This window comes from Cryptotermes secundus, unplaced genomic scaffold (genome assembly GCF_002891405.2).
Source record: "Cryptotermes secundus unplaced genomic scaffold, Csec_1.0 scaffold599, whole genome shotgun sequence".
NCBI classification, from domain to species: Eukaryota; Metazoa; Arthropoda; class Insecta; order Blattodea; family Kalotermitidae; genus Cryptotermes; species Cryptotermes secundus.
This window is the reverse complement of record NW_019730109.1, coordinates 1,630,076-1,769,973: the sequence shown is the minus strand read 5'-3', so window position 1 is coordinate 1,769,973 and position 139,898 is coordinate 1,630,076. Positions and strand designations below refer to the sequence as shown.

General features: G+C 38.4%; 3 protein-coding genes across 8 annotated transcripts in view; 1 reads left to right on the top strand and 2 right to left on the bottom strand.

Moving 5' to 3' along the window:
- Positions 1-11,350, bottom strand: part of LOC111866165 (KICSTOR complex protein SZT2) — a gene marked incomplete at its 3' end in the record, with an annotated part of 183,834 nt that extends 172,484 nt beyond the window's left edge. Inside the window, 4 exon segments of the mRNA XM_033752148.1 lie at positions 880-957; positions 4,719-4,940; positions 5,317-5,451; positions 11,027-11,350. Of these exon segments, the coding sequence (XP_033608039.1) occupies positions 880-957; positions 4,719-4,940; positions 5,317-5,451; positions 11,027-11,059 (468 nt within the window).
- Positions 11,351-23,607: 12,257 nt separating this feature from the next.
- LOC111866177 (histone-arginine methyltransferase CARMER) lies at positions 23,608-125,875 on the bottom strand. Of its 6 annotated transcripts, none has more exons than XM_023854864.2 (12): positions 125,743-125,875; positions 113,916-114,044; positions 112,464-112,567; positions 110,740-110,955; positions 108,600-108,777; positions 107,504-107,594; positions 105,612-105,784; positions 98,933-99,155; positions 95,510-95,697; positions 38,184-38,303; positions 29,870-30,063; positions 23,608-25,399 (listed from the first exon to the last, which is right to left on the bottom strand). In XM_023854864.2, exons 1-12 carry the CDS (start codon positions 125,873-125,875, stop codon positions 25,280-25,282), a joined length of 1,869 nt encoding a protein of 622 aa, XP_023710632.1. In that variant the 3' UTR covers positions 23,608-25,279. The 6 variants fall into 6 exon arrangements, with proteins under 6 accessions (XP_023710632.1, XP_023710633.1, XP_033608036.1 ...); XM_023854865.2 differs by having other exon boundaries at positions 29,870-30,003; XM_033752145.1 differs by having other exon boundaries at positions 38,214-38,303.
- Positions 125,876-132,255: 6,380 nt separating this feature from the next.
- LOC111866195 (MAM and LDL-receptor class A domain-containing protein 1) overlaps positions 132,256-139,898 on the top strand; it is a 39,865-nt gene continuing 32,222 nt past the window's right edge. The window contains exon 1 of the mRNA XM_023854923.2: positions 132,256-132,327. The gene's annotated coding sequence lies outside the window, so the exon portion shown is untranslated. The remainder of the gene's footprint in view (positions 132,328-139,898) is intronic.

The following is a 139,898-nucleotide window of genomic DNA, read 5'->3' as shown; positions in this document are numbered from 1 at the left end:
TTACAGAATCCACATATTCCTGCCAGTTTTAATATCTATTTTGTAATCAACAAGTGTGTAACCCCGGTCAAAGTTTGACACTTCTCTGGCCATTATCTCCGTAACCGTTCAACTTTGGACATAGGTGTTTTGGGTTATATCGGCATACTTTAACATAAGGAACACCCTCCCGAAGTTTGGCACATTCCTCCTGGGACACCCTGTATGGCACACCTGAGGAAATAGTTTACTGTTTATTAATATTTACTAATACTACTGCTGCTTCTTTTTCTTCTGGCTCAGCGCACTCTTTCTCTCCACATACAGTATACACACTGACTGGTGAAGAGCTACTACTTAAACCAGAGGTGCAATTTGTGCGTCAATTAGTAGTCTCAATACCATATCATTTAATGATGGTCATTTTTCATACCAATTTCAATATGGTGGCAGTTGTGGGTACATCACATGCATTGCCTATTATACAGGAAAATACATATGACCCTATACTCTTTGAAGAATATACTAAATTGGTACTAAAGATAATATTATTTGTAATCATTACAATAAAGTAACAATCTTACTTTAAAAATTAACAATTTCATTCCTTTCTTAATCCATATTTACACAACCTTCTTTGCAAAACTCTATGTCTTTATCAGCATTCTTGTGCCAGGCTTCTGTTTATGAAAGACCTGCTGTTGCAAAAAGAATTCCTGTAGTTAGAGTTAAGACATGCAATATGCTGAAAAACAACAACTGTGAATGCAGGTGGGACTGATTTAAAACTGATTAGAATTTAATGACATAAAAATTATATAATCCTGAATCTCTGCAGTTAACCTACATAGCAGATAAACTGCCCTCAGATACTCAAGAATCTACTGTGTACAAGCTTACTGGTTTTGTTAATCCATCAAGACTCCTTTTTAAAGATGCAAATATGCCATCAATCATTACTTGCCCATGCTGTATATCCTGTAACAGAGAAAATGAAAATGAAAATAAAACCATCCATATGATGACTTTAAAAAAATTATTTCCTACGCAGAACATAAAACATATGTATACGAAGGGGGACCCAAAAATAACCGGAACCGACTTGTTGCACGCGCATGCTTTGTAGTTACGAGTTGTGCTGCTAGGTGGTGTTAGCTGGGGGTCTCCCACGACTGTTAGTGAGCTGGCGTCAGTCTGAGTTAAGTGGTTTGTCTGTGGTGCTCTGTTGTGTGCGTTCCTGTTTCAACCCTTTGGCGATTAGTGAGATGGCCGTCTTCGGTCATGGTGAAGTTGGAGTTTTCCACTGGCTTGATGATTGCTGGATTGCTGGATGAATTCTGGATCGTTCTGCACTTCTCTCTTCAAGTCGCGGCAAACATTCACGCGGTTTTCTCTTTGGTCATCTCTGAGCAAGCAAGTAACAAATTTTGCAGACACCCGTCTCATGTGCAAACCTTCGGTTAAAATTCGCTGGACCGAGCATCCCAACAGTCTCGGCTGCAGTTTTCCCTAACAGAAAGCAAAATTTCACGCACACTCTTTGTTCCTTCTGGTCGGCCATCTCACTAATCGCCAAAGGGTTGAAACAGGAACGCACACAACAGAGCACCACACACAAACCACTTAACTCAGACTGACGCCAGCTCACTAACAGTTGCGGGAGACCCCCAGCTAACACCACCTAGCAGCATAACTCGTCACTACAAAGCATGCACGTGCAATAGGTCGGTTCCGGTTATTTTTGGGTCCCCCCTCGTATGTACAAAACATTACAAAATACATTTTATAAAATTCACCTGTATAACGTAGTTTGTCCTTTTCTTATAGACTCTTTTGTTCCATTATATGTTTTAACCCCATGAAGTCATCATCATGTGCTTGCAATACTAAACATTAGGGTGTATAACTAACTTACACACATCAATTGCTTACAGGACACCAAAATTTTTTTTCCAACATAAGTCACTAGGAACAATTTTCATAATGTAACTCAAAAATAAAACTTTCCACCTCATGCCTGCATCAAGACAATCATTCAACGACTTTAACAAAAGAAGTCCTTCTAAAGGGGCACATGGTAGGGTAATTGGTTGAGGCACTCTGCTGCAAGCTGGAAGATCATGGGTTTGATTCCCGATGAGGTCACTGGATTTTTCAATTGACCTAATCCTTCCAGCAATGCTACGACCCTGGGGTCGACTTAACCTCTAAGAGGAATGACTACCAGGAATCTTCCTGGGGGCAAAGGGCAGCTTCACCATCATGTGTGAGCAGACTGTCTAGAAAATGTGGGAGCCTCAATGTCTCACAATCAGCCTCCATGGCCTGTTACAGGGACAGATCTTTTTTTTAGTTCTCGCAAATAATACATTGTGCGTTCAAGTTCTAAGGTCTCTGATTTTTTTTCTCACTCAATAATCATACAAAAAATTTGAAACTTCTGTCACTTTTCAACGTAATCTCCCTGCAGCTGTACACATTTTTCACAACGTCGATGCCATGATTCCATGGCCACTGCGAACGCTTCTGTAGGAGTCTGTTTTGACCACTGGAAAATTGCTGATGCAATAGCAGATTGAAAAATGGCATCCATGTCTCATCCATTGTCACAGTTGATGAAAAGAAAGTCCCATTCATGCCTTCATCACGTGTCAACATCGCCTGGCAAATTTCCATGCATGCAGCCTTGCGGTCATCCGCCAGAATTCGTGGCACCCACCTGGAGGCCACTTTCCGCATTCGCAGGTCTTCATGCAGGATTCTGTGCACAGATCCCACGGAAATGCCAACTTTGGAGGCGATGTTTTCCATGCTCAATCGGCGATCCTCCAAAACAACTTTCTCAACTCACTCAACCATGTTGTCAGACAGGCTGGTGCGAGGCCAAGATTGATTTGGTTCGTCGTCACACGACATTCGGCCGTCTTTGAACTGTCGCGCCCACGAACACACATTTTTCACATTCATGACAACATCACCACACATCTCACTCAACTGGTGATGAATTTCAATGGGTGTTGCACCACGCAAGTGGAGAAAACGAATGATTACTCGCTGTTCTTGTAACGAAAACGTCGCCATTTTAAGTATCAAAAACACTCCTCACTCTTGCCGCTACCACTAGAGTTCTGTGTGCTGTACAGTGCTGCGATCTCTGTCACACATTCACAAAGAGTGCACACATATTTTAAACTAAACCGAATGTGTCTATCTGCTTCCAGTCCTGAGAAAAAAATCGGAGAACTTAGAACTTGAACGCCCCTCGTAGTTTCCAAAATCTGAGGAAACTGACTTATCTGTTGAAGTTCTGAATCTGCTGTGAAACCCACCACTGCCTACATATTACCTCCTATGAAGAAATATCTTGCAGAAGTAACACAGATTATGAAGCAGACTGGTTTCAATAGATATTCAACAAATGTCACTTGTAGTCTAGATTCAGCCCTAAAAACACATGAGCACATAAATGGGACTATACATTGAACATCAGAATCACAAAACAGAAACACAGCAGTTTCCACCAACAGTTTTTAAACACCTAATGATGATCAATGTCGAAGAAAGCAGTCTTCTGGGATTTTGCACCGTGTATATGTGGTGTTAACCGACGTTTCGGAGGAACGTATCGCCTCCATCTTCAGGGTACACTTATGTAAATAATTTTTCACTATGACTCCATACTGTCTGAAATGTCTCGATCCCTTATGCAACTATTTTGGCATACAGTTGATGTTCATATATGGCTAAAATGATTTCAGTTTTGGTCTTACAGCCTTCAAAAAGTGACTATGATGCAGTTAGCATCACATCTTTTACAATTTTCCAATCTTCAATGGTTTTTTCTTTTTGCTAAGAAATGTGTAATTTTGGAGTATGCAATCATTACATTTTTGTATGATAACTGCTGTTCCCAGTTAGCATCAAAATAACTTCTTTGACTCTTATTAACTGAGCATGAAACACAGAAAAAATCCTAAAACATGAACAAAGGTAAGGTCACTGCAATACTGAGTATAAGTATGTCAAGCTACATGTGCCTAATTAAAATGGGCTCATTTGTTTACAGTGGAGAGGATTTGGGTGAGTAGGGGAAGCATTCAATCCCTTCCATAGTCAAGGAGTGTGGTGGGTGGAGAAAGCAATTGTTTCTTGGAAGACACTGTAGGCTATGGTCAGGTTTGCACACAACAGGTTTTCTTCCACATCTAAAACAGTATAAAAGAGTGTCACAATTAACATTAGTTCGTTTACTTGTAACTTGTAACATATTCTTAAAATTAACACTTCAAAAAGCCTGAAAATAAGAGTTCTAAAACTCCTGACGTGTTTTGCATACCTCATGTGGGTGCCATCGAGCCTATGGGTGGTATGTTGACAAACTCTGAAATATGTGATCAAATGTATTTCAGCACTTTAGCTTAATGGCACTAGTGTTACTTCCACCCACGAAGGTCACATAAATTCATACTTGTGATTGTAGGAAATAAAGAGTATGATAGTGAGGTGGCCCTAAATGTCATAACGTTCATACCAAGTTTTGTAAAAATCAGTCAACTGATAAAAAAATGGAAGTGGACAAGCACACATGAGTGTGCATGCACATGTACACATGCACACTCAGCATGATGATCTCATAAGCTTACCCTTTTTCATTTGCATGTAAAAAGAAGGCTAAACTAAAGCATTATGAACAATGACTTATATCCATAAGCTTATATTATAAAATGAGCAGCACTTACAACAGCTGACAAGGAAGGGCTCATGTCCAAGCAATAGACAATGCCATAATTGTGTGTCAGAAAGATTATCGTTGAATGAGCAGTGACCAGATATTTGTACATGTGACTAGATTCAGGTTTCCATTCAGGTGGCTGTTCATGAGGAATCACCGAAAGCACCGTCAGCTCAGGCTCAGATAATGATTGAGTCTCCGGCTCAGCTTCTGTTTTGCTTGCTCCATTCTGTTGAGAGTAAAGTTACATGCAACATTAATAGCACGGAAAAGGATGAATTATTCCAGATACTAAGAAAATTCTGTTCTCTAATACAAGGAACGTTTAGAAAAGATCAAAACTTCTACAGCAGTGTTACTGCCACATGCTTCTGCTAGCTCAGTTGAAATGCTTTGAGTGAATTCAGCACATGTCACAATAAAATGTGTGGTCAATGTTGAAAATTAATTACTGTACTATGCACAATAACAGCAATCTGAGCACACTACCTTCCATTCTCTTAACCAGAAGAGATAACATGAAATCAAGCACAGGTTCAAACCATTCTGCAACAGCTGCAATATGACACTTTTCTGGTCCCTATGCTAATTATTAAAAATCTTACCAAGTCCCTTGAGCATGGAACAGTAATTGTTTTGTTCAGCTGTTCAAGGAACCACTGCATACGAATGCTCCGGGATATACGGTACTCCTTCTTCATAAGTAAGTATATAAATTTTGCCTCTAGAATCTCCATGTTCTATAACAATAAAAAGTAAATATTACAACATTATTTAAAAAAGGGAATACAGAACAGAGCTGGCAAATATGAATCCCATCCTAATATGCGCCCTCTCATAACTATCTTGAATTTTGCTGAAATCTGGTCTGAGCTAAAAGAACCACTGCAGAAAAGAGTTCCCACTTGCCCTACTTCCCCTCAAAATTCTGATCTCAGCATCCACCTCTCAGATTGGATATCATCTGAAAGGATGACAAATAAGGTTCTGACTCACCAAAGCCATGGGGTGAGGCATCATGCTCAGAGATGTCTGGCAATGGTGTGGAGATGACAGCATCATGAAAGGCAGAACTCACTGTATTTGCCTTCAACCCATATGGGGTTCTACACGTAGTGGCATTTATTTCCCCACCATACACGGGACCAAAGTATACAGCAATGGTAACAAAAAAGTTCCAAAAAAAAACTTGTAAGGAATCTCCAGTATGGAGATACCTGCAAGCAAAGATAGAAAGTACTCTTCAACATGAAGCTGGCAGATCTACTGTACCACTACAGGATGTTGGCAACACCAGCAAACCTGTGCATAACACTGAGGCAACGTGGAGTAGGGATTCAGAAATTGTCAAAAATCTTTCAATAAATTTACTCATATTAGTTAACCCTGCAAACAGGTAGCCATGGCAATTCTATGCCTGAAACTTGTTATAGATGTGGTGGATAGCACATATACTCAGACACCTAACACCTGGATTCACGGGGGCTAAACAGGAGGACTAACTAGTTCTGAGGGAACAATATTTTCTGTTGTATCTAATGGGAATTCACAATCCTCCGTTTACGTTATGAGTCACTCCTTTGTTGAGTCTCTTAAGATAACATATATGAGTGGAGGGGGCAAGAGAAACTTATTATTACCTCAGCATATCTTCTGTATGATCTGGATGAACCACCACCAACCAAGGAGATGATGGATGTCACTAACTACTGCAGCAGCAGGAGAAAGTAACTAATTATTGGATTAAGGAAAGGATTTTTTCCGAAAAAGCTGCAAACAATAATGCAGTTGAGAGCACTAATCATTCTGGCCTGCCACGATATGATTGAGGATACATGCCATCGAGGAATCAACATCACAGTTCGTGTTGAAGAAGCTGCCAGATGTTATGGTGGTCATACTGAACACTAGATTCACAGATGAAAAATCTTCATGCAACGGTATTTCTTTCTTTATGTTAGTTTCTAGTATTGTAATTGAAATAAAGTTTGTATTAATAGATAAACATTGGATCATTTCATATGCCACCCTTTAGAATGCCTTTTTCTTTCTTTAGTACATGAGCTTTATTTCCCATAACTTGAAATTCATCTGCTGTCCTCTGAAATGTCCAGGTATTTGGCACTAGTGTCAACAATTTTAGACCCACCCATTTAGAAGATGCTGCACATTTCTGTTATACTTCATCCATTAAAGAAGAATGATGGTCACATTCTTCACAAGTTTGTTCACTCTAATATTCGACTTGAAATAATGGGGTACTGGTAAAATCGAGTACCTTGGAAACTTTTGAAGGGTTACCTTGATTTGCTTGTGAAACGTTTCTTTTCCTGTAATCCATTAATTTATTTTTTAAACACCATGTTCTTTCAGCAGACAGCACCCGAATATAGTGTTGGGGCAATTTAAATCTCCAATTTGCATTTCCTGAAATCTGGATCTGTAGCATGTGACAGGATTCATCTTCAAGATACTTTCCTCAAATAATTTTTTCACTTTAATACTGTCCATAACCTTACTTCAACATGATATGCATAATTTCTGACCTGATTTAATAACATTAGAGTCCATGTTTACACAGTTTCTAAACAGTTTTGCAGTGGCAACATTGTGTTATTCCTTCGTTACCAGATTCTGAATGGATTATATTATTTTGGGAGTATATGGTATTTTCACAGCAATAACTTTCCAAGGTGAAAGCAGATAGTCACATTTTCCTCTACTTTTGATTCTGGTCCACACATTGTCAACAATAATTTCCTGTTTCCATTTTTATAAATCAGCACAACTTCGCGCATATGTATGTAAATGATGCTCTGCGTTTAGTATTGTGACATGTAGAGCCACTGCCATGTAACAGTTCTGTAAACAGGTGACAGTACAACAGCCATTGCTAGGGGACATCTCTGTGAACATGTTGTTTCCCCAGGAATGAAAAAACACGCAGCAATGGAAGGGATGTTTTCTGTGGGGACCATGCAGAGGCTACAGAATGAGGACTAGTAGTTTGGTCGAGTCAGTTGAAAGTTGCAGTTGTGAGAAAAAGCTGGTAGCTGACGCTGAGGACAGTTTAGGAACCCACAGGATGGGGAAAATCCGCAGTTGAAAGCCACTATCAAGCAACGGCTAGTGAAAACTGAAAATACTTTATGTATGCTGTAGTTACAGAGATCTTTGTTATGTGTAACTCAGCGAGATTGTCATAGTTACTTGTAATTATGAGTTTAAGGGTCCAACAAATCCAGATGCCACTCCAACCCCCCTTCCCTCCCCTCTAGTCACACTTAATATGTGACAGAATTATTCCTACAGTAAACGTCTCATTAAGGCACAATAGATCACTGTGGTCACGGTGCAAGGGCCAAAAAGGCCTACACCTTATACATTCATTCAAAAGTCTCATTAGGAATAGTCCTACAAACTTCTTCCACTTTCCAAAAGGAAACTTTAAGCTCAATATCAATAGTTCTTGGAGGACCCAAAACAGTAGAGTTACTTTTTATGTTATTATTCAGATTTTCAATGGCATTTCCCACAGTTGAGGTTATTGCGCCTTCTGTTTATTTCAATCTTCTGAAAAGAGACTGTGAATTGCCAAGAATATTACACAGGCTTCATAGAAAGATTCTAATCAATTGAGTAATTCTATTACTTTTAACAAAACATATTTTAAATGCTAGTGTTTTAACCCTTAAATACCCTTCTGGTTATGGCCATTATTGGCTGAAACTTGCAAAGGTTCTAATTTATTATTAAAAAACATTATTGCACTTGATGGAATTCAATCCTAATTTTACCTAAATGTTATAGGGCGCAATGATTGATGGCAATGCTTATCATAAAAATATTGTTTATTAAGAAAAATTACCAACTGGTTTCAGACAATCTTTTTGATTATCTTAGGCTGGGCAGAAACTAACATAACTGGACAGCAGTTACTTATGTCAACTGCTAGCCCCTTCTGGAGAACTGGTATCACAATGAACTTTTCTCGAGAGAATAGAAAAGGTACAATTTATAACTGATGCTCTTCTTTACATAGGGGTTCAGACATAATCACTTGTTTTCAACAGAAAAGAGATGAAGCCATCCAATCCTGTTAACTTTTCATTCATACTATGAACTCTTTTTATCACATCCGCTTCTGGTAACTTTGGAAGATATACCAAGTCTTTTGTATTACATTTTGAACATGTAGTTTGTGCAAGCATTATCAGTGATAAGTCTGCCAATATTGCATTGTGATAACAAAGGCAGAATTCAAAATATGGCATATTTTTGGGAAACATGGCCACTATATTAAGGTTCTGTAACAAAACATTTTCTTCCATTTTTCTCCTTTTTTCCTTTCTGCATTAATTCTATGTTTGATAATTATGTAGCAATGATATATGAACTAGATATAATGTTACATATGAAGTTGCTTTTGTTATTTTAATTGTGTAACTGCATTTTTTTAAACAAGTTGTGAAGCTGTTCATAGGTTTGACTTCTTAGTTTCTTTTTATTGGAAAATTTTAGTTGACACCTAGCTCTGATTTATCCACTGTGTTTAGCGGTACAAGTGACTTCCTCTTTTCAAACCAGACATGAATAATATCTGAATAATGGTTTAAGACGATATAGTAACTTTCCCATTTTTATCTACATAAGTTTCACTGAATTTCTCTGTCACATTTCCTTTCTGTAAGAATCACAGATCCACTTTATCACTTTCCCAAAGATTCCTATATTCATTGTTATATTTGTTTTGTGGGGTGCATTCCTATTATTATTATTATTATTATTAATTTTATTTCCATGGATCCTCACACAGCTGGAACACCAGAGGATACAGAAATAAGTCAATGAAAACAAGACAAATCACATCGATTACACAAATACAATATATTACATAATTATAATACTTAATCCATCACAATTAGAATTGTGTCACTTAAAAAATGTATTACTGTCAGGACAGGTGGATGAAAGTTAACACCAACATAATTTGACGAATTTTAATAAAGGTCGGAGTTTAAAAACTTGTCGACCGAGTAAAAGGTATTTGAGATCAACAATGATTTTACCTCCTTTTTAAAGCTTCTGAAATTTTCTAAACTTTTTATTCTTTCTAGCAATTTATTATATAATCTACCTGCCTTGTTTATTCTGAAAAAGGGCTGTCCTACATGTTCAGATATATAATTTATTTTTGCCTCTAGTATTGTACTCATACTTCTGGAAATTACATTCCAAATTACCTCTCAATGGTTTGATAAAACATAATATGGTCAAGATATAGACAGAGGGCATGGTCAGAATTTTGAATTGGAAAAATACTCTTCTACAGGACGTTCTTCTATTCACATCCGCTATTAGTCGCATCACCTTTTTTGTATCCGAAAGACCATTATACTACCTTTCGCTGGTCCCCAGAAAATTATTCCATATTTCAATCTTGACTGAAAATAAGAATAATAGATAGATCTAACCATTTTATAGCTCATGGCTTCCTTTAAGGTTCTGATAATAAAGTAAGCCTTATTTTAAATTGTACATACAGATTTAATATGGATATTCCATCTCAAATTTTCAGCAATTTTTATTCCTAAGAATTTACATCCAATTTATAAGGGAGTTCTACAGCATTATAAACAATACAAGGTTTATAAACTCTTTTCTTTCGTCTTGGGTGGAATGATAGGGCACACATTTTTATTAAGCCAACTTTCTAAGCGGTTCATTAGGAGAGTTGTTTTTTAAGCTTATCTTCTTCTTTATCTACAATCAAGATATTTATACCATCGGCATAAAGCACCATTTGAACATCTGGTATATAATTTTGTAAGTCATTTATATATAGGAGAAATAATAGGGGTCCCAATATAGGGCCCTGTGGGACACCAGAGTAATGTGTACAAACTGAATATAGTGTGATCTGACAGCAGGCTATATGTAATATCTGTTTAGTATTACTAAGCTCTTCCACATCTCGCTTAAAATAATCTATGCAATGCATCTGTATCCATCTATGTGGAGATGCACCACAAAACTGTGGGTTGTCACTCTTCTGTTCATCTGTTTCAGACACACTGGCATAACCACAGTCGCGTGGACTTTAAACCTATTAATTTGGAAAACATCGCAAGGTTCATATAATGACGTTATTTCTCTAAGGAACGTGACTGCATTACCAAATATGGTGTTTATAATTTAAATTTTCAAATAGCAAGTAAATGGAACAGAAAACTTAAACATGGCATTCAATTTAAACCTTAAACGTAAACACGCCTTCACGTGACACTAGTAAACATGCCGTAGTTAAAAACATACCTTCTCAGCCGATCCTGTTTCGCTTCCCGCCATTACTTTTCAATGCCTGACACTTTATAATTAATTATTTAAAAATATGTACATATTTCTGCGCTGACTCCCGCCCATCACAGTAACTGATAACACCTTGATAACTGCATATCTTGCTGTATTTATCAGGCTGCATAAATATGTACTACCATATTGAAAATATCATACCACAGATAATTTTGCAACTAATCGATTGAAAAATATCGAATTAAATTAGAGAGGCCTATGGAATAATTCCAATATTAAATAACTTGAGTGAATTTCTTCGCGTTGCACTTTACACAAGGAAGGTGACAATAGTTCGCCTTTATTCTTTCAGAAGATGGTATAATCCTTCCACTAGTTTTCCTCACTGACGAAACTTCACTCCACCGAACAGCTACACCTCGAATCCGTGGTTTGGTCAGAATTAGCTACTTACACGTGGTTGCAGACGTTACATACACCACAAATTAATGTTAATAGTTATGTATGAAAAGAACACAGCGCAGCGTTGTGCTTACTGTCCCTGGTTTTCTGACCGTTCATTTGTAGACATATGAGCGAAGATGATAGTTGAAAGTAAACCTAATCAATAAGAACATGATAGAACAAAATATGAAGAGTAATGCCTTGTGGCACGTGACACCGTATAGTCTGGAGGATGATTACTGACATTTACAATGAGCGTATTACCTCCACCTTCAGGGTCGAAGATGGAAGCTGTACGTTCACCCGAAACGCCGGTAAACTTGCCAGACTCTGTCACTTTACCCCAGTACCCATTGGAAAGGAGGCTTGGTGGGCCCCAGAGCTGGTCTGGATGTCATGGAGAAGAGAAAATTCTTGACCCTACTGGGACTCAATTCCGACCCCTCGTTCATCCAGCCCATAGCCAATCATTATACGAACTATCCAGACTCCCACTATAATCTTTTACACAGGAAAATAATTATATCTAGAAAATAGTCCATTAATATCTACTGTATAACACTTATGAATTCTCAGCTGACAAATTTTACAGCGTAAAGATTGGAATTTGTCTTTGTATTCATTTACATCCGTGGATCCTTTATGGGGTCAGACATATGAGTTTAGGGCATGTCATACACTTAATATAAACATAAATCTATATGGTTGTTCAGTTCTGTAAAACCATTTAAATTTAAAATGATATTATATTACACAGAGCAAAGTAATTATCAGACAGAATGCTTATAAAAACCTAAAATAATTATGAATTTTCATTTCCTCCCGCCCTCTAAAGATTCCCATCATTTTTAATGCGTCTCTCCCAGCAATATATTGTACTGGTACCTTTCTTAAAAAAATAAAATTAGTTATTATTAAAAATAAATTAACATGTCCTTAAGTACAATATATCTTCATATTGCTATTGCAAGGGGAAGGAGTGTTACTAAAAAGGTATTATTAAAAATAAATTAATGTATCATTAAGTATGATGTATTTTTTATATTGCTATTAGAATAGATGAAGTATTACTTGGTCAATGGAACAGTAATATACTTGCACCACATCTTGAAATGAAAAAAGTAATTCTCAGCAAAATCTACCAATACAACATATTTAGGTTCATTTACACATACTTTCTTTGCACCAGGTTAGAATTTGAACCTGGCGTCAATGAAGACAAAAGGTGATCCGAATTTCATCATTAAAATCGTCAATAACTTCTTTACATGGGCAATAAGTCATTAATGCTGACCGGTCTGTCATCACTGTAACCAATCATTACCTCCCCACACCATTCATAAATATTACCAGTAAGTATGTAATCTTAACTATATTGAAACTCTAATGCTTAATATAATTTTTATATTAAGAAAGACATATTCTCAGTTCTTGCTACAACTGTCCTGAAATCTTTGGCAGGGAATGTTTAGATTAGACCAATAAGACCAATAAAACTCATGTAACCCAAGACAATCCCACAATAACTGGCGTATGTGTGGCAGTTACCCCGGCTAAGCTTAAAGAAGCTTTTGGAATCTGTTAGAAGGAAACAAGTAAAAAAAGTAAAGGTATCCCTGTACCAGGCCATGAAGGCCCATAGGGTTGTGAGACATTGAGGGTCCCATATTATCTAGACAGTCAGCTCAAAGATGGCAGTAAGGTTGTCAGCCTTACACGCTTTACTCCCCAGGAAAATTATTTAATTAATTCCTGGTACTCATTTCTGTCAACCCCAGGGTCATAGTCTGGATGGAAGTTTTAGGTCAATTGAAAAAATCCAATGACCTCATCGGGACTTGAATCCGTGACCTTCCAGCTTGTAATGCAAACTCTATTGGCTGTGCAAATTAGCTTGTCTATCCCATGGTTGGCAAGCCAATCAAAGTTGAATTACAAGGGGGTTTACATCATCATCATTACATATATTACCTTTACCATCTTTGTATATATACGAAATTTTAATATACATAAAATCCAATTTAAATGATTTCGCAACCAACTCAGGATTACACTCATACAATACAAGGAAAAAAGATGACTTACACATCGTCCCATGTAATACAAGTCTATACAAGAACAACTTTAACAACGTAGGAATTCGACTGCTAAATCATTTACCACTACATATTAAAGAGATACCAGTACTATTCAAGTTCAGAAGTGCTTTGAAAACTTACCTACTTAATCATTGCTTCTACAAAGTGGATGAGTTTCTCTTGTGTGGGGCAAGCACTAGCTCTAATCAATTATAAGCACATAAGTAATGAAGTAAGTAATGAATAATTGGTTTGGGAGAATAATTGGTTTTGGAATCGCTACTGCGCAGTTTTCTTTTCCCTTTTCCAGCAACCAAGCTAACACAGTGGAGATTTACCGGAACAGGCTACTCTGGAGATATGCAGACTTCAAGAAGCTTCACCAGCACTACAGAGACCAGGACCATAAACTACAGTGAAGCAACATACCAGACAATATTATCTCTAAGGCCGTGCCACAGCTTAAGCGGTTAGTCGCTGGCTNTTATTATTACTTATTGTATTGTAAAGTATTGACTTGTCCTATATCATGTACAATGATCCATGGATATGATATGAAATAAATAAATAAATTTGAAGCATTTTAAGTAAGTGCTAGTTAACTTCAAATGATGCTCTGTAACATTCATCCACCAAACTTTGTGTAAGCTAGACAACAAAACCTATAAGTCTGTGTTATTGCAGGATAGTGATACAGGTGGAAACTGATATCAACCTTATGGGACTGATTATGTTTCCTAGTAGTGATGAAGTGTGAGTAAGTGTGGTCCAGTGACTTCTCGATGAAAAGTGTCTTGTCAAAGCAAGATCCATTAACCCCTGAAAATTTTTTTTTTTTGCTCACAAAATTAATTTAATTCCTGTGACAATTCCTACATCTCCAACACCATTTGCTTATGATTCCTCAAACCAATAGCATCCAAAAAGGAGAGAGACGATGACAATAAACAGGCGGATGATGCGTGATGACCTTGATGGCCCATAAAGAAAGTGTTGTTATAAATACTCGTAGGCTCTAAGAACTGTGAGACAGTTATATCACACACTGTTTGTTCAAGATTTCATCTCCGAATTAAAGATTGTTCACTGCAGATTGTAAGTTGCATAAGACTTGGGGCATCTTGCACAGTGTTAAGTTTAAATTTCTGTTAGGCATATCAATTTTATAAGGATTTTGCATCAAAATCAGCTTTAAGATGTGCTTTATTTATTTTAAGTATTAAGATCATTTACAGGCACATACTCTGTGGGTCTGCCTTACATCTGCAAAGATTCAGTGTTCTAAAGGCAAATCTGAAAAATCTAACTGAAGTAGGTGCATGTTTCTCAAGAAATTTCACATGTTCACAGTATATTGTTCCTTCAAGTTTCCGTTTCACAGACATGAAATCCTTGCTAGGACACAAATCACTGTACTCATTGTTCTCACAAAAATGTATGGCCATATATCAGCATCAGGCAAAAGCCAACCTCTCTTCTTCAAGCTCCAGGACAAATGCCATAGGTTTTCTATGAAGCTCTTTTTTTTTTCTCACAATGTTCTGAGACACACCAAACTCAGCAGTGACCTCTTTATTGTCCAAATATGGGTTCTGAATAAGATGAACAGGTGAAATGAGAATGAAGAATTGATGGGCTTTTTTAATTCTAGAGTATCTTCGTTGTGAACATAGGATCATTCTTAGGATCACCTGATCTTTCACTGTTTGTTTAATTCTTAAGTTACAGTCTGAACACGGTGAGTGCTGTTGTATTACTGAAGAATGATGTACTCGGTATGCAAATTGTAATGATACAGTGTACAAACTATTTGATACAAACGATCATATTTTCTTCCAAACAAATGAATATGTGTAGAATATCTTTGCTACTTGCTTCATGCTGGTTTCTTCTGTGGCTTACCTTCCAGCCTGAAGGATGGTTATACATTCCTCAGAAACACCAGCTTTTGACAGATTATATGTCATTATATTCCAGAAGACAGAATTCTTCAAATGAGATTAAGTACTGCTAACACATTTCCTGGTGATGCAAACATTGTTTTCAAATGATCTGTTTTCCCTAATCTCAGCCCAGGCAATTTATTCTCTTTATCTGATAAGTTCTGAACATCGAAATAACCAGTATAATTACAAACTTTAATTGATGCTGGTGAGAAGGTTGGTCTAGAAGTAAACATAGAGAAAACTAAGTATATGTCACTGTCTTGTCACCAGAATGCAGGGCAAAATCATAACATACAGATAGCTAAGTTCTGAAAATGTATCACAGTTAAGATATTTTGGAACAACTATAACAAATCAAAACCTGATTCAGGAGGAAACTAAGAGGAGACTGAATTCAGGTAATACTTGCTACCATTCAGTCCAGAACCTTTTTTCTTCTCATCTGCTGTCTAAAAACATAAAAAATTAGAATATACAAAACTGTAATTTTCCCTGCTGTTCTGTATGGGTGTGAAACTTTGTCTCTGACATTAAGGGAGGAATACAGACTGAGGGTGTTTTGAGAACAGGGTGTTGAGGAAAATATTTGGATTGAATAGAGATGAAGTGATGGGAGGTTGGAGAAAACTGCACAATGAAGAGATGCATAACATGTACTCTTCTCCAAATACAAATAAAACGATCAATTCAAGGAGGATGAGATGGGCAGGACACGTAGCATGAATGGGGGAGAAGAGGAATACATATAGGATATTGGACAATATTAAAACGGATCTTACAGAGATAGGATGGTATAGTGTGGATTGGATTGATCTGTCTCATGATAGGGGCCAGTTGAGGGCTCTTGTGAACATGGTAATGAACCTTTTGGAGAGGCAAGATGACATTATGGGCCATGTCATCACAGGTGATGAAACATGTGTCTATCCACATGACCCTGAAACGAAGTGGCAAAGTGCATAACGGAAGACTGCCAATTCTCCATGAATGAAAAGTTCCGTCAGCCCAAATCAAGAGTGAAAACAATGTTGCTAACTCTTTTTTGACATTAAAGGGATTGTTCATTATGAGTTTGTACCAACTTGATAAACAGTCAACCAAGTTTACTATTTGGAAGTACTGAAAAGGCTGCATGAAAAAATTTATGACAGAAACAATCCAAACTTTTTGCCAACAACTCATAGGTCTTGCATCACGACAATGCACCTGCTCACATGGCACTGTCTGTGAGGGAGTTTTTAGCTAGTAAACAAATAACTGTGCTGGAACACCCTCCCTATTCACTGGGATCTAGCCCCCAATGACATTTTCTGTTCCTGAAAATAAAGGAAATATTGAAAGGAAGGCATTTTGATGACACTGATGACATTAGGAGTAATATGCTGGAAGCTCTGAAGGCCATTCCACAAAATCAGTTCCAAAATTGTTTTGAAGAGTGGACTAAGCGTTGGCATCGGTGCATAGCTTCCCAATGGGACTACTCTGAAGGCAACCACAGTGATATTAACGAAGGAAGTATGTAGCAGTTCTACTGCGATGATATCGCGAACTTTATTGTCACACCACGTATATATATATATATATATATACATTCTATGTAAACAATAAGGTGTGGCATAAATAACCACTGTACTCCTGTTTAATGAGAAATAAAACTTTTTTCAAGGAAAAATAAGTGAATAGCTTAGTCTTATTCAAGAGTTATTTTCTAAACCCAAAGTGTTGTACAAACCATGTAATGACTTCCTTAAAGGTTAAATCAAAGAAGAAGAGATGGGTGAGTAACACTGATGGAAGAAATGAGAAATATATATATAAAGTTTTAGTTAAACAATCTGAATGGAAAGATAATTTGGAACACTCAGGTTTAGTTTGGAAAATATTGTTACAATGGATATTGTATTACCTAATAAATAGACTCTACACATACCCAATAACAGAAAAAGGAAAACAAATAGAGAAGAACACTATTAACAACATACTACATAACAGGATATGACAGAAACATAATCAAAAGACCAAATCAGACAAAACGAAAACAAAAATCAAACACACATGACGACGAACAACAACAAAAAACAAAGTGGGCTATATTTACATATAGTACAAAAGAAGTAAGAAAAATTACAAAACTTTTCAAAGACACACAGATAAAAGTAGCATTCTGCACACGAAACACAATAGAAAAATACTCAAACAAAAACCACAATTAGATAAATACAATAAAAGTGGCATATACCAAATGAAATGTGTAGATTGCCCATTGAAATACAGTGGGCAAACGGGCCGAACATTTAACACCAGATACAAAGAACACATACATGATATTAGAAATAATAATAGCAATTCCGGGTATTCAAATCACATACTAAATGCGGGACATGCATACGGAACAATAACAGATGTAATGGAAATTGTAACAACGGGAAAGAAGGATAGACATTTGAATACATTAGAAAAATACCATATATATAAAATAAGTAAGAAGGGGCTACACATGAATGACACACACATAGAAACACACAAGCCCATATTCAAAACGATACACAAAACCTATACAAACTAATGGTACCTCCCTCTCCCCACTACCCATCCCCCCCTACACTCACCAACATAACACACAGCACACAATACACGCAGTAAAGATAAGCAGCGGCCACACACAGGGAGCCTACACAGAGTAAGTACAAATAACAATATAAACACATAAGAAAACATAACATACGTAAGATAGTAATACAAATATTTGTATATTACAGATAACAGTGCTGAAAACAAGAAGTAGCCGCTGCAGCACTACAGACATAGGGCGAGAAACCCTGAGAATTTTAATTTTTAAAAGAATTTTAAATTAGAACTGAAGATTTTAAAAGTCCCGGTTCATAATATCAAAATTGATGAGTGTAGGCAACAAAGATAATGCATAAAGCAGACAGATATCAGCGAAGTAGATTCTGATAAATCGAAACCTGTTGGTAATGATGAAAAGAACAATTGTGAAGACTTATGGTTTTAAATTTTAAACTAGATGCGGTGTAACAGCTACGTAAGTGCATACATTGGCCGTTTGCGGCCGAAACATGTAGTGTAGAAGAGGGCAAGACAAAGAACTACAACAAATTGTTGCGCTTGGGACGGTGTTTATGTCATATATCAGATATTAAAGAAATCAGATATGAAGGTGTGGACTGGAATCATCAGGTTCAGGCCTGGAACTAGTGGTGGACTCTTGTGAACACAGTAATGAACCATCAGATTGTATATAAAAGGTAAATTTCTTGACTAACCAAATGACTATAGCTTTCTCAGGAAAGATCTCCACAGGGTTGATAGCCACATGTTTTTTGGGGAATAAATGAAATTTACTTTCTTTCACCATCATGATATCTAACACCTTCCACATTTTACTTGTCTTTCACATCTTAAATATTATACTGTCATTGAAAATCAAATTCAAATATAAATGCAGGAGCCCTAACGTAGTTATAAACTCATATGTTCAGGCGTAATTTCAGTACGTAATATTAAACTGTTATATAGAACAAATGAAAAAGAAATGTTGAATTTTAGAAGTTTTCTGTATTCAAAGCATCAAGGAGAAAGAGAATCCAATAGCACACAATGAGGACTTGGTTCTCAAAGTTTTGTAATGAAGACAAATTTAAATGTGTCTTGCCTCTTGCAGGTCTATGCTCATTGAAATGGTAATTCAGTTCCTGCCACGCTCAATCTATTGCTTTTTGAGTCACACACACTTACCAGCCCCCAAATTCTGGCTTTCAACTTTTCCAGACTGGTCATATCTTTTAAACCTGTGTAGTTTTTCACATAATCTGAAAAGTAAAAATCCATTGGGGTTAGATTTCATGTTCTTGCTTCAGTGACTATGACGAGCATGTTCTTCTGGTGGTAATGTCACATAGTTTGGTAGAATTCCAGTTATATTTCAGAGGAAGATACTGTCTTCACTTTCAGGGATGAGGAATAAGCCAAGCAAGAAACCAGCAAGCCTACTTCTATGTACCATTACAACTCTGTAAACCATACTTTTCAGTGGGATTAGATTGGGAGAGTGAAGTGGCCAAGAAATCAGTCCTAGTCTCCAAATCCATCTATCTGTTCAACCTTTCATGAATAATGCAACCTAAATGTGGGGGTTCACCACCTAACTGTTGGAAAATGTGGTCAAGATCTTTGATTTGAGGCATAACATAGCTCCCTAGTATATCAAAGATTCCATTATTTGTTATGGTTAGTATTACTGGTCCATCATCTAGTATTCTAAAAACTAGAAAACAACGTTTTGGAAACTGGATCTGTTTCCATCCTCAGGTGAGGGGAAAATTCTGAGTGTTATATACCATTGTCAGAACCCTTCAGAATCTAATTATTATGGTTAGTTCTTTGAAAAGTGAAAGACTAGGTACTAAACCTTCAGCACAAAAACTGTGGGTTTCTTCTGCATTGGCATTTCTATGGAATTCACTGTACTTGGCACTCATACCTGATATGTAGATAATGGGAAGTGAACTTCATCAAGAACCTGCAAGAGAAAAGAAGCATTGTTCCTGTTTCTTAGTTGTTAACATATCATAAAGCTTGCTGCTACAGATATTCTACATGTTAAAACCTCTTCCAATCCTAACCATACATTCTATGTTGTATGGAATGCATAGGATGCTAGGATGTCTAGGATGCCAAGATATTTATTGGGCAGTGAGTTTGGAAGGTGTTTAATATCACACCATCTTCATGACTTCAAGGCATATTTTACACAGGCAAGAACAGTCACTTCAAAGCAACAAAGCACTTTTGTTCATGTGCTCCATTTCATACACCAACTTGTATACCTACAAAAATGCATGTATGAATAGAATACATGCCCACATAATTTCTCTAAGGATCTATACAATACTCATAGCAACACAGTCCAGAAACATTCCACAAGAATATCATATACCACCACCCACTTGGGGTTACAGATAATAGTGATCGCACTGATGAATAATTTATGTCAATTAGCCCCATATGTTAAGGCATATTCAAAGATTTCACTGAAGGTTGTTGTCAAAAATGTAGGGTGTAAAAGGAAATGTACCAGACATATACAGAATTTGTTTTCCTTCAACAGTCACACTGACTTACAAAACAAGACAATGATAAATGTAGGCTCTGTGAAGCAGCACCAGCAAGAAAGAAACTATGTCTCAGTAAGAGAGCTGTAGTACTTTGAAGCATCCAATGAATCAAACAACCTCACAGAGAGCACTTGAAGTACACAGAAATGTCAATCTTATTGTCTATCCATCTCACAAAACTGCATCATAATGTGTATCAAAAATGTTTTCCATTTCAAGATAAAAAAGCTTGGCACAGCTTCTCACATATATAACTAAAACCATTGCGAAGTTCCTGCTTCATGTTCAGAATTCAGAACCACTGTAATGGAGCAACGAGGGTGTTGATGTTATAAAAATAAATTCCTTATACAGAACGAGGACAGCCAGTGGTGTGCACAGTATGAAGCAGCATACATTAACATACATATACACCATACCACTTCATAATCAACACACAGATCATGGTTTTCATGGAAAAACTCATCTATTCAATAAAATTCATTGTAGAAAATTATATCAATTTTGTGACCCTAATATTAAGCCCAAAAGAAAGATATCTCAATTAAAAGTAAAAATAAAACCAAATTATAATAAACATGGCTAAAAAAAACAGAATGAGAAAGCTACAGTAAGTTAAACTAAAATGCGGTGACACATGAAAATCATCGAAACATGTAACTTTCTAGTTACATTTTTCTTTAACTGAGGTATTTTATAACCTGCCTGCACCAAAATATTACCACTTGCCTGTTCCAAAATAATTTAACATTGAATATACTACACCACACAGAATATCATAGCACACTTAGTCAGCTATCAGTTATCTCTTCCCAAATGTGTGATCTATCTTGACTGCCACCAAATCTTCACATCATACTGAGTCAAATTATTTCATACTTCTGCCTCCAAACACAGAAATAGCCAGTTCTCTATCTTGCAGAATATGATATTTTTAACCCCTTTTGGTCCATTTAACATCAGATGCCTACTTGGGGCTCTGAACAAGAATATGAACAGCTCCCATCATCTCTTGAATACATAGTGATACTAACTCCAAATCCTACCACTCTACCATCAATTATGTCATTACAGGCCACTAAAAATTTGAAAACATTATACTGCCTGAATGCACAACAGGGCCAATGGAGGGAAAGTAACAGTAGTGGGCCCAGTATGCCTGTCAATTGGAAAGGGTTCAAATATTGGTGCCATATATTTTTACACATACAACTGCAACAGGAGTGTCCCATGGGTGGAAGAATGTTTGAAAACAAGTGAAGAAAGAAATGTCTTTTTAGAACAGTAATCTCATGCTCTTATATTAAGTATTTCAGTATAAACTAAGTGGGAGAGATAAGCAACATGGCTTATAATATCACATACAGCTAAAGGACTGAAACTTGGATAAACCCTACAACTTTTAAACCATCCATGATGAAACAAAAGCTCCTGCATAACATTATTTATTTCCATGAAGTACTGGAAGTGTTCTCCCAGTTACTCTCTTATACTCTAGGAAAACTGCCTCAACAAGTGCTTTCCTGCTGTAAAAATAAAAAAAGCAATAATGCATACTGGACTAAGCTGAATAAATTCCTGACTGAATTAAAACTAGATTGGAAAGGGTGTGCTCCATAATGTAGTATAAAAATTACCAGCAGCATTCTTTGATGTTTAAGCTTATTTAAAAATGGGAACAGTGAAATGAAATATAACAGTGATAGACTCCCATACTAAATTCAGACAAAATCTGTGGAAGGGTTTACAGGATACGTGGAAAATTCCACCCAGTACCTTATGAAAACTAAATTTTATTATGAATCAATAAGACTGTAAACTGTAACTGCCTGGCAACTTTTGGTGGAGGTCTTCCATATTGTATTTCAATAAAATCTGTGAAACAGTTCGTGTCATACATGAAGAAGAAGTCCTTATGCAAACTACGCTTCATTACTGATCAATTTAACTATAAACTGGAATTATCACACAACTTTTTCTAAAGTCACCTGTACTTAATTTAAATAAACCCTGCTTAAGAGTGTCTGTGATATGTAGAAAAAGTCTGTTTATGACCTTATTCAAATCAGATTTTGTTATGGATCAGTACGGCTGAAAACAGATTTGCCCAACAACTTTTAGTGAAAGTCTCCCATCTGTACAATGGTCTATACCAGAGGTTCCCAAACTTTTTGGTATGATGCCCCCTCTCCCAGTTTCTTTTATTGAAATAAATGTGATACTCTGCACTCAAATTTATACTTTTCCTTATGATCAACTAATTCATAATTAGTACCATACCAAAAAGGTAAAGTTTTCCTTGTGCTTAACTAATTAAGCACTATGCCATGAAGGTATATGGGGGAGTGGATGTACAGATCTTCGTTTTCTTGACATCGCACTAGCTGGAGGTGAGTGGTCAGCTTCATGACTCTGCTGCTTTAGCCCTGGGGAAAATGTCCTGGCACCCATTGGATAGGAGGTCGGGTGGACCCCAGAGCCAGTCTGAATCACACAGAGAAGAGAAAATTCTTGACCCTACAGGGACTCAGACTGAGACCCCTCAGTCATCCAGCCCATAGCTAGTTGCTATACCGACTATTCTGTGCCAGCTCCTGTACCATAATACCAAACTCTTAGTAAAAAAAAACTTGGAATTTTTAAAATTAAAATGCAGCATGGTGCTCTTTATTTGGAGATGAAAAATGATGACAAATGTTGAAACCTTATTGCTCTAACATCGTCTACATCTTGATTAAGAGTTCTGAAGGGGCCAGGATAGTGTAGTTGGTATAGTGACTGGCTATGGACTGGACGACTGAGGGATTGGAGTTCAAGTCCCAGTAGGATCAAGGATTTTCTCTTCATCCTGTCACCCAGAGCAGCCCTGGGGTTCACCCAACCTCCTATACAATGGGTACCAGGGGATCTTTCCCTGGGGGTAAAGAGACCAGGCATGAAGCTGATCACTCACCTCCAGCTAGTGCCATGGTGAAGAAAATGTGGATCTATATATCTACTCCCCCATGGTGTAATGCTTAATTAGTTAAGCACAGGGATAACTGTACCTTCAAGAATTCTGACAGGTGCCTAAGGAAAAGACGATTAAAGGCAACCAAAATCAAGCATTTCAGCTGAATATGACATTCAAAATAATTTTTTCTCACAGTCTCACACTCCCCTCTGCAGCTTGGGAACCTCTGGTCTATGCACTGCTACTAGGACACACACAAACAAACATGACCTCCACATAAGGCATCTTTTTCTACTTTGTAAAGAATGACTAATAAGCACAGATTGTCCTGAAATTGTAAACCTACATTTCTAGTGCATATGACAGATCAAACATAGGTACCAGTTCTATTATATGCCATTTGCAATGTACTGAAACCTTTTCAGTGTCCACATAATATGTCACCACATGCAAGTATTGCAAAATCTGACTGCCAAATCTATGCCTCGTTGGAAATTAATTTCAACTTTCATATATACAAAATAAATGAGTAAGACGCTCAGTCGTATACTTTACATTGCATCATGACATTACAACAGTATTGAAATCACTGTGTTCAATAATCTTGGTAAGTTAAAATGGTACAGTACATCCAATATTATCATTTGCTTACATGAATATGATAAAAGAACATGAAAAGAAAAAAACAAACAATAATTTAACCTATTTTCAAATCAGAAAAGATAGCAAAAACAATAACAGATTTAAAAGAAGCATGTACAGTTTTTTCCAGTAAAAAAGATTTGAAATAGACTTAATATTTCATCCAGTACATTAGTTATAATCATATGAACTGAGATATAACCATATATAATTCCAATTACCTGTGATTCTTGGAAAGAACTTCTTCTTGACAAAAATGGAGAGACAACATACTCATTCCAAGACTCTGAATCTTTCTTGTATCTGCTTACCATAACAAAAAAGCAAAGACAGTAGAACCCTCATTAATATTCCTTGAATTAAGGGTTTCTCTCATCTAAAGTTAAATTTCAACAATCTGTGTCCATTTAAGTTTTTCTCAGTTTGGTGTTCAAATCTTCTGCTCCCAAAATAAAACCCTAAATGGGGGTTTCACTGTACTGAATGCAATTAAGATGTGGTACCAACTAACACATTCCTGAAGGCAGCCCAGGCAAGGAAACTACACCTATTCTTGTCAAATACAGAGTAAAATATAAAGATACACACGACCCATAACACAATAAATAAGTCAATTTTTATATCTTAGGAAACTGTCATTATTTTAAAACAAAACATGGAATGCAAAGCATCAAAATGGGAAATATGGGGATAAGGTGGGATGGACTGTTTGGAGAGGGATGAGGTAAACAATTGGAGGGACAGTATGACCATGTTGGCACTTGGTAATCGCTTAACCACACAAATCTTGAGTTCTATTTGTTTTCCTATCCATGACCTGTACATAGATGTCATTCATGCATACATGGCATACACACAGACTCACTCATGCACCTGAATATGAACCAGAAAGAATACAAACTAGTTAACTACTCAGTCTTATTATATCAATACGGCCGTTAAGCCTAGTTCAACTTGGATGATCTAGTAAGTTAACGATGTGGTTTATTAATGGAGTGAATGAAGAAAGCCGATGTCACTGATTCCATGCGCTTTGTCCAACATCCAAACACAATTCACTGTCGGTAGGTCTGTGCACCTAGCATAGCACTGCTTGGCGTCACATAATCCCCAATCATCAAGCTGTTATTCACTGGGTAATGGGAAGTGTTCCCCAAAACAAGCTGATGGGTTTGCTGAAAAAATAACAATAGTGAAGGATGATGCTGGAGAAGTGAAATTGGATGCATTTTGAAGTATATTACAAATGCAATAAATAGTAGTTATGAGTTAATTATTGTTAATAAATATTTTTTCATTAACCTTCTCATTTTAAATACTTATTTGGAGGCACTGGATTTCAGAATGCGTGAAAATATGTTGATGCTGTGGTCTGAACTTACAGAAGGATAATGACAATGTAGGCTCATAAGAGTTCAATAACAGTTATTTTCTGAAATAACATGTAATTATATACTTATATAAACTGTATATGTCTAACAACTGCTGCTAATATAGTTCATTTATGAAGTGATTTCATTACCATTCAAAATTACAAATGCATCCAAAAAATAACTACAGAACAATATGTACTTTATACTGAAGTGGCTAAGTTATCCCTAACACACAATAATAGTACGTTAACTCTTTTCCTTTGGTATTCATGGCAGGTGTTTAATGTATACTTTGGGCCTTCAGGAATGTGTATTGTCATCTGTTGATGGTTTTTGATTTGAGAAAATATTTCAGCTGCCACTTTCAGAGTTAACTCTTACTGCCCCTACTGGCTAAATTGCTACGTCGGTTTGAAGGCTCGGCCAGTAGTGCAGTCCTCTGTCATCATCCACTGCTTTTGTTGATATTCCAGGCTGTTCGTTGGCGATATGCAAATGGCTCTTTTTCTCAGGGTTGTTAACAGATGATTGGGTGGTGCGGTCTTGGTGTGGAGTTTTCAAATGGGCAGGTTCAGTGAGCAAGGTTGCGCACTATCTCAGAACGAAGCACTATAACTGTAGCGGAGTTTCTGAAGCCAATGTATCATATCTCTTTTACAGACACTTTACTTAACTCTTACCCATATCCCCCTTCACAATCACATATAACACAGGTACAAATAAACGTGCTAAAACAATTGGAAGTACTGATCTTGTCCTTTCATGCCATGGCTGTCGAATCTAACTTCACCCTGTAAAAACTACAGTTCAATTGTCCCTGTACTGGAACCAACTTTCACTTGCCCCAAAGGGGTTCATATCTTTCCCCTGAAGACAGCTACATCTGAATCTACTGTTCTGTTTTTTGGGCTTGGCACAGAGGTCAGATTCCATCGACCAGGTAACTGTTGTTGTATAGTTGCTTATTTTGTGGTCACTGCTTAGCAATGGGTCTACATGCCACAATATTTACATATGTAACCCAAATTTAATCTGCTCTTATTTTCTTCATAATCCTATTTTGATTTTAGGTCTTCCATGTGGTCTCTTTGCTTCAGAAGTTCATACAAAAAATCCTGAACTGAATGGTAGCAAGCATTCCCAAAATTTAATCATCATCATCTACAAAGATTAGGTCTTCGGGCCCACTCCAGTGCCAGGGTTAGTTGAAATGATCCCTCTCTCTTCTTCCTTTTGGGTAGTAGTCAAACAGCTTTCAAGGAATTTGGTCAGTTGGCATTCTTAAATAGTTTTATTGATATTCATTTGTTCATTCATGTAGATTGAATATACTGTCACGTGATTTCAGTGACTACAGACAGTGGTTGGACTGGTAATCGGATTTACTGAACTCTTACAACTCGTAACTACAAGTGAGGATTATGCTCACATCATTCTACAAACTTCACAGATCACTAGGTCTTCTCAGTCTGTTACAGTTTTCACTAGTCATGGCTTCGTAGTTGCTTCCAACAGTGGCCATTATCCTCCCTCTGGATTCCCGAACTGCCCTCTGGCCTCAGCTATCAGCTTCTCACAGCAATAGCTCACAACACCTGAACGCCAGTGGTTATCTAACTAAGTCATTAACTGGCTGACTTATAACATCTCGGCAAGGACCACACAGAAAACATCATTCCTACGTTGTTATTACTAGCATCCAATAGAGCTTCTGTTTGTTTATGGTATTATGTTTTCATCCAATAAATCATCATCAGTACAAGCCAGAAGTTAAATGTCCCACTCAGCTTCAATCCCTCCTACATTTCTTAGCCTCCCTGATGGTGTATTTTAAAGGAAATTTGAAAAAAGTATCTTCTTATTCAGAACATTCTGAATAGGAAATGTAAAGTTGTCCCTAAGCTTAATTAAGAACTATGCCATGAAGACATATGGGGGAGAGGAACCATAGCTCCACCATTCTTGACCTCGGTGCTAGATGGAAGAGTGGTCAGCTTCACACTCCTGCTGCTTTATCCCCAGGGAAAGACCCCTTGGTATCAATTGGATAGGAGGTTGAGTGGGCCCCAGAGTCTGGACACTGTGGAGAAGATAAAAATCTTGCGCTGCCGGGAATCGAACTGGGGCCATCCACATCAAAGCACGTTGCTATACCGACTGACCTGGCCCAACTACCTGAATAGGAGATGTGGCAGACATATTTTTATCCCTACAGCTTTTAATATGGGCTTCATTTACATATTTTAATAGGCTTAACCAGTTTCATAAATACACCACAATCAATCAGAATACTGTGCAACGCTTTTCTCCCATCTGAAACACGCTTCTTTTAAATCAATAAATAGGTGATCTACTGCTCCATTACTTCTCCAGTACTTAAAAATGCAGAACACAGTCTTCAAACTCAGCTTCAAGCAACTGATAAATACAGTTGGCTTTTTTGTTTCATGCTGTTGGCTAACAGCTTTCATGACAGATGCCACATTTATTACAGAAAAATAAATTGCCTTCCAGAGAGAGAAAATGGTTAAGAGCATTTACACCACTGTGGAAAAACGATATATTAGTAATATTTACAAATTAAATCTCTGCACACATAACAGAACCTATTTGGATGGTTGACACAATTAAGCAGCATTCCAGCATGAAACAGTATGCATAAAATCATACAAAACGATTGAACATTTACAAGTCACTAGCAATTATGAAAACCATGAATATAATACATGGGATTCAGTGAGCAAATCTAAATGACTGACAAATGACAAGTAAGTTGTATGAAGAAACCTAGCAAGTATGTACATGTCCTAAACATGGTAAGGAAAGCAGAGGCATGCTGAACCTTAAATAAGCAGAAGAGCAGTGAGCAGCAGACTCCCTTCCCCTCCCCATTATAATCTAAATCCTACATAGTTTAATTTGTGTCATTCAAAAACTGTGGGTGACTGCAAAATTCTGTTTTCAGGTTTGTAATCAGTGTAACAAAATACATATGGGTCACTCAAAAATCATCTGTGTGACAAAAACTAAGGTGGGCAGTTTTACAGCTGCTGTTGTCATAAAGAATATAAAGTACCCATAAATGCCCTTCTAAAAAAATAAACTAATGGTCATAGTGTATTTTAGAGCACAGTCTTGGCACTAATCTGGAGAAAACAGAACCTCAAATTAACCTATTATCAATCATGATTTGAAATGTAGAAAAGTTATGAAGCTGAGCTATAAATGCCACATATAATATTTGACGATACCTATTAAAACAAAGTAAATTTTGTGACGTACTGATTTAACATAGAGTGCAGCTGCCATTATAACAGAGATAATGACAAAACTTTATTCTGTGTAATTTAAAGTCATGCCCAAATGAAATATGTAAACGAATAAAAATTTCAATAACTCATTGCTGTTGCTTAATAAATAAAATGGATTTCTCTCAATAGAAGTGAAATCAAGCTATAAATACAATACAAAATGTGCTGATTTTAATCATAACAGAGTAATTTAAAGCAGCTGACACTTCTAACACCACAGCCCATCATGCATTTCTATTTCAGTTCAGCTGAATTCACTCTGTACTTATCCATCAAGTTTCTTTCTCGTGACTTCATGATAAAGTTTCTGTATAATACCTTATTTCTCTACTACACATATTCAGCTCATGATTATCTCTCTAATTATTAAGTTTAAAAGTTTGAAATATATGGTTCTTGGAACTATTTTAGGTCCAACACAAAAATAAAATTCAATGTAGGACTGTCATTCTGTGAAAGTTAACTCACAGCACCTGAAAAAACTGCTTTCACATTTAAAACCCATACTCTGTATACAGAGTACAAAATGTTCTACCCAAATCCATCCAATGTGATAAAATCCACATATATTTACACTCCATTCTTACCAGCTACCATGTTTATAACAGTCAGTCCATCCAGCCAGCCAGCCAGCCACCCACCCATCCATCTAAGGGCTGCAGAGCCCTTTGTTGGACCTTGACTGCTTTTTCTGTTTTTTTTATCTTTTTACACAGTTGGTATAACTATTTGGACAGGGAATCAGCCCATTGCAAGGCTTCTACCTGCACAAAGGACAGCACAAACACAGAATAAATGCACACAAACATCCATGCCTCAAGTAGGAATCGAACCCACCATCCCAGTGTTTGAGCAGGCGGAGTTCACACCTTAGACTGCACAGCTACTGTGATTGGGAACTATTTATTCACCTTTGTCCAAGTTTAAGTTTGCAAAAAAAGTTACTTATGTGCACACTTACAGGTGAAGTAAAGAGTGTTGGTGAGATTCCCCCTCCTATCAACTGCGCTGCCTGCGTTGAAGTTGCTGTACCAGGACCCACTCTCTGCCGCCCTGTGCTCGTGATGGAGCCAGGGTGTATGTTAGGCTGATTTCCTGTATCATCATGATAACAAGCTTCGGGTGATCCACCACCAAACCCTTCCAAAAACCATGCTGTCACCATGCACAAAAAGCAATCAATTATACAGTCTGCAAGTGTGTCATCCAGAAACCAAAACAACACACTTTTCTTTCACGTACTGATTTGAAGGTTCCAAAACTGCACGCTTGAAAATGCTAATTTAATGGAATACATTTCAAATCCACTGTTAATAGATTCTTTATAGCTTGTGCTGACAACATGATTTATAATTATTTATGTACAACGAAATGTAAAACAAACAGTCTACTGAGCACCGATTCCAGTGCGTAACTGAAGAGAAACAAACACAAAATTCAGAAAACTTCACTACACTCTCACTTTGTTTCACATTTAAATGTCTCAATCTGTCAATATGAAAAGATTCACCATTCATTATTATCACATGTTAACAACTGAAATTGAATACATGATCTTATATAAAATGAATGTGAATTTAGATAATACATTGGAGAGTCAGGAAAGTGTGTCTTAAGAATTCTGTACTTGTTTCTGTGTTCAAAAATTGTGGTCAGAGCTAATAAATTATTATTAAAAACATGTTTGGCACATATTACATTTCCATTCTGAATATACCACTGATCCCAAGTCCATGAGGTATTATCTACATGTAAAAATTATGCACAAATGTGTGAAGTATGACAATTTTAGATTAAAATAACTTTAATTTATCTGTGAATATATATTCAAAGAACTTCTTTTCAAAAATTATGTTACAATGTTATCTAGCTAGAACTAATGTCATGAATGGGTCAATATAATCCCGGAGATTTGGCGCAAATGTGTTGCATGCAAGTCCCACCCTAAGTGATGACAACTCACATGCTTGTCACTGCAGTCTCAATGGTTTGTGTGTACCTGAACAGGCTGACATTGTCATTTAAGTTTCCTCTCACTAGACTGGCATTCAAATTGAAGTTTACATTATTTGTTCATGTTCTTAGTTAGTTAGTTATTTAGAGAGGGTGAGTTTCCCCATGCACTGTGACCAGTTTTTTTATCTATTGTGCTTCCCTCTATGATATTCTACCAGTCTCTATACCCTACCGATAAATGGTGCGTACCATCAGTCCCACCGAGCAAGCGAGTTCGGCCACTTGCTTAGCGGTATCTATAATGCTTCCCCTATCTATCAGAGGCCTTAGAGACTATTGTTGGGCGGGAAACGTCCTGGAATTTGGTTCAGTGATCCCCTTTTGGGATATGAGGTTCTTTTACGTGCCGTAAAGTTATGACATGGGACACACAGCTTAAAGTCCCTCCCGGAGGACTTGTTCCCTGAATTTTTCCGCCCTTAAAAATTCGACGACCTCCGCCGGGTATTTGAACCCGCATACCACGAGTTATGAGGTGGGAATGTTACCTATAGACTACGGAGGCCGCTGTTCATGTTCTTAGTTTTTATCCTAATGCTTTTCTAAATCTACAAACCACGGGGATAAAACTGATGATTACTGTAATTCAGTTCAGGGTTCTTCAAGACTAGAACTACTGTAATGTGCTACAGTAACAACATACAAGGAAAATGCAATTTCAAGTCTGTCAGAAATAACATTTAGCAATGCTGACAATGACTTCACCAATTCCAGCAAAAGTGAAAGCAAAAGTCTACCTTAAATCATGTTTTGTCAGATGAATCACCAACTATGAAAAACACTGATTCTACTGGTACACCTGGGCTGGAATTTTTGGTGGTATAGACTCTATAATCTTCGACAATGACAACTTCTATGAATTGATGGTAAGGGACATATGATTATTCTGTAGTTCTGTCTGGAGCACAAGAGCAATCAATAATCAGCGACTGGAAATATATTACCATAACAGAAATTAAAGTATTTTTGGATCTTCAATTTCACATGGATACAATCAAAACTCCTGATTTCCAGGATTGGAAAACTGATGTGTTGTTCAAAATGGAATGTTTTCTTTGCATGTAAATGTGAATCATTTTCTTTTCATTCTTCAATGCCTCCTTTCCGTAACAATTCCAAAACCCGAAGAATTAATTCGTGATCACTGATCAGTGAAGAAAATGCCTCTATTAGAGCTGTTCCACAGTCTCCATGACAGCAATACCCTAGGAAGTAAACTTCACTGGATAGATAGACTGGTTTACAAACAGTGTATCAAAGGTAAGGTATAAAGGTATAAAGTTGCACATGCTGAGAGAACACAATGGTATGATACTGCGACATGACCCAATGGTTTAACAAGAGATGTCATCTTTGCTAGGCAATGGCACAGCAAATACACTATTATGTCAATGAACAAGAGAGAGGTTGCTAGGCAATGAATAAACACACAACAGAAGAAATGTTAGGGAGGGTGCTTTTTGTGAGATCCATGTCAAAGCTAAAACAAGCATGAACCAGACAAAAAAAAAAATGACAAAATCTTCCCTGCATGCATGCAGGCAGGCTCACATACCTCCACTGTAGTCCTGAGAGTCATAGGAGGTGACAGAAAGGGAACCCAGTGCCTGGGGGTATAACTGGTCCACCTTGTTCCTGGAAGATATAAATCTGGGAATCTGGGCCTCCAGGTTGGGGGAGTCTTCAATCTAAGAGAGTAAAGTATGGTTATGATTCACACAGGACTTGAACCTGTGTACGACGGCCCTGGTGGGGGCCACAGCAGTTGTAAACAACAGACCCATCCCCTCATCAGAGAGGGCAACCCATATCAACAAACCCACAACTGTCTGACAGTAATAAAAATCTAGTCTTGGGTCCCAGATGAGGCCTTGACACCAAGACAGACTGGCCGACTGACCGTCAGTTATAATATAATTTTGAATTTTGACTTTGACAAAGACTCACTCCTCCACTGTCAAAATGGAGGCCTCGTTTCAAAACACATACATGTCTAGGAGTGAATAAAAATCTTGGTCATAGATCTCAAGGAGATTGAACAGCAATATGACTAACCAACTGATCAAGCCAGTTAGTTCAGAGTCAAGAGTTTGGACAATGAGTTAGTTGTCAGACAGTCGTCATCAAGTAAGGACATGAACATGGAATCAGACAAGTATCTATTGTTGGGATCCATTAACAGGCATTGACCACTGAAGACATAGCAAAGTGAGAAGACATAGTGTGTGTTGTAGTAAGAAGTACAGTGCATGAATTAGTACGAGTGTTATAATTACATATAGCTATGATTTATAAGTTTTCAATAAATCCAATTGTCAATCCAATCCCTGTGTCTAGTCATTAACATGTGACAATACTATACTATATCTTGGTCTAGTCTGCCTCAACTGTTCAATCTACATGGTAATGGACATGCCACAAAAGTAGTAATGAAGTTTATGGATGAAAGCTAAACACTGGGCACTCACTCTATGATCTGGCATTACAATTGCTGCATGCTAATACATACAGCACTGGAATATCACACGTTGATTGTAAAGTAACTCCACACAAGCAGCTATGTCAAAAATGTGAAGTGGAGAGTGGAGGAACAAAAGAGGCAGAACTTGAAGATAGTGTGACATGTATGCCGAAAGCCTGAATGGTTTTACCAGGAGAGACATCCACTGTTAGCCAATGGCTCTGTAAACCTATTTCCATGGCAACCGAGTCACGTGACCACCACAACAAATATGAACGCAACAAGAGAGGAACTGTTGGAATCAGTGTTCTCTGTTGGGCCTGTGCAGAGGCTATACAAGAAGAGCCAACTGGGGCTTCAAGTTAGTTCTGAGTCAGAAGGCATGTTAGCCTGTGACAGTGAGCTGCAGTAAGGAGTCAGTGATCAGGAGTTCGGGCCATAAGGAGCTATGATGCAGTCAGTAGCTGGCATGATTGTGAACAAGGAAGCTGAAGAAGCTACAGTGTTTGAAGCCATCACGAAATAATTACTGGTGTAGATGCAGGAGATGTAGAAGACTCAGTGTGTGCCATATTGAATTGTAAAGTGTGTAAATTAGTGATAATGCTGTCAGTTTTTTTGTAGTTACGAGATTTAAGTGTCCATTATATCCAACTGCCAATCAAAAATCCCATCTCTAGTCACTCAATATGTCACAGTATTATGGTTCAGGCAACTAACAAAAGACCAAACAGTGACAAAGTCAAAAGGAATAAAACAAACACATGTCAGATGTTGAGCAGCAAGACTGAATGCTTCATCATTATCCTTGTGAGAGAAAAACAAGTTGGTGCTACAAGAAAATATGAATAAATGCATTTCAATGAGGATGCTAAATACATAGAACTTTCACCACAGATACCCAGGGGAAAAACAGTCAATGTAAAATTCTGACTTTCTGTTGTGGGAACATCCTACATACTAACACGCGGTTTCGCCGGTCTAACAGACAGCACTCACTCCTAGTCAATATCACATTGCCGCACACTGCTACCAACGTGCATATTTATACAGCACTCGCTGTCCAGCCCACCTTTATATTATAGCATGCACTAGCCAATCAGCACTCATAATCGCAACTGCAAGTTTAAGCTCCGCCCAGCAAGCATGGTATAAAAGGTGGAGCCCAAAGCTCGCAATCATCAGTGATCACATTCGGTCATCAGAGTCATCAGCTGTTCACTGCACCAAAGACAGCTGCCGCAACTCTCCTGCAACCGAGCTCTGCTACCAGGCAGCTAACGTAGTTGCCGCAACACTCCAGCAACCTCACTCTGCGACCAGGCAGCTAATGTAGTTGTCGCAACTCTTCAGCAACCATGCCGTAGGCAGCTTTTCCTACAGGCGCACACAGCACCACATTACCAGCCGGACAAACCAGCTGAATGGCCATAAAGACTTGGTCTACTACAAAGGGGAAAATTCTACCAGCGCACTCACGGTGGAACAAACTGCTCTTTTCAGGGCCAGCCAACTTTTGACATTCCACATAGCTTCCCAGCTGTTCTGTACATTCAATTTATACAGTTTAATATATACAGTTGTTACAGATTTAAGTGGTTGTCTTTTAGAACATTGACAATCCCACACTGTTATTTGGTACCCATTTTCTCACACACTACTCCAACAACAAATCCAGGTCACCAAAGACAATAAATTACCTACCAACACACTTCAAAACAAAACTAAAATTAAAAAGAAAATGAAACTGTCAAACCATGCTTTAAAATTCGTAAAGAAAACATTACATTCTATCTATTACTATCCCCAGAGCCCTGGAAATCACAAACTTTGTTTGAAACCAGGCTTAGGAGTTTCACTATTGAAAATGAATATTCTTCACTGTGCCTAAATTTTGCACTGGAAATCTGAGCATAATGTTTATTCTAACACAAGACATAATGGAAAAATAAAATCTAACTTCAACAATGAGCAAGGACTTTCTTTAAGAAGAAAGTCGTCTTCTGGGTTTAGGCGCCGTGTATTCTTCGTTTTGGCCGACGTTTCGGAGGAACGTATCGCCTCCATCTTCAGAGCAGTTGAATGGCTTGGAATGCAGCTACTGCTCTCTGCATTCCAAGCCATTCAACTGCTCTGAAGATGGAGGCAATACGTTCCTCCGAAACGTCGGCCAAAACGAAGAATACACGGCGCCTAAACCCAGAAGACGACTTTCTTCATAGTCATTGCTGTGAAAACCTCAAAACTTACAAGACTTTCTTTAAGCTTACAATATGTATGTCAAGAATGAAAACTAATTCTGTGTTTTTATGCAATAAATAGATATTCTAATCTGTTTTACACTGTGACTAAATTCTGCAGTGACAATTTGAAGGTAATCTTATTTTCTGATGCAAGATAATGCAAACAAATGCACCTTCAACAATAAAGGAGACTTACAAAACCATAATCTCTTTCAAACAAATGAGGTAAGCAAACAGCAATAAGTCAGAATAGATGAAGTACTTGCTCAAAAGTGTCACGTAGCCCAAACATTCCAAATAGGCATGACTGCTTTTCATTACAGCAGAATAATGAATCTTAAGTTTTGTTCCACAGATTTAATTTTTATTTCTAGTTCAAAAGCAAACTTACATTCCACTAAAAAGGACAAAAGCTTTTTGCTGGGATGTAATCATCTAACAACTTTAAGTACATTGTTAGGAACTCAAAATTCATGTAATTATATCCCACATAAGCATATTATTTGCTGATACTTTCCATTTGCTTGACTACAATTAGTTTCACTCAGATGTGAATCAGAAAGAAGGCTGTGCTTAATATTTATGACTAATAATCAAGAGCACACTACAGAAGACCATATAATTCAGTACTATTCTTTGCAACACCTTTTGAGAGTATCTCATACCTTCAACAAGCAACTTTATGGAAGTTAACATGATCTTAGAACTGGTGATTTTGGTTCCCATTGTATATTTGAAACAGAATTTAGTAACTTTCTAATGATGTATGTCAATATCTGATAATGATATATCCTCAAAGATGCTCTAGACACACTATTATTTCAGCAATCTCATACCCTGCGAGAATCTTTACATAGAGGCCCAGAGTAGGAATTTCTTCAGACCCTCCTTGCCTGAAGATGGAAATCAGATCCATTTCAAGAATACTGTCGTTTTATACAAGGTATAACAAAGGATGACGGCATACAAAGTTCAAATAAACAGACGCAAACAATACAGGAATGCTAACCACTAAACTGTGATATTTGGTGATTTATTTTCGCAGAGTTCTCCAAATTTGTTAAAATCTGTTTAGTCACGTTGACTGATTCTTGGTTTAGTTAATCTTCCACTTGCATTGGTTAGATAACATCAAATGATAAGATGGTTATGAAAAACAAACTGGAAAGTTGTGCAAGTAAATGTTTGTTTCTATTCTTGAGGTACTGAGAAAGAGCATGAAACAGCTATCAGGATGGTCAGCTTCCAGGCCAAGAATTGAACTTTTGTGCTCCAGCATGCACTCAGACAGCCTTACAGACTTGCTGAAGATAACTCATGCTCTGCATTCTGTAGCTGATAGTCATATATGAACACCCCTCCTCTAATTCTTGACACAAGATAGTACTCATGATAAACTACCAAAATATAAAGAGGGGAGCATATCTATTTGCCATCACCACTTCTCTTTTTCTTAACAAAATGTTTGCATAAATGGGGAGGGTGCAGCGAAGTTTGCAGGAAGACCTTGCAGAATCTATCACAATATTTACTTTCAGTTTGCTTGGTGGTAACTCATAAAACACTGATGACTGTGATGACAGTTCTCAAAATAACTGGAACATTAATCTTAACATATAAAGTTAGCTCATATGTGTACTTGGTGCCCTGAGATTGCTCATAAGAACACCTTTACTGAATAAATGTGATGCAGGTAAAAACTTGCAAAAATAACAGGTTAATGTGGACCAAAAAACATTATTCAGAATTACTAGATACAGAAAAAGATTGCAGGAGAAGACGTGGAAAACATGGAAGCTCAAAAATTATGGAGGAACAAAGGAAGGAAGATAAAAATGAAAGAGGGAGGTGGTGCTCTTCCAGCGTTACACTATTTAATTTCTGAAAAATGTTGACATTAACTTTTATCATATGACACTTAAATCTTACATATAGGACACACTGTCACACATGGAAGTTGAAAATAATTGTAAATAGTTCTACAACAGTATGAATATGAAGCTGCATGCCCTCTAGAACAAGGCTAATCAATAATCCACACGTTGCAAGATCAACTACTCCTAAACTTCACGAATGCTTTTAACTGTTCTAATAATGACTAGTAGTATTATTCATGCAAGATGTTTCTGATTGGTAATTACCAAAAGAACATATAATTACAGTAATGTATATCTAAACTGCAATGTGTTTTGGACTTTTTCCATTGTCTGGAATTTTAGGTAATAGAGATGGAAAAAGTCCAAAACCCTAGCAATTCTGTCATTCACCGTCGTCAGAACCATTTACAATCTACTTGCAATGTGTCTGTTATGCACATTTACCAATGCAACAGAACATATAAAAGAGAAGATTATAACGATAAATTGTATCTTTTTTTTTTTTTTTTAAGAAATAACTGTATATACATTAAAGGCCTGGGCAATGCCCATCCAGTCCTATGTAGCAGTCTTACAAACATCTTATTCTATCACAGCAGTCACCCCACAATTTGTATCATCTTGAAAAGTTTACTGCTGCCATCTCTGTACAAAATATGGAAAGTGGTGCATCCCTACCTAGAATGAGATCATGGCTGAGTTGCTTACCCAGTCCGATGAGATTTGAAGCAGTCTGTGAAGCATCCATAGCCACTTCTCCTAGGCCATTGACAGATATTCCATTTACCATGTTGACGGCTGCAACAACAAAGTACCATATTCTGTAAGATAACAGCTGGACTACTGCCTAAATTCTCATTTTCCTACAAACTGAGCCGTTCTCTTACACACATGCACAAAGAAAAATTATGCTAAAGTAAAAATTCAAATTATTCAATTTTAAGTCTATTTAGTCAAAAAATATGCATAGTGTATGCTTATATGCATCAACACAGCCTTTCTACATGTAACTAGAGGGGACAATTTTAAAAATGTAGGTAAACACCACCATGGGTTAGTGACTAGACATTATTATTATTATTATTATTATTATTATTATTATTATTATTATTATTATTTATTTCATCCACATAGCTGAAGAGAATTACAATTGGACATGTCAAACATCAACATCACATCAAAAATAACATAAGTAAAAAAAAAAATAACATAACATTCACACAGTGATTCATGAGTACAATACAGCAATACATTTTTAACTTAATTTAAGAATAACAAATACTCCAAAAAAAGACATAAGAATAAATAGTTTAAACGTTTGGATTTCTAATTAGATTTATTGTAACCACAGGTAAATTATAACAGTTTCACAGATTTCCTCACTCTACAAATCACTACATCAAACATTAAAGATGCTATGTCTTCACATGGCGTTGCTGGGTAACAGCTCCCAACAATGGGTATTCCTCTACATCTGTGCTCACGTCACTGCTGACTGGCAACTGTCTCATCAGTAGGGCACTGCTGCTGGCCTTCACCAGCAGTCATTCGTGGCTTCAGTCTCCTTGGAGTCCATGACAATGATTCTTATTCTTATGTATGTTTTGAAATGGGGTCTCCTCTTCGACGAAGGAGTGCTCGGTCTTCTTGTATTGGCGCTATACTCGTATTACACCACAGTTTCAGCAAAAGTACGAGGCTCGTCCTCAAAGTAAGTTTCCCTGGGGCCGTTTACAGAAACAAAACAAAATTTCATGGAAATATTTATTGCAACAGATACAGCAAGTGTTCAGCTATTTTTCAACATAATCGCCACTGGAATTGAGACATTTGTCATACCATGGGACCAACTTTTGAATAGCTGTGTCGTAGAAGTCTGCTGCCTGGGATTGGAACCACTGTGTGACAACCATCTCTGCCTCTCTGTCATTCTCAAAAAGCTGACACTCACCGGATAGGAATTTCTTGAGGTGTAGGAAAAGATCGAAATCACCGGGAGCGAGGTCTGGGCTGTAGGGTTGAAGATTAAACATCTCCCAGCTGAACTCCTGCAGGAGACTTGCTGTCCGTCGAGCCATGTGCGGCCTAGTGTTATCGTGCAGGAAGACAATACCGGCACTAAGCATCCCGCGCCGCTTGTTCTGAATGGCCCGTCACAATTTCTGCAGAGTTTTACAGCATTCACCATCTCACCTCTGGTCAGGAAGTCAACGTGGAGAATGCCCCGTCTGTCTCAGAATACCCTGCACATCACGTTCCATGCTGACGTCTGCTTGAATTTCGTCTTACAGGGAGATCCACTGTGACACCAATGCATTGACTGCTGCTTGGTTTCTGGGGTAATGTGTGCAATCCACGTTTCATCACCTGTGATGATCCGGTCCAGAAAGTAGTCGCCGTCATCATGGTACCGCTGCAGAAATGTCAATGCTGACTCCATGCGCTTTGTTTTGTGTTCTGGTGTCAGCTGCTTCGGCACCCACCTGGCGCACAGTTTCCTGTACAACAGGTGCTCTGTGACAATTTCGTGCAACAAAGAGCAGGAAATCTGCTGGACATGACTGCTGAGTTCCGTAATTGTGACGCGACGATTCTCCATAATGTGTTCCCGCACAAGTTCCACCAGGTCGTCGGTAATGATGGATGGCCACCCACTGCGCTTCTCATCATGCACACTTTGTCGACCTGCTGAAAATTGTCTGCACCATCTGCTTGCTCATGATGTTAGGCCCATAGACCCGGCACAGCTGACGATGAATTTCGATCGGCGCTATGCTCTGTGCATTCAAAAACTTTATCACTGACCACACTTCACAATTGGCGGGAGCTGGAATAAGAGCCTCCATCTTCAACAGCTGCAATGATGCTACTGTGGGAACGCGGGAAATTCCGTTAGTGCATGTGCCATGCTACGTCATTGCTCTATCATGTACGCGCAGTCACTTCATGCAATATAAGGTTTGCTAGCTGTGGGACAAGTGGGAAACTTACTTTGTGGACGTGCTACGTATAACCATGTTGTCACGGCATCAAAATCACTATGGACTCTGTGCAACCTCTGGAACTGCACTATACTGAGTAACAATCATACAAGGTACAGAGGTTTCCTGTCAATGCAAGCTTATGCAACAGGATATATCTTAATTCATGTACCTACTCTAAAACTGCACTGGTCTGGCCTGATTATACAATTTTGGCACTAACCACATAGAAAACACTGCATCACAGTCATTTGCCTGTTTGCTGGCTGTTGCTAGTCACCCCCACTATTCTGGCTTTCAGCCATTCTGTCAGAATACAATAAACTTATAAGGCATGTTACCATACCAGCGTGTGATTCCTGATCCTATTCATGTTACAAATGTTGGGCAATGATACTAAAAAGTTTAAATCAGAGTTAAAGAATTATCTACATGCTCATTCCTTCTACTCTTTACATGAATACTTCAATGTAAATAGAGAATGATGTAAAATTAAGTTATATTAATTTTTAAGCTAAAATTGCCTGTACTTATGTATGTAACTTTTTGACTTGTTCTGTATCCAAAGGTACTAACCTGCTTAGGATTTATAGAATGTAAATAAATTCAATTCAATTCAATAACACAAAACAATGACAGAACTGTCTAGCTACAACTTCTTTACCTGAATTAAAAACAATCATGTTCTATAAATAAAGAGCAGTCACTGAGACTTCAAGAAACTTTGTTCTGTACTGGAAGAACAAGACATACAACAAACAATAGGCCTTCTTAGGATTCCAAAATAGCAACAAACAATAAAAGACCTGCAAGAGCAAAAATAAATGTCACATAAAACAAAATATTAATATGTTTAGCACAGAGGGATGGGCATGGTATCATTACGTTACAAAATGACATCTCAGATTTTAAAAACAGTACTGTCTTTTAAGAGGATAACCATGAGCAGTATATTAACAGAAATATTTACATCTACTGACATAAGCATAAGGCACCTGTAAAGCTGGGGCGTCCTTTATGTATAATTTACTGTTGTAAATGTAATAAAATTCAAGTATAAATTTTAACAAATCACAGAAAATTTTGATTTAAATGGGAAATAAATATATACACACACACACACATAATCTAACACTGTCTAAGAACCAAGTTCTTGAAGAGGCTGGAAAGAAATTATCTCACAAAAGATGAATTTAAAAAGCACAGGCAACTTGCATGTAAAATTCCAGAAATTTGTGAGACAGCTCTCTTATGGACATCATGCATACTACATACTCAAATAAGTCTACGCATCTTGTGGGGTATCTGTTACATTGAATGAATCTTGTAGAATCAGTGTGAACATGCTCACTCCACTTCTGGAATCCAACATTGTCAACCAAAGTTCCATCATTTGACTTTGTGGTCAGAGGGGGCATAGCACTGCAAGTTTCACAGAAGAATACCAACATAATACAAAGAAAAATGTATTATGTACAGGTGCAAAAGGAAGGTGTTCCAATTGGTGCAAAGGTTCAAAAGTAGCAGAACAAGCAGTGCCAACAAAGATCACTTGGGCCATCCAACCACTTCACAAATGGAACCATTGAAAAAGCTAATCCTCTCATTTAACAGAACACACAAACTACTGTCACTTATATAGGTGAGACAATGGACATCAGATGTGGATTTCTTATTTCTTCATCCATCACAACCTTCCGTATCACAAAATTTGTACAAGGTGAGTACCAAAGCAGTTCAAAGATGAGCTAAACTGGGCATGCATAGAAATGTGCATTCAACTTTTGCTAATATTATGAAGGAGAGATATTTCTGTAGTGAGTATCATGGGCAATGAAACATTGGTGTACCATTATGAACTGCTCGGAAATTTTAAAGAACAGAGTGGAAATACACATCATCGCTCAGGATCAAGAAACTTAAAAGCGTGCCTTCTGGAGCAGAGATATATTCATAGTTCTGGGGCATTCCTTGAGCATTATCAGTACTGTATCAAAGCATGGTATTGTGATAAGCTTGAAGAGGACTTTTAAACCACTGTTCACAATGAACACAGCTGAATGCTGTCAAAAGTTGTTTTGCATAATGATAATGCTTGACCTCATATGGCAGCAGCAACTGCCATGATGATTCACAAACTGAAATTTGAGCTTCACCCAGCACATGGTCTACATCTTCCCTCATCTGATTACTATATTTTCAGACCACTCAAAGACGCATTATGTGGACATTGATTTGCAAGCAATTAAGAAGTTAAGGTAGCAATGCATATGTGATACTGCACGGAACTGAAGCTGTTCTATGAAGCAAGCTCATGGACCAGAGAAGCAATGTGAAAACCTAGGAGATTACAGCACAACATGAAGGTATAACTGTGGTTGTTTATCTTTCTTATAATAAATAAACTGGCCTTAGTACTCGTAATTCACCTTATAAAGCAACTTCTTTTAAAAATTCAACACTAAGGAAAACATTTTTGGTTTATTTTAGCTGATGATAAAAGTACTGATATAAAGAAATGAATATGTATTTCATAAATTCTCTACAAAACACATAAAAAATTTATTAGATTTCAATGCAAAGGTAAGGAGAAAATGCATTATAAAATATAACATCAAGAAAATCAGTTTATGTAAAATTAGTAATGATAAGAGGGTTAAAGAGCCATAAACTTTGCAATATAAAAAAATCAAATTGCCAAGGAAACAACATCCCCCATCACATTTACAAATACACTTGGACTTTTCCTCAAGACAAACTGATCACAACCTGATAGACAATGACATTCGAGTAGAGTTTTTTATGGCTTCCTCAGCTTCCATGTTCATGTCCTTTCTGGCTCATGACTGTCCCAAAATTTGCTCCCAGGCTTGCCACCATCTCATACCAACCTCCTACTCTTCTCACTGCTGTCCCAAGTCTCTCCCATAATTGCAGCTGCACCGTGTTATATAGTTTCAGAATGGACCATTGAGAAAATAACGCTTCCAATAGTTCTTCTATTGTTTCATGCGTCTTTTGCAGCCATTGCTTACAGAGCCATTACCTAGCAACAGCCGCTGTTTACAGGGCCATTACCTAGCAACAGCACTTGTACAGCTGCTCATTTCACCATCAATGCCTAGTAACGGGTCTACATGCCACAATATTTTCAAATAGGCCAAAGAACTGCTCTCAGCTATCAAATGTATGTGGATTAAATGATGTTAGGCAGGCAGAAATACATACAGCAAATCTATTGCTTTAGATGCTGAGGCTGCTATTAAAACTTGACATATTACAAATTGCCAGGTACTGGTCAAATGCAAGAAGAACTGATCCAAACAGAAGCTGAAACATTACATTCTGAGATCCAATAGTTTATTAATTCTATTTGGTAGAAGAAAGAATTATCACACAGCAATGAAAGTAATCTATTATTGTACCTATTCATAAAAATGGCAACAGAACTCACAGCAGTAGTTACTGAGGAATATAAATTTCACACAAAATGCTAATCTATTTCATTGCTTGCCTTTATAAAATTATTTAAAAAGTGCATATTTGTCAACTATAATAAATTTACACACACTAAAACTTGTTAAGATTATTCATCTTATGTGTCATAATTAAAACTTGTGTGTGGTTCTTCCACTATGGGGGTCGTTTTTCTTATATTCTGTGTAAACCGTGTCTTGTGATGTGTGTTCCCTTCTTAGCTGCGAGACAAATTGACAAACTGTATTGACAAATACGCACTTTTTAAATACTTTTTAAATAATTTTATAAAGGCAAGCAATGAAATAGATTAGCGTAATTAGGGCACCTAATGATGGCACTATGTTGCCGAAACATGTCGTGAAGTAACAGGTGAAATTGAGTGCACTACAAGACGGCAACTGTATACATATCATGGATGAAAATCAGTGCAACAGGATGCTAAAACACAACATCATACAAAACATTATCCAGCACTCCCATGTTCAGATCTAAGCATGAGAATGCATGTCAAAATACTAATGTAAGAGAGGTAATACTACTTTTATATGTGACAAAGTAAAAATCAAAATTTCATTCAGAGATAAATTAGGAGCAGAATAAATGCAGGTAATGCTCGCTATCACTATGTTCAAAATAATTTACGTTTCTGTCTGCTACCTAAAAATGTAGAGATCACAACTTACATAGCCAAGGCTTTTACAGCTCAAACACATACCCGCAAACTTGTCAAGTCACACATCTGCAAGTGTGTATGTTTTAGTTTTGAAGGTAAAACCAAGCATGAAAGTACAGACAAACNGGGGGGGGGGGGAACCCACACACCATACAAAACTATAATTACATCTGTTGTTTCGCATGGACGTGAAACTTGGTATCTCACATTAAGGAAAATGGCATATGTAAAGAGTGTTTGAGAACAAAGTGCTGAGAAAAATATCTGGATCTGAAAGGCAGGAAGTAATAGGAGGCTGGAGGAAATGATGTAGCAAGGAGCTATATAATTTGCACCCTTCATGAATTATGATGCTGAATAAATCATGGAGGATGAGATGGGATGGGGGACATGCAGCACACGATAGATAAGGTACATATATAAGATCTGAAACCAGAAATCTGATTGGAAGAGACCTACTTGGAGCACAGACATTTGAAGATAAATATTAAAATGCATTTTAAAAAAAGGGAAGGGTGCAATAATGCATACTGGACTAATTTGGTTTGTGGACCATGGCAGGCTCCTGTAAACATGGTAAAGAACACTCAGGTTCAAAAGAAAGTGGGGAATTTCTTTATTAGCCAAGTGACTCTTAGATCCTCAGAGGCCCTGGTCCATGAAGTTAGTATATTTAAATGTGCTGCTGCCAAACAACAGCAGAACTTTTATTTTGTGTTCTAGAAGTAACAAAGTCACAAGTGTTACATTCTGCAATTTAAATTCCTCCATGTATATTGTAACGTGTTTCGTTACTGAAGACGCCGTTCAGATTGTTAACTGGTTTATTCAACAACCTACAAGTAACGGCTACAATGAATTATCATACAGTTGCGGGGTTTCACACTTTATAACCCTAATCACAATAATCTGTTTACACTGTTGCGGGTTTCACGATTTATAACCCTATTCGCAAATCAGTTCACTCTGTCTTCAGTAGTGTACACGTTTACACAGTACGGGAGCTAGACAAGTCTCTCTGTCTCACACACTCCCAATTACACAGTTACACACACATCCGGTTCTTCTTTCTGCGACAGCTGCTATATTCCAACTCTACTTGCAGGCTGCTGCCTTGGGAACTGTTGATCATACACTCACTGACAACAACTGAACTCGGCGATGGCCACATTACAACTCTCCTCGCAGGCAGCGCAGCTCTCTTATATAGTGGCTGTGTGTGCCTGTTACGTAGCAACGCTGTTACCTCACGCTGTGTTACGTCACCACGCGTTGCGCGTTACGTTACCGTATGGAGGGGGGAGAGGGGAGCGCTGACTCATCCGCCACGTCACTGTGGCCTGAGCTGCCACGTTGCTGCTGGGTAGGGAGCGGTTCTCCATTGCGCAACATGTCACACTATAATTCAGCTCAGAATAAATTAAGATATGTAAAAAAAGTGAATGTGAATAATGACAACTGCTTATTACATAACAATAAAAAATTATTTCTGATAAGCCATACATTGCAGGATAATTCTGTATCCAAGAATACTTTTATTACAGAAATTTGTGTTAAGAAGTAATTTTTACAGTCTTTATACAGTAACATGCCACTGTAACAAATTCAGGTACATATCAAAATAAACTTTATTACAATGAAAGTTTGCAAAAGGATGTACAAACACTTTTACAGCACATTTTCATGTATAACTGTTATATTTCAATGAAAGTAATACTCTCGCTTTCACCCAGCTATCTCTCTCTATCACAGCTTTCATGTAATGCAGTGCAAAACTTTATTCTCAGTAAATTCCTCTACACAATGGTCCATGCCACTTAACACAGACTCTTAGTGCCCAGACATTATGAATTTAAATACCAAATAAACCAATTAAAACTGAGGAAATTTCAAATAAATCTGTGCCTATGTAATGATCTATTTTAATTCAAATTTTCATTTCTTGGCTTATTCTCTATACTTCGTGACCACAAGGTAACAGCTACATCAATTTACAATTTCAGGTTACACAGAACATTACTCCCACTGAAGCTTTCATTATTCCTTGTATTTTATTTTATTTTCATCCATTTTGCTACATAGTAACACTTGGACAAGTCATTCAGCAATACAAGTTAACAAAACAAATCTACAAAGTTACAAGCATACTAACAAGATTTGTTACAATCATAAGCAATATATAAATACTCGTACAACATTTAAAAAAATACACAAACCACTACATACAGCTCATGAATGGCTATGACATCCAAACATAAGTACTTGAACCATCCACTTTTTTATTAAAACTAACAAATTCATTTATCGTATAAAAAGGATTTTAAGTTTTTTTAAAAGCTGAAAAAACCCGAGTTTTTTATTTTGTTTGGTGCCTTACTACACAATTCTATCCCCATATTTACCACACATAATGTAGTTCTGCAGAATTGAACATAAAAATCCTTGTTTATTCTTGTATCATAACTATGAATATTATATTTTGGATCAAATATGCTTTGTGCTTTTTTATGTAACATAACACCTCTAAGATATACAAAGAAGTGACCGTGAGGATGCCATAATTTTTAAAAATTTGCCTGCATAACTCTTGTTTACCAAGTCCAATAATTATTCGAAGCACCTTCTTCTGCATTTTAAATACCTTTATACTATCACCATCATCCCCCCAAAATATTATTCCATATCTCAATAATGATTGAAACTTTCCAAAATAAATGGTTCATAACATATTTGGACTCAAAACTCCTCTTAGTGATTTAATTATATAGGATGTTTTACTAAGTTTTGAACATAAAGACTGGATGTGGGCATTCCATTTACGGTTTTCTATAATATCTATACCTAAAAATTTCAGTTCTGATGAGTAAGCAATTTCCAAGTTATTATAGAGTATCTGCTGTCTAACTACAAACCTACTTTTACTAAGATGGAATGACATAGCAACTGTTTATTTTAATATTTATTAAAAGGTTATTTACCTGAAACCATGTTTCAAGCTGTTTCATGATCTTATTTATTTTCTGTTGAGCTACTTCTTTAGCTTTATTAATAACAAGTACATTAATATCATCTGCAAACAATACAATTTCCACACCTTGTACATTTAGTGGGAGATCATACATATATATACAGAAGAAACAGAAGTGGTCCCAGAATTGACCCCTGTGGTACCCCATGTATTGTTTCTGTCAAGGGTGATATATACGAGGGTTGGAACTTTAATAGTGGCATTCGAAGTTTTACTGTCCTTCAGTGTAGTCACCAGCACTGCGTACAACCCGTTGCCAGCGATGTGGAAGTCATAGGACACCTTTAGCAGCGCCTGTTGTGTTGATAGTTTGAATGGAGTGGTCTACTGCCTGAAGAATCTCTAGAACAGTTCTGAACCGAATGCCATGAAGTGGTTCATTCATCTTAGGAATCAAGTCGAAGTCACAAGGGCTTAAGTCCGGGAAGTACGGTGGATGGTACAGCACTTCCCAGTCCCATCAACTGAATAAATCAGCCACAGCTTGCGCTGCATGCGGACAAGCACTGTACTGCAAAATGACGGGTGGGTTCTGCAAAAAGAGTCACCAATTCTTTCTCAAAACTGGACACAGGTTGTGTTCCAAAAATGAACAGTAATACTGCACACTGATGGTCTGCTGTTGGGGAACGGTATGTGTTAGGATAACACCATCACAGTCGTACACGAGAATCACCATGACTTTCACATTGCTGGGGTTCTGATGAACTTTTGATTTTCGTGGTGACCTGTAATGATGCCATTCGTTCGATTGGTGTTTCATGTGTGGCTCATATGATTTGGCCCATGTATCATCCAGCATAGTGATACAGCGGAAGAAAGCTTCTCCTTCGCGCTCATAGTGCTCCAAGTGGTTACAAGCAGCATCATATCGTAGCCATTTCTGCATTTCCGTCAAATCATGTGGAACCCATCGTCATGCAGTTTTTCTCATGCCCAGGCATTCCTTCAGAATGTGACACTAGAATGACCTGGCCAACGCACGTCTGCCACATTCTGGCATCCCTCATTGAAGGCTTTTAGCCACCTTGCCACTGTTCTGTAAGGCAATGCAGATTCCCCACAAGCCTCTTGAAGACCTTGATGATACTGTTGTGCTGTATGGCCTCTGGCACATTCAGTCTTTATCCACCTCTGTTGTTCCTGTTTCAGAAACATCATGACAACACTACATTAGACTGCCAGCTAACACGAGGCTCTGTTCTTCTCGTCACTGCACATGTGCGTGATGTGGGAAGGGAGAGTCCATTTGATCTGAGGTAAGGTAGGTATGTAAGTAACATGTGGTATAAGCGACATTATTTGGTTCTGTTGCAGGGCATCTCTACAGCAGTGTTGCCACTATTAAAGTTCCAACCCTTGTATGTATTTTGGATGATATTTTTATTCAGGTGATTTATTACAACATATTGTACTTGGTGAGATATGATTTAAACCCTAAATTAGTAACCCCTCGGATCCTATAGTAATTTAATTTATCTAGTAATATACTGTGGTCTATCACATCATATGCCTTTGTCAAACAAAAAAATATTCCTATAACATGTAACCATCTATCCATTGCCTCCTGCATACTCTCAATGAAGGTCTGGGAAGCTATTTCTGTCGATTTGTTTTTCCTAAATCCATTTTGCACTTCTGTTAATATGGTATATTTTGTTACAAAGGATATCAACCTATTATACACCAATTTTTCTAGTATTTTGGAGAAAACCGACAAAACTGATATTGACCTGTAATTACAAACTTCCTGTCTTTCCCTTTTTTTGTACAGCGGTCTTACTTTAGCTATTTTTATCTTATCCAGAAAGACCCCTGATTTTAAAGAGGCATTGAAAATATGCGTAATGTGAACATCTCTTGGCTAAATATTCTGGAATTTCATCAGAGCATGCAGATGGTTTACCTCTTAGACATTTTATTACCTCAAACTCCAATTGTTTACACAAGCTACTACCATACAACTGCCATCAAACTATTTCTTTTCACAGTCAATTTGGACTTTCTTTGCCTTAATACTACTACATTAAATGATTTTGGTAAGCACAACTGTTTGCTTCCTCATATTGTACGATTCATGTGGGGTCACATTCCTTGACAAATAGATTACATTAAAGCAGATTTACAATCATCCACTTAAACTACATATTATGAACTATATCTTCTGCATATCTCTATCATAGTTGTAACTAAATAATACACTACAAGTTGGATCAAGCAGTAACACATCTGATTTGTACTGAGATGTCTGGTCTGTATCTCAGACATATCCCAAATTCTTCATGGCTTTCTTCAGTTCCTCCAAGGCAAATGACAGGATATAAATCTAACCACTTTCTTTCTCATCCCTTAATTCATCATTACAACCATACAGTTATTTGACACTATACAGCCCAAGTTAATGGCAGCATTGTTACATAAACTAAGCTTTAAATGGTCAGCACAAGGACCAGAATTATACTGAACATTTATTGTTAAGTATAGAAATTGTATTTAATGGAATATGATCACTTTTCATAAATAAAGGCTTCTTTGAGAATTTGTGATGTAAAGGGAAACTTCTCCAAGAAAACCACTGACAGTTATGTTTGTAAGTGGTCTTTTATATGGGTGGTCACTGACACAGGGCTGGATGGGTGAGAATTTGGGTAGTATAGTACAATAAACACCATGCATATGGATTATGTAACAACTGTATTGCACACATCATCCTTAATATTACTTTACATGAATAGCATATGTGATAGGTAACTTCACTCAAGTGTTCATAATTAATGAAAACAAACAAAAACACGCACAAATGTACTACATACATTACACTACTGGTCTGTTGCCTTTAAAAAAAACAAACTCCGTGATTTTAATCTGCAAGCTAACTATACTGACCGAGCGACCACCGCTTGTTGGAGAAGTTAGTGCCAACTTTTGCAGATAGAGGGTGTCGTGTTGTCAGCACAACGAATCCCCATGGCCATTAATTTCGGTTTTCTAGACCGGAGCTGCTATTTCCTTGAAATAACTCCTCAATTATCATCACGAGACTGAGTGGACCCTGTTCCAGACCCACTACTTCTCAGAAAAAAATCTGGTAGCTCCGGGAATCGAACCTGGACCTCTGCATCTGTAGCCAGGAACGCTGACCACTAAACCACAACGACAGCCCAATGAACCTAATGTAATTTGGGTTACAGTTTAAATTTTTTTTTACAAATGTGTTCTCAACTTTATCCAGGAACCTGTTACACAAAGGTACTAAATAATTAACAAATAGACTGAGGTCTTCATGTTATCTAGTGTGCCTTTTAAAAGCAGGTATGTTCTGTTAATACTATTCTCATTTGCTCATGCTCTTATCAGCTCCCAGTGGCATTTGAATGAGTCAGAAGAATGAGTTAAATAATTAAATGTTTTGTTATGTGTTTGTAGTTGGTAAGGGGAGTGGAGATCACTGCAAGAAGCTTTGAACACACCAACCAGCTAGCACTCCTACACTACCGCAAAACTGACAGACAGAAATGTTTTCTTGCATGTTTATTATCATTATTATTATTGATTCTAACTGCAAATGAGTTTTAACCCGGTGGCAGTGGTCTACAACAAGACACAACATACAAATAGCTATACATTTGACAGATTTGGAAGTGTTGGGCTGTGGATCACCACTGAACTGCCTATTCCTGTTAGGGACACTGAATAGCTTTCACAATCACTAGGGTTTTTGACTATGTCCATCGTCTGGTAGTCTAAACTCTAGAGAACATGACATTTTAGAAAATGGATCTGTTTCTGTCCTCAGGTGAGGGGGGGAGACATCTACTTTGTTGGGTCCCTTAGAAAGAGCTAACCTCAATCACAGATCCAGTATTCAAAACATTGTGTTCTCCAGTATTTAGAATACCAGACAATGGACAAAGTCCAAAACCCAGAAATCTGAGTATTATACACCAACATTAATGCCATATTTTCTAAGTCACTTTCTGGGTATAATGTGAAATTAATTAAAAAATTACACTGAGTACTTAGTAAACTGTAACAATTTTTTCAAGGATATTGGCTGACTTCTTTTTTAAAAAAAGGAGTGTTAACACATATTTTGGGGAACAGAAGGATACACTTGCAGTCAACACAAAAACCAGTTGGCAGGCCACATGAGGTCTACATGTTTGATAGTCTTGATTTGTACTATGAAGTGAAAAGAGTAAACTGCGAAATCAGAGTTTCATCACAACATATGAAGAAAAACATTTTCAGAAATGTTGGTATAGCAGTATACAATTTGGCAATATGTTGACTCTGAAATACTCATTACTAGTGTTTCAGCAGTTTTTGCAATGTCATATTTATTCAATACAAATATCATTATCAGTTAACCCCCCCCCCCNCCCCCCCAATTCATATCTGGCCACCAGGCCTGGCACTTAAAGTTCTCAGTCCGGTATGATAATAGTTAATAGCTGGATTCACCCCCATTGTACTCTCACTAGGACAGTGTTTCTCAACAGTTTTGGCCCTGGCAGCAGTTATACTGGGCCCTCTTCTTATAGAAAAAAGAATTTATACCAGGCCACGGTCTGACAAAGGTTGAGAACCACTGCACGAGAGTACATATAATATGGGTATTCACTTCCTGCATAATCACACCATACAACTCCTATTTCATGATAAATGTTAGGAGACAGCTTCATACTGTACTCAGTGTTGTATGATGTAGAGAGAGAAATCTGTGACAAAGGACTCATTGTCAGCAACATCTTCTCCTGACCCTTCCTATGCAGCACCAATGACCTATAATACTTCAGACAGAAAATAATTCTTTGCTGCTGCATCCTGCAGTGTTTCACAAGCATAAGATTCTGTGCTACTGCATCCTTTAATGGTACTCCAGGAAGAGAGTTCAGTGCTATTATATTCTGCAATGCTTCAGGCAATGAAGAGTTCTGTGTTATTCATCCCACAGTGTTTCACCAGCATTAGAGTTTTGTACTGCTATATCTTGTAATGCTTCATGAGGATGACAGTTCTGTGTTATTGTATCCTGTTGTGCTTCATGAGAATGAGAGTTCTGTGCTATTGCATCCTGTAATGCTTCATGAGTATGAGAGTTCTGTGCTACTGTATCCTGTAATGCTTCATGAGGATGACAGTTCTGTGTTATTGTATCCTGTTGTGCTTCATGAGAATGAGAGTTCTGTGCTATTGCATCCTATAATGCTTCATGAGAATGACAGTTCTGTTATTGTATCCTGTAATGCTTCATGAGAATGAGAGTTCTGTGTTATTGTATCCTGTAATGCTTCATGAGGATGGCAGTTCTGTGTTACTGTATCCTGTAATGCTTCATGAGAATGAATGCTCTGTGTTATTGTATCCTGTTATGATTCACGGGGATGACAGTTCTGTTATTGTATCCTGTAATGCTTCACGAGAATGAGAGCTCTGTGCTACTGTATCCTGTTATGCTTCATGAGAATGATAGTTCTGTGCTACTGTATCTTTTAATGCTTCGTGAGCATTAGACTGCTGTGCTATAATGCTTTTCCTGCTGGGATTGCAACCACATCTTCGAGCTGGTCAGAAGCTTCATCTATGGTAGAGGGTAAGGACTGCATCCTGATTGTAACCCAGGAGTCAAGTACTAAGGTTCTCTACAAACCCTCCCTCTGTCTGCCTTTCTTCTCCCTGTGCAACTTCCTGCATCTGCGGTTATACATCCAGCCTGCAACAGCAGATTAAGATATACTTAATTATGGTAGCAAGATGATATTACAATTGAGACAGAAATGTCTGTAAGCAATGTTCAAATTATCACCAAATAACCATGGCATTATCAACAATTTCATACGTTTTCATACTGTTGCACCTGTTTAGTTCAAGCGCATTGTGAAACATGATCATGCTGGCTATGACACCAATAGTCTTAGGCCATCTGGACACAGGGCATGGATATCTCTAATTTGGAATTCTGCCATGGATAAGCCCCATATAAAAAAACAGAAAGTGATTCCAAGGATAAAGTGAACTTGTAAAATGTTGCTCAGGCAGCTGTTGCACCACAATATGTAAAACATCATGGTATAGCAGCTTCAATAAACATAAGAGATTCAGTCAGTTAATCAAGAGAGTCCATGCTGTTATGGAAACTAAAGGTTCATCACCAAAGTTGACGTGAACCTTATCATAAGGCCGCGTCATAGCTCAAGTGGTTAGTCGCTGGCTTCCCACCAAGACAGCCTGGGTTCGATCCCAGGTCTGGTCAAGTGGGATTTGTGGTGGACAGTGTGGTGCTGGGGCAGGTTTTCTCTGAGTACTTCAGTTTCCCCTTCCAATCTTCATTCCACCAATTGCTCCACAGTCACCCTCACCTATCATCTGGGGTTGGTACAACAGGCCAGAAATGGCCACAGTACAAGGGACTTAGTCCCACCCCACTTGCAATAAAAAATCTTTTCTTCAGCCATTTCAAATCTTCACAACCTACTTCTTTAAGATTTATCCTAATAATAACCTCCTATTAATACCTATGTTTCCCAAGTGGTCTATATCAAAGGTCTTCCAACATAAATTTTCTGTATAGTTCTTGCTTCTCTATATACATGCTACATGTCCTATCCATCTCATCCTTTTTGATTTGATCACCTTAATACAATTATGTGAAAAGTACAAATTGTAAAGATCCTTATGAAAATTCCTTCTCTCCATATTTTGTTCATAATTTGAGAACTCCTTACAATGTGATTTACAACATGGATAACTGGATATCACATATGGTGACTCTTGAATTCTTTACATAAGCATACTCACACCCCTACAGATACAGTTTTCCAGTCAAAAAGAGACAAAATCATGTTGGGTTTGAGTGGCAGAATTCCAACAATTTGATTACTCTAAAATGATTTGAAAAATAAAATGTTCAGAATGTGATTTCCTACAGAGTGACATGTTAGACGAAGCCATCTACCTTCACTGGGCTTACTGTGAACTCTATACTACTTACTTATACCATTATTCTACTCAGCTTTAAAAATAACAGGACTAATATTTAATTTTAAAGTAAATGGTAATGGCAGAGTTGCCTTGTGATGAAGCACCAAGCCAAGGAGGCATATAAGGAGAGTCAGCATAATACCACAGACCCCAGCCTCAGCAGCATCATGCTCTGTTCACTTTTCTCCAGAGGAAAGAGCTTCTGGTACCCATGTGATAGGAGTTTGACCAGCATGCTGTGGTAAAAGAGAACAATCCTGCTGGGCATCAAATACTACCCTTCCAGCCTGCAGCCAGTCACTGACTCACTGAGCATTCAAATTTTCAAACTAACTGATGGCAGAAAGGGATATATTTTTAACACATTCAGTACCTTTAATATGTGAGGAGTTAAAATCATGCATATCACTCACACCATGCAGACATGCAACACTTAAAGAACAAAGAGACTGTAACTTGCACAATTCAACAGCATGTATGTTGGGGCAATAAGTGAATTTTACTGTTACCAAGGTCTGCATACAAAGACCAAGTGCAAAATTCTCATCATGAAGCAAACATTCAACAAAATCAATATAATTAGAATAAAAGTCATCACCTCTACTGAATTAGAACGTATTTCATACCCTTTTCTTGCTATCCTAGATGTCAGCTCCAAACTTTTGTCCTGCATTAAATCCACAACCTAACACTAGAAAATGCCTGAGAAAATTAAAGAATGAAATATTAAGAATACAGGACTTGTAAAACCATCACTCATAGCAACTGTATGAAAATACTTTTTGAAATAAGCAATTATCACTACGTCAATTTCATTTCAAGTGACAGAACATAAAGCAATACATCTGTGCAAATATGATCACAACAGATGCCTTGGAAGAGTCATTAAATAGCACATAAAAGTTGCCAGATATTTTGTTCCCCACAGCAAATAAGGACCCACTCCACAACACAAAATAGTATAGATAACTAACCTGAGGTTACCATAATACTTCTTATAATAATATTCGCTCTAATCGGAATAAAAAATTGTTATAAAAGTGGAATTATCATCATACTAATTAATATTTTGACAGACTACTTAAATATAGTCCATGCATGGGAACAGCTCGATAAACAAGAAAGCCATCATCAGGCAACAGCTCGTGAACACGTCAGTGACAATGAAGGATCTATTGGAAACAGTGCTTTGTATGCAGTCTGACCGAAGGCTATACAGAAAGGATGAGCAAGGCAACTTTGTTAGTTGCTGGCCACCAGGAGTTGCAAGACAATCACTGGCTGGTAAGGATACAAAGTTAAGTAATCTTCATTGCTGAAAGCCATTACCAAGCAGTGACTAGTGCAGACAGAAAAGTTTATATGTGCTGCAGTACAGTGATTTGTAGAGTGCGCAGATTTGTGAAACTTATATAATTACCTGTAGTTACGAGTTAGAAGTGCTCAATACATTCAACTATCAATCCAAACTCTATGCCTAGTCACTAAATGTCAACTGGTGTCAGAAGTGGGATTAATTGGATTGGACTGAAGACTACACTGCAAAGTTATATCGCCATACTACTAGAATGGAACAAATGATGGTATGAAGGCCATGATGAAGGCCTGCCTAGATGAGATGGTGGCATATCCAGAAAGGATGGAGGCCAATCAAGGAAAGATGGAAGCCATTCAAGAAAAGATAGAACCTGTAGAAGCCATGCACATGTTTACCGGCCTGTAGGGCTGGGCTTCCAGTGCTCTACATGGAGACCATAAACAAGCAACAAATGAAGAGATACAGAATTACTGGGGTTTTGGACTTTTTCCATCGTCTGAAATTCTAGGTAGTAGAGGACACTCTAGGTAATAGAGAAATGTTGTGTCCCCTATTACCCAGAGTGCCCTCTACTACCTAGAATTCTGGACAATGGAAAAAGTCCAAAACCCCAGTAATTGTGTGTGTCATCCACCACTGTCAGAACCTTTTAGAATCTATATGAAGAGATTATTGGAGCACTTGGGAGCCATTTGGGGACCAGCATTTTCCCACAGCCACCGAACAGTTGACGCACTGTGCCCTTGCTGTACTAAATGAGGGCCATGTTCATAAGATCAGGCAGGTATTCCATCAGACTCAGGATAACAAATCACAGGGCACTGTGGAAGAGCTGGCCCTTTCCCAAACAAAGAGACTACTGACAGCTTAGGGCTGGCAATGTAGGAGCACCGGCCACTTTCAGGTAGTTCTGTCTCCATAAACTGGAAGAAATGGCAATACACCTATGGGTCGCTCCAGATGAGGCCTTAAGGAGGAAGCAATTTGACTAAACAACTTACACATTGTCTGTTGTGTGGGAATAGCTTGATAAACAAGTGAGCCATCACCAAGCAAAGACTCGCTAACATCAGCGACAGTGAAGGAACTATTATAAACGGTGTTTTCTATATGGACCAACCCAAGGCTATATATCAAGGGTTGGCAATTTACTTATCATCTGAAATTTCTGAATTCCATATAAATTCAGGAGATTTGGGACTTAGATTAAAATACTAAGCAGGAGGGTCGCTGCTTGTTCATTCACTGCTTTGTAAGGTTCTGCATGCCACTGTTTGCCTGATCATGTTCAGGGCATGTCCATACTTGCTAAATTTTATCATACAACTTACAAACTTTGTAAGTTACTCATTTGTTTTGGTTCATCCTGGTCCATTACACTAGCATTATTATAAAGGTGAATTAACACCGTCCAGCGTGACTGATAAAACGTTTTTTTAATCTTTTATCCTTGACATATTTTGGTCTTATAGAACATCTTCAGAAGGATATCAATACAATTAGAAACCACTATAACAACACAGTGTGCCCCGAACAACAACAGGATGACATAAAAGAATCGTATTCTCCGAACAACGGAACCACAAGCTGGTAGACCCTCAACTTCCTTCACAGAGGGGAAATAAAAAGGACACGAACCAATTTGGTTAAAAAATTTAACAAAACCTTTTTAAACATACTAATTGTAATTTATAAATATTTTAACATATTAGTACACACTGCTGTAGTTATTAAAATATTAGATTTTGTATTCATTGTATTATGATAACACTGTATGTATACACAAGGTTTGGATAAAAAGTAGTGGCAACACTGCTGTAACATGAAAAGATGTGCATCAGGTGGCACTAGCGCCATCTGTAGCTGATAGCAGAAGTTCAGTTGAAGTAGTGCAGTGAGTGGCTCTGGTTGTGTTTCATTAAGTTGCATCATCTTGAAGTGCAGGAGCCCAGTTCAAGCACCCTAACAACATGTTTATGAAACAAGAACAATGCTCCTGGATAAAAATTGAAGTTGCACGAGGTTGTAGTGCATAAGACTGTTATCAGGGACTGCGAGAAGCATGTGGTGATGTTGCTTTGCCATATCACACAGTGGCACAATGGGTGAAATTATTCCATGAAGGGAGGGATGCCATTCAGGACAGCCGTCGTTCAGGATGACCCCATGTTGATAATCACACAATTCAACTTCTTGCTTCTTTGCTGGATGTCGATCATCGATGGGCTGCGTGGGAGTTACCTGCTGAGGTAGGTGTATGTCACAAAACTGCTCCACATTCTGCATGATATTCTTGGATACCGCAAAATTGCAGTGCATTGGGTACCCTATACAATGTCCGAGGTGTAACAATGGCAACGTTATGCAATTGCACAGGACTTGTTGGACTGGTACCAGAGGGAAGATAACGAAGGATCGTGACTCTGGACGAAACTTGGGCTCTCTCATATGAACCACACTTGAAGCGACATTCGAATGAATGGAAGCATCCTGGCTCTCCTTGTCCAAAGAAAGTGTGCCCTACACAGAGTAATGTGAAGGCGATGTTCATTGTGGCATATGACACTGATGGAGTGATACTGCACCACACTGTACCTCAATGACACACAGTAAACGTTGCTTACTACTGCAATTTCCTGCGTAATCATCTTCGTCCAGCACTCGGGAGAAAGCAACGACACTTGTTGGCAACGAACCCCATCATCCTTCATGACAATGCAAGGGCTCATACTGCTGACACTGTCAAGGATATCCTTCGCCGCTAGTGATGGGATATACTGCAACATCCATCATACCTACCCGATATGAGTCCGTGTGCTTATGATCTCTTTGCCAAAATGAAAGACCCACTGTGAGGGACACGATACAACACAAGAGAGGAGATTATTCGTGCTGTAGGGCGGTCACTGCTGGACATCAACAGAACTGGACGCACTGATGGTGTACGATGCCTTCCACATATTTGGTAGAAGGTGGTACACATGGGGGCCGATTATACTGAAAAAATGTAAGTGTGTTTACCTCAGGTAATAAAGTAATTTCATAGCTATAGAGGTGTTGCCACTACTTTTTATCCAACCTTGTATGTATTAATATTCACAAAACATGCTGTAATAGTGGTTTCTAATCATACTGATATCCCTCTGAAGATGGTCTATAAGACCGAAACATGTCAAAGATAAAAGATTAAAAAGAAAAAAACATTTTATGCCACACTGGATGGTGTTAATTAACCTTTATAATAATTACTCATTTGTTTTTGCTCAGTGAATTCCAAACACTTTATTTATGGTTTTCTAAACTGTCAGTAACTTGCAATGTTCCACCTTCTGTGTAAGTGCACAGCGTTTCATGTTAGAATGCTGCATACCTGTGTCACATATTCTGTTATATGTGAAGAGATTTCTGAAATTCAAAGATGAAATTTCATCTCTCTCATCAAAAAAAAAGTAAGAGAATTATAGTTTGATTTATACTGCGGCATGTAGACTCATTGCTGGGCAAAGACCGTGAGATAAGCAAAAATACAACAGCGATTACTGAGTAACGGCTTCACAAACAAGCATATTTGCATGGCAGCAATTGGAAACAGCAACAGAGGAACAGTGTTTTCTATGCGGTTCATGCCAAGATGTTATAAGCAGGACAGCTGGAACAATGAGTTTGCTATGTGACAGTCACCAGCTGGTAAGAACATAAACATGGAAGCAGAAGACATTGCAGGGATCCACCACCAGTCAACGACTGGTGAAGACACGGCAGACTGAGAAGACTAAGTATGTGCTATGGTGAACTTTAGTGTGTGTGAATTAGTGATAGCACTATAGTCAATTGTAGTTACATTCTGTAAGTGTTCAATAAATTCAATTACCAATCCAAACCCCACCTATGGTCACTATAAAATCATAATAGTACAGTAGAGTACCAGGAAAGAGGTGGGTACCTCACAAAGTCTGAGTTATGTTTTTAAGCCTCCTTACAGCCTGGGTAAATTACTCTCATCAGATGATGCTTGTTGTTTCTATTATTTGGGGATGGGGGCTATTTAATGGAATATTTCTGCCTAACAAATATATCTGGCATTAGTGCAAAATTTAAACACACAATATGATATCCAAATTTACCATCAAGCATGTCTTACACAACTGACATTTGCTAGTACCAGGGTGTCAGGAATGTGGAGTGTAGACGATTAAAATAAAAGTGGTGTATGATGTAATGATCAGTTAAACATGATTTACTGGTAGAAAATCAGTATGATGCTGATCTGCTGTTTGAACAACCTACTTCACTGACACAGCCTCATTTTGTACCTCATACAAACTTGAGCAATTTTGTCAATTTCTTAATAAATCTCAACTTTTGCTCTCCAGATTGAAAGACTGAAATCTTATAGAAAAGGCATTAGATATCTTTGTTCCAAAAAAAGTTAAAAGCCTTTTACCATTTTTTTTTCAGGAAGGCAATTCAGAGTACTGTAGTAAATGTGGCCTCTTCCATGGAAAATCTTGGCCAACAACATGAACCAAATGAATGACACTAATTATCAAGTCGTTGTGAATTTGAGAGCTGTGTTACTTTATAAGTGAAATAAATACCCTTAGCTAAAATGGCAAAAGTCATTTATGTTAAGGAATGATACATCAATATTCACCTTGTATTGAATATCTGATATGATATGCATTCTTGGGAACCTCCTGGGGATTTGAAAGTGATCCCACTTATCCTTAATTTTACATCTGGGCAACATGATAATCTGTTGTTCCCTCTGCGAACTGGACCGCCAAACATAGTAAAAGACATTACTCAAAGAAACAATGGCAAAAACATGGACAAGAAATAAATAAGATATTTGACAGGCACTGACTACTTGAAAATACTATATCACCAGTCAACATATGATTAATCCACAAAAAGTTTTCTTGCTGCCACTACATATTGAACCTGGTTTAATGAAAAATGCTTTAAGGACTGTGGATCAAAATGAATGTGGGTTGATTGGTTGGCTCACTTTTCAACCTGAAGATGTTAGCCACACTTTCCTCCGAAATGTTGGCAGACTTCAAACGAACTACATGGTATCAGAGCCCAGAAGATATAACTCTTCAATATATCTGACAGCTATAAGACAGTCATATGGAGTGTCATCGTACAGACCATTCCTTAATTGACAAAGACTCAAATTGTATTTTTCCTCTTTCTTTTAAAGTACTGAAACTTGCATTTATATATTGCCTACTGCTTCACAGACATGTGCATATAGTGGACATTTATACTTATAAATTACAAGTTATGTACATTCTAAACTACAGTTTCAATTGAAGAAAGTTGTCTTCTGGGTTTAGGCACCGTGTATTCTTCGTTTTGGCTGACGTTCCGGAGGAACGTAGCGCCTCCATCTTCAGAGCAGTTGAATAGCTGCAGAGAGCAGTAGCTGCTACCACAGCTACTGCTCTCTGCAGCTATTCAACTGCTCTGAAGATGGAGGCGCTACGTTCCTCCGAAACGTCGGCCAAAACGAAGAATACACGGTGCCTAAACCCAGAAGACAACTTTCTTCATTGTCATCGCCGTGAAACCCTCAAAACTTACATACAGTTTCAATTCTTTTTCAATTTTGTGAATCAACCCATCTCTGAATTTCTGAACACTGATTTTAAGCACTGGATTTCCCTTCTGATTGCAGTGATAAATGAAGTATAAAAATGACATGTAACATTATGTCAAACGCCAAATACTTTAATATGGTCTTGAATTAAATCCTTCTGAATCTGTATGTACAAGCTAACAAGGATGTCCTTAGATTAGAATTTATGTTGATGAGAACCCCCAAATTATTAAAGTTTACAAAAACAACATAAACAGAAAAAAGCGAATGTTAAAATAACAAACACTACAAATAGTGACATAGGCATATTGCCTACATCAATAAAAATACTGGCAATCATTAGTGAAATTAAATCCATAAACAAAATATGAATCCAAAAACAGTAATGTATATACATGTTACTTCATGCAGATCTCTTAAACTTCAGGTAAATTTTAGAACCATGGGATTGAAAGAGCTTCATAATTTAACAGATATGACAGCTGTTGCTTACTATTATATCTGTGGAAGTTCTGACAATCTAAATAATAAATAAATATTCAGAGTATATAAAACACAGAAATGTTTTTTGGGATGTTCATAAGCATGGAAAATTGTTCAAACCAACTTCTGTATTTATGCAAACATAATCTTCATTAACCTTGGTCTACAGAAGGCCTAAAGCAAGATCACTGATCCCCTATAAAGTATTCTTACCACCACGTTAAAGGCATGCTTCCCATATTACACAGGGTGCCATGATTCTTAGTAAAGCAGATTAAGATATGCCTACACAATCTTGCAGAACAGAGAAGAAAATCTGAAGATTGCTACTGTAGAAGAAGCAAAACAGAAGTCTTTCAATTTCTCTTTTCTACAATAAACTGGGTTAAATAGAACAATCAAGCAATTTCTACGGACCACTGCCCCTCTCTTTCGTTACTAGGCTTCAGTACATGATATTAATTATGAATGAAAGTAATACAAAGACAATGGATATAAAAAACTTCAATATCAATAATACTCAAAAATGTAAACATAGGAAACAAACATATCATGATAATGAGATGAAAAAAAAAAGGTAACAGGCCTTGAAGGCTCATAGGGTTGTGAGACATCGAGGCTCCCACATCTTCTAGACAATCAGCTTACAGATGGCAGTAAGGTTGTCAGCATTACATGCTGGCCATCCTCTATGCCCCAGAAGATTCCTGGAACTAATTTCTGTTAGAGGCTGAGTTGACCCTAGGGTCACAGGGCAAGTGAAAGGATTAAATAAACTGAAAAAATCCAATGACATCACCGGGAACAGAACCCGCGACCATCCTGCTTGTAGCACAGTGCCTCAACTAACTATGCTATCGCAAGCCCCAAAAATGAGATGGTGGGATTCATAAACATATAAATTTTAACTTTATCTCAAAATTTAGGAGAAAAGAAAAATGGGCAATTTAGACTAAAATAAAAATTCCCATATGAAACCAAGAATAATAGGTCCAATAAAAGTGAATGTTTTCTAATCGCATAAAAAGAGGCGAAGTTACGGTGTAGGGAGTTGATGTATAGATCCACATATTCTTGACTTCACCAGTAATTAGAGGTGAGTGTTCAGCTTCACACCTGGGGAAAGAGCCCCTGGTACACACTGGATAAGAGGCTGGGTGAGCCCCAGAACCAGTCTGGGTGACGTGGAGAGGAGAAATATCTTATCTCTACCAGGACTCGAACTCTGGCCCCTTGGCTGTCTTACCTCTAGCAGGATTCCAACTCTGACCCCTTGTTTGTTCACCTCATAGCCAGTACCTATAATGACAATGCTATCCCAACTACTTTCTTTATACATCTGTTTTAAAAATTAAATATTTACTTGCTTTCAAGCAGCATAAATCCATAACAAAATTATGAAGCTCATGATCTTTCAATAAATTGCTGGGGAGGTGGATTATAATGCTGCTTTTTAAGAGCATGTAAGTAAAACATTAATTTAAAAATAAGGATGCTTTGCATTAAACAGTGCACTGGACTCCCACACACAACCAAAAAAAATATAAATGTTAAAGTCAGGCATAAAACTGAATAAAAGAATACCATACTCCTTCAAAGAGATTAATGCAGGAATATGTCAACTTCCACCAACAATATGGCCTCTTGAATGTATAATTATCTAGTAACCAAATTTTGAGAAAGAAGAGTACTGAACAACAGATGCAACAGATGAATAGATGCAACTCACCCTCCTATGATACTAAAACTGAACTTCCAGATATATAAATACAACACACACTGATTAACCAAATCAACAACAGTCTATGAACAATAAATGCAATTACCTTGCCACACTAATCAAGTGCCCATCCAGCGATGTGATCAGCCAACCAATCAAAAGTTCATAATTCCTCTTCTGCCACTTGCTCATTAACATATGATGCTCAAACAAATTCAAGCTTCCCACAAATGTTGTTAGTGTATGCACAATCAAACTTCTTTACTTGTTAGAATGTCGAGATACTTGTGTGTACGTGAATATATGTGCGCATGGATGCGCATTAATTTCTACTTCTGTATCTCTTAAAAGTCTTTGTGACATTTCATAAAAAATTATTTTATGTTGAGGAATTGTTAGCCCTAACATTTTATAGAACCTGAAGGGATATGGTAATGAACCTTCAGGTTCCATAAAATGTTGGAAAATTCTTGAGTAGATGCGCAACTGGTAGCTCCTCAAGAAGCACTCCGTATCCATGGAGCTAGTATCTTAAAAGCCTGCCTTACCACAAACAACACTTCATAATATCCTATAACTCAATATGAAGATAAGGCATTAAAGTTTATGAAAGGATTGAGATCATGTAACTGCAAGTAGCCACATTAACTGAATGAAATTAAACTGTGCCCTAACCAAGTCCATCTCTTAATAATTATACACCTGCAAGTAATCTAACAAAAAACATATCTAAAGTTAAATTATGCACAAATATTATGTTTCTGGACATTATCCATCATCCTGTCTTTATCTAAAAACACCGTCTTCTTTAGGCCTACCATCAAATTCACGATGGATGTTGAAGCAATAATACCCTTCAATTCCTGGATGTTTTGGTTATGAAGTGGGGTCCAAAACTGACCATGAAAGTGTACTGGAAGCCTACTCATACTTGTCCTTATCTGCACTTCAAGTCCAACCACCCACATCATGTAGGAAGGGGAGTCATTCATAGTTTGGTCAACTGGGTGAAGGTCATATGTCAAAATCAGAACGCTTTCAACAACAAAATTAAAAACATAAGACATGATCTGAGGCTCAATGAATATCCAAAAGAATTCATTGACTCTGTAATAAAGTCATTGACAAGAAGCTGTCCTTCTTCAGACAATATATACCAGGGCACTGTCATTATCCCATAAATTAAGGGTGCTTCCAAGAAATTCAGATGTATCAGGAACTGTTTCAATCTCAGAAGCATTTAAGACTAAACATACACTGTGTGGGACACTGACAAAAACTAGACTGGTTAGAGACGCCCAGCAGATGAAGCAGTCTGTGTACAGCAACCCATGTGATTGTGGCAGATGTTACATCAGCGAAACAAGCAGACCTTTAGTAGTATGCATTATGGAGCACAAATAGAAGACAGGATTTGCTTGAAAAATCAAAATTAGCCAAACATGGATATGAAGAAGGTCACAAAATATGTTGGAATAAAGTGAAGGTCTTGCAGTTGAACCAAATACCACATACAGGAAATACAAGGAATCCACCCGCATGTCTCTGATAGATCATCTGACCAGTCAACCCAGTTTGAACATCTCTACCATCTGGACCCGTTATCACAGCAGTAGTCGAAAACTACAACTCTGTCAAGTGTAGATTGAGTGGGAAAATTTGTTTTTCTTGTGTTGGTACCATATTAAGTATTTCTTCTCACCAGTGATGATTTCTGTCATGATACTTCTCTGGTGCAAGGCCTCATACATGTAGAGTTTTTAATAATTTAATGTTTTCTTAGCTCTCGCAGATGTTTGTGCTGTGCTTGGCTTGTATACCTCATCTTTGTGCTGGTACAGATGTCCAGAGACAGGGACTGGCTCTAGCAATTGGGACCAACTGAGTAAGTTTTACCTGAAGATAGAGACACAATCCAGTCTCTGAAATGTTGTTTTGAAAAATAAACAGGACAGTGTTTTAGATGATGAGAGGATGATGGATAACATACAGAAACATAATATTTGTACTAATGTACCATCATCACAAACTTTTAGAAATGCTAAATGTTTGCTGTATTACAAAAGTAGCTGTTCACGTTATGACAACCACGTATTTCAAATTGAAGAGGATGGATATAACGAAAAAACTTAAGATAAAAGACAGCACCACGTACTTTCTTTCTGTAAATGCATGCGCACTGATGAACTTGTTACGTGTGCCTTTCACTTTTTGCTGTCTAGCAACTATTATTCAGATACCAAACAGTTTTGATTTGTCATTAAACTGACTGCATAGCTCATCTGACATTTCTGTCAGCCAGTAAAAGTATTAAATTTACACCTACATGAAATCACTTTATTCTCAGGGATTCTTATTTCAATGTGACTGTAAATGCCAAAATAATTCTTACAAAATACACATGTAATAAGTAATGTATTTCTATTGAACAACAAATCAAACCAACCAAATGTTCATGAGATTATGAGTTACAGTTCAATTCTAAGCCCACAGAGAGACCATCACACTATCCCTCAGAACATCCATGAAAATGCTGTAATAGTATTATATAATATGACAATCACTTCCACATTCTTCACAAATCATTCATAAACATCCTCCCATTCAATGATGTAGCTGATAAAGTGAAATAACATGAATCATCAAATGGTGCATGATGGTGTGATACTGTTATGCTTTGGAAATACAAGTGATGACATAAATTGTGCAACATTGGACAAAATGTCAGGTTGGTTCACTTTGGTTATGTCATGGTACTGTGTTGAATGCAAAGGAAGTTATGCATGGTTAGAGATAATGGACTGGAAAGGGAGTGGTCAGAGTCTATTTCAAAGTACTGTTGTACACATATGTGTGTACTTCCATCTTATATGCAACTTATGCTCTGGTCGCTCTTCTTCCTCAATGCATGTTGTGGCCATGTACAGCCAATCATCAGGTATTGCCTGTCTTGCTAAAATTGTTGCACTGAGTGTCAAAATTATGTATTGCATGTGAATGCAATATTTCCTAATTAAAGTAAATTGACCTTAATTAAAATTAATTAACATCTTAATGTTTTTCATTGTGGTCATCATCCATTTATTTAAAAGATATTTGCTGGAGTGTTTATTATTCTGAATTTATTCATGCAGCATTCACCTTTGCGGTATGGGTACTACCTCTAACATGTAAATAATGTGTTGCTGTATAATTTTATTGTTAGATTTATAAGTATTGATAGCTGTTTATAGTTGTACTTATCCATGTTATATGTGCAGTTGATACGGATTTTGCTGTAGTGTTATCATCAGTTTTGTCACATTTAAATTATCACATTTACAGTATCAGTAAAGATAAGCTATATATGACTGACACACACATTTACACATGTAAACCCCATATTTGAGATGTTATACGAGCTTTACACCAGACACCAGTACACACACCCCAGTCATGCTACGAAAGCAGGATTAGTCACACTGAATGGTCAAAATATCTACATAGATGGTAAGTCATAATGTTTTAATTATCACCATGAGAAAATCATAATTCCAAAATATCTTTCTATATAGGAGATAGCCCATTTCCTGAGCTTGCCAAACAGTCAAATTTTCCTGCGCCAAGTTGACAGAGGGAGCCAACAGAAGGGGCTGAAGCAAAATGGTGATGTCAGTTGAGAAAGTGGAGACTCACACTGTAATACGGTTCCTGCATTTGCAAGGAGAGTCTACCAGGGAGATCCACGACCAGATGACCGCTGTGTATCAGGAAGGTGTACCATCTTATGACACAGAGGTCAGGTGGAAGAGGCGTTTTCATTGTGGACAGACAAACCTCGAAGTTGAACTCAAAGTGGAAGAAAAATCTCTCACTGGGGAACCGGGAATTATGACACTGGTGGAAGCTTTGATCCTATCCAATAGGCACATAACCATCGAAGCTATTGTTCATGAGGTCCACATTAGCCATGGGTTGGTTTTCATCATCATCCATGATTAGTTACACATGACAAAGGTCGCTGCATGTTGGGTGCCACAATTGTTGACACCAGTTCAAAATCAGCAATGGATGGATGTGGCAAAGAAACATTTGCAGTGGTGTCAAGACAAAAAGGTGGAATTTTTTGACCCACCTGATCATGATGGATGAATGTTGGGTCTATCATTATGACCCTGAAACAAAGGAAATGAGCAAGCAGTGGAAACATGCAGACTCGCTGCCACCAAAGAAGGCTCCCAGCCGTCATCAGGAAAGGTGATGCTGAGTGTGTTCTGGGATCTGCGGTGTCATCATGGCCAACTATGTGCAAAAGGGTGTCACCATCACTGGTGAGTACTACCGGAACCTTCTGAAGAAAGGTGTGTGACTTCTTCACGACAACGCACTGGCTCATGCTACGACGACACTTGCTGCCAGTTTGGGAAATGAAATTCTCCCCTATCCACCATATTCACCAGACCTGGCACCAAGCGACTGTTTCATCTTTCCACGGCTAAAAAAGTCACTTCATGGTAAGCGATTCCAAAATGATGATGATGTTATTTCTGCAGTGAAGGACTTCCTAAACAGTCAAAATGAGACCTTCTATGATCAAGGTATCCAGCAGCTAATGCATCATTGGGGAAAATGTGTGGCCTTGCAGGGGGCATATGTAGAGAAGGAGTAACTCACATATAATTCTTGCACCTGTGTCTCTGTTTCTTCCCAGTGATAATTAAAATGTTATGACTTCCCCACATAGACAGACCACTTACAAACATAACTACTCTAGCAGCGTGGAAGAACCTATAGCCAATGGTGCATATGTGAGTATAAAAAGTAAATTTTAAACAATTGGATGTTGACCACAATGAAAACATTAAGATACTAATTAATTTTTATTAAGGTCAATTCATTTTAATTAGGAAACATTGTGTTCATATGTGATACATAATTTTGACACACAGTGTACAATTTTAGCAAGATAGACAAACCCGATTATGGCCATACATGGCCAAAATATGTAATGAGGAAGAAGGTGACTAGATAAACAGTTGCATTTAAGATGGAAATACTCGTATATGTGTATAAAAGATATAATAATGCAACAGGATGCTTAAATACAATATTATCAAAGTAATGTCTTGATATTTGCCTCAAATGACTAGGAAAATGACACTCCTGAACACAAGGCAGGCACATATCACTGTGCCAGCCTGTAGGAAATAAAACTGCCAGAAGGTCTGCAATATAAATGACAAGACAGGGTTTTAATACCTGTTACGTTCATGCTTCCAATACGTGGGCATTGTTACTTTTTATAGAACATACAAGCATTTAAGTACTATTTTGAATCCATAAAATAATCACATTTTCTTAGTATTGTCCACATTGACAGAAACCTCCATATTTATTCACATGTAGGCCTATACTGTACAACTTAATTACTACAATACTTGAGATCAATTTCAGATATCTATAACTACAAATATCTACGTATTTTTCTTGTTCCCATGTTGGAACTTCAAACAGAAGTGAAAAGATCTGGTACAATAGGAAATAATGCTTGGGATTTCAATATTTAAAGATGATTTAAAAATAGTGCAAATATGTATCATTAATTAATCACAGTTAGATATGGTGACATATATGATACACACGCACAACTGCGCACAGATGCATGCACCTGAAGATAAATAAAATTTAAAGCAGACATGAGCATGATTCACACCTCAACAGAAGTCAAACAAATGAACTCTAAGTTACAATTCCTGGAAGATGTTTACTGAAAAAGAAAATGTTTGTATTATCAAATGAAAGGGTAGTGAGGGGAAACACGGTATAAATTTACCGACATAAGAAATACACACATATTTAGACACAAACAAGACAACATGCACAGAACAGGAAAAAACCACCAGTGATCACTAATAATACTGCCATCAAAAGAACCAGTATCCCTATCACTGGTGATAGGTTGCCATATACCAATCACAATTTCACAGGTAATGAAACTGGTATGTTTATTTCCATAATACTTCACGAACACATACACTGTTGTCGTCGTCATCATCATCATCATCACTGTCGTCGTCATTGTCTCCACCACCACCAATATTAAGTAAAAATAAAACTGAAGAGAAGTCAAACTAATTACAAGACCATGTGCTGTTATGGTCTGGTATCTGTGACCATATTTAATGAGCCTGGTATATCTTGTGGGTGAAGAAAGTAGGAAGGCATGTACTACTGTACTTCTGTCCATTTGTTTTCTAACATCAATGCAAGTACAGCCACAGATATGAGTCCCAAGCAGCACATTTAGAAACTATGTTCATTCTGCCATCGGACTCCATGCTGTGTGTACATGTGTGAGCAGATTTAGAGGGGTGTCAGGATCTGAAGTTATTTGCATGTGTCTAAAATTAAAAGGCAAACTCCATTACACAACAAAGAGCAAAATTAAATAACTGTCATGACACCAACATTATGCTAGTGAAACTGTTATCAGATACTTCAGTCTGTCAGTCTAGTCCTTGGGGTTCAATTGCCACCAGTGGTAGGAAGTTCTCTCTACTGCATCTAAACTGGTCTGTCCAGTGGGTACCCAGAGCCCTTTTCCCTGGTATAAAGCAGTTGTAGTGTGAAGAGCACCACTCCCTTCCATCTAGTTCTGAGGTTTAGAATGTGTGAAGCTATATCTTCACTCCTGTGATACATCTTTACAATGGATGTATAATTAACCAAAGAGAAAAAAGAACCTTTACTTTTAAATACAAAAAGCTAAATTCCTTTTTTTACTGTAGTGCAACTAAATGTCCTGATCATAACCAATCTTATATATTTAGTTATTTCTAGTTTCAGCAGCAGACACCTCCTGGTGTCTTTGAAAAAGTTTTGTTGTAAGTGAATCATACTACACGACAAAGACAAAAGACTGTCATGTGACTGAATGTGACTATAGATGGGATTTGGAATGATGACTTGATTTATCACACACTTTGTTATGGTGCATGACTACAGTTTACAGTTCACTATTACACACATACACTAGTGTCCACAGTCACGCCTTCACAGTCGTTGCTTGGTAGCGGCCTCCAACAGCAGACATTCACCTTCGTCTGGGGATTTTTAAGTGTCCCCAGTCTCTCCAACTTCTAATAGCAATACCTAACAACTAAACTGCAGTTTTCTTACTGCAACTGCTTACTGGTCCCCATTATACAGCCTCGGCACAGACTATATAGAAAACACCGCTTCCAGCACTTACTCCACTGTTATGTATTACACAGCTGTTACTTAGCAATGGAGGTTTCTCTGCCTCCACAGTTCTTGCTTTGAGCAAATATGCCACACTTCCCCCTCCTTAACGCTGCTCATCTCAAGGAGCCTATCAGTGTGTCACTGTTCCTTCCGTTTAAGGGAAGATAATGTCCGGGAGTGGTCAGTGTTCCTATAGAGCTGACATTTCTGCTTGTGTGGGGGCCGACTCCTCCACAATGCTCAGGCACTCACTTTCCGCAACCCAATGGAAATCCAAATTGCTCGTTTCACAACCTCCAACTCATGAGCTTGTTCAAAGGTCTCATGGAATGTCTTCTTGCTTCCCAGATGTAGCTCCCTTGCTTACTGCAGGAACTGGATGGCGGGTCAACTGTCCTTGGGTGATGTCCAACTTCTGCCAGGGCCCACCATTGCCCTGGGTCTGTGTCTCTGGCCGTCCACGGCACCTTACAGCCACATGCCAGTTCTCACATAGGTCCTTCAGAGCTCCGATAGTTTCCACTGCAGCCTCTTTGTTAGGGACTTCCTGCCACTCTTCTACATCCTCTTTTTCTTCAGGATTTGCCTTCGCTTCTACCAGGCCAGTTTTAATTTCGGCTTCCATTGGTTCCTGTTCAGTCTCTATCCTGTCCTCTGACCTTTCTGGATAGGCCTAAGTCACATCCACCTTCTTTTGCCAGGCCCTCATTTCTTCTATGATCTCCTTTAGTTTGGTGCCCGTTTTGGCTTGGTTGGCTCTTATATCAGCAACAGGCATTCCATCATTTGTTCCATCTCCATAATGTGGCAACGTAACTATGTACTGTAGTCTCCAATCCAACAATTCAATCAATCCAATTCCACTTCTGGCACCAGATGTCACGATTTTATGGAGTGACTATAGATGGGGTTTTGACTGGTAATCGGATTTATCGAACACTTATGCACACAACTTGTAACTACATGTAACTATATAACTATGGCTAATTCACTCTGAAATTCACTACAGAACACACTTAAGTCTTAACAGCCTACTGGGTCTTCACCAGTGTTCTGGTAACGTCTTCTGATGGCGAACATCCCCATTCCTCTTGGTTCTTGCACTGTCCCAGTGCCTCAGCTACCAGCTTCTAGCAGCAAGAGAAAACTAGGACTGAATTGCAGCACTCCTCTAACTCACTCACTCACTCACTCACTCAATCACTCACTCACCAACCAACTCACTCCACTCCACTCTCACTAATTGTCCTGCTTATAACACCTCGGCACGGACCGCACATAAAACATAGTTCCTCTGTTGCTTAGCAGACTGAGCAAAAAACACCATTACTCTGTTGCTGTTTGTGGGCCACTGCCTAGTGACGGCCGCTGTACTGTTGTATGTCTGGCAGTAGCCACCTAACAATGGGTCTACTTGCCACAATATATACTCTGTGACATCGAATATTTACTATTTCTGTTTCCACATATACCTACTTCATATTCTGTACCATCACTATGTACTATGTATAACTTAGACACTACGCAAACTATAAATTACAGCACATCTCTTCCTTTTTAGCTGGTCATTTAACAATGATGTCAGTACTGAGATTATATATTGGCCAATGATAAGACAATTAATGAATGTGGAGTAGTTTGTGGAGCAAGAATTGGCAAGGCAAACCAAAGTACTTGAAGACCCCTTCCAAGCCACTTTTCAACCACAAATCCCATGGGAATGAACCCATGCCACCATGCTGAGACACCAGCTACATCCATTCTCACTGGAAAAGGTTCTCCTATTCTATGACAGCTGCATTACAGTAAAATGCGCTGTGTATTTCGCGTTTATTCATTATGGATGGACACCTTGAAGAATCACTATGAAACAACTTAACAAGATGGTTTTGGGAAGAAAATATTGTCACATGTATAGAGTATGACTGCAGATGGATTTTCGACTGATGACTAGATTTATTGGACACTCATATAAGGTCATGACTAGACTTCACAGCTTAATATCACACACACACACTAATGTTCACAGCCACGTCTTCACTGCTGTTGCTTGGTAGTGTCTTCCAACAATGGACATTCCCCTTCCTCTGGGTTCCTGGCCTCAGCCACCACCTTCTAACAGCAACAACAGCTAACTGGTCCTGCTTACAACAACTTGGCACGGACCGTGTAGAAAACACTGTTTCCAATTATTGCTGTATTCTCTTGCAGCTGGGAAAACATGCTTGTTTGTGGAGCAGCCAGTTGTTTGTTTTGCGGTCGTTGCCTAGCAACAGGTCTACATGCCAAAATATGCTTTCTGGTCCAAAGTGATGACAAAGAATGAAACAATGACTAACATCAGGGAGTGGTTGATAAGGGAACAAGTCAAGTCCTCTAATTTGTGCTCTCCAGTGTAAAAGCAATTCACAATCAGCTTTCACAAAGGGAGATATACTGTATATTCCTCAAAGAAAACCTCTTACTTGAAATGCAGAACTTATTAATAAATCTGCACTACATAAAGGACAATGGTATATATATTTCATTATGTGACACCTTAGGTTTTTGCACAGTGAATATCAAGATTATGGTCATCTGGAATATGACGCCATGCAATTTGATAGACAAGTTCCATACAAGTAATGCTGCCTCTACCTTCAGCACAGAAGAGTAATTTGCATGGAGGAAAATGATGTGGATACAGGAAAGAAAGGACTCTACTCCATGAAGGAATGTATGGCTATGCTGTGACTTGTTCTCCAGCCTGTAACTACACTTTTCCAGGTCCCTGACAACTGACCTTTTTCAGGGCAAATAATATTTGACCTTTCAAGGCCTAATTTCATTATCATTCTCCCACCCCCCCCACCAATCTATTTCTCTGTTTCTTCCTACATCCTTATCCCTTAACCTCTTCCTCTTATTTTAGCTTTACCCAATTTTGCTCCCTCTTTATTGACCATTCTCCTTCCTATGCTTCTAAAAATGCCTCCTGTCATTTGATCACAAGAGTTTTGCAGGGCCACTATTTCTTGCTATATCCCTCTCCCCTTCCTTCTCTGCAGTTCTTCCTTTTATATTTATTCATCTCTATATTCTTTCTTATTTAATGTGCCTTCACATCTGTTGCCCACCTCTAGTTCTCCTATGCTTCTTCATTTTTCCTCCCTTATAGCTAGTCCCTTCAACAGCCATTGGTTCCTACTGGTTCACTCAGGGCCCCAGTCCCAGTCCTCTTTCCTGTACAAGTATTACTTTTCTCCGCACAGCTTATGATTCTACTCTGAAGATGGAAGCAGAATGTTCCTCCAAAATGCTGGTACCCTGCCAAAGTTCACACTGTAACATCAAAGAAGACAATAGCCTCTACTCCACCAAGTTCTGCAGAATTCCAAGTGGATCAAAGGAAAAACATTATAAAACACACAGCTTGAAAATAAAATCTACCAAGCTTTATAAAGTGGTCATGTATATAAGGCTACATCAAATGTTGACATTAAACTGAAAACACATCACAATGATAAAATAAAATCAGTCTCCATTAAATACCCTACTACTGTACATAATTCAAGAATTAAGCCATAAAGCACATTGAAATATGTGGAAAACTGCAGAACAGTAGACATCATAGTAGTGCAAAAGTTCAGAATAAATTACTGCAACATTTGTTAAATATAATGAAGATACTGGAATAAAACTCATTGGTTGGTGCAAATATTAAGTATGCCAACATGTGTGCAACACCATTCTCTAATATCAAACTCAACTTATCTCTTTATACAAAGTAAACTCTGTTCCATATTTCCACCATAAGTCTAATGTTGAATTCAACTTATATCTTATGCAAAAGTAAACTCTTCCCAAAATAGTGACCAAAAGACAGTACCACTGTGAACCCCATAATGACAAACAAATGTACAAAAATAGAAGACTGAAGAAAAATTATATGCTGAACTACAGGTGGACATATAAACTGCTAACACATTTCAAATTATGCTAGATTACAATGGTCACTGTTGTTCTCAGTTGGCTTAAAACTGTGAAAGTAACTGCAAACATATGTTACTTTATTTCTCAAAGATAAATTTAAAGTGCAAAGTATCTGGTGGTGTCTAGTATGACTTGGCTTTCCATGAGCTCTGATGAGTAAGCCTTTATCTACTATCCATTGTGCCTTTTTCTATCATACCATACATACAGATACTCATAGCTTATTTTGCATGTTGTAATTTAAATTTCTATAATAGGCATAAAAACACTGCTGGTACTAGAGGGCAAGGTAAGATGTCCTATGCTCTACAGACTAATCTTCAATAATGTTCCTTACACCAAATTTAAGATCATGATGGGGCCATGTAACTGCTCAGGTGGTAAGTTGTTGGCTTTCCACCAAGGCGGCCAGGGTTCGATTCCAGGTCAGGTTATATGGGATTTGCAGTGGAAAAAGTGGCACTGGGCCAGGTTTCACCCAAACAGTTCAGTTTCCTCTGCCAATTCTGATTCCATGGACTGTTCCACAATCATCATCATCTATTATGCAGGGCTGGTACAATAGGCCAAATAGTGCCTGATGTATCAAGTAGACTCAAGTCTCACCCCACCCCAAGAAATAAAAAAAAATAAGACTGTGATCATGATGTTGATACTGCAGCCTAATGAAATTAATATTCAGTGTATTTCTTACCTTTAATATGAGACTATAATAAAATTACATAAAAGGAAGAGGCGGAGGTGGCTACCCATGGTTAAGGATTTCGCAGTACTGTTAACATTAAATATTAAAAACTACTGTCAATTATTACATAAATAAAGGTTTATTATGGACCTCCTCTAGGAATAGGGAAATCAAATGTATACTATGAGAACACAGTGTTTACCAAATTATGCCTTCTCAAACTGACATTATTACAGCCACACTGAGCACAGTGGTGAGATCATTTGAATAAAGCATCACCAAACAAATATGAACACCCACATCAACTGATAAGAGAACTCTTTTATATGTCAAACGAAAAGTTATTTGTCACAGACCACAGAGAATACATCTGGCAATGCTGTTTAAGTATGTTTTGCTGTAGCAATGCAATGTTCATACTCATGACACATGTATTATTTTGTGCATTTTTAATGTCACAAAGGAATTACAACACTAGGAAAGAATAGTAAGTACCCTTTTTTCTAATGTAATGTAGCACCTGTCAACCACAATGGAAAAACCCTTGACATATGTTCTGAAATGCATTACATGCTACAGCACATCTCTTGTAAACCTGCTGCGGAATATCTGTTACTGCATTTTGAAGTTCATCACTTCACTGCTATCAGTTTTTGTTAAATCCTTACATTCTTGTGAAGCAACATGCATTAAATGCTGATAGTTTCAGAATACTATAAAAGTGACCAGTAAATTCTTTCAATATTCACTATCACAATGTACGTGGGGCAATCCAAAAGTTACCAAAATTTGAATTTTGCACATGAATGGTTATGAGTACATCGAAATACTGCTAGGTGTCTCCTCACATATCCTTCTTGAATCAGTGTGGCAAGCGGCGTCGAGTTAAGTGGTTGGGTTTATTGTTGGTGAACGTATTTCCATTGTTGTGTTTCCGTGAGTTTGCGGTTTTGCGATGGCTGACCTGAGAGAGCAGCGTGTCTGTATAAAGTTTTGCTTCAAACTTGGGAAAACCATTGCAGAAACGCATCATATGTTGAAGCAAGCTTTTGGTGAAAACAGTTTAGGCCAGACACAAACTTACAACTGGTGTAAGCGTTTTAAAAATGGCTGAACATTGACTGATGACAACGATCGTTCGCGACGGCCGTCAACAGGCAAAACACCAGAAAATGTCGCGAAAGTTAGGGATCTGACTGTGCAAGATTGTAGACTGACCATCCAAGACCTCTGTAACACCTTGGGACTAAGTTATGGTACATGTCAACGAATTTTGTCAGAGGAACTGAACATGAGGAGGATTGTGGCGAAGTTTGTGCCACGACTGCTGCAAAATGAACAGAAGCAGCATCGCTTGAAAGTCTGCAGGGAACTTCAACAACAGCTTCAAGAGGATCCAAACTTTCTTTCGAAGGTTGTCACTGGTGATGAAAGTTGGGTTTATGGCTACGACCCTGAAAGCAAGCAGCAATCGTTGCAATGGAAGAGCCCTTCTTCACTTCGGCCAAAAAAAGCTCGACAAGTCAAGAGCAACATTAAGTCCATGTTGATCTGTTTTTTTGATACTGATGGGATTGTGCATAAGGAGTTCGTCCCTCCTGGCCAGACAGTCAATAAAGAGTTGTATCGCGATGTTCTAAGGCGTTTGAGGGAGGATATGAGGAGAAAACGTCCAGAGAAGTGGCGCACGAATGACTGGGTACTCCACCATGACAACGCATGACCACATACGGCTTACATTGTGCAGGAATTTTGGGCTAAAAACAAGATGGCAGTTGTTCCCCACCCACGGTACTTGCCAGACTTAGCACCATGTGACTTCTTTCTCTTCCCCAAGATGAAAATCAAGTTGAAGGGGCGAAGATTTGATACAGTTGAGGAAATTCAAGCGGAAACGCAGACGGTACTGAACACCCTAACAAAGAAAGACTTCCAGGATGCATTTGAAAAGTGGCAGAAGCATTGGGATCGGTGTATGCGCTCCCAAGGGGACTACTTTGAAGGTGATGGTGCAGAATAAGATCTAGGTAAGATGTAATAGTTTTTATTAATATATTCTGAGAACTTTTGGATTGCACCGTGTAATAATTTGATCCAACATTACAATCAACAATCAAACCCCAATAATCTTACAGTTTGTCAAAATAAATGGTGCAAAATCACTCCAAACACTTTCCTTTATATATAGCACATAACAAGAGAAAGGGTTCCTTTATAATATACAGTTTTTTTATTTCGATCAAGCTTTAAGATTGAAAACTGTTCCTGTGTATGCTGTAAACACTAAAAAATTATTAAATATGAAGACAATTTGACACACCAAACAGGAACAGGCAAAGAAGCATAAACAGACTGAATTATAAAACTTCTCCCTTCCCCCTTTCTTTTTACTCCACCCTCCAACACAGGAATACTTGACATACTCATCTTTCAAAATAAAACTCAATTTCTCTTTTCACAGTCATAGATTTTTCACTGCAATATATTACAACAAAGTAAAATGAATCCCCAATTTATTGACTTAAGTATTCAAAGACAGATCTTAGAGAGACAGAGAGACCATCTTAGAGATGGTACTGATTGGATTGATCTGGCTCAGGATAGGGACCAGTAGAGGACTCTTGTGAACACAGTAATGAACCTTTGGGTTCCATAAAATGCTGGGAAATTCTTGAGTAGCTGCAGAATTGGCGGCTCCTCCAGAAGGGCTCAGCTTCATGAGTAAGTAAGTAAGTATTTAAAGACATCTTGTCCCACTAAAATCTCAAGTTCAAACACACAGTGACTATAATTTAATTTTAATTTTTATTACTTGCCACATTTCTTTCTGTAATCAACTTCAAACACAACAATATAAGATATGTGAATATTTACAACTTTAGATTCCTTGCCATAATTATTTATCAATGGAAGGTCAATTGCTGTTATCATATACATTACTTTGCACTGACCTTTCTTTTTGTGTTGCACAAATTCACTAATACCATGTACCTGCTTCTTGCAAACTGTCACAAGTTATCTGGAAATGTTCTGACCACAGATTCTGGCTACACTATTCATACATGTTTCATTTCCATTTGAAAGGTACCCAGTTAATACACTGCCTGAGGACTGGATATCCTGATAGGGATTTCGTGGTTTTCCAGTCCTTCCAGACAAATACCATGAGAGTACCTCCAATTAAGTCATGATTATTACTCTGCCATTCATACGCATTCGTAACTGTCTCACCAGAACCCATTCACATTATATAACCTTTGCACATTTTACAGCCATCATAAAGTAACTAAATAATCTAACCTAATCACTCACATCATAAGGAATATATTCATCAGCAACATCCCTTAACACATGAATGACAGCTGCACAGAAAATACAAAATATTCATCATACACCAATGCACATCAGCTTCCTTTATAGTACACCATTAAAGCTGGCTGATTTGCTTTTTCTCATTCTTTTCAAGGTTCTCCATACTTTCACAGTTCTCACATTTCCATAACTAATATTTTGCCACCCTACCAACTAATTCCTTTCCTCCACCACTTCATAAACTTTTTATAAACACAATGTTTCCCAATTAGAGTTCACTGATTACTATTTTCTTTCCATTTATGTTCCTCGATTTTTTTTTTTGATATTCATGCAATTTCAACATTTTATTTTCTATCTGTACACTATTTTCTTTCAGGTCAAGAGCTGTGGAAATCAAGACACTAAATTCACCACATTCCCTCCTACTTAGTCTGCTTTTATCTGTTTGAAGAGTGAGTTATGAAAGCATATGGGTATTTTTCTTCATAACCAACACCCAATAATAAGTTAAAAATACAGTGGAACACACAATCAGCATTCCTCAATTTTAGGTTTTCCCTCATTTAACATTCAATTTCAATGCTAAATTACCTCCTCACCTATGTGTTCAAAACCGCTGCTCCCAAAAGAAATTTTAAATGGGGATTTCATTGTAATTACCTTATATGGAAGGAATTTATTTTCCTGTTTTCACAATAATGAAGCTGGAGAAGTATGTCTAGATAAATTGAGAAATTAATAGCTCTGGGTATATGAGTTTTATTGAAAGCACAGAATTTCATAAACTAAATACAAAGTATGTTAGAATAAATTATCGTATATTAATGACAATAGACAGTAGCAGCAAATGCTCATATTTTCATCACAAATTATAATAAAACAATTAATGTGAATGATGGAACTCTTTTTGCATTCTTAAAATCTGATTAAATTGAGGTTCAAATTTTGAAATGCTAATCACAAGTAGCGACTTTAGATGTTCATCAGATAAATTTGCCCTGTATTTCGACTTGATGTACTTCATCTGGGAAAAAGTTTGTTCACACAGATACGTCATCCCAAAAATGGAGATAAATTTACAAGCAAATTTCTTTAAATCTGGAAATTGCTCAGAGTTCAAAAATTTATAAAATTCGATCAAATTTCCTTCCTTGTATTTGTCATTCATGTGATAATTTTCCTGAAGTTCAATAATTTCCATTTGAATTTGACTTGGGAAATCTGCAGCATCACAGTCAAACAGATTTTGAAACAATCTAATTTCCTGAGCACTGGCATCCAAATCAGCAAATCGCTTCCAAAATTTTTCTTTCAAATCTAAAATTGTGAATAATATTAATATTAACATAATATGGAACATCAATATATTTTAAACACAATCTTAATTAATGAATTTGCAATCTATGAACAAGTATTTTCTTTACCAGTACGCTTTGGAAAATTAGTTCAATTGGCGCATTTCTGCACAATTCTTTCATGGGCCGGATAAAATCACATCGCGGGCCAGATGTGGCCTGCAGGCCGTAGTTTGGAGACCTTTGGTCTAGATAATGTGGGACCCTCAACGTCTCACAACCCTATGGGCCTTCAAGGTCTGTTACAGGGATAGCTTTACTTACTTTTTTACTTTTACATAAAGTTGAAGGCGACTGGAGTTAAGAATCTTCAAGGAATGCATCCTGTTGTGTGTTTACCACAGAATATATATATTTATTTACTTATTTTGGTACACCTGTCAAATACAACAATTAATAAAAATAATTCATTTTCACTCTACTCTGTCAACTGAGCTTTTATTGGTTCAGAGTATTACGTCGTAACATGTGTTAGCTCTCACAGAGCCATCGTCAGGTGATACAATCCACAAATCTTAAATTATGCTGTGATTCTTATATGAGCTGAGCCACTAATACCTGATCCTAGCCCTTCTGAGGTTCAAACTGCTACAGCAAAGTTTAAAATGTATAAATCGCCAAGTAGTGATCAAATTCAACTTCATACAAAATTTTATCCAATATTCTTCTCTCAAGGTTAAGTCCATACATATATGAAATTACTGGTGATCATCTGTGTGGGTTTCAACATAACAGATCAACTATGGATCAGATCTTTTGCATTTGTCAGATACTGGAGTAAAAATGGGAGTGCAATGAAACAGTACATCAGCTATTCATTGACTTCAAGAAAGCCTACGATTCAGTCACAAGGAAAGGAATGTTACAATATTCTCATAGGAGTTTCAGGTACTCATAAAATTAGTTAGGGTAATTAAAATGTGTTTAAATGAAACGTGTGGTAAAGTCCATATAGGTAAACGTTTGTCAGACAAATTTTCCTATCCAGAATAGTACAAAACAAGGAGATGCTTTATCACCATTCCTTTTAAACTTTGCTTTAGAATATACTACTAGGAATGTCCAGGAAAACCAGGTGGGACTGAAATTAAATTGGACACATCAGCTGTTGGTCTATGCTGATGATGTGAATCTACTGTGTGATAACACTGACACCATAAAGAAAAACACACCACCTTCAATTGACGCTGGTAATGAGGTTGGTCTAGAAGCAAAAAAAGAGAAAACTAAGTATATGTTGCTGTCTCGTCAACAGAATGCAGGGCAAAATCATGACGTATAGACAGCTAACAGATATTTTGAAAACGTGGCAGAGTTCAGATTTTTGGGAACGACTAAAACAAATCAAACCCTTATTCAGGAGGAAATTTAGAGGAGACTGAATTTGGGGTAACGCTTACAACCATTCAGTCAAGAAGATTTTTCGTCTTCTTGTCAGCTGTCTGAAAACATAAAAACTGGAATATACAGAACTATAATTTTTCCTGTGGTTCCATATGGGTGTGAAACGTGGTCTCTGACATCAAGGGAGGAACACAGACCGAGGGTGCTTGAGAACAGGATGTTGAGAATATTTGGTTTAAAGAGAGATGAAGTGACAGAAAGTTGTCCCCGTCTTCAATTTCTTTCACTATCCAAATAAATCTGTCCACTCTTTATTAAGACATTTGTAACTAGGTTCCTTGAAATCCTCAGTCACTGTCTTGTCCATATTCCTTTACACCATGGTTCCAATGATTTAGCTTTTCTCCAGTTTTATTTTCGTCTTTCCCTCAAATCAACATATCATCTGTAAATGATGTTTCATGTCTGCCATTCTGTTTTCTCCTTTAACTTTATTAGAAAATACATCCAAGGTTTCCTTAAACAATACTCTTGGTGGACACTTCCATGTTTCACTTCACTACTTGTTTTTAATATTATGAGATTTATAACTTCGCTTTAACATGACTAGTGCAATCACTGTATGATAGCTTCATTCTTTCTAATAGACATTCTGGTATTCTTAACTGTTTAAAGCCTAGTGTTTACCATTCGCAGAGTGCCTTACCATTTACTAGACTTCAACTGGATGACATTAGATTTGTAACTTGCAAATAGAGAAGAACGTGTTGGTTTACATGGGTGTTAAAAAATAACGGTGAAATTCAATTACAATTTTTACACCCCCCTGGCCCCAGTAAATATTTTCTGTATCCTTAAATATGAGGCATGTTTGTGGGTTGCAGCTTCAGCAGTCCTTAAAAAGGTGAACCCAGAAATTGTAACCCAGTTAAGACATGTTATCAGTGAAAAGGAATCCCGTTGTATCACTGAGAAACCACAAACCATGCTTTGCAGACGGTGTATAGCTACTCTTACAAGTACTGTTTTTTAGTTAAGTGAAAAACTAATTTTAATATTTGAATGAATAAGCCTGCAAGATTTCTTTTCTTTTCTTTTTTATTTCTTATTAATATTGTGTTACATATCGTTTTTATATCTGTCAGCACAACTTCTTTACACCATCATCAGGTGTGCACATTGACTGCTGGCTGCAAAGCTCACCCCTTACATTGGCCAATGTCTATAGTGGGTACAAGAGTATTTTGTGTTGCCAGTTTTATATACTGGGGTGTACTGCTACTATTTACATAAAAAAAGGTAAATCCATCCCTGTAACAAGCCACGGAGGGTCATATGGTTGTGAGACGTTGAGGATCTCACATTTTCTACACAATCAGCTCAAAGATGGAGGTGAAGTTGCCAGCCACAAATTCCGGCCACTCTTTACCCCATAGGAAGATTCCTAGTACTTATTTCTGTTAGTGGTTAAGTCAACCACAGTGTCAGTGCAGCTGGAAGGATTACGTCAACTGAAATATCTAACAACCTCATCAGGAATTGAATTTGTGACCTTCCAGCTTGTAGCATAATGCGTCAACCAATTATGCTACTTACATTCCTTGTTAAAATGTTTAATCTGAAAATTGTTTAATAAAAATAAAATAAGCGAATAAATATAAAATCTAACAATTTAACAGGGATGCATATGGTAGCATTATTACCCAGTACATCAAACAAAATAAAATACACCAATTGTAAACAATGGCCAATGTAAGGGGTGGGCAGCGCAGCCAACAGTGACTGCGCATACCTAATGATGGTCAAAATGTCAGGAACATGTAGTATATAATTTATGTATACTGTATTTATACAGAAACTGTGCATACAAAAATACAGCACAACATGATCCTATCACACAGTATTCATAATCAGCTGGATTACCTACATAGCTTATTGCAATCTTTAACCCAAGTGACCAATAACAACATGTATGCAACTGTAGTTATAAAAAATTGTGTATTTCATAAACTCATCCATGTCACAAAATGAAAGCATCCAAAAAATGTACTTAAAATCACAAAGTTTTGGAAAGAAACTGGCATAGATCTGGCAATTAATGCTTTCATAAATTATGACCAAAGTCAAGAACAATTGTGAATGCGCCCTAAAATATTATAAGTGTCATGCCAAATGAAAGTTCCATTTAAAAGCTTGTAATAAGTAAAAGAGTGAGCCTGCTATCTTAACAATGACAAGCATTTATTAACTCAAAGTGTGACAATAGTTAAGGACGATTTCAAATTTCAAAAGACAATAACTCTGAAATTACATGACATAGGAAGGAAAAACTTCATATACTGTATTATTTTGAATATAAGACACACATTTTAAACATCTTTTTCCAATGAAAAACTGAGGTACGTAATAAATTCAAGGAATGTGCACCTGCCTAGTTATTTCCTAAAACCCACATTCAAAAACTGGATGCATCTTATATTCGAAGGAATACAGTATATCACCTACTGATCAGACTCTGTAGGTTTACAAAACTTCACCAAAATCCAAGGTGGTTATATCAACTGCTGTGTTGATTTGACATTAATGATTCACATACAGAATCTGCATTCACCAGTTCATCAAAATAGGCTACCCACGGTTCTAAACATTTATTTTTCTTCCATAATGAAAGTCTCATTCTCATCATTTGCATTATCATGTTTCAATGATTTACAATAATTTCTTGTCACTGCAAATAATATTTCTCTTATTTCTTTGCGAGCTTCCTCAAGTCTTCAGAAACTGTATTACAAGACCTTTTATGGGACCCTTTGCCCTTCCAAATCTTTTCTGCCTTTTTACATTTTCAACATTCCTATTTCTAATTATAACAACATTTGTCGTGCTTCGTTCCTCTTTCTGATTGCTGTTTTAGTAATCCATCCACCAAGTTGTCTTCTTATGTCTTCTCTTCTGACTTTTTCTGCTGCATGTTTCTACTTTTGCTGCAATAAAAGTTTTTCCAAACCTTACCAATTATTCTTCAGCCAGTTTTACTTCATCCAAGAAGAGAAAGATTGTTTTTATAAAACCTGTAAACTTTTCTTTAACATTTATCACACAGAGCTAGGGGTTTTAAATACTGGAGCTAGTGATTGGGTTTAAACTGGGAGGTTTAAAATAATATGGTATTTGTGTTGAAAAATACTTTTACCTTCAAAATTATAACTGCTGAAATGTTAAAATAGAAACACTGCAAAGCAACTAAATTGCCACATTCTATAATGCTAGTTTTCACCACTACAATAAATTGTCTCCAATACCGTTTATACGAGTATATTTCAATAATTGAGAGAAAATGAAGGACTACTGATGATCGATCTTTATACCTCAGGATGACAAAATGAAGTTGTTCAACAAAGTTAGATCCCCTTTACTCTAATAGTGATACTTTTTACTACTTCTGTATAATTTTCTAATTCATATAACTGTGAGAATCCAAGGTATTTGAATGTGATTTTTTTATCACTACATACTTTTTATTGGTTCTTGGTTGCAAAATGCCACAGCATTAAGCCATAATAAGTCATATGGCTTAATACCTCATAGGATGACTATGATAAATAAAAATGAGCACATGATGATAATGAAATGTGGGAAGTATGTCACAATCTGAAGTCTGGATCACAGACACTTGGAAAGAATGATACATTACTCCCAACAGATCATAACTTTCCAAGTGTCAGAACGGTGTAAATTTTAAGGAATAAAAAAGAATTTTGGAGAGCAACTGACAAAGCAATCTTAGCTGATAATGAACGTAGAGAAGAAGTTGTAGCAGCAACCGAGAACAGTACTGCAAATGAAAGCTGAGGCAAAATCTGGTCAAGTTCACAGTGTCCTTGAAATTCAAATTGTGTCCAACAATTCACAGGTATCAGTGGATTGTGGACTTAAGAGGAACAGCATGTGGCTATAACCAGGTCTGATTATAACAAAAAACACAACATCCTGCAATGACTGTACATCAGAAATGACTACAATAATACTCATACAAACAGGACAGGATATCAGGAACATACTGTCATGTGTATGAGTGACTATAGATGGGATTAACATTGGTAATCACATTTATTTGACTCTTACAATTCATAATTACAAGTAAGGATTATGCTCTCACTGTTCTACACTTCACAAATCACTATAGAACACACTAAGTCTTCTCAGTCTGTTACAGTCTCCACTAGCCATTGCTTGGCAGTGGCTTCCAATGGCTTTCTTCTTCCTCTGGGTTCTTGAACTGTCCCCTGCCTCAGCCACCAGCTTCTCACAGCAACAGCTCACAATGACTGCACTGCAGTTACCTGACTACCTCACTAACTCAACAACTCAACCAACTCTTCACTTCACTGTCTGGTCGGAAGGTCAGTTAAATTGCCGTTGCCTTTACTAGCACAATCCATCCTGGCTTCAGTCTCCCTGAGATCCATGACCAGGAATTTTATTCTCTCTTGGAAATGTACGTCTTTAGAAATAGGGCTTCCAATTCGATGAAGGAGTGGTTGGTGATATGTTCATTGCACCTCACTGTCCTCCTTATAACACAACGGCACAGACCGCACAGAAAACACCATTCTCCTGTAGCTTTTTATGGGCCACTCCCTAGTAACGGCCATTGTCTAGTTGTTCGTTTTGTGGTCACTGCTATGCAACGGATCTACATGTCACACTGTATCAATTTCTCTCAGCCTTGTTCGGCGTCTTACTGTGGTAGGCTATTGCTCGCTCTTGTCCATTCTGTACTTGGGACAGCACTCATCCAATCCTGATGTTACTCCCATCTGTGTCAACAGTGAACCTCTCTCTTGGCTGTGGATAAGCAAGAACAGGAAGGCGGCCTCCACTTCCTATGTCCACTGGAAGGCTTGCGTCTTCTCCATGAGTTTGGTCAACAGTTTCACAATACTGGCAAAACCAGATATAAACCATCCGTAATAAGTGCATAGGCCCAGAAAGCTTTTAATTTTGTATTATTCTTCTCAGTTCACCATTCCCGTATGACTTTCAGCTTCTTGGGGTCAGTGGTTATCCTCTCAGGTGACACAATATGCCCAAGGTACTGTACTTCCTTCTGAAAGAGTTTGCCCTTCTCCGGATTGAGTTTGAGGCTCACTGGATGGAGCCACAAAGGCATGCCAACTGCCATATCCACTGCTTCCAGCTCAAGGGCCTGACTGAAGGCCTTGCTTTGTGTCTCCTTTCCCCTCAATAGTAGCTGTCATCTCAGGTCTCTTTCCCTTACCGTGTTGGTGAATGCACAGGTCGCTTCCCTACTGATGTGTTGTTCAGTTGAGTCAACGTAGGCACAGTAGACCAATTGGTCCATGGCAGCAGCAAATTCCTGCAGAGATTCCCCAGCGTGCTGGACCCTTCTCCTCGGCTGAGTACGGAATGCTTCCACCAGGTAGTGATCCCCATAGCAATTCTCGAGCACCTCAGTGACCTCTCTGTAGAGCAACCTCCATAGTCTAGGGGTAACGTTCCCACCTCATGACTCAAGGTACGCGGGTTCAAACCTGGCGGAGGTCATGGAATTTTTAAGGGTGGAAAAATTCAGGGAACAAGTCCTCCGGGAGGGACTTTAAGCCGTGGGTCCCATGTCGTAGATTTACGGGACGTAAAAGATCCTCATGTATCTAGGAGAACTCTGAGCAAAATTAGGCAAAAAGTTTCCCGCCCAAGTAGTTTCCAATGCCTCCAGTAGATGGGGAATTATCGGGTACCACTGCCAGTAGAGGGGCCGAATTCGCTGGCTGAACGGGGCTGATAACGAGCACCAGTACCGGAAGTGTATGGCGACTGGTAGAATATCAAAGGGGGACGTACAATAGATCAACAACTGGTCGCGGTGCATGGGGAAACCCACCCCCTCCAATAATGAATGAATGAACCTCTTTGTACTTCACTCCAGTGGGGACACTATGTAGAATGTGCAATGGGCTCATTCAAGGTGGCTATTAGATATGTGGCCTTGTCACCAGGTGTCCAGCCGTTGTGTTCCACATTGGTCTCAAACTGGTGTCAGAATGCGGCCCATGAGGTCAATCAATGATTGCGCTGGTTCTTGTTCATTGGTAAGACCTGCATTTAATGCAGGCTTTAATGGTAGAATATTTGCTGAGCTCGCAGGCATCCTGCCTGGGCTTTGACTTCTGCTAGCTGCATTTTGAACTTGAGCGTATCAATTTCATGACCCTTGAGGAAATAATCTGTGACTTCTACTATACTATCCTTGAATCCTCACCATGTGACATCTAATAGGTCTCTATTGTCTCTATCCCAGGCTGAGTTCCCTGGGTCCTGTGGTTGAAGGACACCAGGATCTTCCACACAGTGTTCCATGGATTCTTCCAGCTTGGTCCAGCTGGAGCTTATCATGGCCCTCATTTCCCCTTAGCCAAGCCTGATTGCTGCCTCCATCTTGACTTTAATTTCTTCATGAATGGCCTCTGTCCTGGCTTGGTGGATATCCATCCAGGACAGTACCTCAAAATGCCTCAAACTTCTCATTACTGGGTTCTACCTTGGCTTCCTTCTTTTCTTGACTGGTTCTTATTTCAGCCATCATTCCCCTTAGATTCTTGTCCACTTTGGTCTTGATCTTGGCTAGCATTTCTTGGTTGGTTTTTATTTTGACCAGAAGTCATGCCATCATTTGTTCTGTCTCCATAGTCTGGTCATATAATGATCCAATGTTTTCAACCCAACTATTCACGCAATCCAATCCTTTCTAATCAAATTATCCCACTTGACACCAGTTGTCACATGTATGAATGGCTATAGACAGGGTTTTACTGGACTGTGACAACTTGTAACTACAAATAAGAATTATGTTCTAACTATTCTACACTTCACAAATCACTATAGGACACACGAGGTCTTCTCAGTGTGTTACAGTTCCACTAGCCATTGCTTGATAGTGGCATCCAATGGCAGACATTCCTGAACTATCCCCGGCCTCAGCTACAAGCTTCTCACAGCAACAGCGCACAATGACTGAACTGCAGTTATCTGACTAACTCACTAACCAACTCTTCACTCCACTGACTACCAGTAACTGTCCTGCTTACAACACCTTGGCATGGACCCACAGAAAATACATGCCACATTACTGAGAGATGACACATCCACTATTGAACAATTCTAGACACAATTTTACAGCAACAAAACAATTTTTTTCTTATATACTGAGATTTCTACATCCAACAATATGAATCAACCAGACAAGACTGACAATTATGGAAAACTTTGGATAACTAGAGCCCTCTCTCTCTTCCACCCACCCTCCCTTCCTGATAAGTCCAGTGATGCTTATGTTAAGTTTCACAATCCACCTGAACTCTGAACTATGGACAAAGTTATTGCCACCATAAATATAGACACTCTGGCATAAACATCTATGAATTATGTGACATGACTTGCTACACTTATAATATAAGTGTACAACAACTGTGCAACACAGCTATAAACATCAGAGTGAAAAGTGAGAGTTACAAGGGGTAGGCCTCAAACTTTAAATAGACAATTTCAACTCTGTTCCAGATTTAGTTGATAACCTCCCATAAGAACTATTCACTGATGTGGAACTGCCATACAAACCATAAAGGAATGCCAAGGGCTCTGATAATAAGAGACTAAAATTATAAGTGGGTGACATTCATGTTAAGACGAGAGGTGACCTGACAACAATAACCTGGATAGACAAGTAAGAACTGTACACGCACAGGAAAATAAGCATAAACCACCAGCAGAAAAGAATTCCTGTGATTAACATGTGAAAGCTCAAAAACCTTCAATGTTGAAGACTACAGCTGGAACATGGACTATGGTGACAAAGCCGACTGAGTAGTTATCAGCTATTCAGTAGCTGGAGCACATGGGAGTGGATAGAAAACCACTGAACAGAAAAAGCAAAAAANAAACAAACATAATTTTCATCTGTCGGACCTAAATATAATGAATATACCTAGTTTCATCTTCCTGTAGTAGTAAAACAGACTACCAAAAAGTTTACCTGGCTTTAGTTCAATAGCTGGTTGACATGTGTGCAAAGAAGCTTTAAGCTCAATCCATCCCAAATGAAGATAAATCATTCAAGTCAGCTAAGTGACCCACTCTGAATTTCATCACACTGAATAATGGTCACCTTCAGAATCACACTTACAATGCAATGTGCGTTCAGCAATAGTAAACAAGATACCGCCAAATGTCAGTGTCAGAAGCACAAAGTCAGGATGTGCACAGACCTATGGGTGGGTTTATATTGTGACATGTTGAGCTATGGATGACACCCCACCCCCGCCAGCCGTGATGCGCCGAGCGAAGCCGAAGTGAGCCGAAGTTAGCCGAGTCCTAGCATCCTGGTCGCTAGGCAACGCGAGTCAACAGCGATGACGTCACCAAGTGTACCGCGGGTTGCTAGGCAGCGCGGGTAACCAGGATTGCGGGAGACAACGGTAGTAACAGCGGTTACTACCGCTAGCGTTGCTAGCAACACAGCGCCAGGCAACAAGGGTGCTTATTACGTGGCCGTTTTCTGTATTGTCCGATCGAGGCTACATGAGGAGCAGCGAAGGCTATTCACAGTTAATCCTCAAGCTACCTCCGAGTTAGTTCCGAGTTAGCCAGCAACCAGTTGTATTGTGGCATTTGGAGTGTAGTATTTGTGATACTGCAGATAGCAGTAATTGTAAAACTGTCAATTGTGTGATTGTAAGTGCGAATGTGAAATAAAATTCGCTATATCAAATACGGCGTGAAGTTATTTGTCGCATTATACGCCCAATACGCGACAACTGGTGTCAGAAGTGGGATTTGGACTGACACACGTGACCGACAGGATTCGAACTCAAGACACGTGATAGCTTGGTGTCAGAATTGTTTTACGAACTTGAACATGCCTCAACGAATTATACTACCGCACGATGGAAATGGAAACAATTTTTGAACGCCTAGAGGCGATACTAGACGCCGATAGAAAGGCCCGGCGACAACAGATGGCCGCCATGCGAGAAGAGCTGGTCGCAGAAACGGAAGCCACCAGAGCAGAAACAAGAGCTATCCAAGCATGGACGGAAGCCATGCGAGAAATAATGGGCACCAGCCACATGGAGATTGTGTACGCATTTAAACCCGAAAGAGACGTAAAGATGATAGCCTGTCAAGAGATGGAGGCATATCTAGAAGAAGAAAAGCCGGCCCAAGTGGACATGAAACCTGAGGCGGAGCAACAAGAAGAGGTCCCTGCAGACGACGTCGCAGTGATACCGGTCAGTGAACCTGAAGATCAATTGATGCCGATTACCCAAAAAGAGACGGTGGCCCGCCCAGGGGACGCGAAACCTGCGGCGGCACAACGAGAAGAGGTCCCAATAGTGATACCGGTCGGAGTGACAACGGCCTGCCAAGAGATGGAGGCATGTATAGAAGAAGTAGTGCCGGCTTCAGTGCACAGGAAACCTGAGGCGGCAGAACTACGAGAGGTACCCGTACAAGACGCCGAAGTTATGCCGGTTGGAGAACCGAAGAAGAAAAGGCGCAGGGACCAACATCGACGAAAAATAAGGAATTCGACACGGGAAAACTGTGGACCCCGGATGAAGTTGGCTGCCCCATGCAGGAAGACATCCCATCGCGCGACAGTGGCACGACGTTGAAGAATTGCCTTCAAGAAGGAAATTCCCCTGGGAAACTTCGGATGCCAGCGGAAATAAGTGACCGCCACCGGAATAAAGATTACACGCTGTGTAGGACACAGGCGTATGGGACAAATCAAGAATAAGGTCGCACCGGAAATCACCAAGAAACGGACGTTCGGGAAGAGACTGTGGAAAGGCCCGGAACGCCACACTGGCATCAGGAACCGAGGCCTGAGACAGCAACTACAACGCAGAAATGAAGTGAAGGACCTAGGCGGCGGACAGCCGCGATATGTGAAGGAAGCAGACCTGAGAAAAACTGCAAGACTGCAGATCACCAAGCAAGTAGCCGGATTTTCTGTCTGCCTACGTCACGGCAAGGATTGGACCTTGTGGAGGGGACGACCCCCTCCAAAACGGAAAAAGAGACTTCAAGCAGAGGGGGAACTGGTAATGTGGGAGTACCGGCCTCCCAAGGAGGAATGAAAGTGATGGATGAATGGGACACAACTGGATCTTCTGGCGAGCTGAAAGGAAACCGCTCGAGACGAGCTTTGTCTTAAGAGGGGAGCGGATGTAGCGGACGAAGAATAGTCGCTGCAAGAAGAGTAGCCAAAACAACAGGAGACACCGCAAGCACAGCTACGGGACGGAAAAGGAACGGGGATGCACCGTTAGGCTATTCGAGACGAACAGCCTTAAGGAGGGAGCAGTGTGACATGTTGAGCTATGGATGACGCCCCTCCCCCCCGCCAGCCGTGATGCGCCGAGCGAAGCCGAAGTGAGCTGAAGTTAGCCGAGTCCTAGCATCCTGGTCGCTAGGCAACGCGAGTCAACAGCGATGACGTCACCAAGTGTACCGCGGGTTGCTAGGCAGCGCGGGTAACCAGGATTGCGGGAGACGGTGGTAGTAACAGCGGTTACTACCGCTAGCGTTGCTAGCAACACAGCGCCAGGCAACAAGGGTGCTTATTACGTGGCCGTTTTCTGTATTGTCCGATCGAGGCTACATGAGGAGCAGTGAAGGCTATTCACAGTTAGTCCTCAAGCTACCTCCGAGTTAGTTCTGAGTTAGCCAGCAACCAGTTGTATTGTGGCATTTGGAGTGTAGTATTTGTGATACTGCAGATAGCAGTAATTGTAAAACTGTCAATTGTGTGATTGTAAGTGTGAATGTGAAATAAAATTCGCTATATCAAATACGGCGTGAAGTTATTTGTCGCGTTATACGCCCAATACGCGACAACATGTACCGCAAAAAGACAAGCTTCTGAATAACAGTTGTCATAGTATGGGAAGGAAACATTTCCAGAATTGCAATTACCACATATTTGAATGATATATACTCGTACAATGTGCTGTTTTTGTTCAGGAATCTATAAACTTTTGCCAGAAAATGATATTTTACTTGTAAAAAAATCACAACATACTTCAGGAATAAATTTTCTTACATTCTTCTGGAATATTTTATCATAAACAGTTCTAAAGATATGCATAACATCTATATAAATATCATCACTGTTTAAAACCTCGTTTTAAAACTTGGCTGTCACTCTTGCATACACAGGTCTAAACCCAGTGTGATCAATGTCAACCTTTAAAAATATGTGCTGACTATACTGCATTCAGACACTACTAATTTGGAGTACATAATCATTTGGAATGACATACACACTTGAATTAGACTATTTCTAACAGCACTGCAGTATCAAGAAAACAAGTACAGTGCTTCCTGGATAAGAAGTTTCCAGGAAAGAAATTTTTCTTTAAAGAAGTTTGGCTTCTTACATAAAGAGATAAGGCCTATAACTGGAATGTTAATATTTCCCACATAACAGGTTTCTTGCACATAATATTTTGACACCTCAGAGGTTTCTACTGTCACAAACTTTTCATTTAATATGCTTTAAGACATATTTACTCCCATACTATTTTCACTCATGGAATATACATTCAGGACATCTTTATGTAATAAAAACCAACTACGGTCACAATCTTGATGTAGTACTGATAATAGTCTATGTTAATCAGTTTGAGATAAAGTGTATAATCTCGGTGTAATGTTAAGTGATTCAGATCAGGATATTCATATCCACCTGCTGATTTGCGTTACTCCATCTGGGTATATTGCTTCATATGTATTGTGCATGGGCTAAAGTGGAAACCACTGACTTCCATGAAAACTATAAAATTGTGAGAAATATGGAGGCAAATCCAACCATTACATATATTCTACTAGCAAATGAACTCAACATGCCAGTTACCCTTTAGAGTACAGCGATTACTATATGTACTACCTGTTTTGCCCACATTGTGTATTTATGTGTTTTGTATGAATCTCACAGTGAACAAAGATTATTTCTCTAAATAGCCTAACTGGTTGGTATTTCTAACAGAGATGAAGTGTGTTTACCATGAGTTATGAAGCTCTGAATATTATTTAGTTGAGTTTCAGGCTTAAAAGTATTATTGTGCTTACTGACAGATGTCTGCATTAATCAATCAGAGATTAAGCACACAACTTTGCTGTGAGAAATTAGGAACCCAAACTTTAAATATTATTTAGATTCAATTAATGCTTCAAACGATTAAACATCATCATATAACATGAAAGTAGCAATAGTGAGGAACTTTAAAGGCGACAGTGAAGGAGCCAAATTCTTACTCTTCCCTTGTAAGAAATTTTCCTGCTTAAAAACTTTCCTTGATTGGTGTCCTAAAACCTTCTTACCAAGGATAAAAACTGTATTCATTTACCATCAGAATTAAATTTACTACAATGAATTAAACTGAGACTCACTATAGTACTGTCACAGCATAAAATCTGCTACAGAACAGGTCCAAGGGCAGGCACCTGATTTGTCATTTCACAAAAACAGCCAGTCATTAATTTTTTGGGGGTTATTTTATGACAGTATCCAGACTATATAACATTGACACAAGTCATCACGTTCAATGATACCAGAATCTAATTATCCCTACATAAAGTGTGCGGTACTGTAAAACTTTCCTCTTCTTCTTTATTCTAATTGTGGGCACAGGCAAATTTCAGATATTGTAACACTTCTTCCACTTGCACATAATGCAGGTTAACTGTAACTCCTCCTCCATTCCATCATGAAGATGGAGGTAGTAGGTACCACCAAAATGTTAGTACCTATATACTACACTACAGAGCATCTCATCCCACAGTAGTTTTATTTATACATTATTACTGGTACATGCCTCGGTATCTTTTGCCACATTTCCTGGGTCATGGAATGTACACTCAGTGCCACTAACCCCTAGTCTCAGAAAGCAAACCCCTCCAATTACAATGTAGTATCCACGATACCATGATACACTGCATACATTCAGTTCATTCACACAATTTGAGAAAAGTTTTCCTTTCAGGACATCAATAGTTGACAGTACATACTCTCCTATCAGTGAGGATCACAAGTAAAAAGTTTACACCTTGTGGTAGTGTCCACAATACATACCCAACCACAGACACGGCAGTCTATGAAAGATAGTGCAAGTAAAATCTCATCAGAGTGTTTCCACTTATGTTTCCCATATATGTACTGTTTTATTTTTCATAGACTTGATTGACTACAAATAACACAATTACATAACTCTACACCAATCAAATACAAATTATATAACGATTTCCATTAGACACCTTCTTCCTGCTTCCCACAGTATAACACCATACAAGGGATTCACTATACTTACACGACAGTGTGTCATAAGAAAAAGTTTCTCTCAAATCTCTTGAAAACCATATACTCCATGTGGTCAACCAAGTGCTACAGATCAACACTGGTCATATGAAGAATAGATGTCAGTTTCTATTATTTCTTACGTTTATTTTGCCATATGCCCTATCCTGCAAGAAATGGTTGGAAAATAACCTGCATCTGCAATTATGCAGACACTTAATTGAGTTCTTAAAATAACTGTATCCAACATTAGAAGTTAAACCTGTAAAGCATAACTAACCTTTGAATTACTTGAAGCAACTGGTGATTTAAAATCAGCAATAACTTACACACATATAAAATTTCTGTATCCCAAATTATAATACTGACTATGCTACTACGGGCAAAAAACTTAACATGTAACAACCTGTCCATAAGATCTTGAATTAGATACTGTGAAGTCAACACACTCACCTTGTCGCGCCCCTTGAGCATCAAGCTGTCCCCAGTATGTCTCACTGGGTGATGTGTGATTTACTCCTGGTGGAGGCTGGGCAGCTTGTCCTGTGTACCTGAAGTATGGATTTTTTAGATCCAATGTGTTGGATGAGCGTGAGCCTGTGCCTTCCACACTAAGCTCTATTGTCACATCGTAGCTTTGCCTAAGAGCAGAATAACAATTTTGTTCATGATTGCAAGCTATCTTACACCAGAGGGTGGGAAAGTTTACAGGAGATAGTCTTATATTTATGTAAGCTCAAGCACATCAACATCTGATTCCTGAGAAAGTTAAAAGCAGATTAAATTTGGGAATACTTTCTGCCATTCAGTTCAGGATCTTTTGCCTTCCCCTCTGCAGCCTAAAAGCATAAAGATTAAAATATACAAAACTATAATTTTTCCTGCTGTTATGTATGGGTGTGAAAATTTGTCTGTTTGGCACTGAGGGNTGAAAAAGAGGGGGGGGGGGGGGGGGAATAGGACATTGGGAAACAAAAGTACATCATCAGAAGTGTCAAAACTTATGCTCTTTGTCAAATATAATTAGAATGATCCCAGTCAAGGAGGATAAGATGGGCAGGGCATGTAGAATGCATACAGGTTTTTTTGATGGAAAGTCAGAAAGAAAAGAACCATTAGAAAGACCTAGCTGTAGGTGGGAGTATAACATTAAAACTGATCTTAGAGAAATAAGATGGGGTGGTATAAATTGGATTCATCTGGCCCAGGATAGGGACTAATACAATCTCTTGTGAACTTAGCAATGAACCTTTGGGCTCTGGACAATGTTGGGAAATTCTTACATAGCTGACTGACTGGTGGCTTCAAGGACTTCAAGTCATTTCATCTATGACTCCAAAATGGAATATATAAAATCCTCTCTGTGTTTGATAATTCACTGTAGGGATAAAGTTTCCACACATTTATGCCAAGATGTGTGATATTTTTTCAATCATATGAGTTCTACTTTGTGCCACATGGTCAAGTGTCTTCTATGAGCAGCATCTGAGTACATAAATGTCATAACAAACTTGTCATTTGATGGTAGCACTAAGAGCCACAACACTGTTCACAAAAACTGAACTTCAGAAGAAGCTCTTGCTGGAAACGTTTGGTTCATATTTATAACCACAAATATGCTAGAAACCATAATCATACTTGTATTATAAACAGTTGAATAATCCTAAAGAAATGCATCACACTAATACAGGTAAAGGTAAATTAATACAATGGAAGAATAACTGTAAAAGGAGCTTAGGAATATAACAAAATAAAATATGAGGGAACACAAGAAATTTACTTTCACAAAATTATTTCAGACATGTCTTCATTTCACCTGAACAATGAACATGGCACCGGGCAGCAGAAACTGCCAGCAGACAGCCAAAACAGCTCATTCAAACAGTGCTACTGATGCAGAAGTGGTCCCACATGGAAGTTCAACTGGTGACTTGTCTTTAGCTAGCCAACAGAATTTATCAAGCACAAATTCATCAGGAAGTTGCCACTGGTATAGCATATGTGAAAGATATTCCAGGGAGTCACTCACTCATGCCATGAGCTAAAAAGCGGTCATATAAGTGTCACAGATTCTCAATGACTGAGAAAGCCAGTAACATCAAACATGGAGACCATAGCACAGCACGTTGATGTGGTTATCTGTGTTAACAGCAAGTGAAGTTGTAAGAACTGCCCACAGAGATGGGAATCTCATATGACATCAACTTCAACATGCATGACATATTTCAATACCAGAGTGTTTCAGCACAAGTGATGCCAAAATGTCTAAGAACAAACTGGAGCAGCTGAAGTGCTGTCTCATGGCTTTGACCCAATACACTGCAGAGGGCAAAGCATTCCTGAACAAGGTTGTTACAATTTATGACTTTTGGGTTAACCACTAAAATCCAGGAACAAAGCAAGCATCCACAAACTGGAAACACACAACATCTCCAACAAAGAAGAAATTCAAGGCAATACCGACCACAAGAAAGGTCATGCTCCCTGTCTCTTGGGCACATGTCTAACTGACTTCACTGAGCATGGGATATTGTCAACTCAGATTCCTACTGTGCAACGCTTAAAAAAGTAAAAAAAAGTAAAGCTATTTCTGTACCAGGCCGTGAAGGCCCATGTGAAAAACCGAAACAGAAGATCAAACAGAAATGCCCAGGTCTCCTCACAGATGGTATCTTCTTGCTTCATAATAATGCTCACACATATGTGACGCTACCTGTTGTCTTTCATAGGCTGATGGTTCTCCCTGAGATTGGGGATGCAATGCTGTATGTACAGGTGTCCCATCAAGTAATGGCCAGACATTTTGTGCACAACATAACAGGTTAAGCCAGAAATGGGCTATAAACAATAGTTTAACTCCTTACTGTTATCAAGTTAAATGCTGGCCGCTTCAGCTCAAGCGGTTAGTTGCTGGCTTCCCACCGTGGCGGACCGGGTTCGATCCCAGGTCTGGTCGAGCGGGATTTGTGGTGGACAAAGTGTCGTTGGGGCGGGTTTTCTCCGAGTACTTCGGTTTCCCCTGCCAATCTTCATTCCACAAAATTCTCCATCATCAAAATCAGCCAGGGGCAGGTACAGTAGGCCAATCAGTGGGCACCGTGACGAGTGGACCCAGCTAGACTCCACCCTTCACTAAGCGAATTACAAAAAAAAGTTAAATGCTAGTGTAGTGTAGCACTGAATACAAAATCAATCATCCTTTGAACTTTCCTATTATCAATTTAATGGGTTTACAACTGAGTTATTATCAACTTAAATGCTTACAACATGTTCTGATGTGGAACTTTATGATTTCGAGGGTGCTGCCGATATTGTTATATTGGCCCTGCAATTTATATTATGAAATCTATATCAGCATGTATTCTTGCATACATGTGAAAAGCATCTGACTACCACTTCTGCACAACAACAAAAAATCACACCAGTCAAACACAACATAACAAAACCATATCAGTCGAATACCATAATCACACTTAGAATAAAGTTATAGTGAGGTTAGTGTGTTACATTACACTATAACATTAGTGTTTAACTTGGTAATGGTGCTAAAACTATTTTTACATGGAATTTCTTGCTTGAAATTAAATGTAAAATATGCTTCCGAAATCTGGTCAGCATCCTATGTATGGGGAACAGTGTTTACCCATCAAATTGTTCCCTGTTGATGGAGTCACAGAGCAACTGACATGGCTGGCAGGCCAAGAAGATTTCGTCACAAATGTAAATATTACTTTGAATCACCTTTTTTATCACATTCCACGGTAGCCAGTAACTGTACAATTCTTGTGTCTGCTGCTGTAGTGTTCCATAACATAACTGTACTTTCAGGAGTAAAACAAACCTTGAAATTGCATACTTTCTGTGAAATGTACCTACCTCTGATTTGCAACAAGTAATGCACGACCAGTCAGAAGCTGGCCTGCTTTCACAAAAATGGGTGTTTCTAGGAGGCACCGAACTTGGTACCAATGTGTAAGTGGTTCTGTTGGTGCTGTAGACAACCATATTGTTTGCACTGAACCAATGAATGCCACATCAAACCAGAATGCTAGGCCATGTACTGTGCCAGACTCCAAGAGATGGAAATCCAATGGCACTTCTGTAAATTACAAGGAAATTACAAATAAATTCTGCAAGGAATTACAACTATTCAAATTTTTTCACATGTAATTATTTACTTACAATGCTGGATTACAAATAACAGTAACTATGAAGCAGTAAGACAAACTGACAAAAACTGTCCTCACTATGATCAATAAAGATGTTTCCAAAAACACATAAAATTTCCCACACTTTCAACAAACTGGAGTCCAACTACTTTGAGCCAATGAGACTACACATACAAACTACATGTTTAGACAGGATGTAGCAGCAGAATGTAACAGTTTTAAAAGTACTACTGTACCTGACTGAATGAAGAGAAGGGAGGGGGGATACTGCTGTTCTCTGACAACACTCACCAAGCCAAAGTCAATAGTACAGATCCAAAGGAGACTTAGGTATGAGCTACATGTTGACAGGCAAAGTAGAATTCCTTCCCGGGAACAGTATCTTAAAGTGGGTAAAAATATTTCAGAAGACCAGTGTCATATGCAATACTTTTTGTTGATAGTTCATGATTGATCTGTATGCCACAGAATGCTAGCAGGGTTAGGGAACGAGCGATCAATAGTCCAACTCATTCTGGCAGACAAGCTTTCAATGCATTCTGCACAATGATTTCAGATTTCATTTATACAGGATTCAGATTTTTCAACAACTGTAACACAGCAATAAAACTGCTTGAGTGACTTTCTGCATGCAGTTCATCAACATCCTGAATACAGGTCTGGATATTCTTCATAAATTGTTTATGTCGAATGAGAACACTCTGTAGCTATTTCAACAAACTGAATTTCCAACACTGGAGCAATGAATGGTCCATGTAGCTTTACAAAAACCTCTACACAGTGTAAAATTTAGTTTCACATGGCATATGTGCTTTTGGATTATCAGACCATACTACTTTGAACAAGATAACCACATAGTGACTGCAGTCTCAGAGCAATACTAAATAGTGCTCAGACTGCTGGAAAAACAGTTCCAACAAGATGGTACCACTACACACAGAGTGAGGTTACTGATGAACTATTTGAGATTCATGTTTCCTGGGCACCTCATTTCATATCATGACACTGTCTGGTCATCTAGGCCTCCTGACCTGATAGAACCAAAATTCTTCATATTAGGACACTCAAAACCTGCAGTTTACAACAATAAACCTTGGACCATTATGGAGGAGAAAGAGCATATTGCTGATGTAACTATAGCATATTGCTGATGTAACTATAGCAACTAATATGATGTTACTCCAGAGTTATGGAAAATTTCCAATCAAGACTTTAAGATTGTGTCATATGTCATTGTAAGCACTTAAAGAATTTAATCTTAAAAATTAATATGATCTAATAAATTGCATTACACTACTGCTTTTCCTGTAAAATTGTTTGCTTTTATTAAACCTGATCACTACTCAACAGCACTCTAAAATCCATCGTATTCTACTGCCACATCCAGTAGTAACCAGTTCACGAGATTCTCCAAATAATATAGTGTAACTACCAAAATAAACGGGTTTTCACTTTAATTTTAGATATAATGCTTATTTGTGGAATTAAGTGGCATGCATGAAACTTCAGTTTGAATACAAACACACTCTTCATATTTCTATTCTTATTTTTATTATTATTATGTGGTTGTTCCTGTTGCTCTTCTTGTTGTACTTATTACCAAGACACATACATCTGGTTAATACTTCAGAAACACATTTGTGGAAGTAACAAGGATTAGTACTTTTTGACATATCTCTTAACAATTTTTATACAAGGATGTGTATCTACAACTGATTTTTGCATCCTAATATATGAAAATGGACATTTCAGTATTCTGATACTACTGTTCAGCATCTCTGGTGGAGTATGAGTAATCAGTTTCTGATAAGGGGTCAGTTCCCATACCATCATTTCTTTGTTTTCATGAATAATGTACTTACTTACTCATGGAGCTGTGCCCTTCTTGAGGAGCTGCCAATTCTGTGGCTACTCAAGAATTTCCCAGCATTTTATGAAACCTGAAGGTTCATTACCATGTTCATAAGAGCCCTCCAATGGGACCTATCCTGGGTCAGATCAATCCAATCCAATCCATACCCTCCTATCCCCTCTCTTAGATCCATTTTAATATTGTCCACCCACCTGCGCCTTATGCCTTCATGAATAATGAACACAACCAAACAAATGAATAAATATGGCAATGTACTTTCTGGTGAATTAAAACTAAAAGCTGAAGATGAAAAATGTCCATAAACAAGCCCACAAACAGAAAACATTTTAAAGCCAAAGTGCAAGTTCTCATGTAAAGGTGTTTCAAAGCAACATGAAATTTTATAATTATAAATTATTGGTTATTTTTATAATATTGTCTGTGACGTGTTGGGTGTATATGCGACAAATAACTTCACACCGTATTGGATACAGCTAATTTTATAGCACATTCGCTCATACAATCACACAGTTTACAATCTCACAACTACTGCTATCTGCAGTATTAGAATTACTTGGCCTGCGAAGGCTAGACTACAACTGACTGGTTGACTGACTCACTGCTGGCTAACTCGTAACTAATTGTTGAATAGTCTTCGCTGCTCCTTATTTAGCCCTGTTACAGACAACACAGAAAACAGTTACGTAATAGGCACCACTGTTGTCTGGCGCGGTGTTTGCTGATAGCCTAGCAACGCTGTTGGGACTTGTTTACTGCTGAGTAGCAACGGCGGCATCCCATGTTATGTCACCGCGGGAGTGGGCGGGGTGTTGACTGGCCTATTACCATAGCAGCGGCAACGCTCTGAAGGTGCCACGTCACTGCTGACGGGGGAGGGGGTGTCATGCATAGCGCAAATGCGTCACAATATTATCATTGAAGTACTAACAACTAATTCCTATCTGTTAACATTTAAATCATTATTCTCACTAACTGTTAAGTTTACAGTAAGATTCATTTGACTAAACAAGTTTGTCTGGAGATAAATGCTCTAGACTTCGATCTGGGGGGGGGGGTACTAAGTTCAAATCTGGGACATGAGCTATCCTGACTGAGGGTTTTTCTGAGTTTTCCTGAGTTCCTGCAAGCAAATTCCAGGACAATATTTCAATTATGCTATAACCACTTATTTCTAATCTTTTCCAAGTCACTACTCATCTTTCACCCTCCCATTTGACACTGTACAACCTCCTTAATGCATTATTACATACCTCCCACATATGCATGTATGCATGCACCCACATGTATCCACATGCACGCGCACGTACATGAGCAGACAAACACAGACAAAAAAAAAACATCAATTCTAGTTACATAAATGGCATGTTTAAAATCAAATAATGCACTGCTGTTATAATATACCTATTTCCTTTATTGCTAGTGGGGTGGAACTAAGTCCCTTGTACTGCGGCCACTTCTGGCCTATTGTACCAGCCACAGATGATAAGTCACGTTGATTGTGGAGCAATTGGTGGAATGAAGATTGGCAGGGGAAACCGAAGTACTCAGAGAAAACCTGCCCCAGCGCCACTTTGTCCACCACAAATCTCACTTGACCAGACCTAGGATCGAACCTGGGCTGCCGCAGTGGAAAGCCAGTGACTAACCGCTTGAGCTATGGCACGGCCTATAATATCCTAAATAGTTATGGAGTAGATTGGTGTAGCAGTAATGTTTCAGATTTGTATTTAAGAGGTATTTTGTTTGAATGTTGGCTGGGACATTGGCCATCCTGAGGGTTTTCATGGTTTTCTTCAGTCCCATAGACAATGTTGGGGCATGACCTCAACTAGACCAAGACTACTTCCTACCAAATCTTTTCCAATTCATTATTCACTAACCATCCTATCATTCAATTCAATCTGATGTACTGACAGTGTCACAAAACAAACCACACAAAAAACATAATTTTTTTCCCTTCTAAAAACTATAAATTCTGTGCACTTGTCACAAGTTCCTATTCTGCAGGTTTCGTACATGGGATTCCTCAGCCTGAAATAAATCTCCCTTTCATCCACAAACAGGAAGCCTATTGTAACTGAGGAATGGTTAATCCTCATTTAGTGACGAAGACAGAAATACCCCTTGAATATAAATAAACTACAACCTTACAGCTGATAAGAATGGAGAACAGAAGCAGGGTTGTAAGGTGGCCATGAAGTTGGAAATGTGCAGAAGGTTCTGCACACAAGAAGTGAGTATTTTCCTTTGGGGAAAACATCAGCCCTGCTTATTCGTTTCCTTCATTCTTTGTACAGTTAAACCTTGAGATAATGAGAATTCATAAAATTCCTAAAAATGCTTTTAATATCCAGAAGCAGTTAAAATACACAATTTTCAATTCAACCTCTCAGCCCTTTTAATAAATTCTGTATGCAAGCAAGTTGGAAGTTTCAGAGTCATTTTGGCACCAAGTGCAAAAATCCTGAAATATTTATAGCTCTCTACAATGGGCCATTCTTTCTTTGTTGTTCCATAAACCTGAGTAAAAGCATTTAAAAAAATGCCTCTCCTTAAGCCAAATACCTGTACATAAAATTCACGCTCATCCAGTTTCAATATTTTCATATTAAAATATATATTAGTACAATCATATTCTTATTTATAATGGTGAAGTCTGTCTTTTGGTGCATTCTCCATTAAATGCTGCAAGTATGTGCCTACTACCTTTAGTCTGTCTATCCCTCTGTCTGCACACAGCACCTCAAAAAGAGCTGAATGGATTTTCATGAAATTCAGTATTGAGGCTTTCATCATAATCTGTCTTCATATTCCAGTTTTAGAGAAAAAACGGATAACAATAACTGGTGCTTTCATGAAGATCAACTTATCTTCCTGTGCATTTCCAAAGCATAACACACTAAATGTCATCAGGAAAAAAAATGTTTTGGACAAACATAGCAGCGAAGAATGAAAATACTTTATTCCCAATACATGCTTTTCAGAAGTATTACAGTTTTTGAGATAAGTAGAGATCAGCACATTGGAAAGGAAGTATTACCAGGACATGCTTCAAAGATCTATAGTACACTCTGCATTCATTACACTAAAGGTATGCATATTTACTCCTTGTACTTCAAAGAATGTAGGCTTACTAGTCCTTGTGGCTTACTGATTCCTCATACTTCAAAGTAAAGAGAACAAAATTTATAAAAATAGACACAGTGACCGTAAAGGAATGTTACTAATTGTGCATATGAGGACTGCTAATTCTGGGATATCACATACAGGCACATATATTCATCCTTATTAATTTCAATTTTAATTTATTTTTCTAACTTAAAAATGACCCTAGAAATTAAAAGCTGTGTTTTAATTTAGGTCAAGAGCAAAAACAATTTAAAGTGCATAGTGTTAAAGATTAACACTGCCAAGAATGTACTGGGATCTATTCACCCTCTAAGTGCTTCATGTAGACTGGTAATCTGTAGTTCCCATGGCTGCACGTATAACTATAACATGTGCTAGTGTCCTGATCTTCAAAGTTTTCCTAAATTCTAATATGATACCTTCTGAAAGTGTGTCAGTAAACTGCTTTCATTTTCATCTTATCTAACCATAAGATCCTCTCTCAACAGAGATAGTTTCTTTAAATGAGACATAATGAACTACACTGCAGGTTTTCAGACATGTTCTATTCATATTTCACATTAGAAGTGTCAACCCAATAAATCTGTGAAGACAGAAGAGAGAAATAATGAAAAATGAAAGTACTTCTCTTTTCTCCATTCCTCAACTAGTTCATCTTTCTTGGCCTGAATATTTCTCTTAGCACTATGTTTTCAGATACCTGCAATAAGTACCCTTCCCACAAAGAAACCATGTCACAACCATCCCAACCAATGAACAAATTAACTGCTTTATATGTCTTTATACTGTTCTGGAAGGTACACAAGACAACATTTCTCAACTGAATAGTTCTACCATAAGTAAAAAAGGGTAAAGGTATCCCTGTAACAGGCTGTGAAATGTTGAGGTTTCCACATTTTCTAGACAATCAGCTCATAGATGGTGGCAAGGTTGTCAGCCCTAAACAGCGGCTGCCCTTTACCCCTAAGAATATTCAAAGAATATTCCTGTTAGAGGCTGAGTCAACCCCAGGGACACAGTGTGTCCAGAAGGGTTAGGTAAATTGAAAAAAATCCAATGACCTAATCGGGACTTGAACCCACAACCTTCCAGCATGTAGCATAGTGCCTCAACCAACTACGCTACCGCGTGCCCCAGTAGTTCTACCACACTTTACTAAAATACTGGTAAGTCTGGGTGCAGCAGTCATTGGGAAGCAAGTGGAAGTACATGTAGAGGTGACCCATATCTCAAAACAAAATTAACCGGATCAGATATCTTTTCTACAAAAAAAAGCATCTGTACAAAAATTCCTGTGTAGGGCTGTCTGTAGGCTAAGCACCCTTCCTATAACATATTTATGGCACTATTTGAAAAAGAAAAATGTTGCAGAAGTCCTACTCACCAATTCGATGCAGATCGGACTCTTCTGCTTCTTGAAAATCAACTATGTGCCGCACTGACTTGGACATACACACTCTCATGTCAAAAGTATCAACAATTGGTTGGCGAAAATATTCTTTCATGGCTGCTTGTCGTAGACTGCTGAGATCAACACCATGAAAGCACTGTTGGTACCTGCAACAAAGAGGACATTCAATGGAGACCCACATCCTTATCCCTAGAATAATCATACATGTTACAGTTAAGTCTGTACTCTCAGTTTTTTCTGGGAGACAATATCTTAACGTTAAGTAAAAACTTATGTTGAAAAATTTACCTCTGAGATACTGGGCTAGAACCATACCAACTGGAACAAACTTAACTCAAGGGACATAAAATGTGAAGATCAAGTGTACTCAAATTGCAGAGCCTAGACATAGAGATGCGCTGATGGACGTGTGTGCCTGCCTTCCCACCCACACTCACGCCCACGCCCACGCCCACAAGTGTGCGCGCACACAAACACACACAGGTTTGATGATCAAGTAAATGCTTTCATACCTCTCGTTTTAAAGAGATGCATGCAACACCAACTATTAAATTATTACTTGATTTATTTACTAAAAAAACAACAGAATGAATTCAAAAACTTAAAAAATTAGGCTGCAAAATAATCACAACATTTGTTTCTAGGTACAGTGCAGTGTAACCATCCTATAGCTTTCTACTAACCAATGAGTCACTAAGGCAGAAGAGTCTGATGGTCCTCCTGTCCTGTCTGCTCAGCAACAGAGATCTGTACTCCTGGCAAAATCATAACACCCTAGAGTCTAACATATTACAAATAAAGCTCACCTAAGTTACTGCATATGCTCTGTAGTTATGCAAGCATTCCTGACACCTCCACATAAAGTTCATATTCACAAAATGACGTTCTTTTTAATTTATAACAAACTTTAAACTTCAAGCTCCATTCCTTTGTGCTTGGTGTCCGAGGAATTTTCAAGGAAAATGTTCAAGCACAGCACCAATTCCCTTTCAGTGAGCTGTCATTGGTTCAAACCTCCCCCAGTAACAAAAAAATATTCACTAGGCATAAATATTTTCCTGACAACAAGAAATATTTCAAGCATTTACTGTAATCTGGGTGAATGTTATTTGTAGTTTGTTGGGCTATGGACTTGTCAATTCTGCTTGCAGTCAAAATCTCTGCAGGCCAATTAGGTGGGAGGATTCTGAGGCTCAATGTTTTGTGTAGTTTCTTCTGAGTACATGAGAGTACAACATTTGCCTTTTTAGGTGCAAATCCATCTGTTCTATCACTGAGTCAGTAAAGATGAACTAACATAAAGTTCCAAACACAGAATTTATATTCTTCTAAAGCAAAATAATATATTATCTGCCTGATTCAATTACATCAACAGCTCACCAATGTGAGGGAGGTAAAGGTGCCCCTGTGCTTAATTAATTAAGCACCATGCCATAAAGATGTATAGGGGATAGGTGGCATAGCTCCACCTTCCTGACCTCAGCACTAGATGGAGATAGTCAGTTGAGAGTCCTGCCACTTTACCCCTCAGGGAAAGAGAGGGAACTCTCAACTGACTATCTCCATCCATGACTTATTCATTGGATAAGAGGTTGGGCAGGCCCCAGAGTGAGTCTGGATGCTATGGAAAAAAGAAAAATCTTGCCCCTGCCAGGAATTGGACCCCAGCCATCCATCCTGCAGCCCATCACTACACAGACAGATGTAACCCAGTGCTTCATCTTACAATGTATAAAAATAAAAATGAAGTATATTCACACATTCATCCTTGGAACTAATCTGACATTTCAAGTACACTTGCTGTTATGATCTTCATATATCCAGAGCTCAATGTGTTAAATGTGAACAAACCTAATGAAACTTACCAGAAGTTTGCCTTACTGAACTGTTCCATATATAGACTATCATCTGTAAATGGAGCTATATGGAGATCACCACGTGTTGGGAACATTCGACCTGGAGAATAGAGAAACAATAAGAAATTCAATTTTTTCACCCTGGTCACTTTTTTTTTTTGTATTCCTGATTAGGTATAAGACTGAGGTTCATTTTGACACTTTCAGTTCAATAAACATCCAGTAATATTATACCAGAATTTCACTGGAACCTGTCCAAGGGGAAAAGCGAAAGACTCCTTAAAACTTCCTATACTTCTATTATGAAACCAGAAATTGCATTAAAGCAACAATGGAAAGCCTGTTACTTGATCCTAACTAAATAAACTTCTATATCTTGATTACCTTCCTACCTAAGGGCATGCAGTAGTGTATTTAGTTGAGGCACTAAGCTAAAAGCCAGAAGATTGCAGGTTTGATACACGATGAGGTAACTGGATTTTTCAGTTTACCTAATCCTTCCATCCGTACTATGGCCCTGGGGTTGAGGCAAGACACTTATGAAAATGAGTACCAGGAATCTTCTTGTGGTAAAGGATGGCCGACACATAAGGCCAACAACCTCACCGCCATCTGTGAGCCAAATGTCTAGAAAATGTGGGCGCCTCGACATCTCACAACTCTATGGGCCTCCACAGCCTTTTACTGGGATAGCTTCACTTTTAACTTTACCCTCCTACCTGCACCTCGTTCTTTTCAGCTGCTCTTCACCACAATCTTGACTCGGAATTTTTCGCATGTTTATCCTACATGTCAATCTTAATCTATGCTAATGACACTAGAAAAGAAAACCTACAAAGTTCCTCTTCACTTCCACTGTCATGATTCAAATATAACTTTCAAAGACCATATTCTAATACATACTCTTTGAACATAATAAGTCATTCTACACTGTCAGATCTGTCAGAAACTGAGAGTGTCTATCTTCCAGGGCTTATGCAACAGTGTACACAGAAAACATCAGCACTCTAAGGAATCACACTGTGTTTAACTGTAATAAGGAAGCATGCACTACAAATTCAGCTTTGTATTTTAATCAGATGAACTGCTGTATAAAGATTCATACCATTTGGTAAAAGCCACTTCTTGGCATGGAGGTAGGTTTCAAGCATCCGTTCATTGTACAACATATAGCCCATTGGTTCCGAGATTATGACATCTACCAACTCTGGTAATATTATTTCTTCTATTTTTCCTGGAATTACTATTATCTTTCCTTTTAAATTATTAGCACAGACCAAAGTCTGGAAATACACAAATACACAATCATTATTTTATACATTACATACTGTACAAGAAACATACGTACTACACAATATCAATAAGGTTTATTTTCAGTTTAAGTGCTGGAAAGATAGGTCAAATGGGACAAACGTGATACATAACCAGCTGATGATTACACATTTCTCTATGGATGGGAATGCAATTATTGTTTAGGAACAGACTTTTCTGAACATATGGAAATTGTGTTAGCCATTAATATGGTAGAGTTTATTAGTGATAATATATTGTACGTGGTGCATCCCGTATATAATGCCTCCAATTTTTTTGTGTTAATATGTAACGTCTGAGCTGGATGTTGGTGGTGTTGTAGTAAAGGTTGAACCTTCCCGCTAATGGTCTGTTAATTTGGTTGTCGTGCGACAGATAGCGACAGCAGAGCAGTCTACTAAAATGGCGTCTGACATAGAAGTGCATATGAAAGAGAAATGTGTTATTGAGTTTCTCACTGCCGAACAAATTGTACCCACTGACATCCATCGACACTTGCTGCTAAAGGTGTACGGAGACAACATACAGTGGATGTCAGCACAGTGATTCGGTGGGTAGTGCGTTTCAACAGTGGTAAAAGTGAAGTGCACGACAATACACGCCATGGGTGTCCCTGCTCAGCGGCCACTCCTCACAATGAACAGCGCCTCATCCGAACAGACCAGCAGATAACGACCAGGAACTGTCAATTGTGAACCCTACAAGACGGTGCTGACTAAGCTGAAAGCCCGTATTTCCCGAGTCAGGCCAGAAAAGCAGACAACCTTTTGCTTGCAACACGATAACGCTAGACCCCATACCAGTTTGGCGACCACCACGCACATTGCAAAGTTTGGCTGGACTGTCCTACCACATCCACCTTATAGCCCCGATTTAACACCTTCAGACTTCTATCTCTTTGGGCCTATGAAAGACGGACTACGTGGGCAACATTTTCCAGACAACGATGCTGTCATTGCAGCTGTAAGAAAGTGGCTAGACTCTGCTGGCGCAGACTTTTATGGGCGCGGCATACAGGCTCTTGTTCATCGATGGCAAAAGTGCATAACGAAAGGTGGTGATTATTTGGAAAAATAGCTGTAAGTAGCTGAAATCTTGCGCTATTTAACTGTGTTATCATGATTTCTGTATCTGTTGTAGTTTTCTTTAAAAAAATAGAGAAGGCATTATATACGGAACGCCCTTACTATATAGGACTGTGAGGTCAGTGTGACTGTTCTGAATGTGCATGACCAAACTGAGGACAAAATCATCAGAGAATGGGCAACTTTCAAGAGGAATCAGTGTGTACTGAGTCAATTCCCCAAGTGTCACATTAAATATTTGTTAGAAGATTTTAATGCAAACTAGGGAAAGAAAATATTTTTGCACCAAAAACTAAGAATGGGAGTTTAAATGAAACTGGCAATGACAATAGGTTAAAGTAGTAAAATTTGATTAAGATTTAAAAGTTTGTGGTGATGGCACATTAATACAATTTGCTGACATTCTGAACATTATCCATTGTCCTGCTTTTTATTTAAAACAACCTTTTAGAGACTGAACTGTGCCTCTGTCCTCAGATAAAGACCCTACTCTGCTATGCCCAAATGATAGAGCTAGTCCCTATCTACTGACACCAGAAGCAACATAAGGCAGGATATATATAAAAAAACAACATAAACAACCTGTGTGAGTTAAGGCAAGCATTTCAAAATGCCACACACATTAGGCCTTGCACCAATGGTTGGGCATAATAAAATAGCCAGAGGCCATAAAATCTTCCATATAAGAAAATCCAATTTCCAAGAGTAAAATATATAGTATATATAGCATATTCAATTTCTGAATGAGTAAACTTTTCTATTTGAAGAAAGGGCATAAAGGCTCACATAAATGATATATGCCATGTCAAAATGCAATTAAATTTGAACATAAACTAAATGCAAGCTCACCTCTGCATGTTGAGCCATTGTACTTGCTTCAACAGCATATACCTTTCTCGCACCTGCTTGAATGGCAAAGAATGACAAGATTCCTGATCCAGCACCCACATCTAAGACAACCTTATCCTTGAAGTCTGGCAAGTTAGAAAGGATAGCCCTTTGGTATGTGCTGGTCCGAATATAATCTTGCATCATATTCTGCTGCTGAGAAAGGTAGCCATAGAACTGGAAATAAAAACAAAATGACATCATTTGGAGACTTAACCCGTTGGCGTGGTTTGACGTGTATGTTTCGTCAGGGATTTAAATCGTCTGGGGGGGTTCGACGTGTATGTTTCGTCCAGCTGCACACCTATGTTATAACGCCCATAATAATTGATGGTTTTGCTGTAGATTGTTAGATTCTTCGCTGGCCTGTTGTCACAAGAACGGTTTATAATGAGAAACGAGTTTAAGAGCGCTAAGTCATCGTTACATATGCCTGTCTTGCAGCAAAGTTCCTGTGGCTCTTGCAAGTGTTTTCTTGGTTCTAGTGTCATGAAAGGCATGTTCGCTTTGCTATGAAATTATAAACAACAGAGACGTGATATTTACTGTGTCATATTGCCCTGAGCTGGCCACACTAACACACTCAATTGGAATTCTTAGAAGAGGGGTGTCCAGTAATTTATTCTCGCATGATCCATTGATTTCGCACAGTATATAGCACCCAGTTCTTAGAAAAACGTCACGAATTAAGGCAGAACACTGTGGTCACCCCCTGAGACGATACGGATGTGTGTGGGGGAGGGAAAAGAACTCATTCCTTCATGTATTATCGCTCCAGCTGACGCCATTTTATCGTACTGACCTTGGTGGTCGTTTCGAGGGATGACCATAAATATTTTTTTGAGCCAGCTAGGCTCTGCTTTCGTGCACTACATACCAGCCAGTACTTAGAATAACTTCATGAATTCTGTGGTCACCCCTACGACATCTACAGCCGCCAAAATGGATGGAATATCAAAGGCATAGCAACAACCCCTTGTTATGATAACTCGTAACGTTGAATTTACTGCAGCTGACCTGACTAGCTTTACTGCTCACGGAAGGACATTTCCTTGAACTAGACCCCTCACGGGGAAGAGGGCTAGGCCGCACAGAAGCTGTGTGGTTAAAAAAAAGAGCAAAAGAAAAGATACGCAGTATTTGTTTGGTGAATGTGAGCCAGCGCTGTGTTTAGACTAATGCTTCAAGGCGTCACCTGCTTGCATTGCCGAGATACCGGGTGCTCATATTATAAGGCAAGGTTATAAAACCATCTTTTAAGATCATTTTAGTGAAAGTTTCATCCTTCAAGGCGTACCATTCACTGCTCAAATACTAAACAACCTGCTTCCATGGCCGAGATACAGGGCGCCCATATTATAAGGTAAGGTTATAAAACCACCATTTAAGATCATTTTAGTGAAAGTTTCATGTTCCTATCTCATATAATTTAAGAACAATGATGAATAAATCATTTTCGAGCAAAATTTAAATGGCCGGCTGAATATATTACCGCCGGAGAGACGGCCGCAGAATTTAAATCACCGCGCAAAAGGGTTAACTACAAAGAAGACAAATTTTTTACACTTTGTATATGAGCACAGAACTGAGAGAAATGAATCAGAGAACTTGTGTTTAGTGTGCACATTTATCAAAACACATATGAAATTAATATTATTGACTGACATAATTATTATATACAATACCTGGAAGTACTGCATAGCTGACGAGTCATCAGTACGTTCTGCGAACGCTGATGTGCCTTTACCCGACTTTACTTTGGCTACAGCTGTGTGAAAGTTTCTTGAATCTGGGACACAAAAAGCAGGAATACAAATATAATATATGCAATGTTACAAAGAATGATAATGAATAACAAACTAAGTACCTGTATCTGTAACAACAGCATTGTGACAACAAATCATGGCTCTTGTCACAACATAGACCATAGACCATACTACCACAAAGCAATTTCTGAACAGACAGATTTTAAGCAAGTCCTTTCAGTGATGAATATAATGAATATATGGTGTGCTGGGATTTGATGCCATGCAGTCTTGCTGAGAGGTACCAATAATGCGGAGGAATCTATTCCCTCCACCTTCAGGGTATAAGTGAACCCTGAACATGGAAGCAGAAGACACCCATGAAACACTGGAGCCTATCTACCAGACTAGATGACATAACTTCCCAGAAGACCACATTCATATTCAAAGAAAATAATCAGGTTGGAGATGGAACTATAGTGTAGTGGCCCATGTACACCCCAATCTGCTTCCTGGTGCCAGTGCTTGTAATTTAGAAGAACTTCAGCCGACTATCCACTTCAAGAAGAGACTAGCTCATGAGACCTTGATAAGCTGAGGCTTAAGACATCATAATGCCTTACTACCACTACACTTGTCCTTATGACTGTGAAGCTGTTCTATAGTGCCATACAGAATGGCTCAAATGTCACTACCCACTGGAGCGTACTGATACGTGCAGAAATGGGTTTTAACAGCTGCTTCCAACCAGAGTCACTATCTACCTGTCTGACACTCATGTACTGATACATGTTTCTACGATTATGGCTAGTGATCGCTGCACCACTCTGTATTACTTACAGCTGAGGTATAGGAATATGATTACTGATGAAGCAAACATTCTAACACAATATTTATAACAACAATTTAAACTATTTTATACAAATAATGCACCATATGATTTATATAACGGAACACACTGAAGTATTATGTTTACAATATAAATAAATTTCATGCATGAGAACTCATCTGTGAAGATGTGGCACTATATGTAGGATATAACTAACTTTAACCTTTAATTTCTTGATTATTTAGTTGCTTCACAATACTACAACAGCTTGTGAGGCTACATAACAATAAATGAGGTACAGTAGGTATATTGTTAATGCCTGAAGAAGCAGACATGGCCTAATTTAAGGAAATGAATAATTTGAATGGAAGGACTGAGGAAAAGCTGTGAGTAACCTCAGGATAACTGGTTTCTGAACAGGACTCAAACTGGAACTCCCAACAATGAGTCAATGTACAAATTCAATGGAGAATCACTTAGCCCTTTATTTCAGGAATTCTACAATATTCAAAAGCGAAAATATTTTAACAAACACATTAGGGGGTATACAGGCCAATACTAACCTTGTTCATCTTTGAACTTCAAAAATAATGTCTCTGTCTCTACAGTAATAACATATATTTGTGACCCAACACGCGCACATTCCGCTGAGCAATACACAGGAAACTCTGCTAGTTCATCTTCATTCCCTTCTGAAATAATTATATAACATTTGTCAAAACAGATTAAATACATCTAATATGGGTACACGAGTACTGGAACACAATGCACATCAAATAAGTTCAATTATATTGCCACTGTCACTGTTGACATTAATGCTAACACTGCAATCTTTAGCATAATCATGTTTATACTCCATCTACTATGTGAACAAGAATGCAACATCTTTATTAGTGATGCAGACAGTGCATCATTATTAGAAAGTTACTGGATTCTATTTCCAACACACTTCAGTATTCACAAACCAGGGGGAAATTCAAACACAAGCCTTTTCTTCCATAAGGTTGCTTACACAAGGTATGGTATACACTCATTCTCAAGAGCAGAGAAACTCTTGACACTATTACTGCTCTCACTACTACCAGCAACTACTACTACTGCTGCTCTTCTACTACTACTACTACTACTACTACTCTTCTACTACTACTACTACTACTACTACTACTACTACTACTACTACTACTACTACTACCACTATTATTACTACTACTACTGCCACTAACACAACTATAATGTAATAATTGTTTCCAATATATATACATAAGTGAAATTTTTTACAAAACCCATTCAAATTTAAATGAAATGTGGCGAGCTTGTAGACCCTAGAGCAGTATAAATTACAAATGTGAAACAAATTAAACTTGTTCGCATGACACAGCTTGTAAAAACTGCTATAAATTCAGACCCTACTTCAGCTAGTGCTCATTTTGGACTCATATAAGAGCCAATGAAACACATTCTCTAACAAGCCTTGGCAGTTAACAGCTTCAAGGTCACCATAATTAACCTCTGACTTACAATTACTCAAAAGATATAAAGAAACAACTCAACTTTTCTAGCCCCACTTCCTTCTCACACTCCAGTCAATCATGCAAGGCATAACTGAATAATTAATTGCAAGGGCAACAATCCCAGTATACATCAGTACTCATAACTAAATAATATAGTGTATATAAGAGATGTATACCATTTTACTGACAATATTCAGAGTTCATTGTTGAAAGTCACAGGAATGGAAACTACAAACCCAGTAGGTTATATAATCAAGTTTACAATTCATGCCACTTGAGCTTCTAAATCTTTCCTCCCAAAGTGCTACATTCAGTTGTCAAAATGGAATCTCTCTCAAGAAGAAAAATTTATATTTGAACTGTACTTTCCCCGAGTTTAGGTCTGTGGTGACAGTGCAAAGGAAATTTTTTACAGTATTTGGAAGGAAACCATCAAAAAGAATGTTCATTTATAAGTGACAAATTGCTTAATGAGACTGGCTGCATTTGTAAAGGAAAAAGCTCCAGGAGATGACCAGTAACTAAAGCTCAAGTAGATGAAGTTCAAGCAGCTTTCAATTGTATGTCCACACAAATCAAGCAAGCATGCTGCCCAACAAAAATGCCAGATACAACAGTGCACATAATTCTGCAGAAACATTTCAAATTTAAAAGTTATGGGTACCAACTGCTGCATCATGTAACTGCCCAAGATGAAGTTCACTACACATTTTATTGTAACTTTCTTTCAGGACTTCAGGATAATGAACTTTATACAGCCAAAACTGTCTTCAGTGATGAAGCCACATTAAACTTATTTTGAAATGTTGATCAACATACCCTGAAAATGTGAAGCAGCAACAATCCTCATGAAGGAAGTGAACACATAACAGATAGACCCAAGTTGAATATGTTTTGCTCTTTGTCTATACAAAATGTATTTGGGCCTTTATTCTTTGCCAAACATAATGTGACTGGTATACAGTACCTAGGAATTCCTCATGCCTCTATTTTGGTAGAAGAGGGTTTTGATAATATGCCACTCCAAGACAAGACACCCTCCTCATTTCTATAAGGAAATGACTGGCTTCTTAAATCATAAGTTTTCAGAGACATGGATTCACAGGAGTGTTTGTGCCTATCACTTGGTCATCTCATTCACCTGACATTATTTCCCTTGATTTTTATCTTTTGGGCATACATCAAGGATGCTATGTATATGGCACCACTGGTTACCACTTTGCCAGAACTTGCTGAAGAGATAACAGTTGCAGCAGCTGGTTATGCTTGATTTACTTAATAATATATGGACTGAAAGGGAATACAGATATATCTTCCAGACCACTCACTGTGTCCTCATGGGACATCTGTAAAATGCAAATCACAAAACTTGATCACATAGCCTCATTCTTGGGCCTCTTAGTTCCTGAGTAATACTGCAGTAAGATGGTATACATTTCATATGCACACCACATATATTAAGTCTTGAATAACTACCAAAACAATGAACTGTCCTAGTAATATGGCAATAACAAGAAATATTAGAACACATCTCACAGATCTCAAGAACTCAATGTGAAATGTCCTATTCACAAAGGCTGTAACTATTTGCACAACTCATGGAGGAAGAAAGTAAGTCCAGCCAGGAGATGCATGAAAATCAACCTCTGTAATGTTTTGAGCCCTGTTCACTCTGAAAACATCTGGCTTGGAAGGAAATGTAAAGAAAGATGAAGGTCCATGAGGGTGCAAGAAATGTACTTCGGTCTGACCTGTGTCTTCATTAACACACATACCCAACCCACCACTGATCATCTACAGTGGATACTAATCAGAAGACACTTCCTGGCACTCGACATACCTCCTCCACACCGTTTTTGTTCATGTTCTGGAATTGCTTGTGGGAAGGAACCAGTCACCCTCAAAGTTCTGTGTATGACAGGGTACCCAAAAGAAACCGAACTTAAAACTTATTTATTCAAATTTTAAGCACAAACCTTCAATCCCCTTCAAAGTACTCTCCACTTACACTAATACACTTGTCTAGTCTTTTATTCCATTTTTCAAAACATTGTCTAAATTCATCTTTTGAGATGCTTGACAGCGCCTCCGTCGTTTTTTCCTTTCATGTCTCTTTTCATTCGAGGAAACAAAAAAAAGTCGCACGGGGCAAGGTTGGGTGAGTATGGAGGGTGAGGAACAGGTGTCATACCATTTTTGGTCAAGAACTGTCGTACAGACAGGGCTGTGTGAGCAGGGGCATTGTCATGATGGAAAAACCAGTCACCTGACTGCCACAAATCTGGCCGCTGAGCTCCAAGTCACTCCCGACAGCTCCACAATTTCTTCAATGGTCTGTCGCCGATCTTCCTTGATGATTTCACGAATTTTTTTAACATTTTCATGTGTTCGGGCTGTGGAAGAACGACCAGAACGAGGTTTGTCATCAATTGACATTTCACCATTTTTGAAACGGGAAAACCACTCAAACACTTGAGTTTTCCCCATAGCATCGTCCTTGTACGCCGTTTTTAACATTTCAAGAGTTTCTGTTCCACTTTTCCCGAGCAAAAACAGAATTTCACCGCCGCACGCTGTTCACGAAAATCAGCCATTGCAAAAACAACGATCACACAAAACAGTTGTCACTATAAACTCTGCCGAAACTAGTCCTTACCTTCTGAAGCAACGGTAGTCGGCTTATCGACTCAGGAATGTTAGCTCTATGCGCTCATAGCGGCAAAATGCGGTACTACAAAAGCTCTGCCCACAAAAAAATTAGTTCGGTTTCTTTTGGGTACCCCATCGTATGTTCTCAAATGTTTTGTGATGTGAAATTTTGCAAAGTGGATACATTGCCAGTATTATACCACAGAGCCTTACCATTTCCATTACAGACACCACACACAAAATGCAGGTTTGCATATTCTTCATTTATAAATGTGTCAGGCATTTTGACTACAACCATACTGCAAAACAACATAGCCACACTAGTCTAGGCAGTGTACAAGCAGGAACTTGGTCAAGTTACAGCAGTTCCAGTTCATTTCATTAGCACGTAACTCAATAACCATGTCAAATGAACCTACAGTTTATTGGGCACTTCTTGCTCCAAATGACCAGTAGAATGCGCTCCTGAAGTTTGGCCAATTCACTGCAGAACACTCTGTATATATGGGAATTCTTTGTTTCAAAGGTTCCAGCCTGTTGTTGCATTTGAAATCATTCAGAATAGTAGGTGGTAATGTTGAAATAAAGGGGAAAAAGAGTAGTTTTTATTCTTATCAATGTCCAGTTTCACGGCAATCTTTGCTGAAAATATTTCTCCTTGATAGCAACAATGCTTAGTGCATATTATTATTATTATTATTCTAGCAAGTTTAGTATCTCTGTATAAATTTAGTTGTCCTCCATGGATTTAAATTTTGAGCACTAATGTTCAATTGTAGAATAATAGTTAGCACATGCAAAACTCAGCTTAGCACATACACTCCTCTTTTCCTAACCAATCTTAATTCTCATCTGTCCTATCAGGTTCATTTTGTCACAAAAGTATAGAAATCTAAGTATATGAAACAGTCTCATTTCATTGTTTTCTTCTGTACATGACAATAAGAACTGGCTCTAGAATAGACCAGTAATCTTTCAGAACATTCCCCTTATCTACTATGTAGAGCCTGTCTTTTTAGCCCATATTCTTTTCCATGGTAAGTATCTACGTCACTTAGAAAATGACAAAATGTTCTTGTCTTCAAATAACTACCCATCAAAATCAGTGTCAGGAACCACTTCTTGTTCTATGTTTTGTTCCTGAAATCTCCTCTCTTAGCCATCCTTATGTCTTGCACCCAGTAGGAAGAAAATGAACTATATCACATGTCTTTTACAGAGAGCATCAGCAAGTTATGGCTTGCCCAATCAAGGATACGAAAATGCTCTTGTATGTTGGATGTAATTCAATGAATAAAAATGAGAAGTTGAGTGGAATATGAACATAGAAACATCAACTACTAATATCCAAAGCCATGCACTTAGAGAATAATTAGATGGATAAGTTTACTATAGTCACTATCATCAATTCCTGATTCTGATTATTCATGTTAAAATAAAAACAATATCAGTAAATGGTAATGTTGTATTTTAGCATCCTGTTGCACTGATTCGTATCCATAATGTATATATATTTACCGTCTTTTAGTGCATACAATTTCACTTGTCACTTCACACTACATGTTTCGGCATCATTCTGCCATCCTCAGGTGTATCATTCATGTTAAACCACTGTACTGCCTGCCATCAAGTGTCCATTTATAAAATGATATAAAATGTGTGTTCGTCGTTGTTCAATAATAAAATTTATATATTAAAAGTTGTTAAGATCTATCATCTTACATGTCGTCTATCAAACTCGTGTGTAACGCCATTCATCCACTATGGGAGTCCTTCTTCTTATGTTTTAATCCTGTATATACTGTGTCTTATGATGTGTCTTTCTTATGTGGCTACATGCATTGTATTGCTGGATGTATGTGTGTGTCTGTCCAGCAATACAGTAAATGGTGTTTCTTTGCAGTTTTCTCAGAATGGGAGAATTTAGAAGTAGTTCCTCTTTTGCAATAAGTTATTCAAAGAGTGTTAACAGCAGGCATGTTTATGGCAAGAGCTGTTTCCACAAGGTCCTGATTCTAAAGTAAAAGGTAAAGTTGTCACTGTGCTCACTGAATTAAGCACTATGCCATGAAGGCATATGGGGGAGTGGATGTATAGATCTGCATTTTCTTGACCTCGGCACTAGCCGGAAGTGAGTGGTCAGCTTTATGCCCTGGCCACTTTAACCCCAGGGAAAGGACCCCTGGAACCCATTGGACAGGAGGTTAGGTGGACCCCAGAGCTATACCGACTAAACTAACCCATCTCCTAAGAACTAAATAAAATTAGTTAATTTATTTCCTACAACTCACAGCCATGTCTCAACTCAGCAAGCAGATTAGTAAGACATATCAGCATTCCATTCTATTCTAAAGACTGTGGCAAACATTCCCCTAATACAGTAATGAGAAAGCTAATAAAATGTGTAAATACAGCAAAAATGACTGTGAAGGAACATAAAAAGGTGGCCAACTGAATATTCCATACATGGGTAATTAGATTCATTCTTGATTTTTAGTCTGAAAATGACACCTTAAAAAAATGTATTAAATGCATCTTATATTATGACCTACTGCTAAACTGAGAATTTAAATAGCAAATTTCCAGAGCCATGAGTAAGTACCAGGTAACACAAAACTTAATAGCGTAGTTACGTCCACTGCATAATGAGGAGCATCACAATTGGTCCTTGGCACAGAACATTATTGGAACAGGCAAATCAAGGAGGATGAGATGGTTGGGGCATACTGCATACACAGGAAATACAAGAAATGTATACACAGTTTTGCTCATAAAACCTCCGAAATGTCGGTTAACACCACATATACACGGTGCCAAATCCCAGAAGACTGCTTTCTTCATAGTCACCGCCATGAAAGCCTCAAATCTTACAGAGAGAGAAAGACCACTTGAAAGACCTAGATGCACGTAAGAAGGTAACATTAAAATTGATATTAAAGAAGAAGGGCAAAAGTGTGTGAACTGCATTCAATTGGCTCAGGACAGAGTCCAGCAGGGGGCTCTTGCAAATATACTAATGAATCTTCCATTTCCATAAAATATTCAAATCTCTCAATTAGATGAGCAACTGTTAGCTTCTAAAGAAGAACTTCGTTCCATAGAGGGAGCAAGTAAGTCTACTGTATTGCACTTTGTTCTTTGGATACATTTAGCAAGTGTACTGTATGCCTGCACACACTCTGACACATTTAAAAGTGCCTAACACTGGCCCCTATTTTGAGCCAAATTAATCCAGTTCACACCTTCGCATTCCAATCTATTCCTAGATCTTCAAAGTGGTCTCTTCCCCTCAGACTCACTCACTCATGGAGCTGAGCCCTTCTTGAGCCCTTCCACCTGGTTTTCCCAGACCTTCCTAATGGTATATTCTACAGCAAAGTTGAAAACCAGTGGAGATAAACACCTCCTTGTTTTAGACCATTCTAAATAGGAAAATTATCATACAAATGTCTACCTATATGGACTTTACTATACATTTCATTTAAACACATTTTAATCAGTCTAACTATTTTCATGGGTGCCTGAAATTCTATGAGATATTTCTCTCCTAACTTAATCATAGGCTTTCTTCATGTCTACAAATAGCTGATGTACTGTCACATTGTATCCCATTTTTTCTCCAGTATCTGATGAATGCAAAAGATCTGATCAGTAGTTGATCTGTTACGCTGAAACCCACACTGACGATCCCCAGTAATTTCATCTATGTATGGATTTAACCTTGAGAGAAGAATATTGGATAAAATTTTGTATGATGTTGATAGCAGTGATATTCCCCGATAGTTACTACAGTCAATTTTATTGCCCTTCCTGTAAACTGGTATAATTTGTCATTTATTTATAGTTCCAAAAAATCCATAGAGGCATCTGCCTCAGATATAGAACAAGTCAATAATACAATATAACATATAAATATACATACATAATCAGACAGTCATCATCGTCAAAATTTAAATACTCAATACAACAAAACTACTGTACAACAAAACATTCATATAGCAAAATAACATTTAAAATTACATACATGATTAAAAGACCGTCAAGACTCTTAATATAGTAATATAAAATCTATTTTCTTAATATATGATACACCTATATTACAGCAGTGATAGCACCTTTTTCCTGAGTATTTTATTCCATATTCCGTTGCATCCTAGCAATAGGCAACAGTGTTTACTAAATATACATGAGGTATCAATCTTTATTCCAGCAGTAGTATTCTTCAACAGTATAAAAAGAACTGGTGATAAGAAACTTCTTTAACGCCACTTTAAATCCAGGAATGTCATAAGATAATTGTTTAAGCTCTGGAGGGAGGTGGTTATAAAGTTTGATACCAGAATACCATCCACCTTTCTGAAATATCGTTAAGTTTACCACCAGAAGATGCAAGTCATGATTAAATCTGGTATTATGGGTGTGGACATCAGAGTTTGTTATATAGCAATCTTTATTCTTGACAACCAGCATAAGTAAAGAAAATATATATTGAGACTGAAGTGGCAGAATATGTAACTCATTAAATAAATTACGGCACGAATCTACATTATGCGAATTAGTAATAATTCTTATTATTCTTTTCTGTATTTGAAATATGATTTTTGCATGAGCCGAACTCCCCCAAAATATTATGCCGTAATAATAGACTCCTTCCACTGATCAGGCAATTCTTCCTTATTACAAATAGAATTAATTAGCTTATGGATCTCAGAACAGCCTACTGGCATACTGTAATTTTTCCTTTTCAGTGTGCTTGTTAAATCTCTGATCGGTCTCGCCTTCCTTTCCCACAGCTCAGTTCTCACAGAGATTACTCTCAAACTGTTCCTGCTTCTCCCTCCTCTCCTTAAGTGCTTGTCCCGAGCACTTCCCTCATAAGGTGCCAGTCAATGCAGGGTTACTATCTTCATCCTTTCTTTCAGCTGGTGCGGGCAAAACTACCTAGAGTGGACAGAACTCCTTAATCTCTGGCTGTTCTTCTCTGTGCAGTCTTTTCTTTTGTTTCAGAGGGGGCCAACCCCTCAACAGTGTCTACTCACTCATTTTCTGCAGCCCTTTGGAAAACTCAACAGCTCGATTTGCAACCTCCAATCCGAAATTCTTTCTCATGATCTTGTTGAATGCCCTCTTGCTTCCTAGACATAGCTGCTCCTTAAATCTTGGTCCCTTATTTCACTGCTGCCTTCCTGGCATGTCCGCTCTCTCGTCCCAAGTGCCTGTCATTTAGGGGCTCCTCTTGCAACAATGTCCCTGCCTGGTTCCTGACAACTGTGTCCCTTGAGTGGTGCAGGAATGGCACAGTGGGTCATCCCTCTGCAGGTGGCAGCCAACTTCTTCCAGGACCCACCACAGCCCTGGTTCCATTTTTTCAGCTGTCGGTGGTGCCCTATGGCTAGATGCTGGTCTCCATAATGCTCCTTCAGTCCTCTGACAGTTTTCATTGCAGCCTCTTCTTTAGGGACCTCCTGATGCTCCACTACAGACTCTATCTCCACTGAGGCTGGCTCCTCACTCTCCAGACACGCCTCTGCCTCTTCTTGGCAGACCGTCATCTCCTTTTGAAAGGCTTTCATTCTTTTCTAGCCAGTATCCATTTTGGCTAGCCTCCATCCTTGGGTGGCATTCACATCTTCTATGGCAGCTATCAGACATTCCATTATTTGTTCCATTTTTGTAGTATGGTGGTATAATGTTCCAATGCAGTCTCCAGTCCAACCACTTCTGACACCAGTTGTCACATGAAGGAATGACTATAGATGAGGTTTTTGGATTGGAGATTGGATTTATTGACCACTTTAACACACAACTCGTGGCTATACTTAATTACAATGCCATTGCTGATCTCCATACTTTACAAATCACTAGTCTTTTCAGTCTGCTGTGTCTTCATCAGTCATTCCCATGTAACTGCTTCTAACAGTGGAGCTTATTCAGCTTCTGCACTCACTTCATTGACTGCTGGCTCTCAACTGCAGAGACTGTCTTTTCTTCACAGACTGTCTTACAACTGCCTATTTTTTTTATTGCTAGGGGGTGGGACTAAGTCCCTTGTACTGCGGCCACTACCGGCCTATTGTACCAACCCCAGATGATAGGTGAGGGTGATTGTGGAATTAAGATTGCCAAGGGAAAACGAAGTACTAGGAGAAAACCTGCCCTAGCGCCACTCTGTCCATCATAAATCCCACTTCACTAGACGTAGGATTGAACCTGGGCCGTCATGGTGGAAGTCAGTGACTAACCGCTTGAGCTATGGCGCGGCCTACAACTGCCTAACTTCTGAACTTGTCTCAGTTAGAACATCTTGTCATGGACCATGCAGGGAAACACCACCTCCAACAACAGTTCCTCTATTGCTGCATGTGAACTTATTGCCTTGAGAACCCATCTGTTTCATGGTCACTACCCAGTAATGGGTCTACATGCTGCAATATAAAACTGACAGTAAGCTTCTCAAAAGGCCACACCATAGCTGAAGTGGTTAGTTGNTACCAACCCCAGATGATAGGTGAGGGTGATTGTGGAATTAAGATTGGCAAGGGAAAATGAAGTACTAGGAGAAAACCTGCCCTAGCACCACTTTGTCCATCATAAATCCCACTTCACTAGACGTAGGATTGAACCTGGGCCGTCATGGTGGAAGTCAGTGACTAACCGCTTGAGCTATGGCGCGGCCTACAACTGCCTAACTTCTGAACTTGTCTCAGTTAGAACATCTTGTCATGGACCATGCAGGGAAACACCACCTCCAACAACAGTTCCTCTATTGCTGCATGTGAACTTATTGCCTTGAGAACCCATCTGTTTCATGGTCACTACCCAGTAATGGGTCTACATGCTGCAATATAAAACTGACAGTAAGCTTCTCAAAAGGCCACACCATAGCTGAAGTGGTTAGTTGGAGTACTTTGGTTTCCCGTGCCAATCTTCATTCCACCAAATTCTCTATCATCCTAATCACCCACAAAAAACACATCAACTGCTCAGCAATGGATATTATGTATTGTTGTCAGGCGTGTCCACCCATGCACTGCCTAGCAATGGACATCCTACAGTTACACATTCATTGCTGTGATATGTGTTTATCGGTCTATTACCTAGCAATGCTTTGAGAAAATTCATTACAATATTAAAATGAAAATCAGAGAGACAGCATAGAGTGGGACTGGACTGATCTGGCTCAGGATGGGGACAAGTGGATGGTTCTTGTGAACACCGTAATGAACTTTCAGGTTCCATAAAATGCTGGGACGTTCTTGAATAACTGCACAACTGACAGCTTCTCAAGCAGGGCTCAGCTCCATGAAGTTAGTTAGTTTGCATATAACACTTGATGATGACCTTTCATAGATGGAACATACAGTGTACAGTAAGAAGTAAAAGTAAAGTTGCTCCTGTGCTTAATTAATTTAGCACCATGACATGAAGACGTATTGGGGAGTGGAGGTATGTATATCTCCACCATCCTTGACCTTGGAACTAGATGGAAATAATGGGTGAGCTTCATGCCCTGACCACTTTATCCCAAGGGAAAGGGCCCCAGTACAAATTGGTTAGAAGGCTCTATGGGCCCCAGTGTTAGCCTGGAAACTGTAGAGTACAGAAAAATCTCTTATCCCTGCTGGGAATTGAACACTGGCCATCCAGCCCACAGTCCATCACTATGCCAACTGGGCTAACCCAGTTCCCATGTAGTGTATAGTTTGAAATGAAAAGCAAGGTCTTGATAGTTAATCTTATATCTTGAATGTTGAACACGAACATGATGAAACTTCACAAAAAATCATTAATGTACTGACCATATTTATTCCTAAACCAGTTTATCTAAAAGTTAAATATACTGCTTGTAAAAGTGGTAATTCATAGAATACGTTCAATCACACATAAATTGGTGGAAAAAAAAGTAAAAGCTAATTACTGGACAACAGTCTATTTGAAAATTGGCCTGCTTCAAGCATGGGATACAGGGATGAAATACACAATTACTGCACACAAAGACTCTATAGCTATAGCTAACAGTAAAACGCCAAACTAATGAGCATGCAAAAAATCCAGCCAATGCAGGTAATAAACAGCACTTAAACGCAAAGTCTTACCGCTTTGTGCGCCACAATTTCAATTCTACATAAACCATGAATAAATTTTCCTTTCATAAAACGTCAGTCAATGCCGACAACAAACACATTCAATCTAGTCACAAAGAAAAACTACGTAACCACGAAGTACTTACCTCTTTTCAATTTGACACTTATACCTTGTGGATCATATTCTATTACAACATTTACTGGAAAATCAAACTTGGGTCGTATATCACCGGACTTTTCAGCATATGAAACGGTTACCATGCGAAACACAGTCGCCATTTTAAATGCTAAATCGAGGAGTATCATTTCCAGAGAGATTCGAAATTACAGAATATTTATTGCCAATGTTTCGTAGACAAAATTCCTAAGGAAGATGAGTTCAGTATTCTAGGAAATAACATCATATAGCCCATTGACAGTCTACCGACGTTTCGGAAGAACATGTCATCTCTATCTTCGGGGTCGAAGAATAAGCAAAGCATGAAATCATCTTGCCACCTGCTTTCACCCTGGTTTCTTTCTTGACTTATACTTTGATAACGACGATGACGACGATGGAGGTTCTTGCGGAGCGTCGGTTGATTTTAATGGACTACACTGCGTTACACCCCAGCAGACAAAGCGAATGATACCCACCGCTGTGAGAATCTTATATCCCACAGATTCCTAAAGAAAATTGGTAATATGCCTATCGACGTCTTTTAGTAAATGAGAGAGTACCTTTGGAGTCGCTTCATCATCAACGGTTATATCCGCTTGGATACAAATCAGAGTAGCTTATCCTTTATTTAACCCAATATAAAATTAAACAGTATGCATGTGTCAGACCGTGAAGTGACCTGATGCTTGGTAAAAAGTGCATTAAAACAAAAAAACAAAAAAAAATAGTTAAGAAGTCATAATAAAATAGGCTGCATATAGGCCGATAGAACCATTAAAAACATAATAAAGACGAAACGGCCGTAACTGCTTAGAATGGCCCTTATAGGGGTCCCAAAGTGTACCAGAAACTACCGGTAACTGTTGTTCCTAGGTGCTCAATCATCCAAGTACCCGTCAGGCGTAACGTTCCTGTAAACCGTTTGGCAACACTAGTTGCCGATGTCTTAGACGCACTCTATGATCCATATACGGACCGTTTCACAAATATTCCTATCCATACTGACCCGAGCATTCACATTCCCAACAAGATTCTCTCGTAACAGAAAATTATTTACGCACATAAACTCAAATGTGTGCCTCCGAAACGTCGGCAACACACTGTGGATATCCAAGTGTTGGATCAACGTGAACAGTGAACCACTGTGCAAGTATAAACTTAGAAACCTTTTGTAACGATTACAACGCAATCGTGTTTTATTAAAATAACACGTTTTAACATTCATGTATGCAGACTAAAAAATCAAATTTCGCAACGTTGTTAGATCGAAATCAAAACTTACTTTCTTGCAGACAGCAAAGGAACAACAATTAAATTAGTAGTAGTTTAATTAATTATCTTAATTTATAGAAGTGTCTGCTGAAATACACTGAAAGCCACCACGAATCAAATTACATCACCCCTTATCGGTTGATTTCACCGCGCTTTTTGCTATTGGCGACATCTTTCGCGAGAAATTTCAACGATTTGTGAGTACGTACGTCAAATAAACATACTAGACGTGGTTTAGATGTCGCTAGTCCACGTTTCAACCCCAACCCATCAGTTTCACCAATCGTGGAATCGACAATGACAGTTTTTTTATTCATGTATACAGGAAGGGGGGGGTCAAAAAAATGTACTCACTCTTTGATAGTCAATATTTTTGGAACTAGTTACAATTCTTGCGCGGTAGTGTAGTGTAATGTTTTCTCAACAGATGGCGAAGGTCACATGAGTTATGTGAGTGTCGTGCCGCGTGCGCGCTGCGAGCACAAGACAGCAGCAACAATGGCTGAAAGGTTGTTCTTTGAGCATCGCAAGGCTGTATTGAAGTGGTACTGACGAGGTGCAATTCGAAATGAACGGTACTGTTAACCGCCAAAACTGTGTGCATTGGGCTCCTGTAAATCCACACAGTCACGTGGGAAAGGAAATGGATTTACCGGGTGTTAATGTGTGGTGTGATCTGTCATCGCGCTCTTTGATTGGTCCTTTCTTCTTTGAAGGTACCGTAACTGCTCAGGTGTATCTCGATATGCTTCAGACATCGATTTTCCTTGCCATTCGAGAGCTGTTTGGATGTGAGAGATTGTACCTACAACAAGATGGTGCTCCACATCACTACCATCGAGATGTCAGGGCGTACTTGGATGACACTGTACCTGGACGATGGATATGTCGAAGAGGTGCTAATGAGTACCCACCACGATCTCCAGGCCTAACAACCCCCGACTTTTACCTATGGAGAACCTTGAAGGATGAAGTTTAGCGACAAAAGCCAGCTACACTGAACGCGCTATGAGAAACCATCGAAGCGTCGTGTGCAGCCATCACACCGGTCACACTGACAACCGTAGTTCGCTCAGCAGTTCGGCGGCATCGACGCTGTTTAGTCGCTGATGGTGGTCACTTCGAACACATACAATGACTCTCTCGCTCTCCGCACAAGAATTGTAACCACATGTCATTTTGTTCCAAAGATATTGACTATCAAAGCGTGAGTACATTATTTTGGACCCCTCTATATACAAAAATGGCCTACGCAATGCCCCTCCGGCACCCTGTAGCACATACTTATAAACACCTTATTCAATCATAGAGGTCAACCCGCGGTTGTTGAACAACTCTCTCAAATTTACTATATTATTATTATTAATATTATTATTTATATTTCGTACATTTATTTCTCTTTTTTAAAAATAAATTTAGGAATTTTATTTTTGAAGTAACAGACACCTTGTACAAATTTTTTTTTTGCTCTGTAACTGACTTTGCGTATTCTTTTTTGCTGTTCTCAGGCAAAATGCTCATCATTGTTGCCCTTTGGTCCTAGTACAGTTTTTTTAATTCCAGAAGATATGTTCCTCCGTTTGCAGCCCGTCACCACATTCGCATTCAGCTGTGGACACAGTGTTAAATCCAATTAAGCTTGCTTTAAGGCTGTAGTGGCCTGCTCTCAAGCGGTTTATTGACATGAAGCCTCGACGGTTAATTTTTATCTCACGGAACTACGGAGACAAACCAGTCCTGTAGTGGAATGGTGGAGTAGTTAACAACAAGGCAAATAATTTTATGGCTTCTGGTAATGAGGCACCCAGAGCTGAAGAGATAAAATGTTTGAAGTCTGATAAATTTCTTCGTAAGAAGTCTTCCGATGTGTACGAGTAAATAACGGAATTTTCAATTTGAAACTTTTCGAAATACTGTTTAAAAATTCAAGATACTAGAAGCAAAAGAAATCTTCGTTTGAGAATTTCAGAGATTCGATTCTTCGACCAGCCTTTAATAGCAATGATTACTATCCCTTGCGTTTCTCAGTTAAAAAATTGTGAAATTCTTGAACTTTTTTGGAATATCAGTTGATGCTTTTACTTTTAATTTGCAGAGAGTTAGGAACGAGCAACCGAAGGAAGAAATCAATTGAAGAGTTTTATCTCGTGGGATATAATGCCATGTTGTTGGCTGAAAGCCAACTGGCGATTCAGAAGGAGATGTTGTCTCCATCTCCAGTGTTGACGGGCAAGCCAAGTAAGACATCAGTATGAAGAAGGCATCGATAAGTGCCTTACACAATTAGGAGAAGAAACTGTTAATTCCTTCGTTCTTCTTAAATAGTTGTTGGAGGTTTCTACGTCGATAAGTTATTAATCAAATCATAAAATTTGTCAGAAATTCTTAAGCTACAACGTAATATCACACAACTACTTCTGCAGCAAGCTTTTGTACTGCACAAATGACGATCCAGTAATACAGAAGTACTTCCAAAAATTCCACTTGGGCAGCGAAAAAATTAATTTTCTCTAAAGTTAATGCTTCAGAAATGTCTCAGACTGCACCCAGGGCATTAACACGATGATACCAAACGCAAATTTACCAATCTGATTACATTAGTCAGTACTGCATCCGTACTCCATCTTGTGGAACTTCTCTGACCGGTCATTGTAATTTTGAAGGGTTTCGTGCAGAAATTATGTATAAAGAAGCTTCAGAAGGACAGTTTCNTCTACTATAAATGCCTCTGATGATGGCTCCGTGGTGAGCCGAAACATGTAAGGCAGGTGGTGACGAGGTGGAAAACTTAAAAAAGTGTCACATTTGACGGAAGGAACTTGATTGTTAATACTGTAACAGATTGATCAGCGCGTTGCCAGGCAACATCTCTGTAAACACGGTCCAACACGCAACAATAGATGAGGCTATGTTTTCTAAGTCGTTCGCGCCGAGCAGCAATGAAACAACGGGGTTATGCAATCCGTTTCTAAGCAACGACTAGGTAAACATGTTTCCGGGTATCGGACCGCGCTAGGAAAGCGGTGACGTCATCAACAATAGGGACTGTTTTTTTCCGTTGAGTCTGTGCAGAGTGTTTGTAAGAGAAGGGAGTGACAGAATTAGTTCAAGAGCAGTTATGAGTCAGCTGTAAGCTGAAGGAGTGAGTCCAGAAGAATTTTTAGTTCCGAGGTTCCAGAGTGATTGAAGATGAAATAGCAAGAACACTTCATAGGGAGCTGAAGTGCTAATTTCTGTGTTGAGATCCGTTGCCAGGAGAGGAATAGTGAAGAAGGACAATCCTAGTGCGTGTGCAACAGTGAACTGGAAATTGTGTAAATCAGCGATAGCGCTGTATTTAAGTGTGATTAAGAGAACTTGTAACCAAGGTGCTGATAAATCAAATCATCCGAAATGGAACCCGTTATTTTCGTCACGCGTACCACTCTACATTTGAGAATATAATCAATTTTCCTAGGTTGAAATATATGACAATTAATATTCTTGAAGAAGGATCCGTGGCCATTGTGGAATTACAAGGATTCTCGAAAACAATCTAGCAAGCCTATGGAGCACGTCTTTACATTCGAAGTATTGATTTTGAAGGAAATATAACGAGCGTACTACACACAAAATGTATACAGCCCATTCCGAATAAATGCCACTTCCAAGGCTGGAGCTCTAAGGAGCAGTGTTATTAACCAAGGCGGATAAGATGGCAAAATCTGTGCTAAAAATCATTTGAACTAAACATTCCTGTGGACACACTCAGCGGTAGCATTTGCATTTACTGTAGCTCCACTCACAAGATCAATGAAAATGTGGTATTCTCCAATGAGGGAGGATATATGGTGAGAAAAGAAGCATGACAAAAGAAAGATTGTGAAAAGAGACTTTGCTCAGCTTATGTCTGCATTCACAGATGAAGTGGAAGTGTTTGGTTATCACAATGGTTTCAATAAGAATCCCAGTTTGGTAACATTTTATGTTAGGTGTGATATAAACGTAATTGAAATCGATGCTGAGTTTAGGTTTAGCGGAATTCTGGGCTGCTGCTACTTTTGGTTCTCTAGTCTATTGCCTCTGATGTGTTCCGCTATTCTAATGGAAATTTGACATCCAATTTCGCCAATGTACCCTTTAACACACAAGCACAGAATATTGTGAACGCGGGTTCTTTTGTTTTGGAATTTATCACTCCATCATTAGTTTGAGATGGGTAACAGTTCTGTGGAAAATTTCACGGATGGTGTACATCTACCCCTCTCCTTTTGTACCCTAGCAATTTTGTCACGAGATCAAGAGAACACAATCCACGGTACATAAAAATATGAGTTAGAAATGAATTGTAACTCAAGTGGGCAAGCGTCAAGCTTTAAGCATCCCATTGAACGACAGAGAATTAAATCCTGAACTACAAAGGTGAGGTCTGTGTAAATAAATGCTACCAAAGAGTCTGGGATGCAGATGGGGTAGATGATAATCCAGTTTGCGGAGGCAGCAAGGGGTCAAATACCCCCCCCCCTTTTTCCCTTGCCAACATTAGCAGTTCATGAAAAAAAAAACATTTCTGATAACCTAGTGTTAGGTTTGCATTATCTAAGGACAAAGAAAAGCGAGGAGTGGACGTCGGCCATTATCTCCTGAGTGCCTCCATGTGCTACAATTTAAAATAAGGGGCTTATATTCACAGCAGTATGCTAAATCGCACATGCTGTGAGGTAGTTGAATACGAGGATCACAATGCAAGCTGAAATAGAGCTACTGATGCAATGAAATGGGATGCTGTTTTTCTAATTGACTTGATTGTGTCCTCCAAGCTGGGGTGAGCTGGAAGAGAAAATACACAAACATCGAACTAACGCTAATGCGCAGTGTTCTTCTTGAGCGTTCTTGAGTAGCTAAGAGTTTGTCAGATACTGAGAGGGAAAGAAGCTTTTTTATGTGAATAGCGGAAAGCAGGAAGAATATTCGGTTCCTGCAAGAGAACAAATTGTTACTTGACTGAATGGTACAATTGAACCTTTGAGTTCATTTAAATTATATTATAAATGTTTTTACAGTCATAAATCTGTTTTATAACATTGAGATCAAAATATTCATAGCATAAACTAGGTACTAATATGGCGGTTACAGTATTGCGCATTTCTGCAAGATACAACGAATGACCGTTAGAGTGTGTCGTTGTTCACGAGCGGTCTCTCTCGGTTAGCCATGGCGATCAAAATCCATGCAACAATAGCTGACATGTGCAGTTCAGTGGTCAGTGGTGTTTTCCCCATCAGGGTTATCGGAAGGAAAGGGGTGCTTGCCTGCGCACGTAAGTTTAACATTACCGCGCGCGAGTGTAAAACAGATTCACATCTGAGTGTTATTTATGGTTATTCATGCCCAAAAATAAACATATATGTTCAAAATTTCCAAATCATTCATTTAGAGTTGAAAAGATAGGAAAACAGGTTCATTTTTTATTCCAATTTTTACGTATTCTGGACTGACTTAGGTTCTTAAGTTTCTTAATGTACATGTTGTACGCATGTGATTGCTATATCTGCAATATTTTAGAATAATCTTATTCTTGCTTAGGTGTGAATCCTAAGGGAGGAACATAGACTGAGGGTGTTTGAGAACAGGGTGTTGAGGAGAACATTTGGACCGAAGAGAGATGAAGTGACAGGAGGTTGGAGAAAACTGCATTATGAGGAGCTTCATAGCTTGTACTCTTCTCCAAGTATAATTACAATGATCAAGTCAAGGAGGATGAGGTGGGCAGGGCATGTAGCTCGAATGGGGGAGACGAAGAATGCATATAGGATATTGGTGAGGAAGCCAGAAGGAAAGAGACCACTGGGAAGACCAAGGAGTAGGTGGGTGGACAATATTAAAATGGTTCTTAAAGAGATAGGATGGGATGTTATGGATTGGATTGATCTGGCTCAGGATAGGGACCAGTGGAAGACTCTTGTGAACACGGTAGTGAACTTTCGGGTTCCGTAAAATGCTGGGAAATTCTTGAGTAGCCGTAGAATTGGCAGCTCCTCCAGAATGGCTCAGCTCCATGAATAAGTAAGGTGTTTATCCTACATAAAATATTTTGGAGCAAATACCAATATTTGTTGCTTTGTTTGAATATTAATTTTCTCTATAACATTTACACAAAGTAATTTGTTCATTCTTTGTAGTTTTTTTTTCTGTCTACAGCTACTAATTTCATAGAGTTTGTCTTTAAAACTTATAGTTGTTCAGTTAGTCAAGAGATTCCGTGCCAGACAGGGAACCTGATCGTACATTATCGTGTTTAGAATAGCCCCGCCCTTATTCTCTATTTCTGCCTAGACAAATCCAGTCTATTTCTTCACTACTCGTACTTCCAAACATAACAGTGAATATTCCCACCTATCGAACTAGGAGTCCAATTTTTCTTTCTACTTCACCTTTCCGGTTAATATTTTTCATGTATTTGTCACAGCTTATATGCGTGCTGCATGCTTTACCTACCCATCCTTTTTCCATTCACTACATCAATAACTTTTGAAGAAGAGTACAAATTATGAAGCTCTTCATTATGCGATATTCTACTCTCTTCTTCTACCCCCCCCCCAATCTTAGGTATAAATATTAGGTGTCAGCTTCCTATCCTCGTAAACCTCAATCTACTTTACTCAAGTAGGATGAGAAACCAAGTTTCAGCACCGCCAAAACAAAAACAAAACAAACAATATAATTAGTTTTGTACGTTTTAATCTTCATATTTTAGGACTGGAGAACATTAGATAAAATATTCTGGATTAAATTAGTAGAAAGCATTCATGAAATTTAATTTGGACTTATTTTCTTCGTGAATATAATTCTGACAGAGTACTGTTGTTCCAAAACACCTGAACATTTTCACATATTACCAAGATTTATCATTTATCTTTAGGCCATATATTTGTCGTATATTCTGTTGAAGAGACACGATCATGCCAAGTATAGAATCCAAATTTCTCTGTTTGCTTTCAGAACGAATTTTGTCAATGGCTTGTGATAGAGTTTCTATGTTTTCTTCGTGGTATTTTTGCTCTAATGCTCTGTGAGCTGAAGCTGTGAGCAGAGAATGTTCATTTATATATCCACCGAAACACATAATTTAAATGCAGCAATATGTCTGTAATTCGAAATAGGAAAAATATACAATGAAGAATTTCTGGACAAAATACCATATTTGTCGTTCGTAGCACGAGAATTATTTAGCTAATGAACTGATGTCATCAGCACAGACCAGAATTTGATGTCCGTTATTCAATTCTAATTCTTCTTGATTATCTTTGACTTTCCTAATGGCATATTCTGAGACAATGAACTTAAGAAATTTCTCTTCTTCAGATCATTCTGGGTGAGAAATACGCCAGAAAAATGTTTGCCTATACGGGTTTTAATAAGGGTTTCGTGTAAAGACATTTCCATTACTTTAACCCCTTTAGTGTTTGTATCATATAGCACAACGAAACTTTTGTAAAATTACAACCACTCTACACGAGTCACAAATTATTGCTTGTCACGGTGTACATTAACTACCATTCTTAAGCATAAATCTGTTGGCAGCGCCATAGCTCAAGCGGTTAGTCGCTGGCTTCCAACCGCGGCGACCCCGGTTCGATCCCGGGTCTGGTCAAGTGGGATTTGGCGCTGGGGAAGGTTTTCTCCGAGTACTACGGTTTCCCCTGCCAATCTTTATTCCACCAATTGCTCCACAATGACCCTCACCTATCCTCTGGGGCTGGTACAATAGGCCAGAAGTGGCCGCGGTACAAGGGACTTAGTTCCACCCCAGTAGCAATAAAGAAGAGCATAAATTTGACAGAGGGAGGTTGGTTCTACTCTAGAATCTATACTAAGGGACTGCAATGATTTCTTCTACGCAGGGAGTTGACTTTTGTGGAATTATATTTGGTTATATTTTGTACGAAATTGACAAAATAATATTCCTAGATATCTTATTACAATTTGATGGCACGTTTTTACACAAGAACATTAACAGATTCCTCCTAACTGCTGTGGTATCTCTGCGTATGTAAGAAGGTAATATTTTATCATCTGATAGCTTCAGTATTGTGTCATATGATCAATACGTGGTGAGTGGTACCTCTTCATTTTAGTACCCTTTTCAGTGTCAAAAGAATACGGCAAAGATGATATGGATCAGCTACATGCATTTCAGTTTCATATTACCATCAGAACCATGTAGCACGAATGGGGGAGAAGAGGAATGCATATAGGATACGAGGGGGTACCCAAAAGAAACCGAACTTATTTTTTTTAAACTTATTTATTCAAATTTTAAGCACAAACCTTCAATCCCCTTCAAAGTACTCTCCACTTACACTAATACACTTGTCTANTTTTCCCGAGCAAAAAGCAGAATTTCACCGCCGCACGCTGTTCACGAAAATCAGCCATTGCAAAAACGACGATCACACAAAACAGTTGTCACTATAAACTCTGCCGAAACTAGTCCTTACCTTCTGAAGCAACGGTAGTCGGCTTATCGACTCAGGAATATTAGTTCTATGCGCTCATAGCGGCAAAACGCGGTACTACAAACGCTCTGCCCACAAAAAAATTAGTTCGGTTTCTTTTGGGTACCCCATCGTATTGGGGGTAAAGCCAGAAGGAACTATACCACTGGGAAGACCAAGGCGTAGGTCGGTGGACAATATTAAAATGGATATCAGAGATATAGGATGAGATGGTTTGGATTGGATTAATCTGGTTCAGGATATAGACCAATAGAGGGCTCTTGTGAACGCTATAATAAACCTTCGGGTTCCATAAAATTTTTGAAACGTTCTTAAGTAGCTGCAGAATTGGCGGCTCCTCAAGAAGGGCTCAGCTCCATGAGTAAGTAAGTAATTATTAATTAAGCACCATGTATATTAATATGAGACTCAAGTAATTTTTCCACGTATACAAAATATTTCTCTGCTTTGCAAGTAGCTTACTAATTTGATCGCACCATTTTAGTTCTACGTTGATGGTCGTCCTTAAATTCGTTTATGTCCTACACAAGTTTCTCACTCACTCACTCACTCACTAAGCTGAGGCCTTCTTGAGAAGCCGACAATTTTGCAGCTACTCAAGAACTTCTCAACATTTTTATGGAACCCGAATGTTCATTGCCGCGTTTACAAGAGCACTCCGTTGGTCCCTATCCTGAGCCAAATCAATCTAATCCATACCATACTATCCTGTTTCTCTAAGATCAATTTTAATATTATCCAATAGGTCTATACATCCACTCCCCTATATGCCTTCATATTGTAGTGCTTACTTAGTTAAGTGCAGGGACAACTTTACATTTTACCACCCACCTACATTCGTTTAATGATTTAGACCTCTCATGCCTTGTCAGTCTTAAATTCATCTGACACTTTAGCACTCTCCTGTTTAAGCTCAGTTTTCTTACTGCCTGTGCTAGTCTGGTTCCTGAATTGTAAAGCACAAACGAGTGGGTAGGACCACACATAGAATAAGGAGCTCCAAGACCCTAGGTTTTCGAGGACAGTCGTTCTCCTCAGCCACTGGTCACACCTTGCTTCATAGAGTAAAAAATCTACAACAATAAGCCTTTTGGCTGAATTTCACAACGTTTTTCACTTGCTCTCTGCTGTTTTGCCAGAAACTACATCCCTTAGCCTAAAGCCGATCGTGGAATCGTACAGTGGCACTTGTCTTCAACGCTCTTCACTTGGTTCTGTCAGCTCTCGCAAAATTCCTTGCGCATATCCAACTGCTGCATTGGACTCTATACAGGTTCCTAATGTGACGGCTGTGAAACTCAGGGGTCGTGGCATAGTACTCTCGAATGAAGTTCTTTGTCTACTAATACGCGACCAATACGGTTGTATCTCCCCACCAAGAAAGTTTTATGAAGTGTAGACTCTATTTACCGACGTTGCGACGTACAGGTGCTGTAATTTTGACAGGTACTAAATACTTGATGTTTTAAAATTTAGTATTGTAATCCCATTACAGGTCGGTCACGGTAGCCGAGCGGTCTAAGGCGTGCACTGTCTTCGCTCGCTCGGAAGCCCGGATCGTGGGTTCGAATCCCACTCAGGGCATGGATGTTTGTGTGCGTTTTTCTGTGTCTGTGTACAGGTAGAGGCCTTGCGACGAGATGATCACGCGCCCAAGGAGTCCTACCAAATGTGTAAGATCTAGAAAAACGTAAGTGAACGGAGAAGTTCATGGAAGTAGGCCTAGGCCCACTGGGGCTGTAGTGCCAAGGAAAAAAAAATCCCATTACAATTAATAACGTCAGGTATAATTGCACTACAGATAATATTTGTTACTTTCTTATTTCTTACGTCTCTTATATGTTTATTCTAACTGCAATATTTTAGTCCCAGTAACCTGTTTTTTCTATATCTGATAGCTATACAAACTGTTTTCGCTCGCTCGAACGCTGGGATTGTGGGTTCAAATCCCACTCAAAACATGGATATATGTCTGTTTATTCTGTGTTTGGGTAGGTAGTGACCTTGAGACGGGCCCATATCATTAATTTTACTTTTACTATCTTCTATCAGGAGACAGAGAATGGAACTGGATAAAAAAATTAATTACAACTTACAATTCTTCTGAGATTTCAATCTCGAGAAATTTGACTGAAAGTGGACTTAATATTGGATGACTACAAAATAGCTATGAGACTGAATCGAGGTTGCAGGTACTTACCATACAACATGTCAACATCGTAGAAGCTATTAGATTTTGTACAAACAAAATAAACCGACTGACAACTCTGCATTAAATGTAAATCTGAATCCAGATTTTAACACAGATTTCTCTTCACATTGATCTCTCTATTCATACGGGCTGCTACGTCCTTCCCATATGCCGTTTTCTTCACGAACACTGAAGACCAGCCTTGCAACATAATTTTATTACAGGAGGAAGTAGACATATTCTTGGTTCCAGTCCCTTTAAAATTAATTTTACGAAAGCAGGGCAGCTGTAAACATATCAGACGTGCCAATCTGCAACCTGGGACCGGATGTGCAGACGATGACACTGAAATTCATGGTTAGTGAGCACATCACACATCCGTACGCAATCTGCTACAACCGGCCACACGTTATTCTGTCGGGGAACGTTAACCTGTATGTTTCCCTTCTATAGAACGTTCTCCACGACTAACTGCTACTTTATGGTACAGCTTTGAATAGTATCAGGACACCGGATCAGATGTTTTATGTGCACCCCACATATTCACTAGGACGCTGGGGGCTTTGAAATAGATAATGCAACATTAACTCGATTCTTCGTAATCTAGTTTATAGAGTAATGTCATTTATTATCACCGCAATACTAGTAATTCGTGTACCATTTTTACACGGAGCAGGATCAACTAACTCGTTAGGTTTAACAGTAATACTGGCAAAGCTCCATATAAGAGGATAAACTCAGAATGAATCATACAGAAACATGCACCAGAACGTGAAATTATCGGGAATTAAAATATCATATTATAATGTTAGGTTGTTCTTGCGAAGTTGATGAATATTCGAGCTTTATAATATCAACGGATATAACGGACAGCTGAGTAATCAACTACTGTTTCTAAAGGCCAGGACAAAAGATTGCTTTTTGAGTCAGGTTAATACAATTCCTGAGTTAGAAAACCATTTCTCTGTTACCTGATTCAATATTTCTCTCCTATCAAAGTATATTTTCGCAACTGGTATTCTTCAATGAGGTGCTGTAACTAAAAGTTGTATAAGTTTCAGCTTTCATTAATTGTTACGTGCCTTTACATTTTTTAAAGCAACTGTTAATATGGAATAATTATTTTTTTTTCCTTTAGAAGCTAATAATTGCACAGCCGACTAAGAATTTCCCTGCCTTTTTGTAGAGCCCGAAGATCCATAGTCGTGTTCGCATGAGACCTAAAGTTGGATATCTCCTTAGACAGATGATTTCTATCCACATTTCCAAGCCTTGTTTATTTAATGTTCATTTTAATATTATATATTATATATATTGTATGCACTTTTCATTGTATTCATGCATTATATATGTTCCTCCCGTGACATCGTCCTCGGTTTGATCGTCTTAAAATATTTTGATGAAGAGCGACATTTATTAAGCTCCTCACTGCGTTCCTTTATCTATCCTGTTACTTCCTCTCCTTTCATGTCCAAATATTTTCCTGGACACACTGTTCTCAACAGCTATAACTATCTTTCTTCCCTTAGAATAAGGGATGAAGTTTAAATCTTTTACAAATCAAGAGACAAAATTATACTTTCGTAGGCTTTGTTTTAATGGTTAATTTCAGATTAAAGTATGGAAAAAGTGTTGTAATCATCCCCATCTCGCACCTTGGTTAAGTGAGAATAAGCGTGAGGAGTGAACACAGTATTAGCTGCGAGGTTTCGCTTTATGTACTCATAATTTACCATGGATGCGGGATGATACGCATGCGATGAAACGTAATGAGAGCCAATATATTAATTAGTATTCAGACTACATCTTTTTGCAGATGGATCGACTTAAGCTACGAACTGGAACTGTATTTGCCCTGTATCTCCTAACAAAAGGCGTATTACGAGGACATGAAATAAGAACCAAATTAAATGTTTGAAATAGACCTGCTTATAGTAATTTTATCATTGTGGTGCTATACCTAGAAATTTATCGTTTATAAAAGCTGACTAATCGAATTAAACACCAACGTCACATGATCCAAAGTTCTTATTTACAAGATACATAGTTTACTTTCAACCCATCTATAGAGTTTCCCTTCCACATACTTTAATTATAAATTTAAGTTCAGTGAGGAATAAAATATTTTTTCCCCATTGTTAGCGAACTGGTAACTGTAGAAACAGCTGATATTTCTCTGCA

Excerpts from the sequence above, each read along its gene's own strand:
- LOC111866177 (XM_023854864.2), bottom strand. The coding sequence starts at position 125,875 with ATGGCGACTGTGTTTCGCATGGTAACCGTTTCATATGCTGAAAAGTCC. Across the intron at positions 105,785-107,503 it reads TTCAGTAAGGCAAACTTCTG|GTACCAACAGTGCTTTCATG; the intron begins GTAAGTTTCATT and ends TCTTTGTTGCAG. Across the intron at positions 30,064-38,183 it reads CAGCCATGATCTCATTCTAG|CATGGTTTTTGGAAGGGTTT; the intron begins GTAGGGATGCAC and ends GCATGGTGACAG.